Below are 122,623 nucleotides of genomic sequence, written 5' to 3'. Positions count from 1 at the left end.
CAAACATCAGGTGTCCAGTGGAAACTCTGCCGTGCCAAATTTCTCACGTGGGACCAGCATAAAGGAATCTTAATTGGACCGTGGTCCTCCTTTGAAGGCCACTGTCAGTTTAAGCAGCTCATTCCTTAAATTGTGTTTTGTGTGTGATAAGCACCAAACCGAACTGAACTAGAAATGCACTCTAATTTCTCACAGTCAAACATCAATATGGGGGGGGTGGGTGACATGCTCCAATAATTGGGTCGGAATTTTAATTTTCCAAGTATTAGAGAGAGTGGGCTATAAATGAAGCCAAGAATCAGCTAAAAACAGCAGTTGCATTTCTCCCTAAAATGTAGTGCTCCTTAGCCATAAGCATGTTGTAAGACAGAAGGCGGTTAGCTGGCTACTCTCCAAATGTTGTGTAAACAAAAATTGTACTTTTCACTAAAAGTCACAAAACAGCATATAAAGCATATTTCAATATACAGTTTTAACACATCTGAAACTACTTTTATGGTTTAACTGTATTTTTTTTTTTACTTTCATGAATACTAATATTATCCATCCATCCATCCATCCATCCATCCATTTTCTTGACCGCTTATTCCTCACAAGGGTCGCGGGGGGTGCTGGCGCCTATCTCAGCTGGCTTTGGGCAGTAGGCGGGGGACACCCTGGACTGGTTGCCAATACTAATATTAATAAAAACTTAATTTCTTTAACACGGCGGTTACAGCAACTTCTATAACACAAACATACGTATTATTTTCCAAGATGAAACAAATTTGAGGTTGTTGTTGTTTTTTTTTTAACTTATGATTGTTACAGTGTATAAACCTCTTTTAAAGTTCATGCACACAAACTCACACCTACACATGTAGATATATAGTGCTACTTGTCTGCAGGCTTATTATACAATAAACAGTGTATTTGCTTGAAGCAACTATTTGAAGTCTAAACACATCAGAAGCAATAAGCATTAGTGATCAAATTCTTGACACATGCTCCTAAAGATGGATGGAGGGATGAGCGGCATTGTCTGTTAACACACTGTTATGTACATATTGGCTTCAGTGCTGTATTTCCACTCTCATTTAGCTACAGACAACCATAATAAACAACATTGAACTAATACACAGTGACATCAGTACAGTATTATCTTTGTGAAAGCATAATTTTATATTCAGCTCTTGCATTGTTTTATATACATATATATATATATATATATATATATATATATATATATATATACACATATATATACACACACAGTATATATATATTCATATTCGTTATATTGTGCAAGTGGTCTAAGTAGGCCAGTGTGTGTTGTCACCATCATTATACCCATTGCATGGATTTGCTTGTTTTGCTTATGGCTGATTCAACTTTTGATTTGATTTTATTTCATCAATCCATTCTCTCAACCGCTTTTCCTCACAAGGGTCGCGGGGGAGCCGGAGCCTATCCCAGCTGGCTTCAGGCAGTAGGCGGGGGACACCCTGAACTGGTTGCCAGCCAATCGCAGGGCACACAGAGACGGACAACCATCCACACTCACACACCCACACCCACAAGCACACCTAGGGACAATTAGGAGCACCCAATTAACCTGCCATGCATGTCTTTGCGTGGGAGGAGACCGGAGTACCCGGAGAAGACCCACGCGGGCACGGGGAGAATCATGCAAATTCCACCCAGGAAGGCCGGAGCCTGGGCTCAATCTTGCGTCCTCAGTACTGGAAGGCGGACGTGCTAACCACTCATTCACCGTGCCGACTCACATTTTATTTCAAAAAGAGTAAAGTGAGCGTGCTCAGCTGCCTGCAAAGTTCACAGTGAAAGGAGAGCATGCTGGGACGCTACCAAGCAATGCTGTAGCAATTGAGCCTAGCAACACACGGTTCAGTCTGTGTTTTCACAGTACAACAAGGCACAGTGAGACACAAAATATATAAGAAATGTGAGGGTACAATATGCTGATTTGAAGACTTAACTGGTTTCACAATTGGAACATCTTTATTGCTTTTCTTTTTTTTTTATATTGCTCCATTTGCAATTGTGCAAAATTCAATATTTTAAAGTTCAAATAAATAAATAAACATTTACCACATACAAGCAAAGCACAAACTTAAAAGTTGCTACAGTCACATTCACATTGCACAATATGATTCACTGAGCCATCTTCCTATTTACAGTACATTTTGATGTACATGCCAAATGTGTTCATTGGTCCATCCCTGATGGATTTAAACACTAACAGCATCTTCATTAGATGTGGGCAGGTTGATTGAATGGTGTCCCCAAACAATGGAAAATGAGGTAGAAAATGAAAACGTTGAACAATATAGGAAAAGGTGTCACCATACTTTGCAATAAAATGGGATTTTACAGTTTGTTAGCCATGATCTAAGTTCCATCTTGACGATGCAAGATCAATATTAACAATAAAAAACTACACAGAAATGTTACGGTTATATTGTGTGTGTCATAGCAGTCTGTAATCTCTGTTGAGTCAATTCTACCAACACGGAATGTAAATAGATGACAGGAAATAAGGGAAGAGCAGAATGATCATCATGTCTGAGTGACACAATTCATATTTGCATGCTGCTGTCATTTTATTTTATTTTTTTGAAGAAGTCCTCCATGTGCCCTTGTGGTGTTTGAGCCATATGATCGTCATACAAGTGGGAGTAGAGAAACTCATGGAAACTAGACATGGGCCTAATAAATTACATATCATTTGTTGTTGTGTCAATTGTGTCAGAATTCAGTGCACTACTTCTTCAACCAGCAGAGGCACTATTGCGTGGACCTAAACTAGTTTGCATCTTTAGAGGTTTGAATTCAACTATGAAAAATTGAGCTACATTCACACAATGACAACTCAGAAAATTCTGCTCAATGTGACACTAGAATGTAAACAGGGCGATCCCTTTCAAATCTTCAAAAAATATCATCTTATTGCTAATTTGACTCATCTTTCGACTTCCATTAAAGTAGTCAAATGCCCATCCCCAAGGGAAACAAATGAAATTCCGCCTAACTAGCGTAGGATACACTCTAAACGCAACCACCCTACTCCTCTCACACATCATTAAATCCACTGACACTGTACATGTCACATAAATAAATACATATTAAAACACTTTTAAATAAGCATCTCATATATTTCCTTCTCTTAACATTGACAGTCAAACATATTTACATTTACACAGTTATAAATACTTTAAAATGTGTCATAATTCTTGTTTTTTTTTTTTGCTTTTGTTTTTTTACTTTTGTTTTTTTACTTTTAAATTTCAAACTCGTTCCGACTGAAGAGATTGGCTGGTCCTGTGTCGTGTGCATGCTGTCGCACACAGTGTGTGCTTGGGGTGTGGGTTGAAGGGGTGGGTAATAAAATTGCACGTTACTGCCACCTAGCGTGACATTAGCAGCAGCACTACTTCATTTTAGTCTCCTTGTGTGGGAGTCGATGCCAGCTGTTGTGGACTAAACATGCAGTTTGTTATAATCAGCCAATGAGCTACATCCTAATTTTATTCAGCGTCTCTTGTGACACTGCAAACACTACATTTTTGGGTGTTAGCAAATAAAGTGCGGTTTGAGCAGAGGCTGGTCGATTTTCAAAAGGAATATCTTTGTACTCTTGAGGAGAGAGAACTTGGATGTGAATAGGGCAGCCGCACAAAAGGGCAAAATATTTGATTTCATCATACAAAATATATTTCTGGAAGGCAGTAGCTCAGTATAATCTGTGCTAATTCACAGAGGTGGGCATTCCGTCAATATTGACGATTGGTCTGTCAAAAATTGGCCAACTAAGCACTGACTGAAGGGGGGTTTTGTCTGTCAAAGTAACCATCAATCCGTCAAATAAATTCAACAATCCATCAGTGAAGGACGTCCCATTTTGTTGACGAATTAAGGGATCATTGAAGGATGCCCACTTCAAGTGGCGGAAACATTGACAGGCGCTCATTTTGTTGAGCAACCGGCAAATGATGGATTGACGGTTGGGCTTGAAATATTAACGGATTGACGATGACAGAAGGGTGTCCCGACTGTTGACGATTGTTGAACGATGGACGCTGAACATTCATTGACTCGCCCACCTCTGCTAATTCATATTTTGATGACATTTTTGATGGCCAATCGGTACCAGATGCCATTAATGGCCTGAATCCTTATTCACACACCTACTCCTCATCTTCATCCTCCTCCTCCTCAAACCGAGCAGTTACGTCTCTTCCCAGAGCCCGTCTGGGGTGTAGCAGCGGAGGCTGAGCTCAGCCAAGCGATGACCCCGTGTCAAAGGCTAGTGGAGGACACGGACAGGGTGGGCGAGGACGGCGGCGGGAAGTTGAGCAGCTCCAGCACAGCCACGCCCACACTGCTGCGGCGTGTGAACATGCAGGAGGCCGCCACCCACTTGTTGCTGCGCGGGTTATACTTCTCGATAGAGTTGAGACTGGAGCTTCCGTCGTTGCCTCCCACGGCGTACAGCCAGCCATCCATCGCCACCAAGTCGTGAGTGCTCCTTTGAGGGGCAAACAAAATACATCAAATGGTCAATCTCAATAATTTGCGGTGGATGGAGACAGAGTCCTGCCACAGATAGTGAAAAACCAAGATCATTATTGGCCCAAAATGTTCACAATTGTCTAAATAGTTTCCACGGCAAATATACCACACACTATGATCCCAAAACATTTTAACTTAAATTGCCCTTAAAAACACATGACTTAAAATAGCTTAATTTTGAAAAATAGCACTAGAAATGGCGCATAACCTCTAGTAGCTTCTTCTACTAGTAACAACCAAGGCTAAACTTGGCTCCTCCCTGACATACAAAGCTTGTCTCTCAGTCAAAATGTATCACTTCACCATACTTCCTTGACACCAATTACTACTTTCTTATTTAGCCAGGGCTTTGCATAACATCCAACCATTATCTGAACCACTTCTCTAGTTTAACCTAAAATATAATACCATAAATAGGTGATTTATTTTTCAGAAAATAAAGTCGTCTGGGAGGGGGTATACGGACAGAAGATTTTGTTGGATGGATGACCCTTCAAAGAGTTTGACGGAAGATTTTGTAGATGACACAGGCAGAGGGGTAGGGCGCTGTGCACGACGCCCCTCAGCAGGATGCCCGGTCCCCCACTTTGCACACTTCATTTTATTTTTGAATAAAAAACATTATTCTCAGGCATTACTACTAAAAATGCGTTTCTAATAAAACATTGGCAGAATCAGTTTTTATGCTGAACATGGTTGTTTGCATCTGCTGAATGTAATTTGCAATCAGACTTAGTTACATTTAAAGGCAAGTAATCAAAAAAGTGATTTAGTTACTTTTTTAAGATATCTGTGGCAACACTGTTGTTGGACAGACACAGGAAAACACCCTTGAGAGCCCATTGTTATTTCCAACACAGATTTATATGATGGATGGATGGATGGATGGATGGATGGATGGATGGATGGATGGATGGATGGATGGTTTTGTGACATATCTCCTAGATGTGGAGATTTTTTTTCCTCTCCATGGGTACATGTTTGGGTCAAGAGACAGATTAGAGATCAGAACTGGGTGACATTACGTACACTGTAAATTGAGCCTCCCAGCAACTGGATAATAAAAGCACTCCACAGCATGGTTTATTCATGGCGCTGCACTTGCTTCCACCACATTCTGACTCACACAAAGGCAAGCGGGTGTCTGAGCTTGTGTGTGTGTGTCTAGAGGATTGAGCGAATTAGCTGACACATCCGCAAATCCAAGATGGCTACCCCTCAAAAACCCACTGCTCCATGCCTATCTGCTGCAGCTATATTTGTCTGAGAGTATGTACACGTGCAACTGTGGGGATCATCACACACAAAGCAAGTGGGGGATTATCATAAAGTTTATAGCTTGAAGATAAAAATTTCCCAAATGAAATGTCCAAATGATGTCAAGCTATTGTTTATCAGAAATAGCAATTACAAAAAAGCTATAATTAATTATTTAAATATGAGAATAAAGTTGCAATTTTGTAAGAAAAGAGGTTGTATTTTTACAATTCTTCATAAACTCATCACTCGTAACACGGTAAGCAAAAAAGTTGATTATGTAGCTGCTATTATAAAATAAGGCCATGAATTAATTATCCCCTCACCTCACCTTATCGTAGTGGAGGGGGTCCATGTACTGGTCTGATGTACTGGTCGATCTACATTGCTAACCTCATCTACGCTCTGTGTCGTAGCCGAAAGAACAAAATCGCGGATACAAGGGGCCGAAATGACCTCCTTCCACAGGGTATGTGGGCTCTCCCTAAGAGATACAGTAGGGTGAGAAGCTTGGTCATCCGGGAGGGACGCCGAGTCGAGCCGGAGCTAGATCAGCATCTATTCCTCCGTGGCGAATTGTTCCGGGGACATCCCGCCGGCAGGAGGCCGTAGCAAGGTTTTGGCCTTACGCCAGCGTGATGTTTTTCTTTTTCACAGTAGTCCTTTGTTATGTAACAATAACTTTTTATTATTGATATTCCGTCCTGATTTTCATTGCTTTACTGTGAATTGTGCCTGCAGACAAACCTGCGGATGTTCATGGCAGACACTCCCTCCCACGTGTTGGTCTTGGGGTTGAACCTTTCCACAGAGTTGAGGCAGCTGGTGCCGTCGTTACCTCCTGCTACATACAGCATGCCGTCCAGTACGGCTACGCCGGCGCTGCTGCGTCGACTTAGCATATTGGCAATGGGTGTCCACGTGTTGCTCTGTTCATCCAGCCCAACAATTAAGAAACAGTTTTTAATGAATATTCTTTCCACAAAATAAATTCTTACCATGTCATAGAAAACGAAAACTGTACCTGAGGATCATACTTTTCCACTGTTGCAAGATGTGAGGAACTGTCGTAACCACCCACTGCATACAAGTTGCCATCTGGAGGGGGAAAGAAGCGGAAAACAATCAAAATGCATACTTGTTACATTATAACGTGAAGCATTCTGAACAACACGGGCTGCTACCGAGTGTTGCGACTCTAACATATCTCCTGCGAGTGCTCATGGCCGCAATTGATGTCCATGTGCTGGTCAGAGGGTCAAAACGCTCTGCACTGTAAAAGAACAAAGGCATCTTTTAAATATGTATCTAAACGATGATCAAAAACAAATGTTCTAGTACTGTATGTATATGTGTGTGTGTACCTATTGAGACATGAAGCTCCATCATAACCTCCAGCCGCATACAACAATCCATGCAAGACTGCCACACCCAAACAGCTCCGTCGCGTTCCCATGGAAACTTCAGGCTGCCAGGAGTTAGTGATGGGGTCATATGACTCCACAGTTGCCAGATCGGAGGTCCCATCATACCTGAATGGCATGTGGACAAATGAACACAAGAAGTGCTTTTTCATAATTGAAGAGTAAGTTGGGCCAAACTTTTAAATCAAAGGATGCAGGGGGCACTTTGACATTCTTCACCTTGAATGTATTAAACACAATAACATCATTCCATCAAGAAATTGTTTCGTGTATATTTAGTTATTTTTTTAAAAACTGCTAAGTCACAGCTTTCTGTTGAATGTGATAAGGGAAACAGTTTCTGACTTTTCAAGATTTTGAATTTTCTGTACTAGAACAGATCCACCCACATTTCCACATTCAGAACCAGAACAAGCACAATCTATAACAAACTACCAATTGCTATAAAGTCAAATTAACCAATTTTGCTTCTGAAATGTAATTATCTTTATTTACAGGGCATCATGAAGAGAAATTTTGTGACCATCTTTATTGTCACTATCATAATGAAGGACATTTAAAATGCAACGTGATAGTAGGTTAGCTGACGACTCTAAATAATCATGTGCCCTGCTACCACATCTCTCACCCAAAGACAGTTGGCATAGACCGACATACCCGTGGAAAACTGGTATAAAATGAATGAATGGGTATTTAAGTGGTGAGAAGGGTGTAGTAACAAAAGTTTACTTAACACTGTTGCCTCTCACCCGCCAACAGCATACAGTCTGTTCCCAATGGCTGCCACGCCCACCCGGGCCCGCCGAGTGGACATGGACGCCACCATGTGCCAGCGGTCTGTCCTGGTATCGTATGCTTCACAGTCTCCGTGAATGGCAAACAGGCTGCCCCCACCTGAGACAGAGGCGCACACATACACACAATGTTCAAACGAGAGCATTTTAAATTCATTCGACTGTTTGAATTTGCCTCTGACCAACAGCAAAGAGCACGGGACTGGCGCCCTCGCAGCGGCGGGGTCGCGTCCTGCTGTTGCTGAGCACGCCTCTCTGCTCGGGCATCAGATGATACTTGAGAGCCTCGATCAGCAGGTCCTTGCACTCGGAATGGTGACGCACCAGCAGTTCTGTGTCCACATTGCTCATCAGGAAGTCTCGCCTCAGCAGTGGCAGACGCACGCACTTCATCAGCTGACAGGACAGCAGCATTGTTCGGGGAAGTGAATTTTATTAAGAGTGCAGTCAGAAATTGCCTCAGGGGAGACAAAACGAGTCCTACCCATGGAACATGTGGCCGACGCCCATCTATGTCATGTTTCACCCAGCTCAGCACGGCCCGGTACACTTCCTCTTCAGATGGTACGTTCAGGTTGTCACTGGAAATCAGATCCAAGACCTGCGAGGACAGGATCAAGTGCCAAATGTAATGATTAACGGAACGTGAACAACATGCAGTCGGTTAGCAACACAACTTATCCAAGACAAGTAAAGAATAGTGTAGTGTGATATTTCTTTCCGCAATATTAAAGATTGTTTCTAGTTTTGTCCATATCAAAAATGCATGTGTGAAGTGTTTTTCCTGCAATGCTGCTGACAGATGAGCGCTTGAAAAGGATAAGCTTACACCCTGTTCGAATGCCAGGTTGTTATGGTTAAAAAAAATAAATAAATAAATAAAAATAAAAAAACAAAACAAGGAGAGCAAGATAAATCACTTCAAAACATTCTCCACATTAATGTGACTAACATGCATGACTCGTGCGAAAAAAATAACTAGGTCCATGTTTGTCAACTCAAACATGAGGAACAATAAAAATAAAGAATGATGCTCAAAATGCACTTCAATTACATCTCGTCGCTCGTGTTCTTGCTTGACGGTTGTAGTGTCATAGTTGAAGCACATTTAAATTTATTGAGACGAGGAACAGAGAGAGAGTGAAGAATTTAAAACATTCTGAAAAATCTGTTTTGACATCCACTTTCAACTACCTTTTTTTCCCTCATTTATTTATTTTATTATATAACTAAGTTTTGATGTGGTGGTCAGTTTAATTTGCACATATGACTGGATTTATGTTGTCATGTTTTAATGGTTAAATAATAAACAAGTGACGTCGTTGATGCTTGCCTTTCTTCCCTCCCCCAACCTTTTTTTCCCTCGACCCCTCAGCATACATAAATGTCACAATATCTTACTGGCACCAGGAACACAACATGGAATAATATAAGCACTTGCTTGTTAATTTAAGGTTTGCTAAGCCATGCTAAATTATATTATCTAAAGGTACATAATGTGGCTCCGTGGTACACAAGTGCTGCAGTCTGAGTGGCTGTCTGGCACTGTTCCCAGATATAGCTGAGGCTGGCTGGATTTGTTGGGCCAGAGCGGACAGCTCCTGTTTAGTCAGATGAGGGCAGCAGCCTACAGTGTACACACATCCAAGGTATTAGCCAGTCCTATAGAGGAAGGCTAACTTAATGGAATATTTTACAATAATACAACTTTTTAACATTTACAGTACCAAGTTGGTTTCATAAGTCATGCTTGGGTTGCTGCAGTGTGTGTGTGTGTGTTTTTCAACCTACAAAAAGACTAACCATTCCCATTCCTTTAAAGCTATGCAATCAACATAATTAATTCAGATGAATGGCAGTTATGCAAATGTATTTTGGGTAGCATTTTTTATTATTATTGTTCAACTGTGGGATAACATTTACATTATAAAGAAGAAATGCTCATATTTAACATTTTTATTTTGTTAAAGAACATTTGTAATTAATAAACCTGGCCACCAGGGGTGCACACATTACAGTTGGAGAATCATTGACTTCGACCAACCAGTCCATAAATCCATGTAGGTTTTCTGCCATTTGTGACGGACACATACAATGGGTAAAGTGAAAATAAACAAATACCGGTATCTATTTTATATCTACCAATCTGCAGTTTAACCTTCATTGTTTTCAGAAAATGTACCTACATTCTAATTGCAAACTCACAAATGTTTTAATGCTATGGGGCTAGACTTTAGAGAAGTTGGCTATCACTTCCTTCAGAGCAATGTAGGAGAATAAACATAAACAAATTACAGTACATAGCTTTCTTTGTTGATTCACTGAGAGAAAACATGTAGTTCTACTGAATTTTTTAAGGTGAAATGAATAGATAGATGCCTTACTTGTAAATGACAAAAAAAAAAATGTTGCCAAATTGTTGGTTTAAGAGAGAATTATACAATTGGAAATAGATTTTATCCATTCCTGGCATTTTGCATATACTGTATACATTAGATGACATTTAAGTGTTCATACTAAAAAAAAATGTACACTGATGCCTTAGCGAAGCAATCATTTTGCTGCTCAATACAAAGAGTGGAAATGACGACTTTCAGAGATGGAAACCATTCTGCAGAGAGCGGATGCTGAATAAGCTATAGCTCAGCCGAGTTGACATGCCAGATGAAATGGTCTGTAGCAGCTGGGCGGGAAGATAAAACTAATAGAGATGATGATTGATACACTTAGTTGAGGAAGAGCAAAACTTTTTTAAATGAATGTTAAGAATACCATTACTTTATCACGCTCATGTTCACACTTTCGGCTCCTTTCACAAGAGGTTTGTGTGCATCCAAAAAAAGAGAGGCTAGACAATCCTCATTAGGATGCATAACTGCACCTGCACCCACCTGTTTCAATGGCAGCAGCATGAACTCCTCTGTCTTGGACACCTCCACAAAGTGCTGCAGGACGTACTTGTGCGCCGACTTGAGGAGGTCGCTACAAGAGTGCGTGTCAGCAAAGCCTCGAATGCCCAAGCAGTTGGAGGGGTCCAGCTGGCTAAGGAGGAACTTGCAGCAGGCATCTCGCACCCCGTTGAGTTGCAGTAGGCTAGCTGCCGGAAGCAACGTCTGAGGAAGGATTGCAGGTGGAAGTATCCCGAGTGTATTCAATGCATAGAGATGATTGACGATCTAATCTGCAGGTTACCTGAACGTTGCCCTCCCCGACCACGATCTCCGCTGTGTAGGTGTACTGAATGAGCTGCTCCAATGCCTGGGGGTCGATATCATGTAGCGTCACGTGGGTCTGACGACTCTCTGACATCTCATCTATGTAAGAGTACACAATAACAGTAGTTACCATCCATCCATTTCTATACCGCTAATGTGGGTCACAGGAAAGCTGATTCCAACTGGCTTGAGATAGTGAAGGAGCCACGGTCGCACCCATGTTTACTGTGAGGTAGCACTTCTGACCACTCACAGCTGCCCAGATCTGTTGACTCGGCTAAGATGATACTACATGCATGTTGTTACGCTCATTTGTTGCCAGCTTTAGAATACCTTAATAAATATACGACAGCAATTCTAAACCAATAGGAAAATTCTGTTATCACTGCTGTATATTTTAAATACATTGCACCACACAACTAATTTACATATGTAGAGGGACCAAGGGACAGCTCAAAAAGGTGACTGGGGTCAATTTGGAGATTTGCACAGCTGCTAGAATCTATATTTTTTCATTTGCGTAACAATCTACCCCAAATTAGTAATTCAATCATGCATTTATTAGCATGACTACTATTATTATTACAGTATGATTATTTTTACTATTAAGTCACTTTTTTTGCAGAAAGCCGTCAGCAAAGTTATTATAGTTAAAGGCGTTGTCTGCCAGTTTCACTCTGGAAAAGACACTTTTTAAATACAGGATTTAAACAATCAAACTACTTCTCAATTTACAGATCAGGGCTTGTCTTCATTTCTGGTGGTGAGTTTGTCCTAAACCCGCACCCCCCCAGCCTGTATTTTGCCATTTTGTGTTTGTTTTGTAAACAGCGGGACGTTTCGGGGGGGGGGGTCGCAACGTGTCGGCTGCGTGACGTCACTCCCGCGGCAATTTGAAAGCACGCACAGATTCTTTCTTTTTTTTTTACTCACTCATTCACACATGTAAGCTTCTGTGAGTGAGTGAGTGAGTGAGTGAGTGAGTTAAAAAAAAAAATCCGTGCGTGCTTTCAATTTGCCGCGGGAGTGACGTCATGCAGCCGACACGTTCACCCGGCCCCGTTTGCGACACACGACCCCCCCGCTCTGCGATTGGCTGGAGGGGTGTAAACACTGTCTTTCCACAGATACGTCCCGCTGTTTACAAAACAAACACAAAATGGCAAAATACAGGCTGGGGGGGTGCGGGTTTAGGACAAACTCACCACCAGAAATGAAGACAAGCCCTGATCTGTAAATTGAGAAGTAGTTTGATTGTTTAAATCCTATATTTGAAAAGTACCTTTTCCAGAGTGAAACTGGCAGACAGCGCCTTTAAAAAAACAAACATAACTGAAACATTTTACATTTATAGAACTAACTACAAATAACTACAGCAAATATGTCCTTCATTTTCATCTTTGTCAATTAATTTCACAGTACATGAGCTTTCAAGGATTCATTTTGAATTTATAAATGTATTAAGTATTTATTTCTGTATGGCCATACAGAAGAAGGAATACTAAACAGTCATTTGGGAATTGTAGTTTACAGTACTTAACTACCTTATTATATTTATCTTGCACTCCATAAATACGGTAGTCAAAAGAAACAAAACTGATGCCCAAATTAATTTAAAGAAAAAAAAAAGGCTAAAACGAAGCATTCTCGAAAAAAAATTTTTTTTATGGAAAATAATTATTTAGCACGTATTAACATAAGTTTATACTGAATTGTGGATTACTGTATTTTCTTTAACAATGGGCTTTGACACATTGACACATTTCTTGTACATGAAGCACTAACAAAGTGAACTTGACTGATAAGCTTCCTCGGGAGAGACTGCTTGCTTTCCTGCCTAGCTGACCCTCCTTTCTCCTCCCAAATTCCTAACTAGGCAGCATAAAGAATCTTCCCATGATCCTTACTGAGCACTCTCTCACAGACCACTATCTTGTATACTTCTCCGTTAAACTTTTGTATATTTGAAGATTCAAATATAAAGAAACCCAAAAGGTAAGTTGTTTTCCAACACAGCCTAAAAACTAAAACTAACTTAAAATACAAAAGTCAAAGTGAAATTAAAAAGTCACTATAATGACAAATCTAAAACTATTATAATTCCCTGGCTGTCAGGTGTCACAAGGCCCATCAACACTACTTTTCAAATAACAGCATTACTACGTCAAAAAGCTAGACAGACTATGAAAATGGGCACGTTAGTTGCTGGGTTAGACCAGATGAGGCTTGGTGTCTGGATGTCTGGAGGCAGTTTACCAGCACAATGGTCTTGTATGGTGAGGAAATGTGAGACACACAATGACACTGACCACCTGCGTCCCAGACAGGAAGAGGAGGCAAAAAGAAGTGCATGCTGCTTTTAGGGGATTATGTACACTGTGCTAAACTTACTGGTAAACATGGCGTGGAAATAAGGGCTGCAAGAAGCCAGCACCACTTTGTGCGCCTTGATCTCTTTGTTGGAAACGTGGAGCACGATATCGCACAGCAGCCCGCGCTGTCGCATCCTGTTCATGGACACGAAGGAGTCGTGGTAGTGGCGCTTGGAGTTGTGCGAGATGCTGTGGCCGTCGCGGTTCAGCAGTTGCATGCCTCCCTCCATCATGGTGTGGCGGTTGCCGGCTCGTGCTTGTGCCGCACTCTGGGCAACTGAAAGATTGATTGTAGTTACCTATAAAACTACAGTATAAAATATCCTTTGTCATCAGTCTTCCACCTGAAAGAGCTTAGTTCATCAGCTGGTGTTATGACAGATGTCCAGAACAATCACTGCTCTTTTTGTTACTGCTGTATTTCTCATGGTGACAGCTATGACAGGACACCTGTCAGCACAACAGAGATCCAAGAAGTCCGATCATTAATTGCATGCTGATTAAAGCCAAAGCACCAAAATTGTAGGTCTACATAAATGCAGTTTCAGTATGCACATTAATACTTGAATTATAGTTGGACAAGGGAATGTAGCTCAGTAATGACTTTTAATTCAACATTTTTGTTCTGGTAAATATTCACACTGCATTAACTAATTCAAGCCTAATAACTACGAATTTGAGCTGAAAATACTATAACAAAACCACTGTGAAGAGCTCTTTGAATGGTTTTCTTTGCACAGTGAAAAATTTGATTGACACTGTCAGATCATCATCATTATTATTATTGTTGTAGTTTGTGTCAAACTGCACATCATATAGAGATAGACCGATGTGATTTTTTTTCTGGGCCGATACCGATTACAAGTAGTCAAGGATGCTAATATTTGGAGCCGATATACTTTTTCACGAGAAGGGAAAATACTGGCATCAAAATTTGAAGAAGAAGAAAAAAACCTAAGTAACAGCTCTTAATTTTAAAGCATATATTTATTGAACTACTTTTAGGGTTAGGAAGATATTGGAGTTAAAAAATAATAATCTTAGTCAATAGACCCTTCCAGTTGACGTAACTTTATCCAGAATGCTGAGCGACCGCTTACCCTCTTGACGGACAAACATACCGTAGAAAGACACGAAGGGAACAGAGTTTTCGGTGAACGATTCGTCTAAACATGACAAATGTCCCAAAAACGTCCATAGTTATCGCGACACACTAGAACCAGCCGTTCTTAGCCGGTATTGGCAAAAGCTGGAGTTGGAGGGAAAGATCCGTATCTACTTTCACCACCAGCCTGGGCAAAGCAAGCCACAACGTTTCCCCAAGTAACTTATCACAATATTTTAAATTATCTCATTGTGAAGAAGAGTGCCTACATATGGGAGGACTTTGACGCCATCAGAGGCTGGATTCTTATAACTATTTTGTGTCTGGATGGGTGAAGGATGTCGGCTGCGTTAAACACGACAATGTTTGTCTCGTAGCAGCAAATGTATGTTCTATTTATCTTTTGGTTGAGACGGGTTACTGGTGTAAAACGTTATTCATTAAATAGTTTGTGTCCGGATAAACTCGTCTTGCTGTACGTCCGTGGCACCTCCCGGAAGGCAAACATCCCATAACAAATGAATGTAGAGAGCTTGACTTTTGGCGAGCGTTTTCGTTAAAAGGTGGTAAATATGTCAAGTGTCATTAATAAAAATGTCCCGAGTAAGACCCTACATTACTGCGAATCATTGAAACCAGTCGCTTGGAGCCGCTATAGCTACAAAAAAAAATTAATTTGCTGGGGGTCAAAGTGGAAATGGAAGCCTAAGGTATGTTGTTTTTGGTTGAAACAGTACGTCGATCCTATTTATGGCTGGTTTGAAGTTGTTTTTTGTATGCCTAAAGAAGTGGGACAGTAACAAATATGCAAGGACATTAAGTGACAATATGAAGCAGCATTTATTGTTTTGAGTTTTTTTTGTATATGCTCCTTTTTTTTAGTTTTTTAGTTTAAGTGATATGATGTGCAAGAATCGCCATTGGTTTTTTTGTTTAGTCTTACAATTTTTGTTGTTTATATTGTTGCCATGTTCAGGCGTTGCATTCTCTACAAGTGTATGTCTATAGTAATGGAAATAAAGTAAAAAATATATATATAAATAAATAAATAAATAAATAAATAAATACTTTCATGATGGAAATTGTCATTCATTAAATCGTTTGTGTCCGGTTGTGTCGTCTTGCTGTATCGAAGCATTCGAACTATCTTAGCCTGCTAGTTGCTAACAAACAGACAGCACGTTGTTTACTACACATTCCTCAGCAGAAATCAAGCCCGAGTTAAAGTATTAATTGTAATAATCGTGTTGAATAGGGGTGTTAAAAAAAATCGATTCGGCGATATATCGCGATACTACATCGCGCGATTCTCGAATCGATTCAATAATAGGCAAAATCGATTTTTTTTTTTTTTTTTTTTTTTTTTTTTAAGGATTCACACCTTAAGCATGGAAGAATGTTATATGAACGGAACATTAAGCCTTAATATTTTATTTTAATGCTGTTTAAACATGAAACAGATTACAACCGCTATAAGACTGAAATTTCAGATAAATAAATAATACATTTTCATATAAATCTTACACTCTACAAGCTTACTGATTAGTATTTTCTAAATTTGAATGAAAAAAAATCGCAACAATCGACTTATAAATTCGTATCGGGATTAATCGGTATCGAATCGAATCGTGACCTGTGAATCGTGATACGAATCGAATCGTCAGGTACGAGGCAATTCACACCCCTAGTGTTGAATCATTAACTTTTTGTCAAAAAAAAGTGATTGTTTCACTAAAGATAATATGGCTCATTCATCACGTCTGCCTCGAATTTACAATCAGAGGTTAATGTTATGACCAGCTGTATATGGAAAAAGAGAAAAACGTACTTTTTGTGGGTGCAAAGCAGTTGCGTCGTAGTTTTGCTCGCAGTCGCGCGAGCCATCGTGCTTGCCTTTCACTCCTCACTGTCTTCCGTCTGGTTTCGAATCCCTACCGGGCAGCCGAAAGAATGATCTAATCCAGTGGTGGCAAACTGCGGTCCTCGAGGGCCGGTGTCCTGCAGGTTTTGCAGATTTCCCTACTCGAAGTGCAGCTGATTCCAATTAACAGGCTCGTTATCAGGTTTCTGCAGAGCTTGCTGATGAGCTGATCATGAATCAGCTGTGTTGAAGAAGGGAAATATCCAAAACCAGCAGGACTGCGGCCCTCGAGGACCGGATCTCGCCACCCCTGATCTCTGTTTGAGCTATTAGACCATCCGTCGGCCGCGCACAAGTTCACCATAGCATTGGTAGCTGATTTATCAACTGTTTGACCTATTTTGTAGCTCACTGATTGTTTTCTAATTCACTCGCATTGACGCCCTGACCATCACCGCTAGGGGCGCACTTCAACGTGACGTCACACTGGAAGGGCCTATAGACATCTTTATTTTAACTAGCTAACCAAAAGTTCCAGGAGCTCCCAGAGGCAGTAGTTCGCTTTCAAAAATTAAATAAAACGTAAGCAATTGTTTTCTACAGTAATACAGCATAACAAAATTACAAAATATCTGAAGTATTACATTTTTACTTATCTTAGTTTTAATTTCAAACAAAAACAGAAGGCGCAGAGTTCCCAGGGTCAGCACTTGGCAGCATCTCTGAAAATTGAAATAATTAGTTCCCTGAAGTTAATACTTTTTTAAATGGATCTATCTATTATGATCCTTATGATTCTCAAAATAGCCAATGACGATATTCGTCAAAATACCGAATATCGGTCTATCCCAACATCATATTGATGCAGATTATATTTTGACCCTCAGATGTCAGGGTAGCCAAATTATAAACACCACTGAGTGTTATTGTGCAGTTGTACACCCCTACAAACTATAAAACTTTTAATGGCTCTCAAATGTGGCACATTTGTTAAGAAAAAAATTAAAGTACCACGATTGTTACACCTACCAAGTGGGACGAGATTTCTTCTCCGCATTTAATACACTGCTTGCATCGTATGTGGTGCATGTGTGTTTGTGTTGTGGGGGGATAAACAGAACTGGAAAAGATTAAATGCAGTCACCCACTGCAAAGAATTGGGAGCGGGGGGTCCATTAAAAGCAAAGAGCTCAAGGCTGAAACTAAAACAAACAACATGATCATTTTTGTTAAAAAGTAGATTTGGTTGGTTTCTTCTGTGACACCACAGTTAATAAGCCGCGCATCACATGCATCAAACACTAATCATGTTCTGTTAATATGGAGTTGGGGACAATCTTAATGCCCATGGAATTTGTCTCCGAACCTTTAGCTGGCATCCGCGAAGCTCTGACAGCATATCCTAATGTTGGCAACGTAAAAATAATACTGTACAACAACACATTCATAACTATAATAATGCATATTTTTTTCAACATGGTCAGTCATTATCCACAGAGAACATCAGCTATCACAGAAATATAATAGGATATTCTCTCTTTACCGGAAGCTTTGTTGCGGTTATATTTGCAATTCGTGTCTCTCCAGAAATGATGTAAGATGCGCCTGCAGCTATCGCAGTCAGGATGGTTTGGAAATCGGCTCCTGTAAAGAGCTATCTGTCCATATTCGTCTCTAGCACAGGAAATATTAAATAAATAAAAAAAAAAAAGCCTGAAAGCCTGTTTGGTGTCTTGTCTTGCATTGACGTCAATGCAAAAAAAAAAAAAAAAAAAAAAGTATGGACGCTGACATGGGACTGTTAAGGTAGAACAGACAGTTCTCTTTAAAAAATTATAATATGGTTCAAGTTTGAGAACTAACATTTGTATTCAATTACTATCCAAGTAAGAGATTTTCAAATAAAATATACTTATATTTAAAACAATCCATAGCGTATGTAAAACTTGTGTTCACGATCACTAGGCTGGTACATTAGTACATTATTTGAAAGAAGCAACCTTAAGAGGTCCTCCACAGACTCAGAGTCCGGAAGTTATTTTCAATTATGTGACTGCGCTTGCGCGAAAGGTTGGCCTTCTTTTAAAACAACATTGGTCAGTTAATTTGGTTAGCGTTGAAATGACATTAAATCACATAACTCCATTTACATTAAAATAGATTACAGTCACACGTGGCTGCCATAAAATATATCTTTTGCCAGCGGAAGGTAAAAAGGCAGTCTGTAACGCCACGCGACGCTCGTACTTAGCAGCCGCCGCTGTCGGTGACAGTTGCGAATTGTTTCTGTTCGTGAACTTTCCCAGCATTGTACAAGCTGGTGTATGGAAAATTACCTGTAAACAAAGAATACAACTTAAAGCTCGTGCAGCGTCACAATTCAACTCGATAAACTTTAGATTCTCGTGCACGCCGAATTATTATTATTATTGTGTTTTTTTATGGCTGCAAAATATAAACACAGTCCTCTACTGTTAAATTTACTTTTGGGGGATTCAATAACTGCGTATATTTGAGGGAATTAAACGTTCATGTTTAAGGTCTAAATAAAATGAAAAATAAATCAATGAGCCAGCATCCCAGTTGTCCATGAAACACAAAACCAACAGCACCCGGTGCATTGTGGGTAATTGGTCTTCGGCGTCACATGTTGAATACAGCATGGCAGGGAAACGGTTCGTGCTATTTTTCAAACTCTTTTTCTAGTTTGTTGTTATATCTTTGCAAGTCTTACCGAAGCACTCGATGTTATGATTTGGCAATGGTGAACATCAAAAGTGATTTTTTTTTTAACGTGGCTGACTAGTCTGCTAGCTTGAGGAAGTCATTGCTAGTTGTTGCTAACAACAAACCACATAACTTGTTTCTTGTACTGCATATGAAATGTACTGACCCCGCTTCTTTTTGATGACGATGCTTGACACTATTGTTTTACCATCTACCTAAGATGATTTATAGATATGTTATATCTGTCGTAGAAAACTAGAGGACCTCACTTTAGATGAGTTCCTGCGGTCGGGCTTTGATTCAGATGATGAGACTGAAACTGAATCCTCCAAGCAAATTGGAGAGAAGAAGAATGTACAGAAGAAAAAGGGCAAGAAGAACGATAATAAGTAATTATCTCACTTGTCAAATGTAATGTAAATCAAAATCCAAATTTTACTAGTGAATCAATGCATCTTTTTTCCCTTTAGGGATGAAGTGAAGCAGGGTCAAGCTTCCCAGCACAAGGAACAACTGTCCAGATTAAAAAATAAAGATCCAGAGTTTTACAAGTTTCTGGAGGAAAATGATAAGAACCTCTTGAATTTCGAAGACACTGATAGCTCCGAGGATGATGATGATGATGATGATGATGATGAGGGCAAGTACCATGCACTGCCCTCCATGCTGGAGGTGGGTCTGACACCATTGTGTAAATTATACATTCATAAGCTATTTCTCAACAACAAAACCACCCTTTCATGTAGGAGGCCAGCGATGACGAGGAAGAGGATGAGGCTCCAAAAGCTTCTAAGAAATCCAAGAAGACAGATGATGGCATTAAAGTCACTGAAAAAATGATCCAATCTTGGAAAGCTGCTTTAAAAAAGGAACCTTCCCCCCGTCTCATCAGAGAGATCACCCAAGCCTTCAAGGCTGCAGTTGCTACAACAAAGGGTGATGAAGCTACCCAGTGCAAATACAAGGTGGATGACAGTTTAGGTAAGAACAGCTATGTAATTTTACATGGACCATTGGTGATATTGTAATATTAACATTGAACCATTGAGTAATCTAGGTAGAGTTCTTCGGCCCCTCTATCTCCATGCAAAATGACTGCATTATTATTTCACTGAAGACATTGCGAAAGTTTTGTCAAATGACAAGAGTCGTATGATTCGTATCACTAAGGCAAATTCATCTGCGTTAATAAATGAGTTCAATATGGACTAGTAGTTTTCAATCACTAAACGCCAACCATGCTTTGTTAAAACTACAAGACTACAGACTGTTTGACAATTTACTAACATCTGCTCACAGCAATGAAAACTACATCAGCATATATTCTCTACATTGTTTTGTACACAAAACATTATAACAGCTCATAACTTGTCTTTAAAAGAGGCTTTTGTGCTTAGTTAGTGGAAGAGGTAAACAGCATATTACTGAGGTACAGAAAATAAATCGATCACTACGACAATTTGTGGAAAGCCGGCAACGACATTGTTTTATTTGAATTAAACCTAGCAATAACACTGAAGTTCCACCAGATGGCGCCAATTTACACTTTTAATACTTAAACCTAACCAAGCTATTCAGACCATATAAGGATAATTTCCAAAAATGTCTAAATATATTATTTGTAAATGCCAAGCAGCGAATATGTGGGAGTTGACTGTATTATCTTTTACTGCTGTTGATCTGCTTTTATTGATGTAGAAGTAGTGATGTAATTAACAGTTGCCATGTTCCCTAACTCTGTCTACAGTGTTTAATTCCCTGGTCCTCTTCTGCATCCGAGACATTTACGGTGCCTTTCAGCGGCTACTCGACTTAAAGGCAGATACAGACCAGAAACGGTATACTGAGAATCTCATATCTGCCAAATTCTACCACCGGCTATCCATCTACTTTAGTGTCGATGGAAATAAATCCTTGACTTTCTTCTGTTGCTGTTGTTGTTTTTAGGCTGGTGCTACCACAATCTAGTAAGAAATGGCAGAAGAATCATTTGGACATTAAGATGTATGTCAGCGGCGTCATTCAGGTTTGTTTGTGGCTATCATTATGTGATGTCGATTGTAGGGAAAGAGCTGATCAATTCTGAAGTTGTTCTTCACATATTCTTCATAACATTAAAACACTTGTGTATTCTGTTTTGTCTGATGCTCTCCATCCACAGTTGTTATCCTGTCTAACAGAGGCCACAGTCATCAACGCTGTCCTGCGACACGCCAATCAGCTCATACCTTATTTTCTTTGTCTTCCCAAACAGTGTCGGCACTTTGTTAAGGTAGGTTTGATGCGAAGATAGATGTAGAATAGTAGTATTGTGTTAATCTGTTGAAGGACATGAATAAGTCAACACCACCATCATTGCATGGATTGCGAATTTTCTATCGTTATCGTGTCAACTTCAAATTTTTGTTCATTCACGTCATGTCGGTTGTGTTCAGCAATTGATAAAGCAATGGAGCACCGGAGAGGAGACAAGTCGGGTCCTTGCTTTTCTGGCCCTCAACAAAATCTGCAGACACAAGCAAGAAACTTATCTGGCACCCCTTCTGAAAGTGAGTAGCAAAAAAGATACAGTAAGACATTATTTCATCATGGATTATTGTAAGGATATAAATGTAACTTTGTCTCTCCCTAGCAAATGTACATTTCTTATGTGCAAAACTGCAAGTTCACATCTCCAAATGCGCTGCCCATGATCAACTTCATGCAGCGTACGCTAACAGAGATGTACGCCCTGGACACGCAGGCCACTTACCAGCATGCTTTTATCTACATCCGACAGCTCGCCATCCATCTGAGGAATGCCATGACCATGAAGAACAAGGTTGGTTTCTTATCATGCGAATGAATGAAAGTTATCCAAATGTTATTTTATTTATTTTTGAATTATTGCAACTTTTTGTCTCGTAGAAATGTGTGTCTGTGGGGAGAGGGTGGGGGGTTTTCGTTTGTGTGTTGTTTTTTGAGATCACAGGTCTCAAACTCCAGTCCAGAGGGCCACAGTCCTGCATGTTTTAGAGGTTTCTCTCCTCAAACACAGCTGAATCAGATAATGAGGATTATTATCAGGTTCCTGCAGAGCTGGCTGATCAGGTGTGTTTGAGGAGAAAACCCTCTAAAACATGAAGGACTGCGGCCCTCGAGGACTGGAGTTTGAGATCTGTGTTTTAGATTATAACATTTAAACATTTTAGCTTCTATATAACATGTTGTGGTACATATATAGTATTGGCATTACGACTATGAGGGTAAAACACTTACATAATACAGGACTGTCTCAGAAAATTAGAATATTGTGATAAAGTCCATTATTTTCTGTAATGCAATTAAATAAGCAAAAATGCCATACATTCTGGAGTCATTACAAATCAACTGAAATATTGCAAGCCTTTTATTATTTTAATATTGCTGATTATGGCTTACAGTTTAAGAAAACTCAAATATCCTATCTCAAAATATTAGAATATTTCCTCAGACCAAGTAAAAAAAAAAAATGCCATAATCAGCAATATTAAAACAATAAAAGGCTTACAATGTTTCAGTTGATTTGTAATGATTCCAGAATATATGGCATTTTTGCTTATTTAATTGCATTACAGAAACTAATGGACTTTATCACAATGTTGTAATTTTCTGAGACAGTCCTGTATTCAGTACCCCTATTTGTTAGTAAACTTTTAAGTTAATGGTGTTGTGATGTTGAGTCATGTTTATTTCCATCTTTGTAACAATCCGAAATTGAGGAACAGTTCCACTGTCAATACATGATATTGATGCCATTTTGTGACATTTTTGTCATGAACATGTTACATAGCATTTGTCAATGATACTATGAGCTCATCTCGTTTCTATAATTGCAACTTCCTACATCCTCGCTCCTCTGTTTACATGCTAGCACCTCCCAGAAGAAATTTCATCAAGGAGATGAGCAGCTTGGCAGAGCAGAGTGAGGCGGGAGGAGGGACAATTGTTTATAGAAATTAGAACAGCTTTTTCACTTCCTATACCAATATTGCTAGAATATTCTCCAACACCAATATTGATCTCATACATTATCAGTAGGAAATACATGCTTTTATTTATCTTTTAGTATGAACTGTTAGAAGAAACATGATCAACTGATTCTATTTAAACAAGTCAGAATTCAGCAACAGTAGTTATGGGAAAATATGACCCATTTATGAATACAAAAAAAAGAACCATCAAAAATTACATTTTTAATATGCGGCCAAATGCATTTGGGAAAAAAAAAGAGAAAAAAAAAGACAACCAAAACATTAGACATTGGTTGCTTTTACAAAGTAACCATCAGCCAGTGTAATTTAGTCATTTTGGTATCATATAGAATAGAACAGACAGTCGTGTATGTACAGGGTATTTTCAAACTTAATCAAGGAATAACAAAAACAGTCCAGTGGTGTTAACTCAACTCAACTCAACTTTATTCATAAAGCGCTTTAAGAACAGGCGTTGCTGTATACAAAGTGCTGTACATAAACATCAGTTTTGCAGTAAACAAGAACAAAGCAAACGTTTTGAAGTGTGAATACAGGTTTGTTTGTTTTTTGTTTTTTTGTTTTTTTTTTACAAGTAAATACATTTTACATCAGTAAATAAATAAGTAGTGAATAAAGAGATACATAAATAAGTAGACTAAACATAAAACTCATACACACCACAAAACACCAAGAACAAGTCTCATGGTGCGCCAAAAGCCAAAGAATACAGATGTGTTTTAAGATGTGTTTTAAAAGAGGATAACGATGGGGACTGCCTAATATTTAGTGGTCGTTCCAAAGGGAGGGGCCGGCAACAGCAAAGGCTCGATCTCCTCTAACCCTCCGCTTAGCTAGTGTAAGTCCTTGGTCATATGTCACCGTCAAGGAGTTACTAGACTTCGCAGAGGATACATTAGAGGTCCCTCAATATTAGCCCGTGGAACCTCCTCTATGCTCAATTCTTGTTTCTCAATATGTGTTTTTAAGACAAATAAATGCTCCTTAATATGGTGGTATGAGAACAATGTCTGGGTCGCTTTCAATGTTTTGAGAAGCGGGGAGTTTTAGGAACATTACCAGACTGGAGATAAACCCTATGAAACTTTGCCCGTTTGTGTACCTTAGGAAACATACCAGTCAGTGTACAACTGGCAGTACATCCACTGTCTGCATCTGTGGTGTCGTGTACTAAGCACCCTGCACCCCAGTGACGTCCTCCAACCTCTCATCTATCCACTGTGCCAAGTCATCATTGGTACAATCAAGTAAGTACTTTTAGTTTATCACAGTGATTTTATCCAATCATCTCCTTTTTAATTTTTAAAGAGAACAGCAGAAAATTTATATTTTTTATGTTATTTTTTTAGCTGCTGTATGTTTTACCAACAGCAGGTGGCGACAGTGATCACTGTGCTCTGTCCCACAACAGGTTGGTACCCACATCAAGGTATTATCCTCTGAGGATGCACTGTTGCAGAGCCCTCACACTGCTATCAGGCAGCACCAACACATTTATCCCGGTTCTCCCTTTCCTCGTAGAGGTGAGTCTCCATGCCACTCTAGTGCCTCATTTGTCCACTTCTAGCATGCTAATGTGGCCAAAGTTGCTGGCAGCTTTCTAGTTTTTCTCCAGTGATCCTAAAATGTACTTTATTTTGCCACCTCAAAATAAGGTGCCATGTTTGGGACCGTTCAAGATAAACATATATAAGAAAGTTGAGGGCTTGTTGCAGTGATTTTTGATTTTAATTATTTATTTATTTTTTGGGGGGTACAAAATTGTGCTGCAGTAAAACACCTATCACCAGCAGGTGTTCCCCAACACATACATACTTTTTTGTTACATACACTTTTGAGTCATTTGTCTTTATTCTAAATAGAGACAGTATTGAGGCTGATTTGCTAGAATGTCTTGCCGACTATTTAATATGGACGACCATCAGTGGTGAGCAAATGTAGTTCCCGTCCCCTGTAGTGTGTTTTGTGTGAACAACAGAGAGCTTTGTTGCCTTAAAATGGTACGTCACCAACTGACAACTTCTTCACAGGGTGCTGTGCGTGCGCATTGTTCGAGAAAAGAGAGTGTTTTTTTGCCAACAGCAACGACTAGCTTCCCCCAATAGGAGTGGTCTTTGTGTGGGTTTGTGCATGTAGCAGTTTGACAGAAGCGATAAAGTCATGGTTGTGGTTCACACTCTGGTCTCAACACGCTCTGCAGACCACATCCTGTCTGCCGATGCCCTACACAACACCCCCTTCTTACCCGTACTTTCACGCAGAGGCCATGCCCCATTTAGCTAACATCCCCCCCGCCATTCCCTTCCCCAACATCAAAACCATTTGTGATGCACATTTTTTTCCTCTGCTTTTACCATTTACTGTTCCTTTTGTTTAAGGTAAGCTGAGGTGCGCTGCCTGCTAGTGATTTAATTCGGGCAGGAGTGGCAGATGCTCCCTCCTCCGGTGTGGCTGTGTGTGTTCTTGCCTCTCCATGGGGGTGTCAAGTTGGAGCTTTTGCATCAGCAGTGTGTGTGTGCAATGTGCATGCATGCATCAGGGTTGGTCCATGCTGTCCCACTTCCCCCTGGTCCCCCACCCCCCAAACCGCCACCACATCCTCTGTTTATAGAGACAGCGGCGGCCAGCGACGCCGCTCTGCTTCGCACACACTGAGCGCATTAACGACCACACAGGCGCACGGAACCACACAATGATAAGCGGGTGTCAGAAATAGCTTCAAAACACGTAAACAGCACATTTTCACTTGTGCGCCATGTGCAGAAAGCAAAAGCATGTGGACGAATAGTCGACGCGCCGGCTGGAATGTTCTCTCACAGCCTTAAAATGTGCCGCATGACCGTAGCATAAAGTGGGGACATAAATGTTAGGCTGTACGTTACCAATGGAATATTACAGTCTGTGTTGTTCGAAATCAGTTCACACATAACACTCATCAATCTCATGATGGTGTTGACTATTTAATTTTTTTTTTTTTTGCTTGGCTTATTTTAATATCTTATCCATCCATCAATCTTTTATACCACTTATCCTCGTTAGGGTTGCAGGTGTACCAGCTGACTTCTGGCGAGAGGGCAAGAAACATCCTGGACTCGTCACCAGTCAATTGCAGGACACATATAGACAAACAACACTCACATTTCGCACCTATGCACAGTTCAGACTTCAATTAACTAACTAAGAAGAATGTGTTTGGGAATGTGGGAGGAAACACAAGCACCCGCAGAAAAGCTGTATAAATGCCACACAGGAAGGACAGTGCCCAGGTTAGCATCCTGTACCTCAGAACTGTGACGTGGATCTGCTAACTACTCGGCCACCGTTCCACCTAATTTTTAATACCTCAAGGGGAAATTAAATTTATGATCATACTAAAGTGTAACCTGACAAGATACGCAATTTAATGCAAGCTTATGCTGAAACTATCAGATTCCTACTGTTAATTACCTTTATGTGTTTTACAACTTGAATCTGGTAAAGTTATTTTATTCTTGTAATATTCAAATTTGATTGGCTTCATTATATCATAAGTCCATCGCTTCCAGAACATTGAACTTCCATTGAACTGTCTTGCAGGCCAAAAAAATACATAGAATTTTAACACCAGTTGAATAGTTATTATTATAACAATATTTAAAATTTTTAAAATACTGATATCCATTGGAATACACTTTTACATGCAAATGTCTCAATCAATCAATCAATCAATCTATATAGCACCTTTCATACATTCAAAATTCATCTCAAAGTGCTGAACATCCCTAATACAAGAAAAAGAAAAAGACACCACTCCCCCCCATGTCCCCATGATCGTATCCACAGAAACACCCAAAACACAACAGACACACAAAAACCACAACATGGCAGGGCATGGAAGTACCCTGTAAGGAAAGGCACCCAGGAGGAGTTCGTCCACAGTGAGAGGGGTGAAGACCAGCCATCCCTCCCAGTGTGGAGGCTCCCCCATGAGGAATCACTGGAGCTAAAAATGTATTAACTACCAAATAAAAACATTTAAACACTAAAAGAAAACGGTTAAACACTATAGAAAAAAGAATTGTATCTATTGTATGAAATCATAGTTAAGTCTATCTATATTTCATATTTGGAAGGCTTCCACTATTTCTTAGCCTTATAACAAAATGCCATGTTTCCACAAAGCAGTACACTTAAGTTCATTTTTCCATATTGAGTTTGTAACTTTTGACAGGACGTGCATTTTCTACCACTGGGTCTGATGGCGATCATTCTAAAAGCTACATTAAGTGCAATAATGCAATTATTGCTGCATCGTCGCAGCAATAATGAACATCCAGTGTTTTTGGTTGTTTCTTTTTGGCAGGTGGCTGTTAATGCCCATATACCACGGACGATCTCTGGTCTGGCTCCACATGTTTAAGTGCCCCTTTTACATGGCCTATATAAAAACCAGCGTTTTCCCTTATTTTTGTCGCTGTTGTGTTGAAACGGCACGAACATTGAATAGGGGGGCAAAGTTGACCTTGACATTTTTCACTTTCAAAGGTAGTATCATGGACGTAACAGGATGACACCTGCCTGTAAGGGAATTCCAATATACCACGGTCCGGGTGTTAAATTCCAGGATGTAAAGTTCATCACCCAACACTCACTTCTCCCACATTGTTGTGTTGTGTCTGTCTTGTTTGAAAAGGGCGAGGGTATTAGATAACCCAACTGTTGTATATATAAGTCTCTTACCAGGCTCCCAACAAACATTAACAGTAGAAAAAAACTGAATATAAAAATGCCTGCCCACCACTTTACCTACCTGAATGGCTTTTTACATAAGTATGTATTTATGTACAACATGGGTTTAAGATGCAGTCATGAAAAACAGAATCAGGATGAATGGTACAATTGGTAGTAGGGCCAGAGGAAGCTCCAATTTTCACTCACCAATCAGCTGCCTGCAACTTAGAAACAAAAGGACATTCTAAAGGTGGCAATACAACCCTCTGGCAGAGAGGGACAACAGCACAGTAAACATAACCCACAGTAACAGTACCCCCTAACCTAAGACCAAACATTTCATTTTTGTATCATCAAGATCTAAGGCATCTTGTCAACATTTTGCAATTACTACTAGGGATGCATGACGATGCTATTTTCAACCGATACCGATAAACCAATAATTTAGAAAGTGCCGATGTCAATAACCGATAAGCCAATAATTGTTTGCAAAATTAACTTGAATACAAATATACGTTCGAGTATTACTATAAGTTTAACATGTACAATTATTATTCAATATATATTGAAACATTGTGTAAAGCACCATAAAGCTGAATTTTATCGATATCTCTGCTTAAAAGACAACCAGTAGCTCATTTTGTGTTTGCCAAAACAAAACAGTCATGTTTTAAAAATGCAACAAAAAAACATTTTGGGAGACACAGTAAAGAAAGCCCACACTCCCCAAACCCCACCCATTATCGGCGGATTTCTTTTTATTATCTGGTTTATCTGTATGACGTCAAATTGGTTGTTAATTGTCATTAATTATTGGCGGATTTCTTTATTATCGCTTTATCTGTTTGACGTCGAATTGGTTGATATTTGCCGATAATTATTGACCACCGAGATTATCGTTATCATTGGCATGGTCCAAAATGTTTTCCTTAGAATGTGAGGAAGTTCTCTGGCAGCAGGAGTAAACTAGGTATGGTGAAACCATTTTGGAAGACATGGATGCCTCGTGTTGCATCACAGCACTTTTTAGCGGATGGGCTTGGTAGATGTGCTGTTTTATCAGCTTCCGATTACCCATGTCACACTCATAATAAGGAGCAGAATAAACAATTGGGGAAGATGAGGCTAGATGTAGCTTTTTCCTATGTCGTATGAAGAAATATGGATCGAAGTTTTGTTTCTGAAAATTGGAAGGTAAATGTCATATTTGGTCTAATTTCCCACTTGAAAGACAAGTAGTATTTGAAGAGTTTAGTAAACTGGTGGACAATTAGAATCATCTGAACGTCCACAGTGGCATTCTTATGTATGATAACTTTGGAGCTGCTGGCTCACAATTCATGTTAATGCTTTCCTTCACAGCTATTTCAGCAAGTGGACTTCAACAAGAAACCAGCACGAATGAGTAAGAAGCCCATCAACTTTGCAGTCATCCTGAAGCTGAACAAAGTCAACCTGGTGGAGAAAGCGTACAAGGTATCAGTTTGAAAAGAGGGGGTTTGAACATCACATGCAACAATATTTTTTTATTAAAAATAGAGGAACTCGTGATGGAAGGTAGAAAGTTTTTTTTTTTGATAATTGAAATGTGTGAAAAGTAGAAAACAATATAGTTCCAAGACGAGTACAATATTGCCATTTTTAGGAGAGTTCTGGTTTTATTTATCTTAAAAACAAAACAAAAAAACACACACACACCAGTGGTCAGCTTCTTCCTTGCAACGCATTGCCAGGAGCAAATCAAGGTTCAGCGACAGTGAGTTTTGAGTTTTGCTCAACGACACTTCCACATGGTCACCAGGGTTGAGGATCAAAATCTATAACCTCACTGGTGGGAGACGACCACCCTACCACTGAGCCATGCCGCCCAGGGTAGTCACATTGGTGTAAATTGATAGGCCCAGATAACCACAGTTAGAAATTTGCATCTGATCTTTGTTGCGCTGAGGAAGAGCAGCTGATCTGATAAGTGGTTCAGTCCTTGGCTATGTTGTTACACCTCTGACATTGTGTGCCAAATGTGTGGCACATAAGGGGATTGAACACTCAAAGTTCTCCTTCCAGGCCTCTAAAACTGTCCCTAAGTCACCACGCTCAAGAGGATAACAGCACGGCTCTCGAAGATTATTCCCGCGTGGTTTGTGGTGGCACTTTGTCTCACCTGGCTGTCACCTGACCAGTGTTGCCACAGTTACCTTAAAAAGTAACTTAGTTACTTTACTGATTACTTGGTTTTAAAAGTAACTAAATTGCGTTACTGATTACTTGATTTTAAAAGTAACTAAGTTAGATTAAAAGTTACTTTTTTAGTTACTTTCAGCAGCTGCCGATAACACCATCTCAACATAAAAATAATGCAGTAGAAACGGAGTTCCAAATACTTTATTGAAAGTGCATTTTTAACATGAAAATAAAGTTTTTTTTTATGAAAAACAAAATAGGCAGTCTCTCTTGACTTCTTGTAACGTAAATACTTTTTATAAAATAAAAAATAAAAATCTATCCAGGTTGAAAATGAAAATCCCCTTAATTCCTCTGTTTGTTCCGCTAAACCAACTCAACTCAACTCAAGTTTATTTATATAGCGCTTTCAAACAGCCTGAACTGTCACAAAGCGCTTTACAGAAAGACAAAAAACAAACATAACATAAAACATTAACACCAATACAGTACAATCACAACAAATCAACATTCTTCCATCCCTACATACGCTTTGATGTTGGAAGCAGTTTTTAGATGAAAGAGGACAGAATCAGCCTCCTTTCAGCAGTTGATCAGAGACGTGATCTCAGCATGCATGACGTCACACACATTTGCTACAAGCTAAGTTTGCTTATAAGCTAGCTCATAAACAAGCAGCTGCTGCGTTCGCGATGAGCACCATACACACAAAATAGAATGGTCCAATTTTCCAGTCCCATCCAAACTGCCTCTCCTCCAAGCGCCGAACCACCATCCACTCCACGACCCGCGTACACCACCGCGCCCAGCGGCGACGTTCGCGTCCTCATCCATCCTAGCTAACCGGCGTAGACTGTCCAGTGGCGCCGACATTTCCTCCGAGCAGAAGGGCTGTGAAAAATGCTGCCGTTTTCCTGGCGCAAAATACACAAGCAGGTGCACGGTGGGGCAGTCGGATGGCCCCGACACTCCCCATCAGAAACCGTACCGGTGCAGGCATGCAGCTGAATGAGCGCAACCGCCAGACACCGACACTGTCCCTCGAAGAATATCACGGCCGAACCGCCGAGAACAGTCCACTCCATAAGCGCCATCCATACAGCTCACCAGCGCAGACTGTCCAGCAGCGACAGCTTCTCCTCCATGCAGAGGGGCTGTGAAAAATGCTGCCTAAGTCTCCTGGCGCAAAAGACACAAGCCACCCACAGGTGCCCAGTGGGGAAGTCGGATGGCCCCGACACTCGGCCAACAGAAACCGTGCTAGTGCAGGCATGCCGCTGAATGGGCGCGGCCGCCGGGCACCATCCCGCGAGGAATATCACGGCCAAACCGCCGAGAACAGTCCAGTCCGAATCGGGTCCACACAAAAGACGAAACGCCACATGACAAAAGGAAAGACAAAGACGGCTGCTGCAGCTCACAGCGCCATCAACAAACAGCCAAGACAAGTGAGTCGCCAGACACACCGGCGCACGCCATCTTGTCGAGGAAAAAAAAAAAAAAAAATGTGAACACTTGAGTCGACTCGTACATGCTGAAAACGTGACTTGTCTGACGTCACTCCCCCTGGAGAGAGGGCGGAGACGACCTCATCCCATAATGCTTCACGGACCAGTTGAGGATGGAAATAAATTATTTATTTTTTTACCACTTTTATGGTCCATAATGTACACTTTTTTTTTGTTGCGTTGTGTGCCTGTTGGTTAATAAAACTAGTAGTAAAAGTATCATCACTTTTGTTTTGAATATGCAAACCATTCACGACCAGACCATGGCTGAATTCAGTGTGGTGATCAATGACTTCCGCCTCATCTTCGTAGTTAGCGGCAGTTGTTTGCAGTGTTGCCGGTAACGCGTTACTTAGTAACGCGTTACTCAAAAAAGTTGCTTTCTAACGTAACTAATAGTCTAACGCGTTACTTTATTCTACAAAGTAGTCTGATTAAAGTTACTGTCCAGAGAATCAATGCGTTACTCCACATTTTCATGAAGAAGGCAAACTATCTCACTGTTGTAACAGTCACAAACAACTACTGCAAACTACAAAGATGAGGCAGAAGTCATTGATCACCACACTGAATTCAGCCATGGTCTGGTCATGAATGGTTTGCACATTCAAAACAAAAGTGATGATACTTTTACTACTAGTTTTATTAACCAACAGGCACACAACACAACAAAAAAAGTGTGCATTATGGACCATAAAAGTGGTAAAAAAAAAAATTTATTTCCATCCTCAACTGGTCCGTGAAGCATTATGGGATGAGGTCGTCTCCGCCCTCTCGCCAGGGGGAGTGACGTCAGACAAGTTACGTTTTCAGTAGGGGTGGAACAAAAAAACGATTCGACCAAACCATCGTTCGTCAAGGGGAGCTAAACGACCGTATCGGTTGCGAGTGAGGCTTTATGGTTTTCATAACAATAGCAAGAGTTCTGCGCCGTGCTCTACTTGTTTTGTTTACATTTCAGTAGCATCACCATTCAAGCTACTTCCGTGTTTCCGTGCTCGCGACACGGCGCGCGCGCGGCGCGCGCGCGCGCGCAACGAGTGACAACATACAAATGGAGATAGTTAGCAGAAGCCGGTGCCGTACATCTCGGTATTTCCCATGGCTATCGAGTCCTCTCGGTGCACTTGTATGTCCCGGGCCGGCGTTGGTACTGCGCGCGAGCCAAAAAGAACAACTCCCGTGACGATCCAATGCATGGATTCAGACGACACAGGTATGTCCCACAGCCAACACACCAGCTAAGCTAAAAGCACACTGCAAGTATCTCATTTCTCAGTTTGTGGCTCCCTGTCAATGTCTACAACTAGCATGAGCAGCAGATAGGAGAACTGAGACGTGCCCGCGATTACGACAGCCCAAAAAACAAAATATAAACAGTAGTGATTCTGTGGTCATCATCGTGTCTCAGATTAAAAAAAAAAAAAAAGATGTCATACATTAACCAAAAATGAAAGTGATGACAAAAGAAAAAACAATTGTTAAATACAAAAATTGTTGATTAAAAAGGGAAATGAACTTTTGGAAATATTTTTGCATATATTAAGTGGTTAAAATGTGTTTGATAGATTTATTGTTCCATAAGGTGGCTTCATGTTTCTTTTGGCTGGACGGTAGGTTTATTTCATGTCTTAAATTTATGTTTCTGAAATACTTCACAATGTGCAAATATTCTGTTTAATTGTGTTGGTGTCTGTCTAAAGTTTAAATATTTATATTTAACATTAAATTATCAACCTTTTGTTTTCCTGATCCTTATTTTGAAGAGAAAAAACAAACAAACCAAAAAACAATTATAACTGTCAATAACTACTAATAAATATTTAAACTGATACATGTGTACACACTGGAATAGCGGAACAAACAAACAATAGAGGAATTTAGGGGATTTTCATTTTCAACCTGGATAGATTTTTATTTTTTGATTTATAAAAAGTATTTACGTTACAAGAAGTCAAGAGAGACTGCCTATTTTGTTTTTCATAAAAAAAACCTTTATTTTCATGTTAAAAATGCACTTTCAATAAAGTATTTGGAACTCCGTTTCTACTGCATTATTTTTATGTTGAGATGGTGTTATCGGCAGCTGCTGAAAGTAACTAAAAAAGTAACTTTTAATCTAACTTAGTTACTTTTAAAATCAAGTAATCAGTAACGCAATTTAGTTACTTTTAAAACCAAGTAATCAGTAAAGTAACTAAGTTACTTTTTCAAGGTAACTGTGGCAACACTGGTTGTTTGTGACTGTTACAACAGTGAGCTATTTTGCCTTCTTCATGAAAATGTGGAGTAACGCATTGAATCTCTGGACAGTAACTTTAATCAGACTACTTTGTTTGAAGTTTGAAGTTTGAAGTTTATTGAACATATGCATATATACACGTATAATTATATAAACACATAAAGTTAAAAGTAAAAAAATAAAATAAAAGAAACATCCAATAAATATCTATGTATATGTTCAAGGGAGTAGGAAGAAGTAGAATAAAGTAACGCGTTAGACTACTAGTTACTTTGGAAAGCAAATTTTTTTGAGTAACGCAACGAGTTACCGGCAACACTGCACCTGACACATACACTCATGACAGACACATACACTTATGAAAGTCTATCAGCGCTTCCTGAATGTTTATTTGTAAAACCAGACAAAACCATTTACAAATATAGGTCACATTTTGGTAAAATAGGTCATTTAAAATACTATTTTTTTTTATTATTATTATTTATTTATTTTTTTATTATTGTATTAAACTACCACACTGTGTAGTGTGTCTTGACGCCAAAGTTAAACCCAAATTCCATTTGGAGGTTTCCTAAACAGCTTGTACAGCAATGATTTGCATGGCTATTACTTAATCAGTTATTTTGTGTGTAAACTACTTGAATAACACAGAGGCATGTCCAATTTTGTACAGTATGCAACTAATTTTCCCCCCTCCAAACTCTTGTAGGACGGATTGATCGACCAGCTCTATGACCTGATATTGGAATATTTCCACACTCAGGCGAGCTCCATTGGCTTCCCAGAGCTCGCTCTGCCCACCGTCCTTCAGGTAACATCCACTAATTGTTGTTGTGGTCCTCATGTTAAGTCATTTTAAGTTCAACACACCCACATACAATATATATATACACGGTATAGACAGCAACAACACTTTTAGTTGTGCTTTATGTGCGTTGTGCCTTCTCCGAGAAAAGATGAAAGGTCATTTGGTATACATGTTGATAGTCTGTGACAGTTTTTTAGCATTTCTGTTGGTAGTGGATAGTCAATTTTATTTTTATTAATAGAAATTATTAAACGTCCAAGTGCTGTTTCCCCCCATCCTAACGATCTTCCTCCTCCAGCTGAAAGCGTTCCTGAAAGAATGCAAAGTGGCCAATTACAGCAAGTCAGTACGCCAGCTGCTTTTGAAGGTGCAAGAGAACAGCGACCACATTGCAGCAAGACGACAAAGCGCCACCTTCGGAGTGGCCGATGCTAGTGCTGTGGTGAGTGGACAACAAAGGGCTCGAAAAAGATCCCATTATTATTATTATTATTATTATTATTATTATTATAAATGTTGAAATACAGATTTTTAACATTATGCTTAAGTGTTGAATAGGCAACAAAAAAAACCACTGTTAATATTAAAATTATTTAAAAATCCAGAATACAGTGGGGTTTGACCAATTTGATCAGAATCAGAATTTGATCAAATTATCAACTTTTAAAACAAACTTACTCATTGATGTCAATAATATCAATAATCATTCAATAATATATAGGAATATGTTTCAGAACTGCCATCATAAAACCTTTATTACAGGTTTGTACAGGCTATAAATTGAGGATCAGGCTAACATTAATTTGAAATAACCAGGCAGTATTATTCAAATGAGGGGTAACCACTACCTGTTTTTGTTTTTTGTTTTTTTTAAGTTAACTGTAAATATACAAGGAAATCCACCATTAATTAATGTAGTGTCATGTAAAACATGAAGTACACATGACACCAGGGCAGGGACGTTTGATACTACTTGATTTCCCAGTTACCAGTATTCAACTCTTGAGTAGTCACCAACAACTAAGTACCAATACCACTGGTACTTTTCTGCACCCACTGTGAGATCATTTAACTATAGGGAAACTCTAGTATGCTTGCTACACATGGTTTTATTTGGAGCGGATGTACATTATATATTAATGCAAAAAGCTCAGTATGAGCTTGCTGACAGCTCACAACATGTGCTGCAAAATCACTCTTTTAGTGATTTGACCTCAGTGTGCAGATGTTTCACATCGGTCTTCTCCAGGATTTATTTAAATGCAATCTTCAAACTTCAAATATATCTGAAACATAATCGGTTTCAAAGAAATGAGCCAACTGGTTTTGGATGATATCTGATACAAGTTACGCGATTGGATAAGAGGTCACATCATTCCATAATTATTGCTCAATTAATCAGCAATCACAGCACCAGATTTATGACGCGGTTACTCATATTCCACCATTGCATCATTATTTTTGCATGTCAGAAGCCATCAGCGTGGTCAAAGTAGTCATGAAAAGATGGTCCTTAGTGTTTTAGAAGTAGACGAGGCAATCAGATGTGCAAACACATCAATGCTGCTAAATGAACAGACAGCTTGGCTCCCACAGCGGTCTTAACGCCGCCGCCACTGCTGTCTCATTGGATGCTGTCACCATGGCATCCACGTCCTGGCAACAGAGCAGCAGCGGTGTAGGTGTCCCTGCAGGCAGAGGAAAGGGGACGTCACCCTGCTGCTGCTGTGCAAAAGGCCACGGCCCCCTTCTGGCCACAGGCTGCCATTTAGGCTGCGAGCCAACATCATTAATGATTCAAGGCTGATGTCTATTTTATGGTTTAGCAACAAGGGTACATACAGAACTTGATGTTTTGTTGACAACCACAATTAACACCTTCATTTAATTTAAGATAGTTAACTACTGTAAAACTTTATTACGTATTTTCACTGCACTACCTCTCAGCCAAAAGCAAAGGTAATAATGTGTATAAGCAGACTCACCTTCTTAGTAGAATGGCCTCCAGTGGTGTCCAAGCATTTTTGCCTGACATTAGCGATAGTCAGAGATTATCATCACTGCTCGTGGATGGATGACTAAGCAGATTTTTTATTTTCTAATATGGGACTGCAGAGTAGCTTTCTACTTCCTCTATTTGTTAATTGCTCTCACCTTGTTTGGACTCTAAGGCAATATCTTTTTGTCACAATAAATGATATGAAATATTGAATATTATTTTGTAGATATGTTACCAAGGAAGTAGAAAATTGCTATGCTAGCTTATATGCTAGCCAACTAGCATGCCTTGTATATGTTTTAATGTTTTATATTACATTAGAAATTGTTTTTTTTTTCTTTATACTTGATTGATAGTTTGATAATCAACTTTCATATGACATTGGAATTATGGGAGTTGATCTATATTAATATAGGATTTGTTATTGCAAATATAAATGTTCTCGGTGGAAATTTGGGTTGGAGTGATTCACCAACGTAAATGTAGCTCAGCTGTTTTGATCCTTGCGCTCTCGTCAGGTTGCTTGGGAGAAGGAGATTGAGAAGGAGGGAACTCCTCTAAGTAGATACTACATCCAATGGAAGAAGTTGAGAGAGAAAGAAATTCTGTTGGAGATCTCTGGCAAAGAAAGGGTAAATATCCAACCCAAGACGGCGCAAACTTTCTTGACCCATCTTGCAAATCAATTAAGGCTTTTACTTTGACTGGCAGCGTTGAGAGAGAAAAAAGAACAACAACATTAACACTGCTTTCTGCTTTGTAAAGATGGAAGATCTGAATTTGCCTGAGATTAAGCGAAAGAAGATTAATGAGAAGAAAGCAGAGGACAAGAAGGAATTTAAGGGTTTGTTTGAAAGCGACTCTGATGATGATGATGATGATGACACAGGACTCAAAATCAAAGGTAAGGGGGATCAGTCATTTGGAGACCCTAAAAAGCGTCTCATATTTCACCCAGTGTCGCCAGGGGGGGGGGGAATCAAGGCTTGAGAAAAGTGGTTTTTATTAATCACTTTTAGATTTACCTACACACACATTACCTACATACACATGTACCGACACTTGGCAGCCCAAAACCTTTGTGTTATCCTTAGCAACTCTGAATCTCGCTGTGCCCCTGTCATATGGTGTTCCACAGGGTTCAATTTTATGCCCCGTGCTGTTTTCATTGTATTTGCGGCCCATGGGTTCCACCTTAAGAAAGATTTACAGATCTATATCCCGCGGAGCAAAAAGTACATTTCCTCATTCAGACCACATTCGTCCTATATGGAAGAAAAAAATCAAGGCCTGTATGGCGTTGACTTTCTGGACGCTACTGGAGATTTCAAGGACTAAGCAGAGGCTCAGAGGGGATCCAGCCTTTTCTGTAGCCGGCCCCATTCTTCAGAATGACCTCCCGCTAAACATCTGTCCATTTTTAAAACTGGTCTTAAACCACATTTTTATTCTATGGCTTATGACTCAGCATGAGCCTCTTCATCGTTTTAGTGTTTTATGGTGTTTACTGTTTTAATGTTATTAATTTTTTAACTGTCTTTGTTTTTGCATATCCATGTTTTTCACACTTTGTATGCGGCGATGTTGTTTTTAGTGCTTTATAAATAAAGTTGAGTTGTGGTGAATGAAGCAATAAGAGATGTTGTACTACCCATGTTGGCCTCTGGGAGGCGGTGTTTTACTATGTTTTGATTCATAGAGAGAAGGCAAAGTTTCCGAAGGTGATGTCAGCTCAAGTCTGGTTTTTGTCCTGGACTCAATTTCTTGTTGTAGTCCTTTGTTTTACTTCACTCTTATGTGAACTAAATGGGAGGAATCTCATTGTGTAATTAGCTCCCCTTGTTCTTTTGTAGTGTTTGTCCATAGGCTTGCTTGTCAATTGGGACACATCCACGGAAGTTGGGGGTGGCGGCAGTGATCCCTGGCCAAGGTCACAGAGGAAAAGAGGAGTAGGCGGCTGGGATTTTTTTATTCCCCCCCTTTAAATGCATCTGGACTTGATTGTCGGGAGAGTCCCCACAAACGCACGTGCAGCCGTCCCCCTCCGTGCTTCCCTCCCTCCCTTTGGTTGCTCTTTCCTCCGCCCAGTACAAACACAAACTGACCTCCGTCGACAGGAAGTACGGGCCCGGCTCCCTGCTGGAGTTCCTAATTCAAACCAGACCAGTGGAACAGCCAGAGGTGGCGGCTTCCTCTCTTGCTTTCGTTGGCGTGCGCGCACACATGACGGCACACCAACACAAACGTCGTCGACCAGCCTTTTCGTCTTCACAAGCTTCTTTGTTGACACGCATGGCCCTGGAACATGCATGAGTGGCTAATGAGGTTGTGTATGTGTAAGTTGGGGAGGGGGTTAGAAGTCCTCCAGGTCATTTAGGGGAAACCTTAAAAGTAGTAATAGTGGAACCATGAGCAAGTCAGAGTGGGTTGCATTGAATTTTGACGGCGAGGAAGTGCGTGATATTTTTATCCGTGTTTGTGTCTGTATTTAAGGTGTGTGCGTGCGCACAGTGTAGCAGACGTGAGGAAACGGCTCTGTAGTGTGCGTGCGTGTCTTCGTCGACTCCCTCAGCCTCTCATCACACCTCAACTTCAAAGCTTGTGAACCCCCGTTGTCCCTTTGGCTATTCCATGTGCGCGCACGCACACACACGCACACAACCTCCATCATAAGTGTTGCTATGAAACCTGCCTGCAATCTCCATTTGCTATATTTAGGCCGTGAGCCGAAGACGTCTGAAATTGCCAGTAGTAAACTGTCACGGGTGTTTGTGCGGCGCAGGCGGCGGCAGCTGTAATCGACTTTGGGTTCCATCTGTGGGAGGAGGGGGGAAGAAACACGCACACGCTTTGCAGCTGCCTCTGATGCTTGGCCCACATCGAGGTGTCTCCAAAGAACGTCAGCGGTGTAGCAACGCAAACTTGGGGAAAGTCAACAGAGGGGAAAAAATGTTTTTTTGTTCCCTGCTTGTAATGTTCTCCGTTTGTCTCTCTATCTGTGTCTAGATAAAAAGGGCAGCCATGGGTCAGATGATGAGGAAGATCTTGAAGGGCTGTCTGACATGAGCGATGGAGACTCAGGTAGGTGGAAAATGATACGTACGGAAGCAAAGCATAGCGCTGCCAATGTGGAGTAAACATTTTTGGCTGGCGAGTATGTTCGAACATACTCGCAAATATGTTCGAACATTGTCACAAATACGTTCGAACATACTCGCAAATGTGTTCGAACATACTTGCAAATATGTTCGAATGTATTGAAATATGTTCAAACATACTCGCAAATATGTTCGAACATACTCGCAAAACTTGCAAATATGTTCGAACATACTTGCAAATATGTTCGAACATACTTGCAAATATGTTCGAACATACTTGTAAATATGTTCGAACATACTTGCAAATATGTTCGAACATACTTGCAAATATGTTCAGACATACTCGCAAATACGTTCGAACATACTCGCAAATACGTTCAAACGTACTCGCAAATACGTTCGAACATTGTCGCAAATACGTTCGAACATTGTCGCAAATATGTTCGAAGTGAGTGAAAACAAAACCCCGTTTTTTAGGCATTATAGTCCACATTACCAATTCATTGGAAAATTATGTAGACAAAAAAAACAGTGTTCATTCGTAACTTTGTCTGTCGTGCGTGATTTAGGTTCATCATTTTTCACCCCATAATGCAGCGGGGTATTGCACTTGTGCAGTTGAGTACCACAGCAATCGAAATATGTGCAAATAATACCCCGTGGCATTATGGGAAGGTATGCTAACTTTGTAGCATGTAGCCTACATGTATTTTCAAACATATTTGCGAGTACGTTCGAACGTATTTGCGAGTATGTTCGAACATATTAAAATACAGTACGTTCGAACATATTTGCGAGTGTGTTCAAACATACTCGCCAGCCAAAAACGTTTACTCCACATTAGCAGCTCTACGCTTCGCTTACGTATTTAAGCACATTTTGTATTCTTAATTCTAAGTTGTTCACTCAAATATTTTTTTTTCTTTGACTTGTGAGTGCAAACTTGAGATATGAGTGCTGTATGTCAACAGTGAACCCAACTCACTTCACCACAAGCAGCAGTTTGGATTAAAAAAAAAAAAAAAGGCATCAAGGCATTTTTTTTTTTTTTTTTGCTAAAATAATCTTGTTTTTGTAATATTTACAGTAGTTTTCAAATTAGACTTTTTCTGATAAATGTCATTATTATTATTATTATTATTATTATTATTTTTATTACCGATAACCATTATTTCATTTCTTGTTCAACCTTTTCCTTGTTTTTTTTTCTTGTTAAAAAAAAATGCTCATCTATTTTTTCCACATATTATAAAATAACTCTTGTAAAAGTGGATATGAGTTCCAATTTATTCTTGTAATCTTTACAGCACAGTGGTAGTCAAATTAATCAACCCCCCACTCACATTCACAAACTTCTTACAGTTCTGCAGATATGACAAATGTATTTATTTTTACAAAACCTCAAAAATGAAAGTTGAAAAGTTAACATCATTTCCAGTCAATTGTGGTGGTAAGTGCAGAGAAACGTGGGGAAAAAAACAGCCAAACTGTCCACTTTCAGGTATCAAGCTGACCAAACCTTCAAATCAAATTTTGTTGTCTGGTGTAGATGAGAAAGAGGAGGACGATGAAAGGGGCGAGGAGGCGTCAAAGGTCCCTCAGCCGCTGTCGTCATCCGCTCTCATCAAACTGGCCGAAGGTGACGAGGATGTGGTGGAGGACCTGCAGCTGTCCGACGACGACTGAGCGTCTCGTTGGGGAAAACGTTTAACATGCAGAAGATGTCTTTTGCTTTTGAAAGTTGGATTGACTTGTCTGTACAGTACAAACTTATTCTACTGTCCTTTTTATAGAGCATAAACGCGTATAAACACTCCTATGTTCCCATTGTTGCCTTTTTTTAAATATGACCCCTAATCTAATACACAAACTGTGTTGTGAAACAGCAACATTTGATGGTCAACTTGGCTTTATTTAGTATGCAAATCTATATCGGTAGTGCACTTGCAGGTCCATGTTGCACACCTCCAGGCTCCCTCAGGCCAGTATGTAGGGAAGGAGAGGGAGAGGGGGGGTGGAGGCCCGAGGCAGCGGAGGCGTGCCGGCCTGGCGGGGTGGCGTCTGATGCCGTGCCAAGAAGCCGGGCCCAGGTGGGAGAGCGGCAACACAGGCTGCTGTGTTTTTCTGCCAAGTTCTCGCTCGGACCGCTGTCTTCCTGCCTGCACGCCTTTCCACGTCCAAACACCAAGCCTACAAAATTGGGTTGTCCTCGTCGTGGCGTGAACACAAACACCCATGTTTAGCGCTTATATCGGGAAATCCTGCCAGTAGTTTGTCTTCATTTGTAACCCACCTATAAAATTGGGGTTAAAACCCTAATTTGAATCCGTAAAACCCAAGATTGAAGACTTCGGGTGTATTTCACGAAGCAGGTTTAGTGAGAAATCTGGGTAAAGAAACCCTGAAAAGTACGTAACTGAAACCAGAGGATAAGAGGGAACTCAAGTCTGTTTCATAAAGAGGTCATTTAAGCTCTCGGTCAGTTACCATAGAAACATGGTCCATCAACCTAACCTGGTCAGTAGTCGGTTTGTCACAATGAACCTCGAGTTTTTCCCTGTAACCGCCTCCTTTGAGCCACACACAATTCATTTCCTCATTCAGTCCGCTGCGGCGACCTTTTCCGTAAATACGCCTGTAGTCTATAGCGTAAAGTCCACTTTTGTCACGAACATTGCATGTCATTTTGACAATGAACCTATTGATGATGATTGATTGACCGCAATATTGCGCAGGGAATTAAATATGCGTCGCGAGAATGTTATCAGACCGCGTATACCTGGCATTTCCGCAGTTACCTTTTTGAGCGGTACCGCGTTTCACATGCAGTCGATCATCTACATGCACAACTTATCCGATTTGCAACATTACCAGTCATATGCGCTCACATCGGAGCAGTATTGCGCTCCATTTTTTTTCTCATACCCGTTTGAATGAATGTTTTTATATTTCATGTTTTATATTTTATCTTACATCTAGTGCGCTTCTCTCTCGCAGGATTGCACCTAAATGAAATGAATTAATGAGCTATCATTCAACAGATTTCCCCCAGTAATATTGTGATCGCAAAGGACTATACATTTAAATGTACGCATTGACCCGAGCAGCAAATGTTCTGTTGGAGCAAATCCAGGTGAGACTACTTAGCGTTGATAGAACTCACTGGAATCAGCTGGACTGGAACCGAAAAACTCAATTTCCTATCTGAGGATAAATCAACTCGCTGTTCAGGGTTAATCTTAGTTTGTTGAACTTGCTTTGTGACCCCTCATCTTAAAACCTAATCGCTTGTTTAAAAACCCTTTAACATTGTTACAAGGATTATGTTTCACTTAATTAGTGAGCAAATTGATATTGCTTACCATTTTTTGATTGTGTCTATCTATGCCAGCGCCATATATTGACATGTTCTTCCACTAGATGTCAGAATGCACAATGAACCTTGTGAATCAAACTGTTGCTGTTCAAACAAAACAAAAAACAGGCCATTAGGAAATCTACTGTAAATATACTTTTTTACATTTTTGTTAGCTGGTGTACGTGCTGTGTGCTCTAATGTAACTAAAGGTTGGGAAACACAAGTTCTACTTTTTTATTGTAATTTGAACAGCTCAAGCCTTGTTTGAACCCCAACTCCAGCTGGAACCCCAAACTTGAACCCCTCTCAACAGTGACAAGGGCAAACACCACAAGAGACAAAAGGCGTAATTTCTTTATGATTTATTTCACCCGTGCGGTGAATAGAAAAATAGGATGAAGAAAAAACCTTTAAAGGGACCATTTGACTCAATTGCTTTCGTAGATTTAAAAAAAAAAAAAAAAAAATGCATTAAGAGCTCTGTGCCTTTCTTTTCCCTGCAACCAAAAGAAAAAGTCAAAGTATCTTTGGAATCAGTCTCAGGGGTTCATTATAATACATATAATTTGCTTTATTCACTAAGTCCTATAAATACTTTGTCCTCGTTTATATGCTGAAGTAGCATTCAGGATTGGATCGCCTTTTAATATTAGTTTAAAAAAAATGTCCAACAAAAAAAGGAGACAAAAATATATAAACAAAAGTACCACAAAAGTCCAGCGAGTCACATTATTATTATTGTTTTTTAGTAAAGAAACTTTTTTTTTTTTTTTTTTTTTCGTGCATCTACATTTAGCAAAAAAATGAAAGTACCACATATGCAACCTTCGGGATATTTTCATCTCAAGCATGAGTCTGTACATTTTGCATGATTCGTCATTCTTCTTATCATCATAATCATCATTATTATTTCAAACCCTCCCACAGTAGTCAACACAAGTGTACAAAGATGTGAGCTATTATTTCCAGCAACACACGTCACCATTAGGGCCACAGTGAAAAGAAAAATCATTCATGATCAAATGAAGAGACACAGACCTTTGCAGAAGGAAATATTAAATCATTGTTGAAAAGCAGGTGCAGTAAATTTATTTGCGTTTTTTTTTGTTGCATTTTCGCCCCATGGAATCAGTTTTTTTCCCTCAGGATGTTGGACTTTATTCTTTCTTATTTGTTTCAATTTAAGAGCTTGTCTGATTTTGACTTCATTCTCGTAACAGTTAATAAGTAGTATTTTGAGACCGTTCTCATATTTTTTTTTTTCATAAAGTTCCAACTTTTTCTTATAGTCTGACATTTTTCTTACAAAATTTGGACTGTCTAATAAAATCAGACTTTGTTGGTTGTAAAATGATGCCTGTTACTTTTGACCTTCGTAATAATCTGATTATTTATTCTTCATAATATTACATATTTTTAACATACTCAAGGGAGCTAGAACATATCCCATCTGACTGTGGGTAGACTACCCCCTGGACTACTTTTTCCTTTGTAACATTATGTTTAGTTTTTTTCCCTTTGCAATATGCAAAGTTAACTTTTCTGTAAAGGGAGCTATTTCCTGAAAAACCAAGATGAGTTTTTCTTGTCAGTGTGGTCCTAATTCTTGTCAATACCATCCGAGCGCTTCACGTCGAGGCACTGGCATGATTCTCTTTCTCTCGGTTCGACAGCCTTCATGCAAACAGAAGCAGAAACATGCTTTCAATTCCACTCATCCGGTCATCTTTGGTATCGGGACAGTGGAATGCATAGTTGCTGTGATAAGACGGAGATCGTTTGAGGGTGGCGCCGTTCCCAGCCTTGGAGACGACGACGAGGCGGCGGGAGATGAGTCTTATTCCTGGATTGTGCAGGGCTTGCAGTGGAGAAGTACAGAAACAAAGGTGAAAAAAAAAAAAAACCCAGTAGAGGAAGGAAGGAAAGAAGGAAGGACGGCCGGCTTTCCGCTGGCGTTGGCCTGTCTGCCTCGCAAGAATGTGGCGTTTGTGGCCTCTTTTTGGCATGCCGTCTGTGACCAGCTGTCTCTTTTTTTGCGCCTCAGCCACTTTCTTTGGATTCCGCCCAGGAACTCGCCGGCTGATTGGTCTGCCGGATATAGTCCGCGTCGTCCTTCACTTTTTTTTCCTGTCCCGTCAATTTCTGCTTGAAGGCCCGCAAGTTGGACGGAGTCCTTATCTTCCCACCGCCGTGGAGCCGTTGGCCTTCTCCGGCTTGGGCGAGGAGCAGCCCGGGGTGGGCCCGCTGTAAGGTGAAGCGCTTCCGCCGGTGGAGGCGGGCCTCTGGAGCATGGAGAGGGCGTCGGCGGGCGGCTCCCCGTCCCGCTCCGAGGGGCGCAGGGCGGCCGACGGCGGGAACGGAAACGCCAGCGGGAATCCGGTCATGTAGAAAAGCCTGCCGATGCGTCGCGCCACCTGAGCGAACCGGAAGCAGAAACACGACTCAGCAAAGAGTGGATGGCGCAGACATGATGGTTACACTTTGATTTCAACAGAGACAAAGAGAGAGAGAGCGAGAGAGAGAGAAGGCTTGTTGTTGCTCAGGGCAGGGAATCTACGCTACGCTGGCTGACTTTGTCGGGGTCTACGGTCTGGCACACACGGACACACGCGCACGCGGCTGCAGTGTGTGTACCTGCGAGCGGATCCTGAGGGCAGGACCCAACTTTAGCGCCAGGATGCCGAGCAGGTGCTCCTCAGTGAGCAGAGCTAAAGTCTCCCCATCAATGACCTGCTCCCGGAAAACCTGCCGGAGACACAACCGCTTCAGCCGCAGACACGCACGCGGCTAGCACCGCACGTCCAGTCCGAATAGTTTTTTATTTGTTCACCGTCACTCCAGGAAATATTTTACCACAATGTTAAACTTGTATCGCAAATTATTGTTCCCCATTGAAATGAATGTAATTGACATTAATCTGTTCTAGTGTGCTTGTGCACCTTCACCACCGGGGGCAGTATAATACAATTAAATTAACTAATTTGCTTCCAAAAATGGATAAAAACGTTCCATTTTAAATATTGCCATGGTCCCAAAAACGGATTTACTGTATACATTCTTATGTTTGTTTGTTTTTTTTACACGCTAGAGCAGTGGTGTCCAAACTACGGCCCAGGGGCCGTCCATTTTTAAGTGGCCCGCAGCATATCTTAAAAATGGCATTTGACTCAGTTCAAATAAATTCACAAACACAAAAATGTTTGGAGATGGTCAAAGTAAGAAGGGAGGGTGTCGAAAAACACAGGTCCCATTAAAGGTTATCTTAATTAACTAAAACTAACGAAATAACTAAAACTAAAATTCAAAAAAACGAAAACTAACTGAAACTACATTTTATGTTTACAAAACTAACTAAGCTATAATTATAGCAAAAATGTCCTTTTAGTCTTTGGTGTGATTTTTAGTAGATTTATTTTGATATCAAGCGGAATAATGATGTTTGAAAGTGTGTCTGTCACACAGAAGTGACGTCATCTAGCAGCAGCCAATAAAAAAAAGCACCTTCAGATAAAGTTGCTCCCATGATGTTTTTTAAATATTGCACACGTTATACACGTTTTTTTTAAAACAAAAACTAATACTGAAACTAACTAAAACTAAACCAAAACTAAGCATTTATTAAATAACTAAAACTAATAAAAAACTAACAGAACCACCCTCAAAACTAATTAAAACGAACTAAATTTAAAAAAACAAAACTCAAAACAAAATAAAAACGAAAAATTCCAAAACTATAACAACCTTACTGCCATATTACAAATAAATGGGTTTATATACTGTAGCATTTTTCTAAATAGGCAAAAACACAAATAAATTATTTGTACAATTTTTAGGACTAAACACAATTTCTCTTTATAACATTATGTGGCCCTTGCGTCGTTCTGATTTTCTGTATGTGGCCCTCAAATGAAAAAGTTTGGACGCCCCTACGCTAGAGCATATAGAAGGCTTTGATGCATAACTACTAATAACTACCATCGCTTAAAGCAATGGTAGTTATTACAAAAAAAAAACTGCCAGCAGGTGGCAGGAGAGTATAAAAGATCAAACAGGGCCATGTTGCAACAAGCTCTTTTCTCCAGTTTTCTTTTCTGCATTATTAATAATGCTAATTGCTGTAAAACGGAAACAGATACAAATCTGCATTTTTTTTCCCCGATGAAAGGAAAGACTAATCTTTCGTTTGGTAGGTTCCATGTTTTTATAGCAATAGAACACAATATTCTGTGGGCCTTGCAAAATCAGTCAAAATCCAGATATTCCAGATTTTCGTCTAACTGAGATCTACTTATTAGGTACTGATGGATTAATAATGCAAATGGCTGCCAGTTTGATACACACTTCTTAAGTAACAAATTTGACGAAATTATTTTGGGGCAAATCATGTTGTCGTTTCTCCTGCTTGTTTTTCTCCTCAACCGCTATGATTTGGTCATGTGCTATAGTAACACTGACCTTTGACCTATACTCCTGTATTTTTTTTTCCTCCCATGTAGATAGTACTCAATTGACATCAGTGCAAGTGTGATTATAAAGGATAGTAACAACAAATATTTGATACAACTTACTCCTAAGTGGACGTTGTTTTTTTGTTTTGTTTTTTTAAATCAATAATACACTAACACACAAAAAGGTGAGCTATTTTTAGAAGAGTCCCACGGACTACTCAAGTTGTTCTTGTGGTCACATTGGTGACACCTGTTGAAAGTGATGTGGTTGTTTTATATACATGACCTGTAATTCTATTCATTTTCTATTTAAATTGACAGTACTTCAACTGACGTTGGCAATAAAACAATTTGAAGCTTTTTAAAGACCATTTCACGACAGACACACAAAAACACGCATGTACAGCACACAAACGTCCACACACACATGCACGCCCCGCCACGTCAGCACACACACCTCAAGTGCACGCCTCTCAAACAACCTGACTCATTGTCACTCCTATAAGGAGCCGCTCTAGCGATGACTGCACGCGTGTGCGCTTTTTGGTCAGCCTGCCCCTGGCCTCCACTTGTCCTCCTTTCTCTCTCCCCTCTCGTCTTGTTGTCCTGACGGTCTCACCTGAGCGTATTCAGCACATCCAGCCAGGCTGCTTATGAAGCCACACACGTCCTCTACACTCCACTTGCTTAAGTCCTCCATGGGGTTGGTTGGAGCCGAGTCCTCCCCGTCCATGAAAAGACCTCCCACAGAGCCTGAGAGCAGCAGTCGTAAAAAACAAAAAAACAAAAAAAAGACAAATCAATTAAACACAAGAGGCTGAGGACCTTTCAATTTCTTGACAATAGTTACAGATTTATACAATAAAATAGTCACAAGAATGACATCTCACAAGGTCAAATCATTTGATGATTATGATTAATACATTGTGTGGCACCTTCTCGTGTGCATGCCTTAGCCACTAGGGGCAGTATAAAAAAAGATTTATTAACGTACATGAATTGTTTGGAAACTATGTGACTCTGTATGCTACATTTAGAGGACAACTGATTAATCAGTCGGTCAGTATAATAATAAAAACATTAAAACATAAGGAACAGATTTTTTGTAATGTCAGCGTATTGCAGATTTTTCTCTCTGTTGCCAAGTTAAATTAAACAAATACTGCTATATATGTTCAGACCATTTACATTTACTAGTGATGGGAAAATGAAGCTTCATGAACCACTTGCGATATTTTTAACTCCTCTAGATGGGGCTCTTGGTTTAAAAATAAAGACTAGTGTAATGGAAATTTATTACATTACATTTAACCAAGAGCCCCATCTAGAGGAGTAAAAAAATTTCGCAAGTGGTTCATGAAGCTTCATTTTCCCATCACTAGCATTTACATTTACAGAAAGTTTTGTGAAGTCGTCAAATGTTCTGCCTGTACTGGAATTAAAATCATATTGTTCCAAGGTTTAGGGCACATGTGTCAAGATCCGGCCCTCGAGGGCCAGAGTCCTGCATGTTTTCGACGTTTCTCTACTCCAACGCACCTGATTCAATGATCAGGAATCAGGATAATTATCAGGCTCCTGCAGAGCTTAAATATGAATCAGCTGTGTTGAAAGAGGAGAAACCTCCAAAACCTGCAGGAGTGCGGCCCTCGAGGACTGCAGTTTGACACCTATGGTTTAGGGGACCAAAAAATGTTATTTGTTGTATAGTTTTTAAACTAATCATCCGATTAATCGCTTATCAAAGATTTTCCTGCCAAACATTGGAAAATGGATTGGTTCTTGGCAGAATTATTATAGTTTGGGAATTTTCATTTTAGGTAGTTTTTATTTCGTTTTCGTTTTCACTTTTAAACGTCCTTATTCAGGTGGTTCATATCAAAATAAATCTACTGAACTTAAAATCACATTATCATCCCCAAATGCTCATGCATTAAATTAATTACCTAAGACTAAAACAAAGGACATTTTTGCTTCAATTAAAGTTAGTTTTAGTTTTGTCAACATAAAATGTAGTTTCAGTTAGTTTTCGTTTTTTTAAAAAGCATTTTCGTTTGTATTTTATTTCGTTAAAATTGTTTTTTAAATTTTAGTTTTTTTTTCGTTAGTTTTAGTTAACAAAAATAAGCTTGGTTCTTGGTTGTGCCTTGGTAATATTTGTTGTTTTTGTTGCAGCATTGTGTTCAAATATCCATTGCTTACCCGGGATTTACACCTAAACAGATTCTATTTTTAGCCCCACTCTAAGTAAAATTTACACACTGAAGAGAGTAAAATATTCATTCAAGTATTTTTAATGTGTACGACAGATATGCCTATCCCATTTAAAAATAAAAAATAAAAAAAATAAAAAACCGAATAAGGATTTTTCACTCAGAAATTTTAAGTACATTTTGCAAGGAGAGATTTTAACTAAGCATTACCAGTTTATTTAAAAATAAACAAAAAATAATAATACCCAGGACCTTTAGCTTGGTAGACTGCCACTCTACCACCTGAGCAAGGTTATTTTAGTAAATGAAAAAGCTAAAACTAAAATTCAAAAAACAATGTTGTTAACAAAATAAAATAAAAATGAAAATGCTTTTTAAAAAAACGAAAACTGACACTACTACATTTTATGTTTACAAAATTAACTAAAACGAACTATAATTAAAACGAAAATATCCTTTATTTTAGCCTTTGGTCATTAATGTAATACATTAAACTTTGGGAATGATTTTAAATGTGATTTTAAGTACATTTATGTATTTGTTTACATTAACGGGCATAAAGACGTTTGAAAGCAGCAGCTAATAGAAAGGCACCTTCGCTAGGTAAGAAATGTGTTACTTTTTCATTTTACCATGTTGTTTATTAAATATTGTGCACAATAAACATAGAAAAGAACAAAAACTAGTACTGAAACTAACTAAAATTAAAATAAAACTAAGCATTTTATTGAAAAAAAAACCTAAAACTAATAAAATCTAACAGAACCACACTAAAATGAAAATTCCCAAACTATAATAACCCTGCATCTGAGCTATGCCACTCCTACTGTTGACTTCTATCCAAAAGGAGACCAAAAGTCGAGTGTCAGGGTCAAAGTCAGGCCCGCAAACGGGGAGCCAGACCCGCGCACAAAGTGACGCTAATGGCTTTCACATGTTGCCTTTTAGCCTATCGTGCATGCGTGTGCGTGTGAGCCGCTCACCCATGTGAAAGTACGGGTTGATGTAGGGGAATCCGAAGGGCAACGACTGCCCTTGAAGAGCGGGCAGCGGTGGCACAAATCCAGGCGGAAGCTGGAGCTTGACATCCGACTTCCCCAGCGCTGAGGTGAACAGGTGGCGACCGGGCGAGTCGCCGCCAGCCGAGCCGCAAGGCGCGGCGAGCCGGCCGGAGCCATCTCGATTCTCCTTGGCGCCGTCTCGTTCTCGACTACCTCTGTCCTTGTGTTTACTCCTCGACTTGGCGCCGGCGTCTTCCCGCCTCTCCTCGCACGTTTCCGTCTCGCTGTCCGACTCCTTCATGTCCTCGTCGTCCCCCTCGCTTCCCCTGTCGTCTCTTCTTCTTTTGCGATCGGACTGAGGGCCCCGGCGGAGGGCCTTCCTAGAATCGGCGTCCGAGCCGGTCGCCTCTTTGTGGGCGGACGACGTCTTGGGCTGCTGCTGCTGCTGGTTGGCGGCGAGGAGGGGCGCCGTCGCCCCATGTCGAAGCACCAGCATGGCGTTGGAGCAGCGGGCCAGTTCCTCTCGGAGCGGGTGACCCTCGGGGATGTCTTGGAGGCTCCGCAGGGCCGGGTGGTCCGAGGGCAGGCCGGCGGGGAGGGCGGCGAGCGGGTCGGAGCTCAGCAGTTGCTGCTGCTGTCGCTGGTGGAGACTCTCCAACTCCTTCTGTCTCAGTAGCTCGGCTGACATCTCAAGTCTGATGCAAACAAACAAAACAGTCTCGTCAAGTCAGATGTTTTTCACAATCGCATGTCCGCTTCTCAGGAAAAATTCATGACTCTCAAATCCAACAGATATGTCATCGACATACACACATACCTGGCTAGATTCTGCTTCCTCAGCATTTCCTGCTGTCGCACAAAGATTTCGGCTTGGGCCGGTTGCAGGAAACCATAGCCTGGTGCAAATAAATAAATAAATGCATCATTAGCGGGTTCACATTTTCCAACATCAAGTAGCTGTGGTGAATTACATACTTGCATGATATATACCACCAACACAAATAACATAATTACATCCAATATGAGTTGGATATTTAAAAATATCATCACCGTCTTAAAATAATTGCCTAAGTCATGTTTTTTTTTGCAAACATTTTTTTTTTTTTTGCCTAAATCGTCTTCTCATGATGCAAATGACTAATTTTTTTGTGTTGCTGAAAAATCTGAAAAAAAAAAATACATTGTAAGAAGGTGTCAATATGTATTTTATGAACAAATTGGAAAAAAAAATTATAGAAAATTCCCATTTATTTTATGTGGTTTTAAAGAAATAATCTAGTGGGATATATAGGTCTTTTTTTTTCTTTCTTTTTTTAAAGAATTTTCTGTCATTGTTTTTTTTTTTTTTATCAGTACTGTACTTGGTAATGGAAACAGTGACTACTCAAGAGTTGCGTACAGTACTCGTTAAAAAAAAAAAAGTGGTAAAATTGGAAAATTGCTACTCCAAACTTTAGAAAAAGCTGTCAATAATACACAAATTCATCCCATCCGCCCATTTTCACTCTTATTTGAGTTGTCAATCCTCTTCCAAAACTATAAATAAGCTCTTCATATTGACAGTTGCAAGCTGTTGATTTAAGCACTTCCTAATCTTAAAAAGAATCTCTTCGTATTGCTGCCAATATGCCCAATTTTTGTGAATTTCCATCCCCATGTTTTTTTTTTAGCCTAATTATTAACCAATCTAAAATATTGAAAATTGATTTCTCAATTTCACAATGAAGTGTTATTAGTTCGATAAACTATGTGTTGTTGTTGTTGTTTATTTGGTTTGTTTGTTCTTTTCCTATGGAGTGCTTTTGTTGATATGAGGATTCCGACAGACACCAGCAATATTTCAACTTCAATTTAGGATTGTTTTGCTTTTTCTTTCGTTTGTTTTTCCAGACCTACAATATCGCCAACAATGAGTGGATAAGACGAAGAAGGTAATGTACACCAATTAGCCTGCATGTCTTTACGCAAGGTGATTTTCATCCTTTCTCGACCAACCTCGCATGTCAGCAAAGTTACTGTCGAGCATGTGGAGTTTTATTTGTGGTTAACCCATTTTACACATGTATGATTGTTAAGAATTTGAATCCATTGTTGTAAATGCATATTTTATAATAGTGAGAGTCTGAGCAAGCAAGTCTGCGGTTGATCGGTGTGGTCACGTGTGACCTGTGTGTGTTATTAGCATGCTGAAAAAGGTGTCAACGTGTCAAATGGCGACTCACCAGCAGGGGCCTGGCAGAGAGCTGAGGGCAAGCCTAAGAAAGGAGCCCGCAGGTGAGGTCCGAGCGCGATGTGAGGGGCTGTCGGGGGTGATAGGAGGGGCGGAGGTTGGGATAGTTCCCTGTGGAGGCAAATAGAAAAGAAATAGATTTGAAATTAAAGCGGCCTGCGTCGATTCTGACAACCATGTTATTGTTTTGTTTTTTTCTGCCTCCGCCGTGCATCTCAGCCCTTCTCATGCGTGCGTATTTTTTATCAGCCGTGTTCCAGAGGCCCCGACGTCGCCCCAGCGCCTCATCAGTCTTGTCATGCTGCAGAAAGCACCGCTGGCCATCGCTGTACCCTCCACTGCCGCCTCACGCACGCGCGCACGCACATTCATGCGCGCGCACACATAATGAGAGCTGAATGCACAATGCCACTGTGTCATGCTCTGACAGCTGGGGCGGCCCCTGCATCTTGACCGGGGCCACGGGCTGAAGGACCTTCTAATTAACACTCATCCCGCCTCTATTCGCCCCGTCAGCCCCCCTCGTCCCCTCCCTTTTTGATGCCCCCATTCCCTCCCTCGCGCTTTCCAAGCCAGCATTGATGCCGCTAAAAAGATGGCGCGTCCTGCAACCTCAACTTTTGAAAAGGCCTCTCCATTATCTCCCTCGTCCTTTGTCCTCGTCAAGGGGGGAAAGGCGCCTCTCACCTTTTTTCCCACTCAGTGTTTCTCTCTCTTTTTTTTTTTTAAACCAAACCATCTCTTTTTGTTCTCTATGTCCTCTATGAAAAATGGGTGTTGTTTGTGCCCTTCTTTTCACCCGCTCTTCCCTCCGTTCTTCGTCAAGTTACGCTCTCCGTCATTCATTTTCCTAGTTATTTGTACATCCTCACCATTAAGAGATGTTTTTTTGTAAGCTGATAGAATAATGAGGCTTCGGTACTTTGACCTCTTGACTGTGTCAAAATGTGTCTTGGAGCTTGAGGAAGATGAGGAGGAGGAGGACGTTCGCAGCCTGCCCGTTGGCAAAACTTAATTTATGCCTCTTTCAACTAGGGCTGTCACAAACCACTATTTTGCTTGTCGACTAGTCACCGATAGTAGTCACGATTAGTTGACTAATCAGATCATGTGTAAATCGCATCATATTGTACCAACAAGCAGCTACGCTTATTAGCTTACAGCTTGAACTGTTTGTAGCAGGGGTGTCAAACTCATATTAATTCAGGAGTTACTTAACCCCAAATTTGATCTAAAGAGAGCCAAACAAGCATGTCCAATAAGAGGTCCAATAAGCTATAAATAACGGGTCCAAATATTTACTATTTATTTTGGTCCGAAGTAGATTCTGAAAATATTTCCAATTATCATCATCTCATTGCAGAGTAATCAGAAATTTCTTATATATATATATATATATATATATATATATATATATATATATATATATATATATATATATATATATATATATATATATATATATATATCTATATATAGACCAATTCTCTGTAAGATCATCCAACGGGATAACTGTTGGGTGCATCTTTCCACTGGAACACACAAAGCATATATATATATATATATATATATATATATATATATATATATATATATATATATATATATATATATATATATATATATATATATATATATATATATATATATTAGGGGTGTTAAAAAAAATCGATTCGGCGATATATCGCGATACTACATCGCGCGATTCTCGAATCGATTCAATAATCGGCAGAATCGATTTTTTTTTTTTTTTTTTTTTTTTTTTTATTTTTTTTTTTTTTTTTTTTTTTTTTTTTTTTTTTTTTTAGGATTCACACCTTGAGCATGGAAGAATGTTATATGAACGGCACATTAAGCCTTAATATTTTTATTTTAATGCTGTTCAAATGTGAAACAGATTGCAAACTGTTTGTGTACAGTAGCTCACGGTTATAAGCCTCAAGTTTTAGATGAATATATTCATACAAATCTTACAGTGTACATGTACAAATTTACTGATAGTATTTTCTAAATTTGAATGGAAAAAAATCGCAACAATCGACTTATAAATTCGTATCGGGATTAATCGGTATCGAATCGTGACCATTCGTATCGGGATTAATCGGTATCGAATCGAATCGTGACCTGTGAATCGTGATTCGAATCGAATCGTCAGGTACTAGGCAATTCACACCCCTAGTATCCTGTATGATTTTGTATTTTATAGGGGTGTTAAAAAAAATCGATTCGGCGATATATCGCGATACTACATCGCGCGATTCTCGAATCGATTCAATAATCGGCAGAATCGATTTATTTATTTTTTTTATTTTTTATTTTTTTAGGATTCACACCTTGAGCATGGAAGAATGTTATATGAACGGCACATTAAGCCTTAATATTTTTATTTTAATGCTGTTCAAACATGAAACAGATTACAACCTCTATAAGACTGAAATTTCAGATAAATAAATAATAAATTTTCATATAAATCTTACACTCTACAAGCTTACTGATTAGTATTTTCTAAATATGAATGAAAAAAAATCGCAACAATCGACTTATAAATTCGTATCGGGATTAATCGGTATCGAATCGTGACCATTCGTATCGGGATTAATCGGTATCGAATCGAATCGTGACCTGTGAATCGTGATACGAATCGAATCGTCAGGTACTAGGCAATTCACACCCCTAATATATATACACAGTGATACCTCAGCTCACGAACATAATTGGTTCCCAGAAAGTGTGTGGAAGGTGAAAAGTTTGTCTTCCGAACATTTATTTCCCATAAGAAACCATTAAAATTAGAATAATCCGTTCCCAGGTCCCTATAAAACATAATTTTCTACTAAATAAGCCTTAAAACTACACAAAAATATACCTTATTTTATGTATAATAAATGTGCTATTGTATTGTAATTAAAGATAAAAACTGTACTGTATAAAAAAGTCGTTTTATTTACCTTTGTGATGGTAGTTCTTAAGGAATGGTAGACTTACTTCATTCGAGAGCGTTTCACCGCCATAGAGTGTTTATGGAACGGTTGCCGCTCATTCGCGCTTTCGTGCTCACCGGAGCGGAGGAGGTGTGTCCCATGGTGAACAAGGAAGTGGAGCACTTTAGCGAGTCAACAAAAAGTGAGCACCTCCAACTACTTTCACCTCTTTCCTGGGACTAAACTGCCGTGGCACTATTTTCTCCTTTTTTGAGGTACGTGATAGCACTTTCGCTTTTTTTAGTGGCGCGAACTCCATTGACTACAATGCAAACGCGCTGCCGAATCGCCGTCCCTCGCTTTTGATGAGAACGTAGCTTTAGGCTTAACACTAGCCTGTGGTGGGGTCTTTTTCGGTCCCATAATAGCAAAAGTACACTCAATATGGTCCAAAATTAGAGGTGTGCAAAATTTCCGATTCTTAGATTATTCACGATTCGGCCGTGGAACAATCGAGAACGATTCACAAACGTCCAAATTCCGATTATATAAATATGCCAAGGGAAGCGAAACTAAAGTGAACCGGAGCGAAAAGTACGCGGAACTGAAACGCAGTAGCGCGCGCGGTCTTCGGGACGCTTTTGGAACGGACCGAGAGTACACATCCACAACTCACGCCTCGAGATTCAAAACAACAACAAGCATGGCTGAGCTGACCAACCCACCTCTTCGTGAGATCAGACCTGCTCCGAAAAGGCAAACAACTTGAGGCGGAAGTATCAGCTAGCTGGCTGCAGTGCGTCGGTTAGCGTTCTACAGGGCGCCGCGCAGTGATACGAACGAACGAACAGAAAAGTAGTGGCTGGCGGTAATGGCGTCTGACTTTATTCAGAAAAGAGTATTGTGGTGGAAATGTATCACGCTTTTGAAAACAAATAGTTTTTAGAAGAAAAACGCTTTATTTCCGAGACCCCAGCCAGCTTGCTGGACTATTTTCCTCTCGTCCAACGCCGAAGTCAGTGCTGATCGCACACACGGGAGGTGAGGATCAAATTGAGATTCATGTTAAAAAACCCGAACGATCCCATTAATGTTTACACGTTCATGTTTACACAAGTTAAAAAGCAGAAAAGCACTTGAGGGTTTTTTTTTTTGTACCTCTGAGAAACTTTAATGTTTACATGTTCATCTTTACACAACTTAAAAAGCAGGAAAGCACTTTTTTTTTTTTTTTAGGCATTTGTATTGAAGTAGTAGTTCACATTGTCTTTCATTTATACCTCAGTGCACTTTTGAGTGGATAAAAATAATATATTTTTGCTCAATGCTATGTTTTATTCTGTTGAAGACTGAATATACTTAAAAGCTGTTGTTACAGAATGAGGACTTGAGTATTTTATTTACTGTTTTGAACTGTTAACTTGATACTGAAATAGTAGTTTATTTAGGCCTGAGAGGACTTTTGTACTATTTTTGTAACTAATGTACGAAACATTAAAAGCACCAAAATACATTGGTTTTTTTCTGCTGCCTGGGGGGGGAAATCAATAATCGTTTTATAATCGAATCGTAGCCTCTGAATCGTAATCGCAATCGAATCGTGAGGTGCCCCAAGATTCCCACCTCTATCCAAAATGTCTATCAAACACAAACCGCGTCCGCACTAAAAGAAAGGGGGTGACGAACTGGGACGCCGTGAGCGTGCGTCAGCTTCTCGTGGCCACCACGTGGTGCTGTTCGACCGCGTGGTTTGGTTCGTCCGCCGAAAACTAGTTCGTCATCAGAGACTACATGCTCGCGAATTTAATGTTCGTGAGGCGAAAAGTTCGTGAGCTTAAGCGTTCGTCACCCGAGATATCACTGTATATCAATTTTCTTAACATCTTGCTCCTCACAAGGATCGTAAGGGGTGCTGGAGCCTATCCCAGCTGGCTCCGGGCAGTAGGTGGGGTACACCCTGCACTGGTTGCCAGCCAATTGCACGAACAATCATCCACACTCACAAGCACACCGAGGGACACTTCAGAGCGCCCAATTAAACTGCAATGCATGTCTTTGGAATGTGGGAGGAGACCGGAGTACCCGGAGAAGACCAACGCAGGCACGGGGAGAACATGCACCCCGGCAGGTCGAAGCCTAGACAAGCCATTAAGGACAAAATTAGCAACCACAGTTAATTTTAGTGAACCAGTGAGAGAATGCAAGAGAACGCCCGGCCATAAAGTAGCTGTGTTTTGATTGTTGATAAACGGGTGTCCACTGACTACAAGTCATGCCTCTAAAATCCATAGTAGATGCTATATGTTAGCCGAACCAAACATGACATAATATTACAATGTTACAGCAACCACACCGTGTAACCTGTGGGTGCTAAGCTAGCTTTCAGACATCATTCAATTTACTTTCACATTCATGTTTTTAGTTCTCATTCACATGTAATCGCTACCTGCTGTGTTTTTGTCATATTGGAACTAGAACTACTTCCTGCTTTTGTCACTAAGAATCATGGCAAATACCAGCCTAATGCTGCAGTCACAGCTCAGACCCAACGAGTGCATTGCCTTGTGTAGCACCGTTGAACTGTCAACCAAGACAGCATTTAGCATTTGCTAAAGTAATAACACTACTGTATTTGGTATACATAGTTCCTGGTGAGAATTTATCGTATATTTGATTTTCAGCGAAATTGTAGTGTCCGGTTTTCAATTGTGAAAAACTGGTCACCCTAGCCATGACGCACACACATGACTCAGTATGTCTGTTTACATCACGGATGACCCAGATTGTTACGACTGCGCATGTGCGTCACAGGCAGGCATCGGCTAGCAGAAACAGCAGCAGACGAGGCAGTTTTGAGAGAAAAAAAAACAAAACTGAAATAATAATAATGATGACATGGACTATTAAATTAGCCGTCAACTAGTTGGCTAATCTTGGCAGCTACTTTCAAACTCTTGTCTATAGCTAGTAACCTTGGTCTCTGCTGCCTTTTCTGCCCGCACGCCACTGAGCCGCGCGAGAGCCCGTCGCCACACACAGGCACACATGGGAATGGAGCTGAAGAAAACAAAGTGGAAACCAGCGACGGGACGCGTGCAACCGCAAATATTGTTTTGTAACCGTGTTCAAATTAGCTAGCGCCTGCTTGTCTCTCGCTTGGCTTAGCGGCGAGGGAGCGGAACAGCTTGGAGGGAACGCTCGCATGCAGGGACAAGGGGATGTGAGAGTTGTGAGCTATTGGTCTGCGTGTGTGTGTGCGCGTGCACGTGTGTGCGTAGGGGAGGGGTTGAAAAGCATTCATCGATCGCCTTTGCCGCTGAAATGTTAATGCTAATCGTATAACCGCTCTCTCCGGCGGCGCCTTGCACTCCTGTGGCAGCTCCAATTAATCTTGGGTGAGGGCTGTGGCGCGTGACCCCGGGGCCGCGAGCTGGGGGCCCCACTAGCCGCTTCTTATGTAATTACACCGCCCAGTGTGTAATCACCTGGTTTAATCCCTCAGGGCAAGCAATTAGCCTCGCGACGCGCAGCCACGGCGCGGCTCACGCAAAGAAAAAAAAAAAACGCCATCAACCCCCACCCACGCTCGGCTCCCCCGCACGCCAAACTGCCTCAACCGCCGCCTCTCAGATGTTCCCTTTTCTTTCTTCCGTCTCTTTGCGCCGCCCACCGTTGCCTAGCGTTAGGCCACAGATGAATAACGGTCAATTAAAGCTGCATGACTGGGGCTGCCAGGCGTCTGCGCCACCATAATTAGGCCTAATCACGGAGCGCGAGGGAGCGAAGGCGGGAAAGGCGTGCGTCTGACACTCCCCTCCACTCCCTTCCTCCATCTCTCATTCTTTCTCTCCCTGTTTTTTTAGAACGCAATTTGGACGGGCGAGTGGTGCGTTTGGGTCTTGCTATGCATTCGTATTGCGCAATTGCAAGGTGGACTCATAAGAACGCAAAGCGTCGTGGTTGGCCTGTGTGTGCGTTGGTGTGTGTGTGTGTGTGTGTGTGTGTGTGTGTGTGTGTGTGTGTGTGTGTGTGTGTGTGTGTGTGTGCGTCTCACTGTGCCGCCAGTGAGGCCAAGGGCTTCTGGGAAATTCACTCGTGTGTGACGACCTGTCAGAGTGGCGACAGCGTTCCTGTCCTGAAGCAGCCCAGGCGAGGTGTGTGCGTACGTGTATTTTGTGAGAATGTGTGGGGGTGTGCGTGCGCGTGTGCGTGTGTGTGTGACAGGACTGCCCTTAATGACGGGAGCGTGGGGGGATTAGGAGCGCCGCGCGGCCGCCTTCGGCTCCTTCTCCGCAGGAACACATTTACACAGGAAGCTCATTAAAATGGATGAGGCTCCCTCCTCGCTCGTCCGCCCTCCCTCCCTTCCCTTATCTCACATTCTCTCCATCGCCTCACTCCCTATCTTGCTTCATCTCTCTCTCTCTCCCCGTCACGTCGTCCTTTCGCCTTGTGCGCTTTTTCGCTTTTTTGCTCTTGCTTCCCTCTCTTCATCCCCATTTTAAGCCCCCGTGTTTTCTACTTCCTTCCTCTCTTTATTTTTCTCCATCCCTCCCTATTTGCCTGGCAGATGCTCGGTGAGCTTAGCGCCATTTAAGGCCAGACGAATGGAGCGCCAGGCTCTAAGCCCATTGAGCGGCCCTAATGATTTGTTTTTAACAATGGGCCCTAATGGGCCCAAGATAATCAATGATGAGGGGTCGAAGGAAAGGTGAGCCATAGAGAGAGTTAGGGAGGGAGTTTGCCGCCTCCACTCGCTTCCTTCGCCATGGCTTTTCATTCCACCAATTATCTCTATTTGAATTCCCTCTCTTCACGTTGCGCTCATTCCACTTTTGGGGTCGCTCTAGAATTTGGTTCCTGTTCTTTCTTTGTGCTGGTTGAGCACAGTCCGGCCCTTTATACGTCTCACGTGTACGCTACGGAGAAAAGTATGTGAATGTAACACCCATCTTCCATTAGGCTTGGCTTCAAAGATTTTCTTTAATTCTACTATCGGAGATTATAAGAGTAAGTTTTGATTCATCCTAATGATTGGAAGTCAAAGCCAGAGATTTTTATTTCATTAACTGCAGAACCCCCCCCCCCCCCCCCCCCCCCTCCCCCCCAAAAAAAGCCTTTATCTGAAATTTAATTTTTACAAATACTAAAGCTCGAAGTTTTGAGGTATAAGGATTAGGGATGTAACGATATTCAAACATCACAATACGATATCACGATATGAAGGTTACGATACGATAATTATCACAATATTGTGGGGGGGGGGTGGCAATATTGAATGAGATCACAATATTGTAAAAAAAGAAAAGAGCTCATACTAAAAAAAAAAAAGCACAATATTGTGTTTTTGTACATAACAGCAATGCATATAAACCACCGACAGTCTTTAATAACAATATTGAGGCACTTACTTGCTAATGCAAGCACACATTGATCGCTTCACAAGCAAATTAGGTTCCCCTTCATCTGACAATTAGAATAGATTTTAAACATAAAAGGCCAAAACATCCCTAATGAAAATTAAATTGCACTAATAAACTAGCCACTAGAGGGTGCTACAACTGCACAATTGGAAATCAATCTGACTTTTATAACAGATGTGTTCGTTTTCAATACTGTGAACATGACAACGACGATATTGTGGAAGTTTTAATATCACGATATCACGATATTGCCCTTATCGTTACATCCCTAATAAGGATCACGTTTGGGTGAGATGTGAGTACATTTGTATTTGCTGCATGGATGCAAAACCACGCTCAATAAACTCTCACGTGATGTGTGATCTTCATGTAGCATTCATCAATGGCTAACCATCAGCCACTAGTCTTGCTGAGATTCATATAATGTCTATATAAACTAGGAGTGTCAGGCGATTAAATTTTTGTAATCGTAATTAATCGCATGACTTCAACAGTTAACTCACGATTACTTGCAAATTTTATATCTGTTCTAAATGTGTAATAAAATGTACAATAAAAATATTTTTCTAAGTTTTCATACTCTTGTTAACATAAAAGTGGAAAAAATGTTAAACTAATAGAAATATGGCTGCATCTTTTAGTAATTACATGTAATTTTAGTAATTACAAGTAATACAGTAATTTCATAATAATTAATAAAATTTAGTTAAAATTATAAAGCCGTTCTGTACTGTAAAAAAAGAGTGTTATATTAATTTGTGTTGAGGTCATTTTTCTGCTACTAGATGGCATAATTGCATTTGTAAGACAGCTAGGTGACAGCTCAGTGCATTTTTCTTTTCATATTAACAGCTATCTAATCTTTAACATGAAGTAACGTAAGATTAAGTCTCCACAAATATATGCATTATTATTAAATTTATTACTGCTAAATTTTGACGTGCTGCGTTGCGACTGGAATTTCCCCAGTACAGGCTTTCCAAGTAAAGGGCGGTTGTTAATCGTGCGTTAAAAAAAAAAATTGTGGCATTAATGGAACTTTAAATTAACTCAAAATTAGCACACTAATTTTGACACCCCTAATAAAAACATATTTATTTATATCATGACTCTATGATGACTAGCAGAGAGGTAATACATAATTTTTTTTTCAATTTCGTAAGGTAGTAGGCATGGGCACAAGGTGTTTTTTTTTTTTTTATAACTCCGCATACAAGTTGGGGTTGTCCCCTTGTGGCCGATATACACAATATTAAAAATGGCCACCAATGAAGATTAGAATTTCAAATCTCAGCACTTGCTGGCAGTAGATCCTGGTGCAGCACCACTGTTTCCCTGGTCTTTGATGTGACGAATCCATTTACAAGCTCAATTTTCTTTTTCAAGGCCATTGTCAAGGACAAAGGCTATTTTCAATGTTATTATTTAGTATCTATCTAATCTGGATATTGTGAGAGGCTTTTGGCATTGTTAACATTGCCAAAAGCATTTCAAAATGTCCACACTTTCCTTTGTTGTCACCTGTTCTTTGTCTTTGTGGCAATCCATGTTTTCTATGACAATCGCGCCATGTTTTCGTGGTTCGGGGAAAAGAAATACAGTCCAATAAATTGTATGTGGTATTGTATATCTCAACCAAAAAGTGCCAATAGATGTGCGTCAAGGGTTGCTGACTGCATTTTCGTAGTTTTTCCGCCGTGTCGCTCAATTTCCAGCGGACCGAAGATTCCCTATTGTATCTTGTAATTGTCTTGTTCAATTACTATCCATCCATCCATTGTCTTGACTGCTTATTCCTCACAAGGGTCGCAGGGGGTGCTGGAGCCTATCTCAGCTGTCAGAGACGGACAACCATCCACACGCACAGGCACACAGAGGGACAATTCGGAGCGCCCAATTAACCTGCCATGCATGTCGTTGGAATGTGGGAGGAGACCGGAGTACCCGGAGAAGACCCACGCAGGCACGGGGAGAACATGCAAACTCCACCCAAGAAGGCCGGAGTGCGGACTCAAACCCGAGTCCTCAGAACTGGGAGGCGGACGTGCTAACCAGTGCCGCCCTGTTCAATTATTAAATAATCATAATTGTGGGTTCTATAGTCATTTTTTAAGTGGCCTAATGTTCAAATTGGATCCAGTATTTGAGGACAGGTGTACTTCTTTTCTTGAGTAAATAAAGTGGTGGCATTGTACACTTATTGATACACTTTATGTTCCCCTTTCTTCTTTCATTCTCTCATTTTAATAAAGGTACAATTAATGCTAAGTGCCCTTGAGCACATTTTCTCTATTAACCCCCCCTACGTTCTCCTCCCTCCAAAAAGAGTGCAGCTCGTGAAGAGGTTAAAGAGGAGGCAGGTGGGAGATTTTTGGGGTGCGGGGTGAGGCCTATTTAACCATTCCTGGCCCTTTGCGGCTAATTACGCCGCTCTGTCTACACTGGCGGCGCATCGCCACGGCTCGCTGGCCACATTTGCACTGCAGCACACACAAATTATATTCACACAAACATAGCCAAATTCAATCCGCATATATGGCGTACATGCTGCTTGAAAATGGAGCGCACACACACATGATGCACACCCCCCAACACCGCACCAGGAGGCCGCTCCGCTTCCTGCTTATATCCTCACCCCTTCCCCTCACTACCCCCCTCTCACACAAACATCCCCCCTTCTCTTCCGACCTCCCTCCCTCCCTCCCTCCCGCTGCTGCACCGCCGACCCATTATCGATCCCCCGCCTCTCCCCGCGCCACATAAATAATCGACAAGCAATTATCCGCCCACTCCCGCTGCCCCCGGCTTTGTTTGGGAGGCACAGGGGCCAGCGATGGGGGTAGAGAGGGAGGGAGGACGAGCCGGGTACGCAGCCGTGCGTCTCCACAGCGGTAGGCGAGAGGTTATTTGGACATGCACGCATATACGCACATCAAGTTGATCAAATCTTACTGAGGAAGGTGGCAAGTTGGTAACTGACTTAGATGCTTTTCAAAATTGTATCTGCAGTTTCCGCACATCAACTGTAATGGCCACTTGCGTGGAGGATGTTAATTAATTAATGAAAACTAACTGGGGGCCCTTCCTCACCTGTCTGTGTAATGCGCATCCCGGTGCTGCGGTAGGCCCTGCTTGCGTCTCTGGCTGGATGACGACGAGCTGCCTCCCGTGGGCAGGTGAGCTTCTAAGGCCGCCGGATTCCTCACCGCCGCAGCCAACGCTTCCTGCTGAGCGCGCAGCACGTCTGAGTAAAGAACAAAGATGGAAAACACGGCAAGCGGAACGAGGAGAAAGAAGGATGATGGGGAGATTGATAGTTGAGGCAAAGGCAAGAAAAGAGGGGAAGAGAGAAGGGAAGATATAAATTTAGCATCCAGTGGCTAATTTCCATGCAGACAGGCAGAAAATCCTCGTAAACATCTATTTAGCACGCATGTTGAGAGGGCTGCGCATTGCTTTGTTTGTGAGGCATGTGCGAGATGACACACATGAAGGCCACGCATTCAAATTTTGTCAACTCGACTTTGCTCATGTGACACTAATATCCATCTTTTACCTACAAGATTACGCATGTGCATGGAAGTATACTGTTTGAGGCTATATTGAACATTTTGAAACATATTTTTGGCCAGGAATTCTCAAACGCTAGTGGTGCACACTTGGAGGTTGTTGTTTGGTGCTCTTTTTTTCTTTTTTTTCTCGACGCACCAACTTCATGGATGAACATGTTTGAACATGTTGAAAATTTCCTTGTGACAAAAAAACAAAACAAAAAACAAACAAACAAAAAAACATTAAGACTGTTTAGAAAACCATTAAAACTGTTTTGAGAACGTTTAGGACACATCAAGACCTTGAACAGACTCTGACGTAAAATCAACATTCGTTAGCCTCGTAAACGTTCACCCCTCAGTGGGATACGGGCACGTTCGCCAACTCAAGGTAAATGTAGCATTAGCTAGTCAGCTGCCACAATGGTTGTCAATATGCTTCTATGCAACTTCAAAATAAAAGCGAAACGAGTAATATTGTACATGGATATTGATGACTTAGCTAGCTTTTATTTTGAAGTCATCCCTTAGAAGCAATCGGTGTGGCGACTGACTTGACATTGAATTGATGCTGGCCTGCCCAATCATTTAGTGCACAAAAGCACAATATTCAATTCAAAAGCGAAATATTCAATTTCCAGTGCTCATGTGCATATGTGGCCCTCGTAATTGAGGTTGGTTTTAATATAAATAATTGACTTTGTTTTGTCTCAAGAGCTGAACTATTTCACAAATTCACAAATAGGAGATAAAGTATATGCATTATAAATGACATAAATACACTATATACTGCACATACAAATCAAACAAGAAAAATAGGCAAAAATCACTTCACTTCTAACTAGTGCCAGTCTGTCTTTGTCAGAAAATCCAAAATCAACATAGTTATATGTGTCTAATTTAATTTCTGGCTATAGTTATTTATTTTGATTAACATGTTAGCATTATTAAACTTACCTGTATTGGCTACAAACAGAATATGATTTTACTTTTTACAAGGTGTTTGGGGGATAGGGGCCATTCGGAAAGGGGCAATAGAGGTAGCAGTACAGTTGCACATAGCAGTGCACATTTCCAAGAAGGCCAAACACTCCAGATTTGCATCAGCACCAACTTGTAAACAATCTGAGACACACCATTAAAAGTCATACATTATTCACTGAGAAATTTGAATTAAAAAATGATGTTTCAATGTTAAGTCTGAATTAATTTCTGTATTTGTATCTATATCTGGGTCCATGCCAAAAACCTTAATGATTTATTCCTTTGGCATGTTCCCGAATCCACAAGAAAGTTGTCTGAAGATCAGTTTTGTTGTTTCTGCACAATGCGCTTCACCAGCAAACAGGCAAACAATGCTAACACAATTAGCTCTGCAACAATTATTGTGTTTTATGAACACGTGATTTATTTATTTTTTAAGACCCTGTCAGTGTAGTGATTCACATAGCTTACTTCTGTGTGGCTGTTGTTGGCCAGATTCCCATTCAATTCCCTATTGACAATCACAGTGTAAGTGACTGGTGATGAGTTGCGGATGGATGGATAGAGGTGATCTTATTCACCGGAGATGAAAGCCCGCATGTGGCTCTCCATCTCACCTCCACAACCACAACTGCCTCGCGCCGAACCCTGACCTCTGCCGCTCGCTCCGTTCCATCTCCTTCCTCGCCTTTCCCGCCCCAGCTTCCCCGCTTCTCTCCCAGACGAGACCTCATCATTATTGGCTAGGCCAGGCCGCACCAGGAGACAAGGCTTCTAATGAGAGAAAAATCCATCCTGCTCTCTCTCTCTCTCTCTCTCTCTCTCTCTCTCTCTCTCTCTCTCTCTCTCTCTCTCTCTCTGCTCCTCAATCTATCTACCCCCGCTCATTTTTAATTAGACAGATCCCTCAGGTGCCAGCGGGCCATTTCCGCCGCCTGTATGGGTGTTATGTGTGTTTGTGTGTTTCTAGGTGATTTAGGTGCCGCCTTTTGTGTGTGTGTGTGTGGGGGTGTGTGGGTGTGTGTGTGTGTGTGTGTGTGTGTGTGGAGGGGTGCTGAGCGGGCGCCGGGGTTGGGGGTGGGGTGGGGGTGAAGCGACAGATATTAATGCGGCCTAGCTCCGGTGTATCGATCTGTTTGCTGCGCCAGGCCACAGGGGACTCGGCTGGCGGCAGACAAGGTTGTGTATGTGTGGGGGTGCGCGCGCGCGCGTGTGTGTGTGTGTGTGTGTGTGTGTGTGTGTGTGTGTGTGTGTGTGTGTGTGTGTGTGTGTGTGTGTGTGTGGAGGTGGTGGTGGGGAGATAAGAGAGGGATCAGAGGGAACCGGAGCCCCAGAGCGCGGGCACACAGTCTGTTGTGCACGATGCAGGGGTGACACGGTGACCTCTGTGAGTTTCCTGTGGTAACCACAATGGCTATTTTGGATGAGCAGCTCAGCGCAAAGGATATTATCGTGATTAAGTATTGCATCACTATTGAGAAAAATCTCCCCCTGGAAGTTAGAATGACATAAGGCCGGAGAATATTTTCAAGCACTTTTGTCCAACATTTCAGGGTCATGATAGTCAAATATGATTGACGGGTTCCCATTTGCAAAATTACAGTTTTTTGTTTTTTTTTCTAACTAACCATGATTAGTGCTCTTACTAGTATTATTTTGGAAGGTTTTTACTTCCTGTTTTGGTCCACAGCCCTTATTGTGAACAAAATATGTTGTGAAGATGTAGTTTGTTATGTGATATGCTAGCTTCTCATGCTAGCTAGCTGGTACTTGGTTTGCTGTCATATTCTATAGCACCATGGCCAAACGAAATGGGCATAAAAAATGACATAGCAAGAAAGTTACACAAGTTGGAATGTTTTATGGGTGTTATGTTATGCTGAGGGGCAGTACTGTGAATGAGAAGTTAGCACATTTGCCTTATGAAAGTTGACCGAATCGAAGTTCAATCAGCGTCACGCAACTCAGATTGTGGTCAGCTACAATTTTCCCTCCAATAAAAAGGAAACACCACAAATGCTGAAAATGATCAACATTTCTTCCTCTGCATGAGTTATTTTGGGAGGTCCCACTTCGCTCCACTGGGTCCATATCGCTTATCCTTCTTTTGTGCCATCCTATTTTTCTCCTCGCCGTTGTTCCTGGAGTTGAGCCGAAATCCTTTCAGTTCAGCTCGTGAGAATGCAGACGAGTGACGCGCTGATGCAGCTTGGCCGGCCTTGTGATGGGTTTGGTGGACTGGCAGGTACTGAAAAGCCGACATCCATCCGCTCAGCACACAAGACAGCAGCAAATCGCGAATCTTTTCTCTGCGGCAAGCTTAGACAGAAGTAAATATGCAGAGTTTGTCACGCTTCGTAATTTTGACTGATTGCACTTGGAGCTGGAGTGGTCAATTTGTCTGGCGTGATGATAAAAAGATGAGGCATATTGTTTTAAATCTCAGTACACTCAGACACAACAATGACTAGTCCTTCCATCTTTACACTGGATCTCTACCGCCAACACTTTTTTTTCCTTTTCGCTCCTCACAAGCTGCTTTCATCAACTGACGGAGCGGCGAAAGCCCTGTTGGCTATTTCAACAAGCCGAACCCCCGCCTCCCCCCTCCCAAAAAACTACCCAGAGAGAACCTGAATCTCACAACAACACCTGCAAATCCACACACATGAACAGACGTCCATCTCACCCCTCTGTTTCACGCACACTTTCATTTTCTGCGGCCAACACTTCAAACGCATAAAAGGATGCTCTGTGGGGACCAAGGCTAAAGGGGGGAGGCGAAAGGGGGGATGCAGGATTTGAGATGGATGTATAGAAGAGACGATGGCTGGGACGGAAGGTGCTTCACTGGGGGCCCCGTCTGGAGATCGGGTCAATGTCAAGGGGCTCTCACTTGAACACAATCATGCTTGCCTCGTGATAAAAAAACAGTCACCACTTTGCTGTTTTTATTTTCATTTATATTTTTTTTATTGTATTTACCTTTTGAATTATATTTTTATATCTGTTTTTATTTTCACTATTATTTATTGATTTATTTTTTATTTTGGCATTTTTGGTCCTCCATACTGCTTTGTCCCCAGGGTTATTATAGCTTTGGAATTTTCATTTATGTTAATTTGATTTTGTTTTGAGTTTTTTTTTTTTTTTATTTAGTTAGTTTGAATTAGTTTCCAGGGTGGTTCAGTTAGTTTTTGTTAGTTTTTTAATAAATGCTTAGTTTTAGTTTAGTTTTAGTTTGTTTCAGTATTAGCTTTAGTTTTTAAAAGAAATGTGTATTACTTGTGCGCAATATTTAAAAAAAAAAACACCATATGAGCAACGTCATCTGAAGCTGCTTTTCTATTGGCTGCTGCTAGATGACATCACTTCTGTTAAAATCAAAATTAATCTAACTTACAATCACATTTAAAATCATCAATTATCAAAGACTAAAACGAAGGACATTTTCCTATAATTATTATTTTATTTAGTTTTGCAAACATAAAATGTAGTTTCTGTTTTTGTTTTTTTAAAAAGCATTTTCGTTTTTATTTTATTTCATTGACAAAATTGTTTTGAATTTTAGTTTTTTCGTTTTAGTAAACTAAAATAACCTTGTCCCACGTCTGAGAGAAAAAAAAAATCTGACTTTTGGTTGGAGAATTGAGAAGCCAGGTAAGTAGCTTGCTTCATTAAATATTTTTACAGTAAAGGAAGACATCTTACAGTGGCTAAAACTTGGGTTTTTAAATGTTTTTGTGACTAGAACAACCACTTGTTGGGTGGGACCCAAATAGGCTGTGGAAAAAATGCCACTTGTGTGCAACATAGCATGTGAAAGTGGAGCGGAAATGAAAAGACAAACTGATGTGGATAACAACAAAGTGACAAGGGAGTGTTGTATCATCTGCCTCATACCAGCAACAATGCTGGAGAAAGTACGACAGTGATCAGACTTCACAGTGCTTTGAATTCTCCCTCCCATAAGACACCAAGGAAGAGGTAATTAAACCTTTATAGGCTTCGCCACTTAGATTTGCAGCCAGCAATTCAACATCATTGCTAATCAAATAAAAATAAAAGTAGCTCAAACTTCAATTTGAGCAGGGCATTGACTGGATTTATGTCACTACACAGAAGCTTAAAAAGAACAGGAAGGACTTAATGGTACATTTTTACAAAAATGGACGTCAGGTTGAACAGAAATGTAAACCACTTTAATTTGTCTTTTTTCTCCAATTGTAGCTCCATTAAGCTTAATTCGGTAGATGTTATCTCTCTAGGAAAAAAAGATGGGACAAACTGGAGGTTTACAAAAGTATTGAGAGATTTAGGGGCTTGCCAACCAGCCAATAAGTGGTCCTGGATCAATGGCGGCGTTGGTGCATGCCGCTTGCGGGTGTTGTTAATGATGAAACGCCAGTGTGGTCAGAAATCAATGTGAGTCCCACCTTCACACAGGGTGGCCAATGCCACAATTAGAAACGTCAGGTGGGCCTTTCAATGGCAGCTATGTTGGGTAATTTTGGTTTGTGCGCTTTGTGTATTTTACCCCCCGTCCCAACATGCAATATAGAAATAAAGGCAGCTGACTGACCATGCCCGGGCAGTCCCATGCTGCTGGCCAGCTGGTAGAGGCGCTGCTGCTGCTCCTCGTAGGATCCGTGCTCGCTGAGCGCTGACATCATGCGCCTGTAGTGCTCCTCGGGGCTGATGTGGCTGTGGCTGCCACCTGCCTCCCCCTCTGGGCTCTGTGCAGTCTCTGGGGATGGGTGCAGAGGACCAATGTGATCAATTAGGACCAACATCAAATTGCTCTTCTTGCTCAGTGCTGTCTCAAAATGCAAAGGTCATTAACTGGCGAAGAACAAATAATGGACCTGGACAGTATATACTTCAGTAAAAGACCCAAGTACTATATTTACTCGCATTCAAACTAAAAACAAGTCTTGAAGTCGTTCACTGTAAAAAAATAAAATAAAAGTAATATGTACTTGAAAAAAACTAGTAAAGCTTATTCACTCAGAAATTGTAAGTTAATTTTACAAGGAGCATTTTGAGTACATCTTACCAGTTTATTAAAAAAAATAAAATAAAATAAAAAAGCGACTCAAGGGCTGAGGAACAAAAACCACAACCTTCAGCTTGGGAGATCGCCACTCTATCACCTGAGCCATGCCGCTCCTTCTGGGTGTTAGTATATTGATGGTGTCAGGTGGAAACCTTGTAACTCCAAAAGACCTGTTTTTGGTCTCATTTTGCACACCAGCAATGCAGTATAAGTGGCAAACAGCAAGAGTGGCATGGATCAGGTGGTAGAGTGGCTGTCTCACAAGCTGAAGGCCATGAGTTTGTTCAACGCTTGAGCACCTTTTTTTTTTTTTTTTTTTTTTTAATAAACTGGTAAAATGTTCTGAAAACATTCCTTGTAAAATGTATTTTGAATTTCTGAGTGAACAAAAAAATTTTACTCGTTTTTTTTTTTTCAAGTAAATATTACACTTTCTTTGTGTGAGGGTTTTCGTTTGTCAGAGAAATTTGTTGGTGTCTCCCAGAAGACTCGTTTCCACATAGTTCCTTCATTAACGTGCCAGAGCTGATAGATTGGAGGTCATGGTGGTTAAAGCTGTTCCGATAAATACATGATTTCATTTGCTTGTGTTTTGTTTTGGTTTTATTACAGTTTCACACCTAACAGGCACTTGCCTGACACTTGCTCAAGCTCGGCCAGAAAACATGGCAACAGCTAAGAGAAACAAAATTAGTATATTATAGGACATCTAGTGTTCACATGACTCCATTCAAGAGTATTTATAAAGTCTGAGCTCTCGTGGCTCACATTTTCTGTTTTTCATCCTGATGGTCTTAAGTTCTTCCACACCAAACTCATCCAACAAGGCATCTATGCGCCTTGGACAGAAAAGGAACTATCTGCCATTGATCTCTCAAAACGGAGCATATAAATGTCCAAAAGCCAAGGATGGCAAACCTAAGGATGTCCATGTCACACATTTATGGTGAAGATTGTCCATCATGTCTCTAGTTGCAAGTCCCCTCATTTCATTGCTCCATTTGACCTCCCTCCTGCCTGTTTGTGTCAATAGTAACATAATCTAAGGTAAGAGTGGAGCGGTATGTGGAGGTGGTTTGGGAGACAGAGGATGAAAAAGGGTTTATTTTTACTTTCCTCCTTGCTAGTGAAACCCGAGCCTGGCCCTGAGCAGGCGGGCAGGAGTGGCGCTAAGGAGCAGCAGTAGCGGCTGGAGGGAGTAAAACGAGCTTGAGAGCATCTCTGCCTCCACCGCCAAGCTTCCCCTAATCCACCCAAGGTACTCAATGCTCTAATGTATGTGCGTGCAACTAGTCTGTGCTTGTCCAAAGTTTTCTCACTCTGTAAACAGCAGGGGGGGTGACAACTTTGGTGCAGAACGAACAACAGACATCATTTACACAGCGGCATCCAATCTCACCGACTACCTCCATCTGCTCTCCTCTCAGTCCATTTCTCCACATTCATTACTCATTAATGGTTATTCTCTGTCGCCGCCACACTTGAAGGAGACGCCACACGTACACAAAGGCAAGTGAAGTGTCGGGCTTTGGGTGTGGACGTACGAAAGCTCAACACAGTTTCCCTTAAGTACGGAGGAACTACAGCATGAATACTGACAATTTGCTAGTTAGCTAGACATACTGTAATTGTAGAACATATTTTGAGTTACAGTAACACAAAGGTTGCGAACCATTTAGAACGTAATAACTTGTGCTCAGTGTAAGTGTGAAAGACTAACCACTAAAACAATGGCATGAATGAGATCCTTTATTAGCCTTGTTAACGGTGTTGTACTCACTTATGGCTCCATTAACCATATGTTAGCATCTATTAGTAGTGTATTAGCCCCAGTTAGCCATCTGTTTACCTTGTTTGTTAGCAGTGTTTTAGCCTCCTCGAGAGCTGTTTGTTGGCTTCTTTACTTTTAATGCCTGAGTACCAGTTCAATTCTTTTTTTGTCAACACATAACTTATTTCAACACCTACTGGACATTGTTTGATATTCATAAACATAGACACGCATGCATGTGTGTGTTTTTTTTGTTTGTTTTTGTTTTAATGTTTGGGGATGTATTGGGGCTCATTTGTTTTTGTGTTGATTTGAGTGTATATTTACTTATATCTTTCAATTGCTATTTGGTGCTGTGATAATGATTACCGTGTGAGATAATCCAGTAACCTCTGGTCACCCAACTTGAAAAAAAAAATCCTGTTTCTGTGTGCATGCACACATGCAAAATCTATCTAAAATGGAATAATTAACTCGTGTGGTTTTAGCGTACAAAACTTTGGAGCCATTTTGTCTTTTTGCAATTTACACTCATGTGGTAATAAATAACATTAATACAGCAGCCTTTGGTTTAAAACCAGCATTCTCTCTCTCTCTCTCATCTACTCTCTCTCTCTCTCCTACTCTCTCTCTCTCCTCTCTCTCTCTCTATCTCTCTCTCTCTCTCCTCTCTCTCTCTCTTCTCTCTCTCTCTCATCTCTCTCTCATCTCTACTCTCTCTCTCTCTTCTCTCTCTCATTCACACGACATAAATACACGCGCGCGCACCCACCCCCCACACACACCCATACATGCATCTTTCAGAGGCTAAGAGCCTGAGATGGGTCCTAAAAGTAAGTGCTAGGTAGTGGTACTGATCAGTCAAATAGAAAGAGTCACAAACAAGACTTATTAAAGTTACTCGTCATGTTATTGATATGTCAACTAATCAAAAGTTTATATAAAGCAGCCTGTGTCTATGCGTGTATGCATGTACGGTATGCATGAAGTTGATGTACAGTATTTCCAGGGATGGTATTGGATGTACAGTAAGGCGCCCTTGGTTTTGCCTGCTTTATAATTCATCAGTCAGGAAGTCTTCTTCAGGAGCCTAGAGGGAAAAGCCTGTTGGCTGCGTCGGGCGCCCAGATTCACGCCACATAAGAGAAATATGAATAATAGAAGATGGTGACCGGATTGCTGCACTATCGCCAAAGGTATTCCTGTCAATCCATGATTTATCATGCACTCATATCATGTTATGAGCAAAAATAAAAAGTCTACCATGAAAGTTTGGTATCTAACAACAATGTGAAATACTGTAATACAATTGATGCTGGCCTGATTATTCATATAAACGGTACGAGGGTAAAGGTTGGTCACCAATTTTTTTGAAGCTATGAGCTATTTTTTTGTGTACTGATTAATGCAAAGGGCTACCAGTTTAATAATTCTGGAAAAAAAAATGGCTCCAATTATTTTTAATTATTTTTGTGAAGACACTGATTGTGTTAAGGATTTTATACAATGTGATTTTAAACTACATAAATAAAATCTTATAAAACTAATTCTTACACGAAGAAAGGTGATGCCTTTAATGGCTATGAATGTTTTTGTTTTTTTTTTGGTTTTAATAATGTGTGTCTTGGGGGAGGGGGAAGCACCGGTTGAGGGATATGGGGATTTAAAAAAAAAAAAAGTGTGGAAAAGGTGCTTCTCAACTGTTCAAACAAAACATTTTTTCTGCATAATTTTATTTTAACATGCTGACTTCTCACAGCTAAATCAACACAAACGCCTCTTTACTGATGCCTCCCCTCCTGTCTCACTTCTGCTGCTAAACTTAAGATGATCTTCAAATGTGCATGTGACAACAGTAGATGATTGCCAATTATGGGAGCAAAAAAAAAAAAAAAAAAAAAAAAAACGTGTTCACCATGTATGTAATATTAACAAATTGACTCAAGTCATGTGATTTGAGTCCCCCCAACTCTGAGAAATGCAATTCTTACCTTTGGGGGATACGCTGCGTGACTTCTTACTGTGCGAGGGAGAGTTGCTGCTGCTGTTGGGAGAGATTCTTCCCCTCTTGCCTAGAAGGTCATCTGGAAATGTACAGGCACAAAAAGAACAATGGGTCAATGGATGGAAACAATGGATACAAAATCTTGATACTGCTGTACTACTCTTTGTCTACCTGAATGGATGATTGCTGGGAAATTAGCTTAGGTGCACGTTAAAAGAGTTAAACAACACCCCATAAAAAGTTAGAGGTTATTGAAGCAAGCCACAGGCATCTGATGTGCCTTTTCTGTTGGAGATGAGAGGGAGCCTGAACCGCTTTGGATGACAGATCTGCCTCATTCAGTCAGTGTGTGTGTGTGTGTGCGTGCGTGCGTGTGTGACAACAGTACAAGGGTTCTGTCTCGGTATCTCGCTAACGTCTTTTCCAACAGTCTGTCCTGAGGTCTTATCACACGTCTTCCACTCTCTGCTTTTTCCAGATGTTGTCCTAAAAACTTATGATTGAATAGCTGCAAAGCTAGTGATGTCCAAACTACAACCCGGGGGCCATTTGCGGCCTGCCGTCCGCTGTTTAACAGACCACCATCCGTTTTTTTTCCGTTTTTATACCAAAATGTCCAATTGACACAGTGCGTATTGTTTACCTGCATTGTTGTAACTATACTTTAAGACATAAACAGAATAAGAAAAAAAAACAAAAAAACATTCTCATTCTCTCAACCAGTCAAAGTTGCCATTCCATCCTTTTCGATTTTTCTGTGTGCAACCTTTGGAAGAAGATTTTGGACATGACTGCTAGAAGCTATTTCAATTCATTGCAGCCCACTTTATGCCCTTATATTTGTTTCTGACCAACACAAATAGCAATACCTCATTAAAAATATCTCTCATTTGTTCTCTCCTCCATACCTGAGTTTCTGCCATGAACAAACACGTTCCCTGCCTTTCCTCATCTTGTGTACAATCACAGCACCCCCTACTGCTGCCTCCACCTCCTCGCCGTCTCCTCCCCTCTCATCCTTCCCTCCCTTGCAGCCCCGTCGTCTCACCTCCACCCCTTCAAACACACCTCAAATCAATACGGGCCTAATCACGGAGGGAGGAGATGCAGACCGCGTCGCAGCATCGGAAAAGACGTTTGTCATCTCTCTTGCTGTCTGTTTTTTTTTTTTTTCTGGCGCACCTCGGCTTTTTCTCAGACTCAGACAAACCACAGCAGCAACCGTTTCCTCTGTTTCGCCCTTTTCCTGCCTTCTCTTCTCTGCTCAGAGGGTATTTTTAGGGATGGGGAGGAGCATTTTGTTTTTTCCTACAAAGAGAATGTCGGCTCCGTCTCCACTTTAACAAAGCAAATGCACAACAATGAACAACAAAAACAATAGCGATAGTTTGTAAGAGTTTGTAGACTTCTGTCACTAGCGCGGGCCTTGTCCAAACAAACACTTGAGCTTTGGCTTGATATCAAAGTGTGCTTTTGGAAAACTGCCTGCACAGTCAAAATTTTGTGTATCCCTGGAGATCGAAAAGTTTGTACATTATGATGGGACTCACCACTTGTGTTAGCTTTATTTTCAATATATCACTATCGGGCCACAAGCATTATTATTTACAGAAATGATCTCCTTCGGGCTCCTGACTGGTCAAAAAGTCAGTTAGGGGTTATAGTCCCAATGATGGTAAAGTTTAACTTGGCAAGATCCAGACTTACTGTAATTAGAGTCCCAAATCGCATCCACACTGACTGGAATCGCGGATGATTTTAAAACGCTAGCGGGAAGACTTTTACATGTCCAGTAAGTGGATCATGTGTCAAGAGAAAAGTTGCCACCTGGTCATCATCACAAGGTTAAAATGCATTGTATGAGGTAGACTATTACACTGCAAAAAAAAAAAAAAAAAAAAAAGATAGTTCGGTAATTTCACTACTTTTGGAATGCAGTACTTTGTGTGACCAACAGAGATGAATTGATGCTCAGTAGAGTATTAAAGTACCCGATTGGATAGCGGGTGGACAAGCAGTTGGTGCGAAAGCATGTGATACTAGCATGGTATTCTAAATCAAAGTGCCTTCAGGCACTTTGGAGCTCATTTTCACAACATCTGTGCGTGGAACTTAAAATAAATAAATAAAATAACAAAACAACTCCCATTTTTAATCCCCTATTTGATGTTGAGGAGATCCAAAAGCATTACCACTCTAAAAACCATTGGAGGAACATGCTAATGAGCAAGTATAGATAGAAATACACACACAGAAGGTTCTTCTCAATGGCCTTTTTTTTTTTCTTTTTTTTTTAATCATTTACAATCGTAATGTTCTTTTTACCCCCCACTTGTCCCGTCGAAAAACCTACACCTCCGCATGCAGGAGTAGCCACAATCCCCATTAGCTCAAGCCTCCATTCTACCTTCCAAAAAAAGCAAAGAGCATGCTTCCACCCACGCCCGGAGACGCTCGCTCGTGATCAAACACAAACTGTACTTGAGTCGTCTCTTCGAGCTGACCTCACTAAAGACGTGCCGTCTCCAGAACGGGTGCCCGAGGGCCAGAGATTTGAGGGCGGCAAGCTTTTAAAGCCAATTAAATGGGGCTTCTTAGAGGACTGATGCTCCCTTTTAATGCCCAGCCCTGAGCTGTGCTAGCGTCTGTGCAAGCCGTTTACTAACTAAGGGTGCTTACAGTCAAGTTTGCTACCCGGGGCGCTTCCCGATCACGTGCTTGTTATCTTATGTTGTGCACTGCAGTATAGGGGGTTGTGATTATTATTTGATCATCAGAGCTGTGATTTAAATTTTTTAAAGTAGTGATCTGGGATGTAACAAACAGCACTACTAAATTCATCACCATTATGAGTGAATATCAATATAGGACAGTAAGCTTTATCGTTACTGCTATGATTGACTTCATTTACATGCAGTCAATAAACCTTTCAACAGTGTTGCCGGTAACGCGTTACTCAAAAAAGTTGCTTTCTAAAGTAACTAATAGCCTAACGCGTTACTTTATTCTACAAAGTAGTCTGATTAAAGTTACTGTCCAGAGAATCAATGCGTTACTCCACATTTTCATGAAGAAGGCAAACTATCTCACTGTTGTAACAGTCACAAACAACTACTGCTAACTACGAAGATGAGGCAGAAGTCATTGATCACCACACTGAATTCAGCCATGGTCTGGTCATGAATGGTTTGCACATTCAAAACAAAAGTGATGATACTTTTACTACTAGTTTTATTAACCAACAGGCACACAACACAACAAAAAAAAGTGTGCATTATGGACCATAAAATTGGTAAAAAAAATAATTTATTTCCATCCTCAACTGGTCCGTGAAGCATTATGGGATGAGGTCGTCTCCGCCCTCTCGCCAGGGGGAGTGACGTCAGACAAGTTACGTTTTCAGTAGGGGTGGAACAAAAAAACGATTCGACCAAACCATCGTTCGTCAAGGGGAGCTAAACGACCGTATCGGTTGCGAGTGAGGCTTTATGGTTTTCATAACAATAGCAAGAGTTCTGCGCCGTGCTCTACTTGTTTTGTTTACATTTCAGTAGCATCACAATTCAAGCTACTTCCGTGTTTCCGTGCTCGCGACACGGCGCGCGCGCGCGCAACGAGTGACAACATACAAATGGAGACAGTTAGCAGAAGCCGGTGCCGTACATCTCGGTATTTCCCATGGCTATCGAGTCCTCTCGGTGCACTTGTATGTCCCGGGCCGGCGTTGGTACTGCGCGCGAGCCAAAAAGAATAACTCCCGTGACGATCCAATGCATGGATTCAAACGACACAGGTATGTCCCACAGCCAACACACCAGCTAAGCTAAAAGCACACTGCAAGTATCTCATTTCTCAGTTTGTGGCTCCCTGTCAATGTCTACAACTAGCATGAGCAGCAGATAGGAGAACTGAGACGTGCCCGCGAATTACGACAGCCCAAAAAACAAAATATAAACAGTAGTGATTCTGTGGTCATCATCGTGTCTCAGATTAAAAAAACAAAAAAAGATGTCATACATTAACCAAAAATGAAAGTGATGACAAAAGAAAAAACAATTGTTAAATACAAAAATTGTTGATTAAAAAGGGAAATGAACTTTTGGAAATATTTTTGCATATATTAAGTGGTTAAAATGTGTTTGATAGATTTATTGTTCCATAAGGTGGCTTCATATTTCTTTTGGCTGGACGGTAGGTTTATTTCATGTCTTAAATTTATGTTTCTGAAATACTTCACAATGTGCAAATATTCTGTTTAACTGTGTTGGTGTCTGTCTAAAGGTTAAATATTTATATTTAACATTAAATTATCAACCTTTTGTTTTCCTGATCCTTATTTTGAAGAGAAAAAACAAACAAACCAAAAAACAATTATAGCTGTCAATAACTACTAATAAATATTTAAACTGATACATGTGTACACACTGGAATAGCGGAACAAACAAACAATAGAGGAATTTAGGGGATTTTCATTTTCAACCTGGATAGATTTTTATTTTTTGTTTTATAAAAAGTATTTACGTTACAAGAAGTCAAGAGAGACTGCCAATTTTGTTTTTCATAAAAAAAAACTTTATTTTCATGTTAAAAATGCACTTTCAATAAAGCATTTGGAACTCCGTTTCTACTGCATTATTTTTATGTTGAGATGGTGTTATCGGCAGCTGCTGAAAGTAACTGAAAAAGTAACTTTTAATCTAACTTAGTTACTTTTAAAATCAAGTAATCAGTAACGCAATTTAGTTACTTTTAAAACCAAGTAATCAGTAAAGTAACTAAGTTACTTTTTCAAGGTAACTGTGGCAACACTGCCTTTCAAAGCCTGAAAATTGGCAATATTTAGTTATGAAAAGCTATGAAAAATCCACACACACAAAAATAAATAAATAAATGAAAATCCAAATTCAGATTTTGAAAAACCCAAATAAGACCCCAATATTTCACAAGGAATCTTGTTCTTTTGAGTACAAGAACTATTTGTAGCTATGCATGGCGGCCATCTTACGTTGCCATTTTTCTATTGTGTTTTCACGTTATTTTCTGTCTCTATGGTGACACATTGTGTCTACAGGCACACACGTATAGTATGTGTGTGTATACAAGTCTGTGCGTCTGGCATGCAATACACCAGAAATACACAAGCAGAGGTAAACAAACATGGTGAGACAGCACAGAACCACACTTTTGAATTGAGGAGGAAAATATTTTATTAGTATGGTGAGTGACATGAATATTCAGTAACGTCTTTTATTGACCGTAGAAAGTTAAAGGGATACTTCACTTATTTAGCCCATTATAGCAATAAAAAGTTGATATTTTGTCTAAATTAATTTGATACATTCATTATTTTTCATGTACAATTAGTACCTTTAAAAACACATTTTGCAACTTACTGTCGACTGAAAATGACATCACAAGGGCTCAGGTAACCAATCACAGCTCACCTGTTTTCTAGGTTTGGTCATGTGACATTCACAAGCTGAGCTGTGATTGGTTACCTGAGCCCTTGTGATGTCATTTGCGACAGCAAGCTGCAAAATGTGTTTTTAAAGGTACTAATTGTACATGAAAAATAATGAAAATATCAAATGTATTATCGGCAAAATATTAATGTTTGACTGCCAAAAATGGCTAAATAAGTAAAGTATCCCTTTAAAAGGGGAAATGACGTCAATTTGTGAAATGATGTCGGTGCGTCGTGGTTCAGATCAGGACATGTATACGGGAGTAACTGTCCGCTCATGCATGTAAACGGGTTTTCCCGAATGTTTCAGAAATGGGAATTTTGTCAATAGTCAATAGTCATTGTGAGCATTGTCCTCTTGTTAACCCACTCCACATCCATGTTTACTTTGTTTCTCTCTAGCCTAATGCAACTAGTCGAGGCAGACAAAGTTTATAGGTTTCCCTTCACCACTGTCACCAGTGAAGCCTCAAGTGTTGGATTTGTTTAGTACAATTTGAAATGATCCAGTATTGTTTCCATTTTCAAAAAGTTTTGAGGGTAGCAACTTAACAAACCTTTTGTCACCCCTGTTGTCATACTAATCAGAATGGCACAGCAACTGAACTGTGGAGCTGGAAATTCACAGAAAATTTACCAGTTCAGAAATGATAGGCACTTTTTTGTGACATTAAGCAATAAAATAGGATGAATTCAAAACACATCTTTTCTAAAACAAAGCTCGTCTTCTGTTTGTAATAAACAGCCACATGTCAAGAAGAAGGAACAGAATACACTACTGGATGTCCTCCATTATTGTCCTTTGTTTACTGTCTCGAAATTATTGGCAGGTTACGCGATGTCACTCTGCTAGGATGGGCCACTATTTACGCTGACGCAGCCGTTCTGCCAAGACGCCCTGAGCTGGAAACGCAAGCCATCAGATCTGAGTTTGCTGTTGCAAAACTGCACAACAGCACGTTGAATTTAAATCTAAAGAAGAAATGGTCCAACGACCAATAAATAACGTGATTTGGCTCTCTACAAACACATAGAAGTGAATCCTCAGCCATGTAACAGCCATCAGAAATGTCATTAGATGTCAACCTTGCAAGTTAACCCTCTTTATAACTGCAATTCATCCTACTGAGAGGAAAAACAGATGAGAAGGAAAGAGCAGATAAAGACAGAGAGGAAACAGCGGGATCTAAACGCTTCTTTCATGTGACACCATCGGGGCGAACCATCAAGCAAGGCAGCATTCCTTGCTCTCTCCTTCTCTCTCGCCAGTCCGATTTCCTCTCCTCCCTCCTCTCGCCATCGCAGCGAGCGTGCTGACAGCTCAGACAGCCAGACTCCTTAATTCCTCTCTTACTCCGTTAATCTGTCATCTTTATCAGGGCCAGCAAGGGGGAGTTGGGTGGCGGGGGCTGCGTGAGGAAAGGCGGGGTGACAGGCGGGGACGCGGGGTGGGCCGCCAGCCGCAGCCCCCCCAATCAATCTCCACATTACAGCTGACAGAATGGTGCTAATAACTTATTGATCCCCCCTTCCGCGCGCTGGGGCCTCCGCCGGCCCTGAAAGCCCCGTCATTGATTGGCTTACGGGCCGATGCAGCTGGGCGAGGGAGGGGGCGGGGGGGTCGCGGTGGGTGATGGAGACGGGGGCGACACGGGGGCGCTTGGGCTCGTGCCGAGGGAGGATGCGCCGCTGCCAACACGCGCAAAGTACACAGAGTGATACAGTTGGGCGCGCTGCTCGTCTGTTTTTCCTCCTGCGTTCTTCGGCGGGGGACGGAGGAAATTAAGAGAAGTGGAGCTCAAGAAGAATTATGGGCCGCATGAGGACAAAATGTGTCGCTAACAGTTAAGTCATCTGGTGCGCAGGTGGCTGCATGTGTTTAAGAAGTTTCCAGGAGCCGTAACTTAGCTCATTTAGATTAGCGAAACACTTTGATAAACACGGAAGAAGCCGTTAACAAGTAATTATTTGATCTCCGTTGGTAGCTACATTCAATTATTTTCGGATTTTAAGTGATTCCACACAATTTGCATAAGGGCGTGCTTTCAAAATGCAAATTACAAGGACAGGATGTATTTAAAAAAGTGATTCATCTGGCCTGAAGGTAACTTAAACAATAAATATGAATTTGTGTTCTTTGTCAAATCTGGGGTTCTCGCTTTATTAATGTGCATCTTACATCACCTGTTGCTCGGCTACACCACTACATATTCAGAATCAGAACAAAACAATGGTTAATAAATGTTATGGAATGGTTAAAAGCATTTTCACATTATTTTGATCAGAATTTCAACAAAATTTGCAAATAAAAAGTACAAATGGTTGGGTAGCTTTGGTAAAATGAGTGATTTTTGAGACTTTGGATCATCTAAAAAAAAAAACAACAAAAAAAACACGTTTCAAATCATTCAAATGTGACCAATCATTTTTTTCCCCTAATCTCCCTTCCTCATGTTTTTCACTCGCTATTCTAAGAAACTCGGGGCACTAATTAGCGAACCGCCAGACTTCCTATTCTGTCTCCCTCTGTTGGTCATCATGATTTTGTCATGTTTCTTGGACGGTTTTGACTGTGAAGACAAATTTCTGGTATGTTTTTTACATACTTGACCAATAAAGAGGATTCAGATTCCGATCATCCCCTCAGGCAGCCCGGTGATCAAGTGGTTAGCACATGTGCCTCAAAAGCTCTGATGCTGGGTTGGAATCTCTGCTTCAGCCTTCCTTTGTGGAGTTTGCGTGCACCTCCCTGTGCTTGTGTGTGCTTACTTCAGCTTCCTCCCGCATTCCAGAAACACATTCAGTTCAGTGAAGACTGAAGACAAAAAAATTGTCCATAGGCGATAACTGTGAATGGTTTTTTGTCTGTTTGTGACTTGCAATTGTCTGACCAGTGCAGGGCTTATGCCGACTCTTGCCCACTGTCAGCTACGAGCTTCCAGCCTAACCCCTAAGATAGAAAATTACCCCCATTCCACAAAATCCACTTCACTTCTGAAATAGACACAATGATCTTGTTTCAGCTCTATTCGACAAGCCCCACAACAAGGGCAAAGTTTCAACCCAAAGATGCAGCTCTCTGAAGCACATTTACCACACACATTTCCTTCGTCTCTACTCCTGGAGCGTTTATTTTGTTTCATACAAACCTTCATAATATATCTCATAATAAGAGAGATGAAGACTAGCACTCACTATCAGAGTGAGAAAAATAAAATCCCTTTCCTAAACATGCTGTGTTCCAGATTTTCATGCAAGTGAAAAACAAAAGAGGCACTTAAAACCACACTGGGGAAGATGCTCTCATATAAAGACACACACCAACAAGTTGTAAATGCATGTGGGAGTCTGTGTGGAGGGAGAAGAGGAAGAGGAGGAGGAGGTCCAAAAACACCTTATCTGCCTGTTTGAGTCTCCGGTCTGACCACAGCGCCACAGTTTACAGTCTCCACAGGCCGCCAGACTCTCAGCATCGGCGCCCATGCTCCTCCTACTCCCCCCCCCCCCCCCCCCCCTCCCGTCTCTTCCTCCATCCCCTCATCCCTCATCCCCCCATCGCCGCCGCTCACAGACCCTCTGAATAGCCCGCCGCCGGCTGGGGAGTGAGAGCGCGAACGAGGGAGGGAAGAAGGGAGGGATAGAAAGGAGAAGAGAAGGCGGGAGGCAGCCTTCCTGTCTGTCCCTCAGATTTAATTAACGGCCTGCTCCGGCACAGAGACGACCTCCTTTCCTCCCTGTGCACACACACTCACGCACCACGCACGCACGCACATACACACAGGCGGCGCTGTCCGCCACCATCGCTGCCGCCAGCTCTCCCCCGATGCCGCCAGCACACTCATTCATCTCTCTTTCCTCCGTCTCACTAATTCCAAATGTTTCTTCCATCACAGCGTCGCTGTGCTGTGAGCTTTCTTTTCTTTTTTCCTCATCCACTTCCTGTTTTTGTTTGTGCACATTTTCATTCCACATTTCAGCGTAAAGTTGCAAAGTTGACAGAGAAGGAGAAAACACTGGGAGACAGACAACTCAAATAATCCCCAGCTCTAAAACTTCCACAGACGCCCACGTGTGTATTTGGACGTCAATCCTAACCTGTGTTGATTTTACGTGGGCACGCATCCGTGCAGCTATCCGCTGTTTGTGTGTGCTTGTGAATGTGTGTGTGTCTAATTTCACTGGCAGACAGAATTAGAGGCACTGATCGGATTGGACTTGTTTACAGACACGGAGCGAGGCGTGCCGGCAGCCTGTTAAATCGCGCTTTAATGCTCAAACGGACAGATTTTCAGGTCCTGGACCCCCTCTGGCGAAGGCAAACTGTGGTCAGCCCCTCTTTCGTCCGCAGCCCCCCAACGCACCTCCATGCCCACCCTTTGTGATTTCCTTCATTAATGCAACTACTCAACACTGTGATTTGTTTGTCAGGTAAGTTGAGAATGACCCATTCCAAATTTTAGGTGTAAGAAGCCACCCATTTAATAGAAGCGCCCTTGTACCCACAATGCCTTGCTCTCACAGGTACCGTATGGGCAATTAATCCTGCAGACAAAAGAGATGAGCAAACAGAGAGCGAGGGAATGGAGGTGTTGGGTCTGAGCTGATTTGCCACTTGCTGCGCTAATGGCTAATAGGATGTGAAGAGGCAGGGTCACTCCGGGGGCAAATTTAGGGTGTTACCCACAAAGCCACATTTTACATGCGGAATGAAAATAAGCGTGTTGCATCTGCTGTCTTCAAAGATATTTGTGCGATGTGATACAGTTTCTCCATCTTTTCAGCCTTCAAGTCAAGCAATCCACAGCTTGAAAAATTCATATAAAAGATGTACAGGTCTTTGTGATTGATATATTCATACGTGATTAAAATCTATGTACTTAATATAGGAGTCATTAAATATAACGTATTAAAAATATATATGTATTTATAACATAATACATATATTCAATAAACATTTTTAAAATAAAAAATAATAATTATATCCATTCATGTAATTAATTAAATATTTCTTTTTTTTAATATTATTATATTATTATATTTTATTTTTATTTCTAATTTTCTTGTTTAACTTATTAGCTGTAATTCATGAGGTTGTAGTCTAAATTGAATTTCGTCACTATTTGTATTTTATTTTTTTTTAAATATTATTTTGCTTTATTTTTTACATTTTTCCCGCGACCCTTGTGAGGAATAAGCGGTCAAGAAAATGGATGGATGGATGGAGTTTACTTTTTTTTTTTTTTTTTTTTTTTTTTTAATTCAACTACCAATTTACGGTGGATCACATGATAAAAGGTGTCCCTATAACATAATTGAGCCAGGGTATCGTTTGTGAACTCGCTAATGCTTCCACTAAGTGCTGTGCGTCAAATAATGAATGAAAAAGTTGTGCTTTTTATGTATTTATATGACACACTAAACACAAATATGTTATTGTTAATTGTTAGAGTGGCGTAAAAATATCCAAACAGACCCTCATAATAGCTGATTAGTGAGGTCGTTTTCCAACCATATGTCTTTAATGGCGGCATAATATCCTCACACAGCGAACTTGACAAATAGCTGCGATTAAACTCTGTCTGTGTTCTGTCTGTAAGCCCTTAGCTTAGCACACCACGGCTCCTCTACTCACATGATTGTTTGGATTAATAGCAAACAAAGCTATTTATTCTGAGGTAATTTGAAACAGGGGTTTTAGCCCCAAAATAAATCCTGGCATGCTGCACAGAATGTAGGAAGAACATTAAGTAACTGACAGGAGAGCGACCTTCAGGAAGGAGTAATAAGCTTATGGCAAAATCCCCCAATCGTACAAATTAGAGTCAAATAAAAGAATACTTACATATGTTACAGGGAATCTGCAGTGGGAGTCTGCCAGTTTTGCCACACATACACACACACATACGCAACATCACTGGAGGTCCTACCTGTGTGTCCAGTACTGGCATTGTGGTCGGAGGCTGACTGGCCCTCGGGCATGCCATGCTGTCTGCTGTGGTGCAGGTTGGAGATGATTGTAGAGAGGTCACTGTCACGACTGACGCACGTACACATGAGAGGAAGAGAAGAGAAACAAACAAACCGCTGGTTACGCACGTCCAAACAGAAATCCCCAAGTCTAAACCAGTGTGACATCAACTTTTTCACACTCTACTTACAACAGAAAGGCTCCAAATGGACTGCACTACGTCCAAACTCAGCAGCTACAGGTGGCTATGTTGTGGAGTGGCTCTTAGCTCTGATGTGTGTCGCACACACTGACAGACTACTGCATCCAGCACTTTTGGCTCTCATCCCCGTTCATCATCCATACTAAGATCTATTATCCAACATATTCACAACCTCTAAGTAGTTTAACAGCTTAAAAGCTGATTATGCTGCTTCTGAGACAGATGCTTTTTAACGTGAATACTGAAGATTGCACAAATATTCTAATGACTTCAAGAACAACACACAAGACATTTTTGTGCCAAGAAAGTTTCAACACTTTTAGGGTATTTTTATATAGCTGAATTAAAAAATGAAATATTTTTTTCCCAAATTGGCACACATTTTTTAGATATTCCTAAAAATCTGCTAATAATGAACAAGTGACATTGGAATTCTATTTATGTTACAAAACTGATGAGCCTGTATCTGTATTTTCAAGTATGTCCATAGAGTATTCATTCGTTTTTTATGTAAAATTTTGAATCGTTATTGTTTTCTATATGAACATCATGTTTCATGTGAAGATCTCAACTCAAGTTTATTTATATAGCGCTTTCAAACAGCCTGAACTGTCACAAAGCGCTTTACAGAACACAAAAAAACCCAAACATAACATAAAACATTAACACTAATACAATCACAACGAATCAACATTCTTACATCCCGCTTTGATGTTTGTAGTAGTTTTTAGATGTTCTGAAATTCTGAAAATTAGGCAAAATTAGCAGTAAACAAATGCAAAATTAGGTGACGCGCTAACACTACTTTTAGTAATATTCAGAGTACATTTTGTAAACTGTCAAAAGCACATTAATTTTCCATCCATTTTCTTATTCCTATTCTTCACAAGGGTTGCAGGGGTTCTGGAGCCTATCCCAGCTGTCTACAGGCAGTAGGCGGGGTACTTGGTTGCCAGCCAATTGCAGGGCACACACACACACAGACGAACAACCATCCACACTCACAATCATACTTTGCAAAAATTTAGAGTGTTCACGTAAACTGCCATGCATGTCATTGGAATGCGGGAGCAGACCGGAGTACCCAGAAAAAAAACCCACAAGCACGTTGAGAATGTGCAAACACCTAGGAAGGCCAAAGCACGGACTCGATCTCACATCCTCAGCACTGGAAGGCAACCGTTCTAACCAGTCAACCACGGCTCCGCACATTAATTAATCATTATTATTTATTACTTTTGACACTTAGGGGTATAGTCACTAAGAATGCGCTGCGTCAGGTAATAGCGCAAAATATTGCAACACAACTGCACCCGCAGTCTGCACCCAGTTACCCACCTATTCACTAAGGATATTGCTCTAATCATATACCGGCGCAAACACGCCCACAAAAGTGACAGCTTGGAGCAAATTTGCACCTGATTTACCACACACGGCAATTGATTTGCGCCAAGAACATGGTTGTTATAGTAACAGTTGCGAGAAAGATGACATTATCAGAAAGCGAGGTTGGACCGAGAGTAAGCGTTTATAGCGGCATTAAACTGTACAGAGCAGAGAGGACGACGACAACGTCATTCATTCATAAAGTACAAATTATTGGTGCAATCGTTTTTTAAAAATATATTTTCAGAGGTTGGCGTGGGCGTACAGTATGCATCAGGCACATAAGAATGATCGTAAAATGCCTCCCCGCCATTGCCAATCAGCCCGGGTTATGTTGTGTGTCCTACAAAGAAAATTTCCGCCTCACTCTCTCTCTCTCTCTCTCTCTCTCTCTCTCTCTCTCTCTCTCTCTCTCTCTCTCTCTCTCTCTCTCTCTGGCTCTCCTCTCTGCGTGATCAGCCAGAAAGGGACGTGCACCATGCCACATGCACTGCTGTCATGATCCCTGGATCGAGGTTGCGTCAGGTTAATACATGCTTTCCAAAAACGTTATTTGCGTCATACAAACTTGGCGTGGCAATTTGCGCTGGCGTTAGTGAATTAGACGCTGTATATCAATGAGTCTCATTTGCATTGTGGTGGGTATATTTTGCGTCAAATCTATGCAAATTACCCAATTTACATACGCGCATATAACACCGGCGCACCGTGGCGCATTCTGGTCGGCCGCACACTTAGTGACGGATTTCCCCATCTGCGCGTGTTTAGTGAATTAGGCACTCCCGGATTGCTTCATTTTTACCGGTTAACGCGGTGCAAAGGTGATGCAAACCTTTAGTGAATAGACCCCTTAATTGTCAAGAATACTGAAATCTCAAAAGCTAGTGCCAACTCAAAGAAACAGAAGTCATTTTCGGACTCAGCAGCCCAGAAACCATTAAAATAGTTTTGGCACTTGGGGGAAAAAAATGGTGTTATGATTTCCAATGTAATGCAGAGAAAATAATTGAACAGAATGTAATTTTGTTAATTATTATTCACCTCCCACACTCAAACACATTTAAACTTACGTATTAAAACACACTTAAATTCAAGTATTCCTTGGTGCTTCTTATCATGCGCTCTTACTCACAGAATTCTTCAAAGAGGCAACGCGACCAAAGTAAAGCTTCTGTTTATTTCATCACAGTTAAAGAATGTTGGACAGCTGACAGTAAACAAAAGAAAAGAAAACCCAAATGTTCAACCAAATCATATACTGTACTTTCATCGCCCGGAAGTCTGCTAGCTTAATGCTAACATGATATGAAACACAACAGATTTGCTCAGAGAAATTAGCCTAAATGTTAACAATCTTAACTTGAGCTATTCTAAAATTAATGTTCTCTTTTATTACCATTCTGAGTCACGGGTAACCACAGTTGCCAAACTTTGAGTACCCCAGGCCCAGACAAAGTGTGTTAGTATAAGCATCAGTGCCAACATTACTGTCCAAAGTTGTAGTCAGTGCTTTCTATTACTTTGCAACACACTACAATAAACATATCATGCTTATTACTTGATGATATAACTCTGAAAAATGCTGCTAGTCTTTAATTTGGATGTTCATTAGCATGCTCTTCACATGCTCTCCACTTCACTGTAGGGGGAGCCCTAATGCACAAAAAGTCCATTCTTCTTCCCCCTTAAAAAGAGCAAAAATTGGGTTTACCTCCCTAAGTTGGCTGGTGCTGCCCAATTCCCCATCAATTACCTCTTTCCTCGCCAGCAGACCCACACAAGTGTGTCAGGGGGGTATTTCATTTGCAATCTGATTACCATCCTGATCGCATTAAATGCCATAATGATGGGAAATAGCCGCTTAGCATTCAGGGGGAGTGTAGCAGCCGTGTAGTGGAAGTGTCGTCACACTTAATGGCAAACAGCTTGTGGAAACAGAGGTTTGATTTTTTTTTTTTTTTTTTTTGAAGCTCCATTCCCAAAAGCTAAGTCTGTATATTCATTATTCTCTCATTTTGTCTCCCAAATAAACCTAAAAAAGGCATTTTTTTCCCCACTTCTGTTTGATTTGTACGCATCTCCACATGTCGCAAAGTATGTCTTGTCAGCTCGCAAGTTGATTAAAAGCAGAACAGTCTCTGAAGGGGGTCCGCTATGACTCGGTAAAGCGGCGTTTATGGGACAGAAGTGGTGAATGGTTCTTAGCTGCCACCACTATGACGATGCCACACTGTTTGCGGCTGCTGGATTTGGGTTTTTTACAGCCTCATGATTACAGGCTGCCGCCGTAATGTCAGGCTGCGGGCCGCCAGGCTGTTTTCCACACGCTAACAAAAAAGATGAAGGGGAGCGTCGAGGGCCTAATGCTGGCCTCGCCGGTCATTTTTCAGTCACACAGAAGCAATGACTCAGAAAAACAGTCAGACAGTCACCTAAGCAAGGAGAGCATTGATTGGCCTGTGAAATGCAAACGTTTTACAATAATGACAGACGTCTTTTAGGGATGTCAAGTTTAAACTTAGACGCCATTCGTGTCTGGGAGACCAATGATTTTTATTACAAGGCCATGCTGAAGTGATGTTGCTAATGCTAACAAACAATGCGTAGCACTGCAGCCAAACTCATTTACTGCCAACCTCCCTCGTCCGATCACTCAAATAATCATGGTAATACTATCATGAACTTCTCAGGGAGGTTAGAGGTTTATTATCCTGTGGCGGGTCGGCCGCTCTAAGCCGTGAACGGCAAGGGCATTGTTAGTGGAGTAATTAGCGCACTTTTCCTGAGCTGTCCCGCCTGGACTAATGAGGGACTGAAGCCGGTCTTCAGCACGTCTGGCTGCCCTCAGTGCCTTTCCTTTCCTTTCCTTGCCTTTCCTTTCAGTGGATGGCGGCAAGGTCACACTCCCCGCCGGGAGGATGGCGAAGGGGATGGAGTTTAAGACCTAGTCACCTGAGTCAGCGGTCCCGCAGGAGCTCTCAGGATGGGAGCCTGGTGAGTGTGGGGAGCGAGCGGGGTATTATATTAATGTTGAGTCTGGCCGCTAATAAGGACATGATCTGCCATTTCATCCTAAGCTCATCACCGAAATGGTCAACTCCACCCTTTCATCCTGAACCACAGCAGAGACTCACTGACCCAGACAGTGAGGTGTTTGAATATAAACATTAAAACAACATATTATAATCATGTTTACTAACAACAGCATTTGTTCAAATGAACATGCTTTCTGAAAGTCTAGTCCCTCCAAATAAACCAAATAGTCTGGTTAGACACAATCCTTTCCAGGATGCTTCTGTGTGTGCCTTCTCTCCATGCATCAGGAAACTACAACTGAGAACAGTCCAGACAAACAGGAAAGGACTCAGCATGAACACCAAGCAGAGCCCCGCTGAGGCCTTGGCATGCCGAGTTTGAGGTGGCAATGCTGGAGGTCACAGTATGAGCTGGCAAAGAGCTGGCGGCGGAGGCACCCTGACGCCACGTCTCGCACCGCCACTGGCAAAGCGCTGACAGACCGACTGCAGGGATGTGAAGGTGGAGGAGGAAAAGCCAGTGAGACAAGAGAGAGAGAGGTCAAAAGCAGGAAGGAGCGAGGAGATCTCCTCGAGCTGTATCCGACGACTAAGCTAGCCGGAACACACAACCCACTACAGCAAAAATACAAAGTTCGACCACAATCAGTTCTGTGATGCCGCTTCAACTTTGATTTGGTCGACCTGAGAGAGAAAAAAGATAATAATAAAAATAGAAGGAGAAGTACTGATGCAGCTCACGCATTTTATTTTCCATTAGTGCAACAGTAAACTACAATGAAATCAAGCACTAATAAAATGCAAAACAATAACAGACGCAAGATCCAAATTCAAGTCCTGGGTGCTTCCAGCCATCAAGACAGTAGCAATGGAACAAAAACAGGAAGTAGAAATCTACCAAAACAAAACGGTTAGCAGCGCTAAACATGGCTTATGTGTGATGTGCGCTGGCGGCTAGCATGATGTGATATCACACCCAAAATTATAAATACAGCTTTCTGGCTGTTTAAACTTCAACACAAACACATCTTTATAACAATGTTTAACATTATATGGCCATGGACAATGTGTTGGTAGAAATAGGAAAAGACTACTGACCAACTGCACACTACCGTAGATCTACACTCTGCTCATGCAAGGTTTTTTTCTTTTAGACAGTAACTGTTGTGCTGCTTGCAGCTATGAAAGACAGCACACAAGCGAGAGGCAGGCAAGCAGAGGTGGGAATAAATAAAAATAGAAAAAAAATAATATGCAACAGTCGCTCGTCTTCACCTTATTGCTGTTCCTCCTCACAACATACACCAGGTCACTACAATTGTGAACAGTGACGCGAATTTTGGCACTGCTCTTGCTTACACTTTATTTTTTACACATACTGTGTTTCTATTTTGTTGTTAGAAAACTCTGAGAATAATTGATTAATGAGTACCGTAAAACAGAGCTCAAGAACATCATATCTGCCTTCAAATTTGAGATTTATGAGAGAGTTACTTGTAGTCAACACCCACTCATATGCCAACTTTTGCAACTTTTTTGCCTTGGAAAACAAGCGTCGACAAGACCAGAATGGCTTCAAACAAAAAAAGCCATAAAGCCATCCCCTGAAGCTCACTAATTAACACTTGGGATAGAGACATTTCCAGTAAATTCACGCGGTCCGCGACCCCTTCTTGGAACAAGGTAATGGCACAGTTGTTCAATACAGCCACAAGACAAAATCTTCAGTGCGGTAAAAATAAACTGTTTCCGTGGTTGGTACTCAGATTACAACAACGTAACCACGTACAAATATGAACCAATCCGACGGGAAAAGGCCTGCCTTTTCAAGAAAACACAATTATTTGAATTGAAGTTCAAACAGTTGCACAGCACTGAATAACTGTGGCTGATGAAACGAGTTGTCCCCCGTGAATTGGAAAGTAAAACCCACCATTTAAACACACCTTCTGAATATACATATGTTTAGTTAGTTAGTTAGTTAGTTAGTTAGTTAGTTAGTTAGTTAGTTAGTTAGTTAGTTAGTTTGTTTGTTTGTTTGTTTGTTTGTTTGTTTGTTTAAAAAAACACACACAATTAAACAGTATCATTTGCATAAATGTTCGTGACTGCCTATGAATGCATTGGAAATGATACATAATGTAAAGTAAATGGGCTGGAACTTGTGCCTCGTACTTTGCGCCAGGAAGTCAATTGGCTCATTTAAAGTATGGTCCCTGGCCTCTTTAATATCTGGTTTGCCACATTTAGTATGGCTATTAGTTCATCTGATGTGAAGTACTGTAGTTCTTAGAGCGCTCATTCTCACAGTTTTTGATCTCCTTATTCAGTAATATTATCGACATTTCTTCTAAATGAAGGTGATTAAGTGGTAAATGATGTGTTCTGCGTATGTATATATAGTTTTTTTTTTCCCCCTAAGGAGGTTAAGCAGAAGACATCAGTGGGCTTCAGAGATGGTTGATGGTTAATTAACCCAAACTCTTTGTCAGCATTTTTTAATCAATGTTTAAATGAACTGAAAAATAAAACAGTATGTCAGGTTTTTGTTTTTTTCAATTGAGTAAATGAAAACTAGTTCTCCTATGGAACTGCTATTTTTACTTTGAGTCACCTGTGGCTCAAAGTGAATTTAAAGTGAAGAACTGAAGCGATAAAGTCAAAAGTGTGCTTCTTATTCAGCCTATTAAGCTGTACAAGGTTATGTTAAGATGACATATTTTGGACAGACACATGCGGCCTCAATTTAGATGAAGGTTGTCGCCTGCGAGACTGTGCGACACGTTGCGGCCGCCACTTTCCCTCACACATACACACACATTCAAGCGCCCTGTATTTTTCACATCCATTGGCCAAATCCAATTTGTTAAGACCCTTCTGCGACTCACTTACGAAGCTGCGGTCAATGGAAATCACATTTCTGTGATTGGACATCCCATTATCCCTTTCGTCCAGACCTGCATGGGCGGATAAAGCGGGGCCGAGACGGATGCCCGGGACAGACCGGAGCTGCGGCTCCAGCGAGTCCGTCGCCTTTCCAAAAGGGTAAAAGCCTGACATATTAGTCATAAGTGTTCTTTAAATTCATTATCATCTTAACACGCCAGCGGCGCAAGTGTCAGGGGGAGGGGAAGCCCTCTTAAATGAGGTTAGTGGATCCATTTAAAGTGTCACAGTTGGTGTGCTGTCCGCTGTGTCACACGCAAGTCTCGAGACATGAAAAACATCCCCCATTGCTAATGAGCTTGCACAAGCTGCTAATAATGCAGTCGGGGACTTTCGGAGGCTAATCAATGAGCGGCCGCTGCATTATATTCATCCACACTGTCAAATTTTAGAATTGCGCAAATCTGCTCGGTCAAGCATCAAATGATCACAAATTCATGTGGCGCCGCTTCTAAAAGTCACATGAAGGACTCGTTTGCAAAGTGTGCTAAATTGCATCTAATTTTCATCCATCAAAGTGCAACAGACCGTTTGGCTCAGCGCGGTCAGATGACCTCACCCTGACCCTCGCCGGGACTGTGTATGATGTATTTGGGGGGGATTGTTAGGGTGTGACGCTTGTTGACACCTAGCCTGGGGGGGGGGGGCATAAAAAAGCTTGGCCCGCCATGTAAATAGAAGTTTGCTGAATCATGCTATTGTGTTGTCACGATTGGAAAATATAGCAAATACATATCTATTTTGTAATTGTTTTCATGTCACATGTACATAATGTACAGCAAAATATGCTCTCTGCATTAAACCCATGTGGAGCAGTTGGAAGTAGGAGTGTGATGATATATCGATATCACGATAAATCGTGATACGCCAAGTATCGCGATATTTGTAGTTAATATACAGCCACTATAACGTCTCCATTGTTCATTACTTATTGAGCAATTACTTGCCGGCCCACTAGGGGGAGTACCTTATAAAAGGGGAAAGGTACGGAAGTCTTCAGGCGAAGAAGACTCATGAGCTTACTTTTACTTGTGTAAGACATTTATCTGTCCAATAACTGACTCCGTTTTGCATACGTTTCTATGAAAAATGTGTATTATATCTTCAATTTTAAAGTTTTAAAACATAGTTAATGTTTCGACTTTTTGAAGCACACAATTTCTGAGGAATATTAATATTGATTTAATTGGATTTAATATTTAAGTCATTTTATTTATTAATTTAGTTTTGTAATGTTAACCACTTTTTCACCAAGATATGGCATACCACTTCCAGATTTAATCGTGATCCACATTCCCAGAGTCGCTTGTAAGTTTTAAGCATTCTGACTTCTGAATTTGATGAATAGAATTGCGCGAGTGTAGGCCAGTTGTGTTTGCTGATGCCAGTCAGTGCAGTTTTTAATTTGTGCGGGGTTGCTTTCAGGCAGCACAACTTCTTCCTACCATTAATCCTCGTCTCATTTATTCTGTTTGTATTAATTAATCACTTCATGTGCTCAGATCCCCCAATCTTGTTAAATGGCCTGCAAGAAAGTTTGTCCATTGGGATGAGCATAAACTTCAGTGGTCATTTCACAGCTGCAAAAGTGCAATAACATGACATGAGGTCATAGCGGCGAATGTATTATGCGTGAAAAATTGATCAATAACTCAACATCACGTCACGATGCACATATTGAAAAAAGGAACAACGAGCCTTTAGAGCAAAAGCCATAACTAAGTTATTGAAAGACGCATTGGAGAATGAGATACTTCCATAAATAATCAGTCACATATCAAACATGACGTACCTCTTGCGCATGATACTATAATGAAGCTCGTCCTCCTGCTTGATGTGGCTGTGATCGCCACTGGCCCGCTCGCTCCCTTCACTGTCGTCACTGCTGAAGATGGAGGCCAGCTCCTTCTTGGGCACGCGGTTGGGGGGCAACGGGATGGTGCGCTTCTCAGCCAGGCGGCCGCGATTCTGTACAACAAGGCACACACGGGGGAAGTGAGTATTTCACGAATTTAGCATGAAACAAGTGCAAAGCTTCAGCTGACTGTTGGATCATTTAAATTACGGATGTCAAATGTATACAGCGGTCGAGACGACTCCAGTTTTAACTGTAGTCTTTTCTCTTTCTTCATGACTGTAATAAGATCCAAAAATGCACAAAATGCTCTTTTCTGGATTTGATATCATTCCCATAAACCACTTGGCTAGTAACTCTAAAACGCAACATCCTTGTCCCTTATTTTGTTCATGTCAACAGTCTGCAATGGTTTTCATAAAGTCATTGTACCTCATCCACAGCCTAAAATAAAATGCACTGATAGTCCCCAAGTCTACTGTGTAGCTTTATCTCCAGTAATTATATGTACTTTAACTGTTTGACCGCCAAAAACATTTAATGACGTATTTTAAAATCGTAATGAATGCCGCCACAAACGTTGACGTCAACTGTTTATTTTTTTGTTGTTGTTGTTGTTTTTTGAAATGAGTGGGTAGTGCAACATCTTGTGGAGCACTGCCTGGTCAATGGAGTTGTGAAATCATAAACACTCACAAACTATGCCCAGCAGATGGCACCATTATATTTCTTTTTAATGGGCTCAAGGTGTATGAAATTACAATGAAACATGACGAATCTGATGATATAGAAGGTTTTCAAGGCTGACGTGAATAATCAAAGCCTTTGTCACATTAAACCTAATTCACAGTGTGTCACTAAACAAAAAATAATAGTGTCAAAGTTACTGTTGTGCAGAAAACGTATCTTTTCACAAAAATCTTGTTTCCTCCTTATCTTTTACTATTTTCGCTTAAGTTACTCAAATGACCTATTTTCAAATGATGATGACTAAAGAACGGACTAAGGTAGAAACATACTTTTTTTTAATGAAAGAATGGAATCCCATCTTTCATATGGTATCCACCATGTTTATGTAATCATAGAGCACAATATTCTGTTTGCCTTGAAAGATGAGTGAAAATGCTTGAAATCGGCTGGCACTGTCGGGGTTGTTTTTTGGATGTTTTGCAGTCAAAGTGTTAATGTTCTAGAGATGGTGTTCTTGGTTTGCTTATCCACCTGTCCAGAAGGAAGCCACAACTGATTCAGTTAGTATTTGATTTGAAATAAGCATTTTACATGCACAATATATCATTATTGTAGCCATTTTTCCCCACAAGTCTGCAGCTCTGTAGAAATCACTTCTACACCACTGCAAACTACAATAAAAATACTGTTGACATAAGACCTCCTTGACTGTGTCAGTTGGCCTCATCAACTTTCAATACAGAACCACAACTTGATAATGGGCACGTGCGCCAAATGTTGTGGAAATTGGAAATATTCTCACGAGAACAGAGGTGTTCAAACTACGGTCCGGGGGCCATTTGTGGCCCACCATCCAATGTTCAGTGGCCTGCAGAATACAAAATTACTCTCTGTCAAGGTCTGATGTATGATATTAATCATTCTCAAGTAACTGTAAGCACAGCTTAGTACAGTTTCATCTTGTGGTGATGGGATTTGGTCTCTGTTCATTGCAGGTGTGGATCTAGTCTAGTGAGATAGATACTAAACTAATTGTCTTCTCACCTTTAACACAAAGCTGCTATATAGCATTTTTTTTAACTAGAAAATAATAAAATAAATAAATTAAAGTAAATAACCATCCATCCATCCATTTTCTTGACCGCTTATTCTCACAAGGGTTGCGGGGGGTGCTGGGGCCTATCTCAGCTGGCTCTGGGCAGTAGGCGGGGGACACCCTGGACTGGTTGGCAGCCAATAGCAGTTAAAGTAAATCATTAGTAAATAATTGCTTTAATTGATTGATTTCAGTGTTTTTAATACATTAAAGTCAAACTATTTCAAAGCGGCCCCTTTATCCTTCTGTTTTTTTCTGTATGTGGCCCTCAAATGAAAATGTTTGGACACCCCTGCTCAAACATTTAGGACAGAGGTTCTCAACCTGGATTCGATTGAACCCCAGTCGTTCGGTGAGCCAGTCTCAGGGGTTCACACCTGACTTAATTGATTCATTATCGTCACACCCCGCTTGTCTATCACAGGCTGCATGTGGTCATGCTACATTGCTTGGCCTATGTTTTCTGCAAGGAATTTAATGTGTTCAGTAGGGATGTAACGATAACAGCAATTTGGTGGTATTGTGATATTAAAACAACATATTGTCATCGTTATGTGACAATATTAAAAGCAGTACATCTGTTAAAAAAAAAAAAAAGTCAGGTTGATTTCCACATGTGCAGTTCTAGCACCCTCTGGTGGCTAGTTTTGTTTTGTTTTGTTTTTTTAATGCAGTTTAATTTTCACAAGGCATGTTTTGGCCCTCCTATGTTTAAAATCCACATGAATGGTCAGATTACGGGAAACGAACGTAATATGCTTGTCAAGCGAGACAATATGTGGAGGAACTCAATGTGTACTTGCATTAGCAAGTATCTCAATATTAAGTGTTATTAGGGATTTTAGGTTGTTTATATGCATTGCTGTAATGTACAAAAGCACAATATTGTGTGTGTTTTATTAGTATGAGCGTATTTTTTTTCTACAATATTGACCTTTTTCTGTATCGCCAAACTCCACACAATATTGTGATAATTATCGTATCGTGACCGTCTTATCACTTCATATCACTGCTCATTTTGTTCACCAGTAAACACTATAGCCTACCTCTCTTGATAATGAAAAAAATAAAATAAAATCAGGGTTCGTTGAATGTGCATAGGAAACTGGTGGGGTTCAGTACCTCTAACAAACTTAACCACCACTGATTCAGGACATCTGGAAGTGAAGCTGTGGGACCTTCAATGGTCATCACGGTTCAATGTCAGGCAGATGGAAGGGAGGAAAGTGAGAGAGGAGGAATGAAAAGGAGAAAACAAAACGACAACAGTAGAGAACATTTGGAGAAGGATGGAGCATGGATTTGTGTTTATGCAAGAGGCTACAGGTCAAAGAGAAAGAGAGAAGAAGAAAGAGAAAAGAGAACATGGTGAGTAAAACTTGTGAGAGGGCTCCACAAACGAAGGTGGGTGTGAGCGAGTGGACATGGAAGTTAAATTCCTCCCTCGTCTCTCGCTTTCTCTGCACGCCGACATCTCCGCTCCTACTCCCGGACGCCTTCCAGCCCTGCAGCTATCCCTTCCACCACACGCAATCCTGCTCTTCTCCCTCACCCCCTTCCCTTCCTCTCCTCTCCCCCTCCTCGCCTCGCTTCTTCCCTCCCAGGAGGCGCTGCAGCGTGAGTGGCAGCCAGGCAGGCGGTGGGAGGAGGAGGAGGCAGTTGGGGGCTCCTAGCCAAGAGGCAAACAGGTGCAGCCCCTCCGGAGTCTCTCAAATGGCAGACATTAAACAGAGTCGGGAAGGGGAGGGAGCGAGGGGCGGCGGAAAACATCCCCCAGGATGAGCAGGCCACAAACTTCTGCCATATTTCTGCCTTTACTATCCCTTCATTGGCCACAACAGAAAAGCACTTTGCCCTCTTTCTTCTTTCCTGTCGCTGCTTTGCACAAGCACTGCTCTAATGCTGCAGGACAGCGTGCGGACCACTTTGTAACTTGAGTTGGTGGTTTGTGCCGGGAAGGGTGGGAGGCTTGGTAAACACGAACCAATCAACATCACGTCAAGCACAGCAGACCAAAACATTCGCATCTGTTCAATGCAAATTGTCACAGTCTAAGTCCCTTTATTGCACTTGTTAAAAAGAAACCACACATGTGCCCCGTGTTCCTCTCCTACACACACAAACCCACACCTGTTCCTGGTCTTCACACATTGCGTTTCCCCCACCAAAGTGGGGGATTTTACTCGGAGCATGCCAGCAATATAGCGTACACAAGAATAGCTTGTCTGAGCACACTTGTGACTAAGACTGCGAATGCGAGTGTGTAGACAACCACCCACATTGGCTGTGACATAGCCAGGCTGACAGTCCACCGTACCCCACCTCCCCCCACCACCGCACACACACACACACACACACGCCCTTGCCTCTCCCGGAAAGCCCCAATCCTTTCTTTAGTGGCACTGACGCAGAACTTGGGTTGAGCTCCCACTGCTTCCGGCAACACTTCCGCAACACGGGGGAGGGCTCGCCAAAGCAAAAACACCGAGCAAAACACACCCCTGGCAGCCCACGTAGGAGCCCTAAAAGGAAGGATGCACACACACACACACACAAACACACGCCGGGGTGTGTGTGTGCCGAAGCAACCTTACTGTGTGTGGTCAGCCTCCTTTCAGACGCGGAAAAAAGTCTCTCATAAAAGTCCCACTAAAAGCACCACTATGAATATCGCCTCCCACGCGTTCTCTCTGACAGTCGAGCAGCCAACGAAAATATCTGGGCTTCGCATTCACACATTAAAAAACTCACATGCATGCGTATGCTGTTAACCATCCATAAAATACGCTGCAATCACAGAACAACGCTGACAGCAGAACACAACCTGAAAACGATTCAAGTTGATGAGTTTGATAGTTTTAACACACAGGCCACGCCGTACAGCACGTGCTCAAAGGATGACACAGCCAGCGCCTGTTAAATGTTCAATTTTACGTTAGTTGATTCATAAATAATACGTGTGCTTAATACATAGTTATTTTGTGCATTCAAGGCCGCATGAGTTGAAATATCAAAAAATAAATGGCATACATAATTATTGAACAAGTAACAATGTCATGTCTCGTAGGCCTACATGTTTTTTTGCTAGCTAACTTGAAAGTGTCTGGTAGACCAATGAATGGTATTAAAGTGACAGTAAGGAATAATTCTGCTGCCCCTATCATTTTAAAGTTTAACTTACTTTTAAAACACAATGTTGTGGAATTAAGATGAAAGATAGACATATGCAAATGAATAGACTGCATTAAACTAACAAAACACATCACATGAGCACATTTTTGCTGAGGACAGAAAAGTTTTAATTTCAAGTAGAATAGGAAATAAGTATATACATACTTATGTTTAAGTACTCACCATTACAAAGCGCCAACACTTGATAATGCTGTTGCATCTTGTAATTTGGAGGAAAGTGTGTTTTATTTTAGTCAAATATTGTTCAAAATACAAACTTCTATTCAAAATGGCGTACGTTCCACTCAAATATATACTCCACTTCCTTACTATACACACAAAGTAATCCTACTTGCCCAGGATGTATTTTATGTTTGCTGCTTCTGTTGTGCTCGTCTTGGCCTTCAAGGTGGCAGTGTGGTGCACGCATGCCGATAACACATGTACAGTGGTACCTCTACTTGCAAACGTCGCTTCATACGAAATTTTCAAGTTACGAAAATCCTCAACAGGAAAATATTGCCTCTTGTTACGAAAGAAGTCTCAGGATACGAAAGGTAAAAATACAGTATGTGCTGCTACTCGCAGCTCCCAGAGTTGCCTGAACGCAACATACTTACAGCTGCTCTGCCATTGGCTATTACTGGCATCTTCCTGGCATCCCATTGGCTAAGAGGGACCTGTACCATTTGTGACCATAGGTACATAATAGACATGTGTCTACATAGCGGCCTCGTCATTCGCTGCTTGGGACATGCTGTGTTTAGATAGTTTTACTATCGACGAATTTGTGCAAAAATTCAAACGATTGGTGATTGATGAAGGCTACGTTGCACAGTAAGTTTTTAATTGCGACGAGACGGGCCTTTTTTGGAAATAGGTGAAAAGGTATTCACCAGTCGGGCGATCGCTCACTATGATGATGTTTGCTTTGGACATTTTCAAAGGATTGTTAAAAACAAAACAAAAAAACAAGGCCTCCAGGTGGAGGAGTGGATCCGTCACTTGCGGTGCCGGATGGTGTGGGTTCACTTCTCCACCTGGGAGATCATGTGCGGCTTACATGATGTGAGTGAGTGAGTGAGTGAGTGAGTGAGTGAGTGAGTGAGTGAGTGAGTGAGTGAGTGAGTGAGTGAGTGAGTGAGTGAGTGAGTGAGTTAAAAAAAAGATTGTTAAAAAAAAAAAACATCCTTGGATCAGTTCTTTACAAAACACCAAGCAAAAACACTTCTGAGAGAGAACATGAACCAAAGAGAGCAAAAAACGAAGAGGACAGCAGAGCAGATAAAAAGGTAAATCACCATTATTTTTATTCTTTTTTCTTTGTTTTTTACATTATGCACAACTCTCATTTATTGTGCAATAATCTAATTGTAACATGTATTTGTTACATGTTTTGATGCATTTTTATGCTTTATAAAACATTTATGTCTGAATTTTGGAAGACTTGGAACAGATTAGGGCATTTACATGGAAAATGCGTCTCTACTTACAAAATTTTCTACTTAAGAACTTTCTTCCAGAACCAATTAATTTCGTAAGTAGAGGTATACCACTGTAGTTTGGTGAAAAGCTACAAAGAAGAATGTGGTGGTAAATACTTGTGAGTACTGCTATATCAACTTTCTGGATGTCGCTGCACTGTTTGTGCTCAAATATTTGCGATTTAATTGTTTATAGGCCTACCACAAGACTGATACTACCTTTATTCCTTAGACTGTCTATATAGCACTACATAATATTTGTTAACATTAAACAAGTGGACTGTTGCAAGCTGAAGATAAATGTTTGTTTAAATATTTTGCATGTATTGTGTTGTTTAAATGTAAAGTTCAATTAGGAGTGTCAAGAGCTTGAAGTAAGCACAGAAGTACGTTTTTCTGATCACCATCGAATTTGGACTATGTTCAAAATGTCTTTGCAACAAGAAAAAATTTTTGTGAACGACTTGCAAATGTCTTTGCAACATTTTACAACCTTAAACGGATTGAACTGGTGATTAGGACATACATTTTTATATTGTTGCTGTAATAATAAATTGATGAATTCTTAGCCAAGGCTTGACTGCAAACAAAGCAACAAAAGCATCCGTTTGTAATCGACAACACGATGCACAACTTTGGCAAGCAAAAGCGCTGAAATTCAAATAGTGATTATAAAGCAATCAATCTCATCTGTAAATTTATTTCTGATTTTTAACTGCGCTCTTCTTGGTGGAAAAAATGAATAATAAGGGTGTTTTTTTTCTTCGTTTTTTTTTCTTTCCCTCGCTTCCCTTGCGTTATTTCCTGAAAGGTGGCCTGCCGCTGGCTCCAAGCAGCATTAGCAAGCTCACACCCTCCCACACACGCACACGCACGCACACACACGCAAACACACGCACGCACGCAAACACACGCACGCACACACACGCAAACACACGCACGCACGCAAACACACACACGCACATGGCGAGGTAACGGCAGACAGGCGCGTGACTCATTAGGCATTCGTCCCCTAGGGAGTTTGCTGGGGGGGGCGCGTGCGAGGGGGAGCTAGCGCCGCAGCTGCAGGAATGTCACGGGCGGCTACCACAGTGTGCATGTGTGTTTGTGTGCGTGTGTGTGTGCGTGTGTGTGGAGGCGGGACGGCGGGCCGACTTGGCGTGAGCGCTTTGGGGAAGGGGGGGTGAAGAGATGACAGGGAGGGAGGGAGGGGGGGGTCAGTGTGCACAAGGCATGAGGGTGGGGTGAAGCGGTCATTACCACGCTCAAATAAAAGCTCTGAAAAAGGGCCAAAACAAACAGCATGTCCTCTGTGTACGAGCTAGAGGTCCGCTTCATCACGACGTACAAATTCTTATTTTGTTTAGTCTCGCCACCTCATGTCTGGCCCTGGCGCGAGGAAACCGAGGTGACATTTTCACAGGTTCGTGCCTGGATGGTGATTAGCCGCTCGCCAGTTAGATTGAGATCACTCAGTATGCAAACATGACCAACGTAACCTGATTACTGCCAATAACCGGATTAAAGTAGTAGTTTGATTAAAGTGTTTACAAGGTTGGCGGTAACCACATTTCCCCTCAGCTAACCCTCTAATAGGCTGGGTATGATTTGCTTGATATTCCAGATAATGTCTGTATGAAATAGGTTATTAGTGCCACAAGTATTGTACGTGACGAGAATATGGAAAGATGGCGAGACGGCATGTCGTCCCAGCACACAGAGAGGACAAACACTATTGACAACAAAGTTCCTGTAAAGCCAAAGCAGCTGTTTGTTTACATAAACACACATTAGCGTCACACGCAACTTGTGACCTTTATGATGCTAGAGAGTCAAATAAATTGAGATCCGTGACCAAAAAATACAATTGCAGAACAACCGCATTAACTACAGTACAAGCAACACAAGTTACAGTAGTTTAGGGACAGCAAATGGGAGAGAAGCTTGCAGTGTAAAAAAATAAATAAATTAATTAATTAATGAATGAATTAATTAATAATAATAATAATAATAATAATAATAATAATAATAATAATATCAAAAAGTGTTCTTCAATTCAGATCCATTTTGGGTGACGAGTACCTTACAAAAATGAACATTCAAACAGCAGTACTTGCTGTTCCACTTCAATCCTATAGGTGTCAGTAGTACACTTTCAAGCTGTTGCCAAATGTCAAAACAAATCAAGAAGAAGACATTTCCACCATCTGTGGACTTGCTAATGCTAAAACCAATGCTTACAACAAATACATTTGCTTTTCGTAACTCTATATATTTCCGTCTGTGCCAAAAAACGTTTTTAAAAACAAAACTAAATAACCACATAAAAAACATGAGTTTAGCCAGCTGTTCACCCACTTTGCACAAGTGATGGAAAAATCACCCCAGAGATTGCAGATTACTTCAACAGAATGAGATCACTGTCGGGAACGACTGAATTTCTTCTCTTCTTTCAGCCAGTTGCTGAGACAAACTAGCCTTGCTTGCCTAAAACGCTAGTTAAGTGTTCAGTCTGAGCAAACTCAAGCATGTCATAGCCAAAACAGTCATGGCGGAACACAACGTAGTCGTTTCTTCTCGAGCAAAGGGTGTGTTTCAAATGTAGTTGATCCCGAGACAAGCAGGTTTGTGTGTGTGTGTGGGGGGGGGGGGGGGGGGGGGGTGTTCATAAGTACGTAGATGAAGATGACTCTGTTCAGAATGGCCTTTTCCACATATCTTGACTTTCAAGTGCCCCAATTTACGAATATTTCCAGTAACAAGCCATCGCTTGGTCGGTTCTTTGCTTTGTATTGCCAGCCAAATTTTAAGGTATGCAAAGTGAAATGACGTGATGAGAAAATGGAGCAATTAAGGTACTGTAATGCCTTTACATGAGGGCAAGGACAGCCCCAGTCACTGAAGCACTTTCAGCTATTTATTGAATGGAAAGACAGTAAAACACACAAACAAAAAATGAGAACATTCACAAGGACTCCAGTCGACTCCCAACATTACTCAAAAGGCCATGCGCATTAAAGGAACACCAACACTGCATACAATGTATAAATACTACAGAGCGTACATTAACACATTGTAAAACATTATTTCTCTATAATTGTTTTTATATTGTGTTTTATTTTGCTTTTGTCCAACACAGTGTGACAGTCTGAAATATTTCAGTACGGGAAATGTAAATGAGTAAACCGTGTTATGACCTTCCTCACGGAACAAACTGAACACGGAAGTCAAGGCATATCAACATATTAGGAACAACCCAAATAATGGACAAAACTTTGTTGATTTTAGGCTTTTTGAAAACGGAGTAAAGAAAAGTGAGAAAGCTTCGTGAGGCGGGCAGGCATGCGACCAAGTCCCCCACCTTCCCACACGCACACACCAAAACAAAGACACACACACGCACGCACGCATTCATCTGCACCCTTGGCCCACGCGCGCTGAGCCGAGCGGCAGTTTCAGCCCAATGGAGCGGCACAGGGCAAAAGGGGGAAGGGGGAGGGGAGAGTGTGTGGGGGGTGTTGCTGCAGGGGGGTTCGCGGTGACGGGCGGGGGCGGCGGTGCACAGAGGGCGAGAGGGCGGCGAGGCGGGGGGAAGGGGGGGCGGTAGTGCTGGAGCGGCGCTGGGAGGTCAGTGGTGGTGCAGTCAAGCGTGCCAACGCGCCTCTCACGCTCCCCTGTCCCTCTTGTCTCCAAACACACCACCGCCCTTCGCTTCCCTCCTCCCCCTCCCTCATTCTCCCGCCGCCTGCGTGTTTGGATTGGACCGCCGAGACCACCGCGGGGGAGCTTTCCAGACAGGTTGCTACTGGATCTTTGTGACGGCGGAAGTGTAGGCGAAGACTAGGTTGTATCACAAACACACCTAAAGTTGAGTTTCGTGACAATTAATTAAAAGCACCACTAAAACGACACCTCCTCGAGGTTTAAACAAGCACTTTGATGAGGTTTAGTCACGCACACGCTCACACCACCTCGATGGAATGCAATCGTTTGGAATCATCAGTTACGTCATGCAAAGGCAGCCAAGATAAACTCAGATTGCACTCATTTATCTTCCAACAATTTAATTCATCCACTCATTATCTGACTTTCCGTCATCTTCTATCAATAATAATCCAAAAGTTGTTCATACATACAATACGTTTTTTGGCATTACCATGATCATGTGTGATTTGTATTACCTTGCTGACTAACAGCCAATTTTACGTCCTTCAAGTGTTCTTGTTGCCGCTTGTTGCTAACGAATGGCAGGAGATGGTACAGGAGTGTGCGCAATGTGACGACAACCATAGTGCAAGTCACATGTCGAAACAGCACGTGCCCACAGATGTTGGGAAGAAGAGTTTTCACAACAATCGCTGGTGGCTTTTATTGCAAAGAAAGAAAAAGTATCTAGCTCAGGTGTGTAAAACTCATTTTTGTTGAGGGCCACAGTGACTTCGATAACATGCAAAACGAATATGCTCTTATTCGGGTTTTTAAAAATACGAATAACAGTCTTGAGGAACCTGAATAATTAGTCAAATAAACGCATATGTATATACAGTGATACCTCGGCTCACGAACTTAATTGGTTCCCAGAGAGTGTGTGTAAGCCGAAAAGTTCTTCTTCCGAACATTTATTTCCCATAAGAAACCATTAAAATGAGAATAATCCGTTCCCAGGTCCCTATAAAACATAATTTTCTACTAAATAAGCCTTAAAACTACACAAAAATATACCTTATTTTATGTATAATAAATGTGCTATTGTATTGTAATTAAAGAAATAAATTGTACTGTATAATAAAGTCGTTTTATTTTACTTTGTGATGGTAGTTCTTAAGGATAGTAGCAATGGTAGACTTACTTCATTCGCGAGCGTTTCACCGCCATAGAGTGTTTATGGAACGGTTGCCGCTCATTCGCGCTTTCGTGCTCACCGGAGCGGAGGAGGTGTGTCCCATGGTGAACAAGGAAGTGGAGCACTTTAGCGAGTCAACAAAAAGTGAGCACCGCCAACTCCTATCACTTCTTTCCTGGGACTAAACAGCCGTGGCACGATTTTCTCCTTTTTTGAGGTACGTGATGGCACCTTCGCTTTTTTTAGTGGCGCGAACTCCATTGACTACAATGCAAACGCGCCGCCGAATCGCCGTCCCTCGCTGGTAAGCATTAGGCTTAACACTAGCCTGTGGTGGGGTCTTTTTCGGTCCCATAATAGCAAAAGTACACTCAAAATGTCTATCAAACACAAACCGCGTCCGCACTAAAAGAAAGGGGGTGACGAACTGGGACGCCGTGAGCATGCGTCAGCTTCTCGTGGCCGCCACCGTGGTGCTGTTCGACCGCGTGGTTTGGTTCGTCCGCCGAAAAGTAGTTCGTCAGCAGAGACTAAATTCTAGCGAATTTAATGTTCGTGAGGCGAAAAGTTCGTGAGCTAAAGCGTTCGTCAGCCGAGGTATCACTGTACCTCCTTTGAATGGAACTTTGATTTGTTTTCTGCACATGCGCTATTCACAAGGAATCTTGGTCTGGACTACTTGTATGTGTGGCGGCCATCTTACGTTGCCACTCCCTTGAATTCATTGAGTTCTTTGTTGCATTATTTTCTGTCTCGCCGGCAAAAATGCCAAAGTGTGTGTCCAGCAGGGTTCACCAATTTCGGTCCTCGAGGTCCGGAGTCCTGCAAGTTTTAGACGACCAACACACCTGATACTTAAGATCAGGATTGTTATCAAGCATGCTGACAAACGGAGGTAAAAAAAAAAAATGTTGAACTATGAACTTCACTTTTGAAGCCAGTAGGGAAACGGCTATTTTATTGGTGAAATGAATATAATATTGATCAGGATATGTATAGGGGAGTAACTCTGTCCGCTGATGCATGTTAACATGTTATCCTGAATATTTCAGAAACCTAAATTTGTACCTAAAGCCAAATATTGACTGCATGTTAACGTAGTCTGTGAAACCATGGAAATGCTGACACAAAAAATGTTGAATAACTACTTTTGAAATCAGAAGTCAAGGATAAGAAGTTGTTCAACTATCATTCAAGTTATTGCAAGAAGTGGTGTGGTAACAAGAATATGCTTGCAATTTTTCAACATTATTGTGGGAATGCTGAAGCATTCCCACAATAATGTTGAGATATGTTATTGTGGTTTTTATTGTCCACACTTTTTTGCCGTGCAACAACTCCCACACAATATTTCCGATTTACACTGCTCAAATGTCAACTTGCTTAAAAAAAATTCACACCTCCCGGGGTATATATCATCTGATTTCACATTACTTACAGTATTCGCACAATTTAACGTTAAATATCAACTTTTCCCCCATTCATTTTCAATGGGACAGACAGTGAACTTTTTCTAAGTATCACTTTCCATGCCCACTTCCATACATATAACTTATTATCATTACCAGGTGTCTGATACTGCTCGGTGGCACAGTTGGTAAAGTGCATTGTCCAGTAACCAGGAGGTCATAATTTCATAATTTATGAGCCAGAGGAGGCGACTGTAATTTCCTCCCATCCTCCGCCAGTTCCGCTGAAATAACAGAGTAGAGGAAGCCGAGCTCTCCCGGGAGGAGACGAAAACACACGCATGCACACGCAGCTTGCTAATCAGCCGGCCACCCTGGGCTCACCCGCACGCACACATAAAAGTGAACAAACAGCACATTTAGAGCGAAGGCCACAGGATTAACCTTCCGCAGTAAAGTTTCTGTCTTTTATGGTCACAGTTACCCCGATTTAATACGTCCATTAAGCAACTTAACCACCTGATGATCACACATGAGGCTACGGGGCAATCAGCATTCTATCAATCACTCAAGTGCGAGCACATGACGTTACACATAATTTAATCACTAACTGTCAAAGCGTTTGTGTGCCAACATGACAAAGAGCTCCAGTCGGCGCTGACGCTGCAATTATCTTGAACGAGGCTTGAGCAGGCAGGTGGAACGTCTTCCCACCAGCTGCACCTTTTTTTTTTTTTTCTTTACGAAAGCTCGCCTCATGCCTATAGCGAAGCGAGATCACTTAAAGTTCAGCTGTCAAACTTTCAAAATAAATGTCTGCATGAGGTAATTTGTGTCAGTAGGCAGGCGTATAGTGTGTGCGAGGGAGAGATGGAAGAGGGGAGGGGGGTCATGGAGTGCTGGCTGCCATGCCCTGAGGGGAGTCAGAGGGGAGGGGGAGCGACGCCATAGAGGCCATACAAGCCCCGCTGCCTTCCCTCCGCCGTCTCACCCTCGCCGCCCTCGCGTGAAAACTGCTGACATTCTTTCGCCGGCGTGTGCGTGCGAGCGGGAGCGCGTGTGTGTCTGTGTGCGTGCATGCACACTGTGCACGTGGGTGTCCTGAGGCGTCATGGTGGTATTCACTCGCCGGGTTAAACTTCAGGCTTCACCGCCAGATGAGGAAACGAGGACCATAACAACAACAAGCTTCGGGCCTTCGTACCCCCGCTTACGTCAATAGCGACGTTTCACTCCATCACGTCTGCAAATTGAGGTTGAAGAGGACGTGCCGGGACAAGCCAAAAGTCAATCAACGATGAACCGGCGCTTGCGTGCAAACATGCTGAGATGTTCAAATCCTCCGTGGAATAAAGAAATTACACTGCATCTGTTTTATAGGTGAAATTAGTTCATTCATCAACAACTAATCAATTATACAACGGCGTATTAGGGCCACGTAGAAATATATATATATATATATATATATATATATATATATATATATATATATATATATATATATTAGGGGTGTGAATTGCCTAGTACCTGACGATTCGATTCGTATCGCGATTCACAGGTCACGATTCGATTCGATACCGATTAATCCCGATACGAATTTATAAGTCGATTGTTGCGATTTTTTTTCATTCAAATTTAGAAAATACTAATCAGTAAGCTTGTAGAGTGTAAGATTTATATGAAAATGTATTATTTATTTATCTGAAATTTCAGTCTTATAGAGGTTGTAATCTGTTTCATGTTTGAACAGCATTAAAATAAAATATTAAGGCTTAATGTTCCGTTCATATAACATTCTTCCATGCTCAAGGTGTGAATCCGAACCCGAAGTCAGACGTTTTGTTGAATATTTGAGCGCGATGAGAAAAAAAGTGGCAAATTTGCCACTCTTTTTTTCTCGCTATATTGCCCCCGCCCTCTAAAAAAAACATATTTCTACGTGGCCCTAAATACGCCGTCGTATCAATTACCTACAACAGTTTATTAGCGTCACATACATTTTTTAGAGGGTGGGATAATATTTTGAGGAAAAAAACTCACAAATTTACGGAAAAAAATCGGATATTTGTGACATTACAAAGTTGCAAATTTGTGAGAAAAAAAAATCAAATATTTACTTGAAAAAGCTCAGTTTACGTCATCATAAGGCGGAAATTTGCGTGGGGAAAAAAAAAACTAAATTCATGAGAAATAAACTTGCATATTTCACAAACCTGTGAGTATATTTCTTGTGAATTTATGAGTTTTTTTTCTTGGAAATTTGCCACTTTATAATGTCACAAATATGCAAGTTTGTCGTAAATTTGTGAGTTGTTTTTCTTTGAACGTTACACTCCCTCTAAAAAAAAAAAAAGTATATATACATATACATGGCCATAATACGCCGTCATTAATGACCAAATCAAGGAGAAATCTTTTTTTTTTTTTTTAAACTTAGAATGGTCAAATCCTCTGATTACAGCCACTCAACATCAATTACTCTCTGATTTCTTGAGTCCTTTATGAAAGCAGACTATCTTTTGTGTTTCATGAAAATAAGACATTTGCACGGGCTTTTATTTTGGAAAACAACGACCGAAATAGTAAGTGAATGACTTTCAAAAAGGTTAGTAACTACAATATCAAGCCCTCTCGTGTGACGTTGCTTGTTGTTTAGTTGTGTTTTTTTTAATCACTAAACTATACTAAATCAGCAATAAACAGTAATAGTAAACAGTAAAAAAAAAAAAAATGGTTACGTAATACACTTCAACACTAAATAAAATTGTATCCAATTATTTGATTATTAACGATTGAATAATCAATAGGACAAACAATTTAAAAAATAGCCATGTTTGATTTTTTTCAGACTGATACCAGTAGGAGAACTGAAACCTTGAGTACAGAATTCAGTGATACGTATTGATATCACTAGTACTTTTGATAGATAAAATTTCCCAATAAATACACTGACAGATTATTTTAAAGAAAACCCCATATATCCCAATATGGCATGATCGCGTTATAGCATTGTATTATTATAGCCATCACGAGCACTGATACCTTGAAATAAGGCTGTGTATCAGCACAATATCGATACCTGGCATTGGTCCTCGCCCATCCCTACTATTACATTCAATAGTGACAACGCTTTCTGTTTTCCCAGCCATTGGCTGGACTTGGGCCCAGCACTGTTTTTAGGAAGTGCACTTGTGAAAATGTCGCCAGTTTACCTGTATCACTCAAACACCTCCATCTTATCTAACGTGCCTTCGCCTTGCGTGTCTCACACACAATAATCAGCGGTAGCCACACTCAGTAGCTCGCTAAGCCTCTTACACCCTTCCCTCAAGATTAGGGCTCGGGAGCGACAACAGATGCGCGCCACATTGATGAAAACACACACATGCAGACCCACAACTCGGCGCACCTGTGTGAACAGATCTGCCGTGTGTGCGTGTGTGTGTGCGTGATCTTGCGCAAAGCTGACACACGCACAGAAAGCCGATGCCGTAATCGTGACACATCTGCGGGGCCTCCAGGTTTGGCATCGGCCCCCAGTCAGGCCCTGGGGGACGGCGCGGGCAAACAAGAGCTTGTCAGCCAGGTGAGGAGGCTGCCTGAACAGTGACCGACAGTCAACGCAAAACACGCAAGCACGCGAAAAGCCAGACAGCTCGTTGTCTCGGGATAAATGGCCGTTTGATGCTCGGCGTCTTTGAAAGGCTGGAAGTGCATTCGCTATTCACGCTGAGAGAAAATTACTGTCAAATCTGTCACAGTGTGCCTGTAGGGTCTTCAGCGGAAAGGTTATAAACAAAGGCAAACACGCTTACCCATCATGCAACTGGGCGACAACACAAACACAGCAATGAAATATCTGTTGCTGCTTTCTCACACAAACTACATCGGGTGGTCTTCAGTCCTATTCATCAGCACCACTGCAATTTGCTACCATTTATTTCTCCGTTTTGAGTTGTGATATAATATTTTTTGCCATCCTTTGGTTTAGTCACAACAGTGGGCGGAGCAAGACACACGGCTGTCCTGTGATTTGTTGGCTGTGAGGTAGTAACAGGAATACAATGGGAGGAACACAAAGTATACTTCTGAAGCACATTTCTAGTTTACAGATATCCGCACTATTAATGTTTCGAACAAAATTATCTCTATCCCACCTCCACGCACACGGCGGAAACGCTGTGGCCAACTGAAGAGTATAGCTTTGCCAAAACATGACTTTTAAAGACAAAACTGAATCACTTGACAAAAGTTCTTACATTTGTACTGAATACAATTATTTACAATAGTATGTTCTATGTGCCCCCACTACTCCAAATGCAACATTCTGATTAATATTTCATTTGTGGAATATAATCAAGCAGTAAAATTCACTTGTTTTATCAATTTCAGGGGGCGGCCATTTTGTCACTTACTGTTGACTGAGGTTGACTGACATCACAGTTGCTCAGGTAACGACCAATCACGGCTCACCTGTTTTCTGAAGCTGAGCCGTGATTGGTTGTTACCTGAGACCTGAGCAACTTTGATGTCATTTTCAGTCGACAGCAAGTGGCAAAATGGCCGCCCCCCCCCCCCAGAGATGGATAAAAACGGGTGGATTTTGCTTCTTCGCTCATATTCCACAAATGCAACATTAATCAGAATGTCGTGGTTAGACTAGAGGGGGCACATACAACATATTTTTGAAAAGACAATTTTTGGGTTGACCTTCTCTTTAACTGAGCCATAACAAAAGTGGGAAAAATTTTCTATATTGAGTGTAAACTAGTTCAAGCCAAATATCAAGAGTCCCAACATTGCTCATCTAAGTCAGACGCGCGCACAAACACAAAAATAATAATAATAATAATAATAATAATAATTGACAGGAGATGAAATATCCCTACCACGGGAGAGGAGATTCGGCAACCTGGACAATCACAGATTGGAGGATGCACCTGTAAGATTCCTTTGGACATGAGTGTCTTGAGACTTTTTCCTGCAACACAAACAAACGAGATGTTCCGAGTGGGTGGAAAGAACCTGAACGCATCACAGCTACAACACATGATAGAATATCAACAGTGCTTTTTATGTTCTTATAGCCCACCAGCAAGAACATGCAATGGGGATCCCTATTTTGTCATTACCATTTGGTTGATCACTCCTGGCCTGGGGGTGACCCTGGCCCAAACCCACCAACACATCTGAGCTTGTCACCCCACCCTGGTTGTAATGCGTTTAGTGGTAGAAATGGTACACTGTGACATCTCACGTGGTTAAAAACGGTTTATCCTAAACTTTTTCAGCCATTTCAACAAAGCTTGCATAACCCCTCTCAAAAATCCAAATAAAGCCTCATTCAAGTTGTTTGATGTTTTATTACGTCCATTTCATGGCGGCGATGTTCATATGAACACTTTTGACGTCACACTGTCACCCCTGCAGGTGAGCACACCCGAGTTTGGGTACCACTGCCCTAAGGTAGAGATTCAAAAAGCAAACTTGTCGACCGCCAGTGGCTTCCAATGGCGGCCAGAGGAAGTGCATGCCGACCATCATGGCCATACGTAAGAACAACAAATCTATCTATTGGCAGCATCCAACCATTCCAAAAAAAAATAAAAAATAAATAAATAAAAAAAATATATATATATATATATATATATATATATATATATATATATATATATATATATATATATATATATATATATATATAATTTAAAAAATTTAAAAAAAAAACACATACTTCTATAATTAGAGAATAAAAATCACCACTTAAAATTTGGTGACTAAATACGCATTCTTGAGATAAATTGCTGTGGTAGAAATGGTAAATTTTCAAATATCGCTTGTTTGATAGTGTTCCAGTGAAGTCACAAACTTTAAAAGGCAGAGTTGGTGTACCCCCTATGAAAAAAACAAACCCCTTATTAGCCATTAAAGTTGGTTCATATACAAATATGACCAACCATTACATTACAAAATTAGCAGTCTTATTTTGGTGGAAAGGGAGTCTGGGGAAAACAATGTAGCACACTGGTACCCTCATGGGTGAACACACCACAGTTTGGGAATCCCTGCCATAAGCATGACTTAATAAAGCAGCTCTAACTGACCATAGCAATAGAAAGTGGACGACAACAAAACAGTTTTAATGAAACTATCACCGACTTTACAACATGGCTTAGGACACCAACCAAGAGGAGTAAAAGTAATTTAGTCGTCCCGTTTTCCTCTTTAGCCCTCTTGACTCTTGCTCTTGTGAAGTGGAACTTTGCCTTGGCTCATCTAATAACGCCACTCGGCTAAACAAAAGTGAGCTTAAATGTATCCGCTCCCAGTGATGCTACCGCTTACCTTTGTGTCGAATACTCCGCTTCCAGTCTTTGGCTGTCTCCCGGCCACTGACAAACTGGAACTCGTTAGGAGTGAGCCACTCGCCCCTGTATTTAATGGAGGGTCCTTTGCTGCCTTGACATAGTTTGTTAATATAAAGCAAAGCTTTGTTTTCGCCGCACTCCACCTCGATGCACGGCTCGCCGTTGTCAAAGAAGGGCTGGAAGTCCGGGATGGAGGAGAACCGCTCCAGCATCAAGTCGTCCGTGGCGTGCTGGAGGTGCTGGTGATGCAGCGTCGAGTCGTGGAGCCCCAAGTACGCGCGGTGGTGGGCCAAAATGTGCTCGTAAGGCGGCGGGTGCGGGGTCACCACGGGGATCGCGGCGGCATTTAAAGGGGCCAAGTATTCGGACTGGTTGAAGGCGGCCAAAGCCATGTCGTCGCCGTCCAGGCGCTCCTTCTTGATGGCAGGCATGCCGCTGCTGTGAGCCGCAAGTCGGGAACAAGTGCGGGAAAAGTGGACGTCCGAGCCGAGCTGCTGAGCGCGCTCGCCGCCTGCGGGTCGGCCCGAGCCACACTTGGTTTTACGCAGGGCGCGCGGATGAGACGGCGGTCTGCTGGAGTTGCCGGGTAGATTCCCATTCAGCAGTGTGACGCTCGCAGCGGCGGCAGCGCTCTCCGCCAGCCCCACAGCTTCCTACTGCTTCCTACCTCCCACATGCACCCACACATACTCTCTGCTAATACCTAACACGCTGCGCGCGCCGGGCGCGGACATGATGCTGCATACGGGGATCATTAACGCGCGCACTTCCTCGCCCTGCCCCCCGCCCCCCCCTTTTTAAATGATTTATTGCCTTGGCTTGGACTGGAAATTATTTCTGCGGTGACACTCGTGTTTCGCTTCAGCACACCACGCGTATATCTGTACATTAACGTTCTAGGTACATTTGGGTTGCATTTTTGCAAAACCATAGTTTAAAGTTTTGCGGGATTTTTTTTTTAACGCCAGTGTGTGTGTGTGTCTGCGTGTGCGTGTGTTTGAGTGGAGTCAGGCTGAAGTTCACAGACGCAGACCAAACAAGATTTGCACTCACCGCCGCGTCTCAACTTGGCCCATTTAAACCGCGGAGGCTCGGCGGCAGCCAGCAGTGGAGGGGGGCCCGCGACGGACGACGCCATGTAGACTCAAATAAAGGACAAGTTTTAAGAGTGAGCATGGGACAAGTTTGACTTACACTTGCAGATGGATGCAAGTCATTGTCATGATGCGATGCCTCCACATTTGAAAACTTCAGACACTGTTACTTTTTTCTCTCCGCAAAATTAAATAATTTAGCGTAATTTGCTTTGGTTTAAATGCATTCCTTTTTAATAACCAATGAGAATAAGTGAGATCTGCTCATAATGTCAGACACACGTCTTAATACAGGTACCAAAAACACTTCACATTAATGAGAATGGCATTGACAGCATCCAACCACAATTTTTAGGGACCAAGCCCTGCCGGGAATAACAAAAACTCAGTGATTAATGGCCTTCATAAAAATGTTTATAATTTCCTATAGATATCGCAACACTCATTTTGTTCAAACGAAACTCCTCTCTTCACTTCAACATAGTTCCTTGGCACTGAGCAGCCACAAGAAGGCAGCAAAGCATGATTTTTGTCTAAATGAAGCGCCTTTATTCATTTCGACATAGTTCCTTGAGACCAAGATGCCACAAAATGGCTTGTATTTGACAAGGCGAGGACAAGTAGGACTCAGACGCAGGCGTAAGGTAGGCCACCAAGGCAGCAGGTTTATTTCCGGCCAACAAAGGTCTCCTCTCAAACTGAGAGGAGAACAGGGAGGGGAAAAAGTGGAGAACAAAAAGCGCTCCACTAGGGAGGAAAAAACAGGCAAAAGGTACTGGGGACAACAGAAAGCGCTCCGCTAGGGAGGAAAAAGGGCTCAAGGCAAAAGGGGTAACTAAAGGCGCTCCAAAAGGGAGGAAAAGGCACAAAAACAAGGCAACAACGCTAGGCAACATGAACGAGGACATAAGGACTGAGGACGCTTCCATGCACTGACGGTGACACTTCGGCACTGAGGGGAGAATGCAGCTGGCTTTTATTGTGTGGGTTGATTGGTGGCAGGTGGTGATAATCATGAGCGGGGACCGGTAATGAGTGAGCGGCAGGAAGGGCAAGTGACCTGGGGTGAGAGGAGAGTAAGGATTTCAAAGTAAAACGGGAAACAGAGACACAAAAATAAAAGCATGAACCGCCACGCCTGGTGGCGGCGTGACAGTACCCCCCCCCTCAACGGCCGGCTCTTGACGGCCCAGGAATGTCAGGGTGTTCAGCATAAAAATCATCAATTAAAGAGGGATCAACGATGAACCGGGAGGGGACCCATTGTCTTTCCTCCGGGCCGTACCCCTCCCAGTCGACTAGGTATTGTCTTCCGCGGCCCCGATTACGCACATCTAAGAGTTTCCTGACCTTGTAAACGGGGCCGCCTTCAACCATCTCTGGGGGGGGTGGGTCGGGTTCGGAGGGCACAAGTGAGCTTTCGTGGACCGGCTTGACTTGACTGACATGGAATGTTGGATGAACTCTGAGGGATCTTGGCAGGCGGAGTCGAACGGCGGCGGGACCTATGGACTTGGTTACTGGAAAAGGCCCCACAAAGCGCGGGGCCAACTTTGGACATGGTACCTTGAGCCTGAGGTGTTTGGCTGATAGCCAAACTCGCTGGCCTGGGCGGTATTCTGGTGCCGGTCTCCTCTTCCGGTCGGCGGCCCTCTTCACCCGGTCTCCCTGGCGTTGAAGCGCCGTCCGGGCCGCCGACCAGACCTTGTGGCACCGACGGATCATGGCCTTGACCGAGGGGACCGTTGCCTCCTCTTCCAGTTCGGCGAAGAATGGCGGATCGTAGCCGTGGACGCATTTAAAAGGGGTGAGACCTGTGGCAGATGTGGGCAAAGAGTTGTGCGCGAGCTCGACCCATACTAGATACTTGCTCCAGGTTGTCGGGTTCTGGGAGACGAGGCATCGGAGACCGGTTTCGAGCTGCTGGTTCAGCCGTTCTGCCTGCCCATTGGCCTCAGGATGGTACCCAGAAGTCAGGTTAGCTTTGGCACCTAGGGCTTTACAAAATTGAGTCCAAAAACGGGAGACGAACTGTGGTCCACGGTCGGAAACGATGTGTAAGGGGAAACCATAAAACCTGAATATGTGGTGGATCATGATGTCGGCTGTGGTCTTGGCGGATGGGAGCTTGGTTAATGGGATGAAACGAACCATCTTAGAGAATCTGTCGACGACTGTGAGGATTGTGGTTTTACCCTGGGATGGTGGTAGTCCGGTCACAAAATCCACTGAAATTTCCGCCCATGGTCTGGATGGGATTGGTAGTGGCTGGAGTAGACCCATCCGGGACTGGTTTGACGTCTTGTTGCGGGCACAGGTAGGACAGGCAGCTACGTAGTCCTTGATTGTGGTCTCCATTGCCGGCCACCAGAATCTCCGGGCGACAGCATACATGGTCCTGCGGACTCCAGGATGGCAAAATAATCGTGAAGTATGGGCCCAGTGTATTACCTGGGCCCTCAGTTCCTCAGGCACAAAGAGTCGGCGTGGTGGGCATGACGTGGGGGGAGTGACGTTCCGTAGTGCCTCTTTGACGTCGTCCTCAATTTGCCACATCATGGCCCCGACTATGCAGTCCCGGGGCAGAATGGTCTCAGGCTCGGCTTCCAGTGGTTCGGACTCGTGAATTCTTGACAAAGCGTCAGCCTTGACGTTCTTACTGCCGGGTCTGTAGGTCAGAGAGAAAACGAAGCGGTTAAAAAACAAAGACCATCTGGCCTGTCGAGGGTTGAGTCTTTTGGCCTGGCGTAGGTATTCCAGATTTCGGTGGTCGGTCCAGATCACGAAGGGGAGTTCGGCGCCTTCCAACCAGTGTCTCCACTCTTCGAGAGCCACCTTTACAGCTAGGAGCTCCCGATCACCGACTGAGTAGTTGCGTTCTGCTTTAGATAATTTTCGTGAGAGGAAGGCGCAGGGATGTGTCTTGCCGTCCTCCTGACAACGCTGAGACAGTACTGCCCCAATTCCAATACTCGAGGCGTCCACCTCCACCACGAACTGGCGTTTGGGGTCAGGGACTCTGAGGATTGGCGCATTGGTGAAGCGAGCCTTTAAGTCCTTGAATGCTCTTTCTGCTTCCGTGTTCCACCTAAATCGAACCTGTGGGGAGGTCAAGGCGTGCAGAGGGGCGGCAATGGTGCTGAAGTTTCTGATAAATCGCCGGTAGAAGTTGGCGAATCCGAGGAATTGTTGCACCTTCTTTCGTGAGTCCGGCGTGGGCCAATCTCTCACGGCGCTGACCTTGTCCGCTTCCATCTCCACTTTTCCGGGTGACACGACGAATCCCAAGAAGGAGATGGTGTTGACGTGGAACAGGCTCTTTTCTGCTTTCACGTAAAGCCGGTGATCCAGCAGGCGTTGCAAGACTCGGTTCACGTGGTTTCGATGGCTCGTTAGGTCAGGAGAGTATATTAGTATGTCGTCCAAGTAAACGTACACGAAGTGATCAATAAAGTCCTTTAGTACCTCATTAATCATGGCCTGAAAGACTGCTGGTGCATTGGTGAGTCCGAAAGGCATGACGAGGTACTCGTAATGTCCCCGGGGCGTGTTAAAACCAGTTTTCCACTCATCTCCCTCGCGGATCCGGATGAGGTGATAGGCGTTGCGGAGATCGAGCTTTGTGAAGATTCTAGCTTGTTGCAACTGGTCAAACACAGAGGACATCAATGGCAATGGGTACCGGTTCTTGACCGTGATGTCATTCAAGGGGCTGTAGTCAATGCATGGGCGTAGGGATCCATCCTTCTTGCTCACAAAGAAGAAGCCTGCTCCTGCAGGCGAGGAAGACGGTCGGATGAGGCCGGCTTTCAAGGATTCGTCAATGTAACTGTTCATGGCTTGGCGTTCGGGTCCAGAGACCGAGTACAGTCTCCCCTTGGGAATGGTTGAGCCGGGAATCAGATCGATCGGGCAATCATATGGGCGGTGTGGAGGGAGAGTCATGGCTTTGGTCTTGCTGAAGACCTCCCGCAGATGGTGGTAGCAGGAGGGAACAGTGTGCAAGTTCGGGTACTCTTCTTGAGCCGGTGGGACGAGAGTCACCTGGTGAACCTGGGCTGTGGAGTTTCGGGGTGCGGGTTGTTCCAACCTGTGAGAGCTGCAGTCTTTTCCCCACTCCAGCACAACTCCAGTGTTCCAGTCGATTCTGGGACCATGTAGACACAGCCAAGGGTGTCCCAGAACCAAAGTAGGGGAAGCGGCGTGGAAAACATGGAAACGGAGAGTCTCGAAGTGAGGTCCGATTCGGACTTCCAGAGGTTCAGTAATGTGGGTGATTTGGAAGAGCTCCTTGCCATTCAGCGCTCGAGCCTGGATGGTCAAAGAAAGGGGTTCGGTGGAGGCTCGTATTTGCTTTACGAGCTCCCAGTCCATGAGACTTTCGTCGGATCCGGAGTCGATGAGGGCTGACAGATCTATGGTGACATTGTGGTGGATTATCTGAATTGGCGTAAGTCTGTGATTCTTGGCGGGTCGGGGTGACGGAGGACTCACCGGAGAGTGAGCCTTTGTGGTGCAGGATTCCACCAAGTGCCCAAGACCACCACAATAGTAGCAGCGGCCCTCTCGGCGTCGGCGCTGCCTCTCCTCCGGCGAAAGCCGAGCCCTTCCCAGTTGCATGGGTTCGTCGCTAGCGAGGTCCACCTCTCCTGGTTCCGGTCGGGAAGGAGCGATGAATCGCGGCCTTCTGGCCTCCGGTGTCCGCGTCCAGGGGATAGGTTCCTCCCTCCTTCGCGGTCCGCCGATCTTGGCCAGCTCCTGGCGACGATGATCGGTCCGGATGGTGAGGGAAATCAAGGCGTCCAAGTCCGCGGGGAGCTCTACGGGAACCAGAAGCTCTTGAATGGCAGGTGAGAGTCCTTTCAAAAAATGGTCGTGAAGTGCGATGGCGTTCCAGCCACTGTTCGTTGCCAACGTTCGAAAGCGAACTGCATAGTCGCTGACAGCTTCGTTGCCTTGCTGAAGTCGGCTCAGTGCTCGTGCCTTCTCTCGGTCATTGTTTTCTGGATCAAAGACTTGGCGCAAAGCGATTTGAAAGTCCTGTACGCTTTGGCAGACCGAGGAACCCCTGGCCCATTCCGCGGTCGCCCAGGTTTTGGCCCGTCCCGTCAGGTGAGACAACATGAAGGCCACTCGGGATCGGGCTGTGGGAAATGCCTGTGGTAACTGTTCGAAATGAATGTCGCATTCCGTGAGGAAAGTCTGACAGCGTCCGGGTTCACCGGAGTATCGTTCTGGGGAGGCCAGTCTCAATCCTACCCCGGTGAATGGCGTGGTCGGTACAGAGAACTCAGGGTGAGGAATCTGTCCAGTGGGAGCTGGCGCTTGACGCCGTGAAAGGCTTACCAGCTCGTGGACCTGGCTGGTCAATTCCTCCATCCGGGACAGCATGGTCTGTTGGATCCAGTCCTGGTTGTTGAGCCGGGCCTCCTGGCTCTGCAGTGCGGCCTCGACCGTGCCTGCTGGGTCCATGCTGGCCGAAGTGTACTGACAAGGCGAGGACAAGTAGGACTCAGACGCAGGCGTAAGGTAGGCCACCAAGGCAGCAGGTTTATTTCCGGCCAACAAAGGTCTCCTCTCAAACTGAGAGGAGAACAGGGAGGGGAAAAAGTGGAGAACAAAAAGCGCTCCACTAGGGAGGAAAAAACAGGCAAAAGGTACTGGGGACAACAGAAAGCGCTCCGCTAGGGAGGAAAAAGGGCTCAAGGCAAAAGGGGTAACTAAAGGCGCTCCAAAAGGGAGGAAAAGGCACAAAAACAAGGCAACAACGCTAGGCAACATGAACGAGGACATAAGGACTGAGGACGCTTCCATGCACTGACGGTGACACTTCGGCACTGAGGGGAGAATGCAGCTGGCTTTTATTGTGTGGGTTGATTGGTGGCAGGTGGTGATAATCATGAGCGGGGACCGGTAATGAGTGAGCGGCAGGAAGGGCAAGTGACCTGGGGTGAGAGGAGAGTAAGGATTTCAAAGTAAAACGGGAAACAGAGACACAAAAATAAAAGCATGAACCGCCACGCCTGGTGGCGGCGTGACAGTATTGCTTTGGCCTGGCACAAGACAACAGCAAAGAAAGAATTTCTCAGCAGATAATGAAGGATACCCCCCTACAAAAAAAAAATAAAAATAAAATCTGATAGATGAATATGTAAATGCTGAATGATGAATATTCTGTGGTTTACTGAACTGAGATTGGAGCCGAGACATCACCTCCATGGATTATATATACAGCTAAGTATACGTTAGAGTACGTGTCTATAATTCAAGACCCTTAGTGGCCTGTGAAAAGACATATTGCCACAATTTTTCCTTGCTTCAAAACTAGCATAATTATAAAAATGATGAAATGCTTTTAAAATTAATAATGTTTTATATTGTTTTATAATATTGTTTCCCAAAACATTCAAAAATTACTTGACTTACTATTAGGCTTATTGATTATGGGTTATTGACATTATTATATAGAATATATTTGACTTGCATAATAGCCACAAGACAATATGCAAACTACACAGTGCTGCAAAGCCTCTTCCTATTGGACATTGTGGCTAATTTTAGAGCATTAAATCAGATTACCCCCCCCCCCCCCCCAAAAAAAAAAGAAAAAGAAAAAAGCATGATTTAGTTTATAAAATTGCCTCCTGTTCCCTTATTGTGCCAAAAGTATACAGAACTGTGACATTAAAAATTAGCTATATAACCATGATTAATGGTGTACTGTTATGATTGGCCCCAACAAGTGTGACACAGCTGCCTTAGATT

The 122,623-nt window shown here is 41.7% G+C and overlaps 3 protein-coding genes across 5 annotated transcripts; 1 reads left to right on the top strand and 2 right to left on the bottom strand.

Moving 5' to 3' along the window:
* Positions 1-1,979: 1,979 nt before the first annotated feature.
* On the bottom strand, positions 1,980-18,360 carry klhl17 (kelch-like family member 17). Of its 3 annotated transcripts, XM_077514971.1 has the most exons (14): positions 18,144-18,360; positions 16,568-17,322; positions 13,979-14,084; positions 13,654-13,911; positions 11,240-11,361; positions 10,939-11,160; positions 8,532-8,648; positions 8,230-8,443; positions 8,003-8,147; positions 7,194-7,361; positions 7,014-7,102; positions 6,854-6,927; positions 6,577-6,758; positions 1,980-4,528 (listed from the first exon to the last, which is right to left on the bottom strand). In XM_077514971.1, exons 4-14 carry the CDS (start codon positions 13,865-13,867, stop codon positions 4,300-4,302), a joined length of 1,776 nt encoding a protein of 591 aa, XP_077371097.1. In that variant the 5' UTR covers positions 13,868-13,911; positions 13,979-14,084; positions 16,568-17,322; positions 18,144-18,360; the 3' UTR covers positions 1,980-4,299. The 3 variants fall into 3 exon arrangements, with proteins under 3 accessions (XP_077371097.1, XP_077371096.1, XP_077371095.1); XM_077514970.1 differs by lacking the exon at positions 16,568-17,322; XM_077514969.1 differs by lacking the exons at positions 13,979-14,084; positions 16,568-17,322.
* A 310-nt stretch (positions 18,361-18,670) lies between these two features.
* noc2l (NOC2-like nucleolar associated transcriptional repressor) lies at positions 18,671-41,702 on the top strand. Its single transcript, XM_077514968.1, has 18 exons — positions 18,671-19,275; positions 19,579-19,716; positions 19,798-19,999; positions 20,074-20,308; positions 21,075-21,165; positions 21,275-21,353; positions 21,489-21,599; positions 21,763-21,876; positions 21,960-22,148; positions 24,448-24,587; positions 24,752-24,863; positions 29,413-29,526; positions 34,691-34,792; positions 35,088-35,231; positions 37,307-37,420; positions 37,554-37,692; positions 39,795-39,869; positions 41,436-41,702. Exons 1-18 carry the CDS (start codon positions 19,190-19,192, stop codon positions 41,570-41,572), a joined length of 2,322 nt encoding a protein of 773 aa, XP_077371094.1. The 5' UTR covers positions 18,671-19,189; the 3' UTR covers positions 41,573-41,702.
* A 1,925-nt stretch (positions 41,703-43,627) lies between these two features.
* samd11 (sterile alpha motif domain containing 11) lies at positions 43,628-115,440 on the bottom strand. The gene is given in 14 exon segments (XM_077514967.1): positions 43,628-45,658; positions 45,879-45,989; positions 48,312-48,445; positions 50,889-51,601; positions 51,724-51,802; positions 53,129-53,247; positions 64,571-64,724; positions 70,598-70,762; positions 74,834-74,926; positions 86,239-86,348; positions 95,641-95,816; positions 113,286-113,377; positions 114,742-115,414; positions 115,417-115,440. Coding segments are annotated over 14 exon segments (2,883 nt in total). The 3' UTR covers positions 43,628-45,418.
* Positions 115,441-122,623: the final 7,183 nt, after the last annotated feature.

The sequence above is a fragment of the Festucalex cinctus genome, chromosome 2, assembly GCF_051991245.1.
Source record: "Festucalex cinctus isolate MCC-2025b chromosome 2, RoL_Fcin_1.0, whole genome shotgun sequence".
In the NCBI taxonomy this organism is placed as follows: Eukaryota; Metazoa; Chordata; class Actinopteri; order Syngnathiformes; family Syngnathidae; genus Festucalex; species Festucalex cinctus.
This window is presented reverse-complemented; position numbering and strand designations above follow the sequence as displayed.

What these genes read in the sequence shown, in the direction of transcription:
- klhl17 (XM_077514971.1), bottom strand. Translation starts at nt 13,867, where the DNA reads ATGATGGAGGGAGGCATGCAACTGCTGAACCGCGACGGCCACAGCATC. An exon ending in TTTCCACGCCATGTTTACCA is followed by an intron (nt 11,362 to 13,653) that starts GTAAGTTTAGCA and finishes ACTCTTACATAG; the next exon opens with ATGAGATGTCAGAGAGTCGT. An exon ending in TCGGGGAGGGCAACGTTCAG is followed by an intron (nt 11,161 to 11,239) that starts GTAACCTGCAGA and finishes ATCCTTCCTCAG; the next exon opens with ACGTTGCTTCCGGCAGCTAG.
- noc2l (XM_077514968.1), top strand. Translation starts at nt 19,190, where the DNA reads ATGAAACACAAAACCAACAGCACCCGGTGCATTGTGGGTAATTGGTCT. An exon ending in GGCAAGAAGAACGATAATAA is followed by an intron (nt 19,717 to 19,797) that starts GTAATTATCTCA and finishes TTTTCCCTTTAG; the next exon opens with GGATGAAGTGAAGCAGGGTC. An exon ending in AGTGTCGGCACTTTGTTAAG is followed by an intron (nt 21,600 to 21,762) that starts GTAGGTTTGATG and finishes GGTTGTGTTCAG; the next exon opens with CAATTGATAAAGCAATGGAG.